This window comes from Crocodylus siamensis, chromosome 10, assembly GCF_052110815.1.
Source record: "Crocodylus siamensis isolate JL-2025a chromosome 10, ASM5211081v1, whole genome shotgun sequence".
Lineage (NCBI taxonomy): Eukaryota > Metazoa > Chordata > Crocodylia > Crocodylidae > Crocodylus > Crocodylus siamensis.
Genome location: NC_143404.1, coordinates 56374802 through 56513011, shown reverse-complemented (window position 1 = coordinate 56513011; position 138210 = coordinate 56374802). Strand labels below are relative to the sequence as shown.

Below are 138210 nucleotides of genomic sequence, written 5' to 3'. Positions count from 1 at the left end.
AGCCTCCGGGAGTGGGATGGGCAGCATAGGCTTGGAGTCAGGGTGGTGACAGCGCAGGGCTAGGGCCGGAAGCGGAGCTGTGATCTGCTCCCAGCACACCCCCGCCTGCAGAACCAGTGCCCATCACAGGGATGTGTAGGGAGTAGATTGCAGCTCTGCCCTGGGCCATGGCCCCATGCTATCAACACCCCATGATCCCAGCCCTGCCTGCCTGCCAGTCCTGCTCCCCACCTGCTCATGGGCCCACCCCAGTCTCCATGGCAGCAGGCCCCAGCCCCAGGCTGTCAAATACCCCCTCATCAAACCTCCCAGCTCTGTCCGACCCTTAAACAGCAAGAAGCAGAGGGTCCCAGTGGGGGCCTTGTTGCAACACTGGGAGCAGTCTTGTCCCCCGCATGTGGCACCCACAAGAGGGAGCTGTGAGCATCACCCCCACACGGTGTCCCCACACCAGGCAGGTCTTAGTCTCCCTACACCCCCAAAGCAAACATCCATTTGGGCCAAGCATGCCACATAGTGGCCCCTCGTGTCAGCTGTGGCATTGGGCTCTGCCCCATCAGTGCCAAGCCTGGGTCCTGCTGGAGAATAACTGGTTTAGGGGATGGGAAGGAGGCCACTGGAGGCAGCAAGGGGCCACAATGCCAAAATGAGGCTATGCAAACATCTCTGCGGCCACCATCCCTTTCTGAGAACAACCAAAATTCAATAGTAAAGCAAAGGCCCAGTGATAAAACTTGCTGAGCCAGTCCCTGAGCTGGCAGCAGAGGCCATCACCCAGGTACTAGTGATTTCATAGGGGGCTGAAGCCTTTGGCAACTCTCATGGGAGCAGGGCGTAAGGGAGGGCTGGATCCAACTAGAGCAGGGGGTTGTGAATGCTTTGGCCCACACAACCTAGATGCATACAAGGGCCTGATTCTGCCACGAGACAAGGAGCATTTCAAAGGTCAAAGAGACACAGCACTATCCCAGAAACCCTCACTCACCTAATGACAATCTCACAAATAAGCAGGGACAAGCCCTGGGGTTGTGCCTTATCCCTCGTCCCCCACAAAGGGAAACACCAGTTCCCTTCCTCACCCCACACATACCTGCATCGCCTGCTCCCACTCCACCAGATAGGCCCATGGCCCCCAGTTGCAACCTGGTAAGAATTGAGAAACATTGGTATAAGGAGGCCTCATACCCCAGTCCATTCATCTGCCTACTCAGCCACCTCTTGCCCACAGTCTGTCCATATGTCCCTCCATTCACCCTGACTGCGCCCCCCACCCCAATCACCCAGCCCAGCCCCTTTTGTGGCTCTGTCCTGGTGTGTGCGCTACAGTCTGCCCCTTGGCTTGGGGTGGTCTCTTGGCACCTATAACAAAAGGGGGGGAGCAGGCAGGGACACACCCCATAATCCCTGTCCACAGTCTCATCCTCCTCTGTAGCCACAGTCCAGTCCTTTAGTTCACTGACGGGCTGCTGGGGGGGCAAGTGCCTCAGGAAGCACCAGTCACCCATGGTCTAGAAGGTGGTGCAATCACCTACCCTGGAAATCTTCAAGAGGAGACTAGACAGTCACCTTGCTGAAGTCAAACCCCACTCGTCTTTCCTGCCTAGGGGCCTGGACCCAATGATCTTCCAAGGTCCCTTCCAGCCCCTTACACTACATGAACAGGCCACTGGAACCTTCCCATCCCCTTCTCTTTGTGCCAGCGCAGCACGGAGGGCCATGCTGGAGGCATCAGTCTGCACCACAAAGTGCCATGAGTGTTAGAGTAACCCCCGCACCCAACCCAACAGACATTTACCTGTTGGGGATGGGGTAGGAAACGAGCTCCACTTTGGAGCCCATCCAGCAGAGAAGCCAGCCTGCAGCCTCCCTCTCCTAGACCCGTCCCCACCACCAGCTCCCATGCTGTCTGCAGAAAGGGAGGAAGGGGCTGGAGCTGGGGTTTGCTCAGTCTGCAGGGGAGATCCAATCCATGCTCCCCCACCCCCTCCTTCCACTTTCCAGTTTAGGCTGGGCAAACCCTATCTTACAGCTCCTTCCACCTCCCTCCCTAAGGACAGCAGGGAAGTGGGGGAAAGAGAAGCTGGGTTGGGCTGTATCAGGTCAGTCCCCCTGTGAAGTAGTTCCCTACCTTCATCTGATCCCTCTTTGGATGAGGGGCAATTTGTTGCACAATCAGCCAGTTTTAAAGTACTCTGCAGCTGTACACTTCTGTCACATCATAGCTGCAGCGTGCTTTTAGGGGACCAATCACAGGACACGTCACTTCTGTCCATGCCCAAGAGTAAATAAGATCATAGTTTAATTCTTTCTTAGGAGTTACCTTGAACAAAGAGGGAAGAGTCCTGACTGGCAGAAAATAGCTCTTATGAGCAAACTGTCTGCTCCCACAGACATTCCAACTTTAAAGTCCTTTAAACTGACAGGGTTCTCAGATTTTATCAAGGGATATGCAAAAGAAACCTGCCCCATTATAAAAATGAAGCCCTAAGCAGGCAGTGGCAGCAACAGGCTCCTACATTAGCAGAACTTAAAGAAAAAAAATATCTGGCACTGTTAAATGAAAGCATGCAGGTAATGATTTGTAATGTATTCTTTCCAGCTCTGTGTGGTAGCCTTCTTACTGAAGGGGAAATATATGAATGTCTCCAATTGAGAGAAGTAAACCATGGAAAAAGTGGTTTTAAAGGAGAGGAACTGTTTGGAAAAGTAAAAAAGAAACCTGGATAAGTGTGATGATTTGTTGACTCAGCTTGATTAAAAAAAAAAGGTGGGGTGGGAGATTGCCAGGTATTTGGGAGTAAGCAGCACCTGCACATTGCAGGGCATCCCCAGAACTCAGGGCAAGTGAATAAAACAACCCACATTTTAAAAACAGCTTTAAGAAAAATAGTGAGCCATCAAAGAAAAAGACTGGGATTTAAAATAGTCTTTAATCCTCATGGCTCTGTTTCTGCCCAGCATGGCCACTGCTGAGCTTGGACGGGTGAGTCTGGAGCAGGCGTGGGGCGCGCTGGGTCAGGGCTGTGTGCACAAGTCCCCACCAGTACCACCGGGCTGGGGCCAGCAGTGGCAGCAGCCAGAAAGAACCACCACTGCCCGGGCTGCCTAGAAAGGCAGTCCAGCCATGGAACCACCCCAGATAGGACCAAGGGACCGACCATAGGCTGGACAAAGCCCCTCTGCGGGCCGGATCTGGCCTGCGGGCCGTGTTTTTCCCATCCCTGATCTGGAGCCATAAGAAAACTGGGATCTTGCAGAGACATTTGAAATCCAAGCTGTTTAGATCTCTTAGAAATACCTTGTTGATCATCCTCTTCAGTAAATCCAGTCCACTTGTAAGGTTTTTTTCACCCCCCTTTCCTGCATCAGTATCTTTTCTGCCAATTTTGCCATTTTCCCAGTCTATATGCTGGTGGGAGTCTGGAGAAGCAGAGTGATTAGTCAAGGGAGGAAGAACTTATAGCTTGAGCAGGTTCTTTGGTGCTTGACATCCAGTTTGGACATTCCCTGTATTTCCCAGGTTTATTGGCATTGCAGTGTTATTTACTGGCCTTGTAATAGGAGATGGAGGAAGTAAAATTACAGTGGACAGTGAAGAGTGGGGCAAAGTGGTTCACCATCCTTCTTTTTCTGGAGCAGTTTGATCTTCCAAGTCCCATCTTACTTCCTCTGTCCAATGTGATGGACCAGCGTGATCAATTCTAAATGGTGGCAAATCTACACACTGCTCTCTCACCTTGGTGTCAAATGGTATCAAAACAGAAACATATAAAACACATTGTTAAGATGCAGGAACGAAGCCCCAAAATACTGCCTCTGTCTGCTTAGACAGCTTGGCTCCCAAATCACATGCTGTCCAAGCTCATCGGGGCCAGCAAGATCCCAGAGCGTTTATTGTGACATGGCAGTGCAACACGTCTGTTCTGCGAACGCCAGCCAGTGGGCGGCACACTTCCACACTGTGGTCATCTCCTGCTGCTGCTGGCCGTTGCCTGTGGGGGCCTCAAGGTATCCATCTCCAGCAGGTGGCCCCACTGCCCACAACATTGTCATTAATTTTATTCCAAATTAAAAAGGAGGAACCATTGCTCAGGAGCCCACATTGGCATCTGTCTGGCTTCCACTCCACTCTCTCCTCAGAGAGAATGTTTTAAGTGGACCTGAAATGCTTTTTGAGTCTGTTCCCATTTCCAATTTGAGATTTTTATTCTGTAAAGATCAATTTCTGCTTCAGAAGAACTTCTTTTCATGACTTTTAAATAAACAGTGGTTGACAGCCTTCTACTCCCAACAGATTCAACTTCTCCTCCTTGCTGACATTAGTGCTATTTTCCTATGATGCATGTCTGCCTCTACTCAAAACTCATTCACTTACAGTTGAGTTGCTATGCTGTTTTGTTAAAGAGATGATATTATGTCTGTCAAGCAGTAATGTTGCATACAGCTAGTGGTTAACATGTACAGTCTGTTGTTGTGTTTTCATAGAAAAAATTGTTATATGAATTTCTAAGCGCAAGGGTTAGTATCTTACACAGCTGGTAAAATCACCTGCAGGAAGGAACTGATGTAATCACAGTGCTGGTTCCACTGATAGAATTCCCTGTGTTACACACACTTCATATGGACTGAGAGCTTTTTAGATTTAGAATATGCATTTTACAAACTGGATTAGCTGAACTGAAATGACTACTCTCATTCTTGATTGTGAGGACCCATAGTATATTCATAATTCTATAGTTCTGCCTGCAAATATCCCCCACCTCCTGTGCTTTTTTTCCCATCCAAAAAAGGTTACCTCAAGTATGCCAATTAGCCAAGATGCCTGCATGCCACAATTTTCCTGCAATAGCACTTCCCAAGACTTGAAATCTAATAAGCAAACAAAAATATGTGCAAAATATTTTTCATTGTTTTTGTAGCCACTTTCTTGGTTTTGGTTAGAAGGCAGAGACCTTCACCTATCGTGAAGTTGCAGCTTTTAAAACAGGGGCTGGACGTTAATAGTGTATGACATGAGAGGCAGGTAATGATGGCAGCCACAGCAACAGCAGCTGGAGTTAAGAGAAAGAACTTGCAAGACATGCAACTGGCAAGGAACAGAAAGAGAATAAAAAGGGATTCTATAAGTATGTTGGAAGTAGGAGGAAGATCAAAGAAAGCATAGGACCTTTATAGAATGCAGAAGGCAATCTAGTTACCAAGGATGGAAAAGTCCAAAGTACTTAATAGCTTTTATACTTTAATGCTTACAAATCATGTCAGTCACCAGATGACAGGTGCAGTTGGCAAAAAAAATAACGAAGGAGGCAAACAGCCTGGAGTAGTGTAAGAATGAACATGGGATTCTTTAGAAAAGCTAGATGCTTTCAAGTAGGCAGGGCTGGACAGGAAACACCCTGGAGCTGGGGTTTGGAAGCATTTTACTGGTGCATGCCAGAGTTTATGACCCAACTGTTTCTGCAAGCTAGAAATCTCTGTCCCCCACCCCAAACAGGTGGCTACCGGATTCCCAGCCCCTCTGCAACAGGGGCCAACTCAGACACTGAAGAGCAGCAGGCTCTGCAGCAACGAGGTGCCTAATGGCAGTGCAGCACAGCTCTGTGAGACAAATTCCCAGTGATGAACTGGACCTCTTGGCAGGCTGTTTCTCACCCATGAACTATATAGGTTGCTGACCCTTGCCTTAGATTACTGAAGGAATTGGCTGAGGGAATTTGAGCCACTGGTCATCATCGTTGAGAACCTGTGCCACCTGAGGCCTCAAGTGACAAAAAAGGGCAAATATAGTCCCCATCTTTAAAAAGAAAAGAGAAGAACTTGGGAAGGACAGACCCACCAGCCTGACTTCAGTCATCAACGAATCTAGCTCAAGGCAGCTGGAGAACAGGGTGATCAGGAACAGCCAGTATGGATTCAAGAGCAAACTGTGCCTGACCAATTTGATTGTCAATGATTATAAGGGAACAGGCTCTGTGGATGTGGGGAGGGCCAGGAACGTGACACAGGCAACCCCTGCTTAGCGCTCTTAATTAGTTCCTGAAAAACCAAGCATTAAGCAGAATAGTGTTAAGCAAAAAAAATTTTCCTCCCTGCTGTATGATAACCATGAGCATTATAATGAAACTTGCTGAGCGCTAAGTGAAATCAGGCATCAAAATAAAATGTTATAGTAAAATAGCACTAAGCAAAACAGTGATAAGCAGGGGTTGCCTATATATATCTCAGCAAACTTTTGATACCATTTCCCTCCCAATGGTCTCATTAATAAGCTACAGAAATACAGATTAGATGGACGTTCTGAAAGGTGGATACATAACTAGTTGGATCATCTTGGTCAACAAGCAGTCCACAATGGCTCAAGGTCTCCTTGGGAGGAGGTATCATGGGGTTCCCCAGGAGTCTCTGTTGAGTCCAGTATTGTTTAACATCTTCAATAATGATTTGGAGAACAGAACTAAGTGCATGCTTAGCAAATTTATCAATGACACTGAGTTGGGAGGAGTGGCAGACAGTCAGAGGGTACAACTAAGATCCAAAATGAACTGGCTAAACTAGAAAAATGGTTCATAATTAATAAGATTAAATTTAAGTGCAAAGCCCTGCCCCTTGGGATGGAATAATTGCATGTACAAATACAGACTGAGGAATGACTGGCTAGGCTGCAGGACCTGTGGGTTACAGTGGACCAAGAGTGTGTACTTAATGCAACCTAGGGAGGCTACCTAGAGTGGTTGTGGAATGCACATTTTCAGGAGCATTTTCAGACACTTGCCTAGAGCAGTTTATTAAGGGATGACCCTGCCTTGAGCAGGCAGCTGGACTACATGACCCCATGAGGTCCCTTCTACTTCTAATTTCCTAAGATTCTAAAGAAAAAGCTTTTCTCGCTCTGCAGATGGAGAAGAATGGCAGCATGGCTGACCAAGTTCCCCAATTACTTGGTAGCCAGTTTGCCCTGCAAAAAGGACATCTGAGCTCCTCCCCTCCTACAATGCATGTGAGGTAGGGGGACAATCCAGGGAGAGTGGCAGCAACAAAAAAAATGAGCAGGTACTTGTTCCATTGGTTTAGGTCACTGATAAACCAGAACTAGAAGTAAACTTGGGGAAAGTCACTACTCCAGAAAGCCTAGGAATGATGTTGGAACCTGTAATGTCCGGTACAACATGCAGACAAACTCATTTCTTCAGCCCCTTAAGTTTTATATAGGAGGTGATAGCAGGGTGTCAGCAACAGGCCGAGGACCAGCTATGAAGTAGATGGGGGGAGATAGATGGAAGTCCTCCACCAGATGGAAATAATTAAGGAAAGGATCATGAAGTGTACTGCATACATTGTTACTGGATAGTTCCCAGGCGAGTTGGGTTAATAAAGCTGTAATCTAATTTCTGTCAATGACTGTCAACCAAGGTGCTGTGGCACCCTTTGGGTGCAATACTATTGAGAGGTGCCACAGGAGGTGGTAAGAAGCAAGCAGATGAATGCAGGCTCATGCTCTCCCTGCCTCACCACTCCCCTAACCCCACCACCTAAGCCCTCTGCAAAGAGAAAAGGACCAATACATGCATTAATTTTTGGAATGGGGTGCTACTTCGATCTCAAAAATTATGGAGGTTCCTTGAGTCTACAAAAGTTGGGAACCACTGGTCTAGGGTATCAGCTTCTACCATCCTACCTACAACAGAGGCATCATGACATGGTTGTGAAACAAAAACAGCATAGACATAATAGTACTGGCAAAAACTGTACTTTTCCCAGTGTAACTAGTTTCACTTTTTGCATGTGCTTTACTATATTAGTGTACCACTAGTTATGTTTTGTCATTAAAATGTACTAATACAGGCTGAGCTTCTCAAACAACGTGGGGGAGATGTTTGCAATACATGTACACAGCCTTTTTTGGGATCAGATACAGAAGAGCAGATCACTCGCTGCTTAAGGTGCTTGTAAGATAGCCCTGAACTCTGCATGGTGCCAAGAATAAAGAGAACTAAGAAAAATACTAAGTGGAAAAATGAAGTGGTTAAAAACCCCAAGGTTGAAGCTTTCCAGAAATGGAGAGAACTGGAAAAAGGTTTAAGCAGGGTTTCTCACACTATCACCAACCAGTTACGGCGAGCAAAAAAAGCAACCAGTCAGAAGACATCTTTATTTCTGAAGCAGTTGGCATAGATGGTAAGAAATACATTTGAAAAAGATACCATTTATAATAGTACCAGGAGAAGAAAGCACCAATGACTGGATTAAAGACAGTCAGGTTCTTGGTCACATCAAAAGTATGCCCTTACTGGAAGGCCAGAAGACCAAAGAACCAAGACAACTGAGAAAACTTAAGAGGCAACTCTAAGAGACATCCTCTGCCTGACACGTCACTGCCACCAGGCCAGAATAACCCAACCACAACTGCAGAAGTCAGAGACTATATAAAAATACCTGAAATGGAGACTAGCAGTCAATAATCCAGCAGTCAGTAGTTTGTCATTTATAACCAAAATCTTTTAAATGTATTTCTCTATTAGGAGTCTTACCTCTACTAGATGTCTAAAGTATCATAAAAGATTCAATCATGCATCCAACTCTCACAGTTTTCTTAAAGACGTTCATCTCTGCCCTTTGAAATTGCTTATACTGGTGCTAAAGTTGACTATATTTTAGCTGAGAGCTCACAGGGAGACGGACAACAGGTATCTGCAGTGCTTGAACACCAAGAGAGGGGAAGCGAAGAGAAGACATTTCTGGGCGAGAGCCCTGAGATTTCTAAAGCCGCTGGCACGTCTGCGGCCACCTCTGAAGATCAGCAGGATCCCTGTCGTTTCCCTCGCTTTGTGCTGTGCACGTTCCTGGAAAACGGCGCGCAACTCGAATTCACATAAATGGAACCCACTTTACAAGGTAACAAATAGGGATGTGTTTTGAGACCCTGACTGTACTGACCCCCAGACTCATTTCTACCACTTGTACGAGCCAATCTCGGTACTCCCCAACAGCGCACACAAGCGCAGGGCACTATCGTAATGGGGACGGCAACTACAGAAACACGTGTCGCAGGCAGCAAGCGAGGAGCACAGACCCGCACAGGAGGCTGTACTTAGCTGCACTGCACTGCACAGAGCAGCTGACTGCGGGCTTCCACCTCGCTGATTGCATAAGAGCAAATTTACCTTCCATGTAACGACCTTTTGGTATAAAAAGGGTCATCGCATAAGAGCGAATTCGCATGAAGCGAGGGAAACCTGGACGTGGCCTCTACCCGACTACAATTCATCCTGGAAGCAGCAGCCCGTCTCTTCCCTTGTTCCTCAAGCCGTCCGTTAAGCTCCTCGAGCGGCGGCACTCAACCTTGCGGCCCTGCGCGCGCACCAGGCGCACAGGCCCCGCGTTCGGGCCAGGTCAGACCCCGCGGCTCGTTAGCTCCCTTCAGCTCCGGGTTGAGGCCCCCGGGCTGCCCGCCGCACTGCCTGCGCCGAGCGCCGAGCGCCGCCGGGCCCCGCGTGGGTCGAGGGGGCGGGGAGACGGCGGCGGCCGAGCGGCGGGAGGGGGGGCGCTGGGCGGGGCGGGCGGTGCCGGCGCGAGGGGCAGCCCGGCGGGGTCCTGCGGGCGCAGCGGCGGGGAGCGGAGCGGAGCTGAGGTCGCGCCATGGCGCGGAGCGCAGGTAATGGGTGCGCCCCAGCCACGCGGGAGGGCCCCGGAGCTGGGGGATCGCCCTGGGGTGCTGGCGGCTTTGCACGTGCGGCCGCCCCGCCTCTACTGCGGGGCAATGTCACGTGTGGCCGGGCCGCGGGGGAACTGTGGGGCAGGGGGCGCGGTGCTGCGACGGGGGTACGGCGAGGGGCCCCCGGCCAGCTCCTCCTCGCCTCACCCGAAGGAGCGCTTCTTTGTTCACCTTACTGCTCGGGAAAAGGAGCCATTTGAGACAGGCCGGTGCCGCCGTACTTGCCAGGCAGGATCAGCCTGCTCCTCCTCTGCCCTGCTCCACTGCTTCTCCCAGCAGTGACACAAACTCACTTCACGGCTGGGCCCTCTTCAAGGAAGGCAGGGACTCGCCTTGACCCAGCTTTGTTTGCATAGTGCAGAAGTGCGGGGTGGGGGGGCTGCAGGAAGGACCCTGTCTCGTAGGCCTGACTGGAGCAGGAGTCTCCCTGAGGCTTTGCCCGAACGAATCCGTGGACGATCGGGTCCAGAGCGGTGGCTCCCAACCTTTCTGACCCAAGGCAGCCCTTGGAAACTGTCAGCTCTTAGCTTTCATCTTTTTTTTTCGCCTACAGAAAAATAATAAAGCGTTTTTTCTGTTGCAAAGAACAAAGACGCCAACTCTGGATTTCTGTCTGAAATCTCTTCGCTTATCTTGTGAATCATGTTTCTAAACAGTGCTAATGTTATACAGCACCCTGCAGCAATTCTTGAATGGTTGACAAGGCACCCCAGGGTGCCCTGGCATGCGATTGCAAAATGGTGGTCTAGCATTTCAGAGCCCTGGAAGGTGATCATAGTTTTAGATGGCTGCTAAGAATCTGACTGTAGTTAGATTGGCTGGACATATCTGAAGGAAGAAGGAGGAAAGGGAGGGGTAGAGCGGAGTAGGATGGCACATCTCTATCCCTAGTGTTTCACAAGCAGGTTTGGTAGTATTACAGCTTTACTGGATGTACACAGAGGTGTGTGATCCATAGTATCGATGGCTACCAACTACTGGCTTTTCAGAGCGCTGGACTAGTACCTAAGAATTGGTGAATCTACTTCTTGCCTAAGAGAAGTGAAAATCACTAAGTAAAGTAACAGCAAAAGTAATGAAGAGTATTCAGTGATTAAACTTGATTTATAGCCATTCCTAAGAGGCCGGGGGAGGGGTATTATTGATGAACCAGAAGGACCTCTTAGCATAGTTGATGTCCCAGTGGCACTACCCTTGCAGCAGCTAGGCTTTGGAAGCAAACTGTGCCATTTCTCTGGAGTATGGGTTAGAAGTTGCAGGACACGGGTTTCTCAAAGAACACAAGGACAATCGTTGCCTGAAAGGTGAATACTTAATTTTTTTCCAGCTGTCATTGGGGAGCTGGATGAACTCCATTGGGGGCATGGGGATATTGACAGGGATAGCAAAAGAACAGATGCCCCTAAAAATCACGTGTACATTTAAGAAGGCTGAAGAATCGGAAACTGAGCGCCTTTGGGGAATTCTGGATATGCCAGTTTGCCCCTGATTGGGCTGGAGCTGAACCTGTCCCCCTGAGTGCCCACTTCCTTACCGTGGGCTGGGCATCAGAACCTGTGTTTCTAGCAGCTGCAGGCCTGTTGTTTCATTCGGAGACCAGGTTGAGCTGTTCCTCATCACATTCTGACTGAGCCCTGTAGCCTGAGACAAAACCCTCTTTTAAAACCATGTCAGACAACTACGTTGTCCCAAAAGAGCTTTGGCTTCAGCCAACCTGTTCAAAGGGCACTGGGGGTGGGGGAGGCAACTAACAATGGTGCATTATAGGTGAGTTGTATAGGAAAGAAACTTAACCTGAGCTCTTGAGGTGATCTGATACAGAAGCAGCAAGGACTGATGTAATAGCGCAGGGCTGGGAGATTGTTCATGCAGCCTTAGGCTGCTTACCTTAGTCTTTTAGTCTTATTCTGTAAAACGGGGTAGCTTCCACGCTTCTCAGGACAGTACGTATGGATAGATGTTCATAAGAAACAGATAAATGTGTATTTAAGTGCTGAACTATTAGACAGTCCTGGTAAGGGGTGGGGGGTGTGCTTACACACATTGTGTACATCTTCACACACATAAAATGCATCTTATCATTGTTAACTTGGGAGTTCTCTGGTTCCTTTAAATTCCAGGGAGAGGCTCAGGTTTCTGAAAAGCTGATTAGTTGACTGACTCTACTGGTGCATTATTGATCTTTTTTTTTTGTAAAGCCTTGGAAAAGCCGGACTGAGAATAGCTTCACTATATGCTGGGAAGAAGGGTTCTTAAATCCACTAGGCTTTTGCATTCTTTCTGGAGCAGCACCTGTTTAATTTTACTCAGTAGGATAGATGTTACCTCTAAGCATTTCCTTGGATGCTTAGTGAAAACCCACCCTGACTATCCCCAGTTGTCAGGGGTAAATGGAGCCTCAGGGTAGCCTTTTTTTCTAAAACAGGAGTATAGAATTGAGTACAGCAGGCTCAAGTGTCCATAAGCTATAGCATTATAAATATCTTGCAACTAACACTATGGTAAGAAGCCTTTTCTGCAGCTCACAAACTTCTCAGTGAATTTATTCTGCTGTCTTTGTTTTTTGAATATTTCTTTGCAAAAAAAGGCAAACTGGGTAGCTGTGACTGGACAGACAAGTCATAAGGGTTTGTTTCTGTTCAGTGACTGGAGAAATGTGGCAGTACATTGGCATGTAGATTTTAATAATGTCCCTGTGAAAATGTGCAGCAAACAAGGGACATGACCACATCTGAAAGATTCGTTAATGAGCGGGCAGAAAACTATTTGTATTTGTCCAGCTCTAATGAGGTGTGTCGCTGGGACCTATAAACTTGCAGGGACAGAGGGTAGGAAGCTCAAGTATATAGCTTAGAGAGACTAGAAAGGAAAGTGAATTGGAGAATGTGGGGAGCTTTTTATGTTCTCAGTGACTAAGCAGGCTGCAACATAGTAGTGCTTCGAAGGAGTCAAAGTAGTCAGTACTCTGGAAATGAGTAAGAAGGGTTGGGTAAACCAGTGTGGTTGACAAGTCAGCTGATTGGGCATGAGGCCTGGAGTACTTCCTGAAGAAGGCACTTGCACCATACTAGCCAAGAAGTCTGAGAGCTGAATCAGAGGACAGAGGAGAACCACAGCAAGAGGTTTGGAAGAAGCAGGATCCAGTTGTGAGACAAAAAGTTTATTCAGTGAGATGCTGCTGAATTCTAGGTAAGAACTTGCTGTCCATGTGTGGCAATCTACTAGAGGTGCACCAATATATTGGTCCATATCATATCAGCACTAGGGGTGAACCGATAGAGATTTTGGGGGCTGATACCGATAACCAATTTAAGGAGGCACATCAGCCAATACTGATCCGATTTCCAATACAGCTGTGTGCAGCTGGTAAGTTCATTGTGGTAGAAGGGGAGGGGGGGTTGTGGGGGGTGAAGATCTATGCCCCCCACAGTAAGGGAGGGGGCAGGCACTGCCTAGCCTGGGTGGGGCATGGTGCGGGACAGAGTTGTGGGGGAGGCTCCCACCGCTGCTTGCACCCCAGGAGGGAATGGGTGGAGTGTGTGCTCCTAGATCTGCGCGGATCAGAGCAGGCAGGCTGTATCAGGGGATGTGCCAGGCTCTTAGCGGGGGCTGAGTGCGGGGCAGGGGCTATGGAGGGGGCTGCAGCCACCCCAGATTTTGTCATAGCCCCACTCCCAGCACCAACACCCATCTGGCGCAGCCCTGGCTCAACACCCCACCTCCACCCCTGTGCTGGGAAGAGCCGGTGCTGTGCCGGGCAGGTGTCAGCACTGAGAGTGGGACTATGGTGAAATTTGGTGTGGCTGCAGCCCCCACCGTAGCCTCTGTCTTAAGCTTGGCACAGCCCTGGCTGCAGCCCGCCCACCCTGCCCCACGCAGATCTGGGGGTACATGCCCCCACCTCCTGTGCCTTCCCAGGGTGCATGCAGCAGTGGGAGCTGGCCCCCACACAAGCCATGGGTCTGTCCTGTGCCCACCCCTTGCCCCAGCTGGACAGTGTCTGCCCCCTCCCTCCCCCCTCCTCTTCCACCACAAGGATTTAGCAGCTGCACACAGCTCTCCACACTACTGGGCTGTGTTCCTTGCTGACTAAATACTGTGCTAAGGCTGCGCACACGCATAAACATTTATCAACCAGATTATCAGCTGCATTGGGCCAATTTCTGATACAGCCAATTTTCTTTATATTGGTACCGATCTGATACCAGGCTGATGTGTCAGTGCACCTCTAAATCGGCACCAATAAAAGGAAAATTGACATTATCGGCAATTGGCTTTTTGTGGCCAATGTGGCCAATAATGTTACCGTAAATGCTGCACGCAAGTGTGCAGCTACAGCATGCAGGCAACTGGGAACTCAGCCCAGCAGCTTGGATAGCAGTGTCCAGCTGGTAAGTCTGTGGGGGTGGAAGAGTCATGAGGGGGCAGATTAAGGCCTGCATGGTGAGGTGGGACAAAACTAAGGAGGGCTTGTCCAGTTTGGGGGGGAGGGCTCCCACCACTGTGCACACCCCTGGGGGAGGCATGGGGGGCATGTTTCCCCTGGATCTGTGTGCAGCGTGAGGGCTGTGCTTGCCTCTTCCCGGGTGGAGGCTGGGCCAGGGTAGCAACAGCAGTGCTGGGGGGGAGGGGCCTACGGCAAACTTTGGGATGGCTGTAGCCCATCCTGTAGCACCCCCCAGCACCTCCACCTGCCCCGAGTGCAGCCCCAGCCTAGCCCCTGCTAGGAAGGCACAGCCCCCACCCCCAGTAGGCAGCCCGCCCTCACCCTGTGCACAAATCTGCTTGGGGGTGGGAGACAGGTGGTGGGGACCCCCCTCCCTGCAGTCCCTGGACAAGCCACCTGTGGCTCCATCCTGCACCCTGCTCTGCCCTGACTGGGCAGTGCCTGCCCCAGCCCTAGTCCTACTCCCTCCCTCACCATAGGGGCCTCAATCTGTGCCCCCGTGCCTCTTCCCTTCTCCACCCCAAACTTACAGGCCTGACGCTGCTCTTCAGGGTGCCAGATCACATGTTGGCTATTGGATTGGTGTTGGCCGATATGACTGGCTAATAATCGGCCATCAGTATTAGCCAAAAAAATCTTTATTAGTGCACACCTACAGTCTACCCTTACTGGATCAAAAGCAGGAAACTGGTTTCCTGGTGGTGAAAGGAAAGAGAAAATCAAGTGGGAATTCAATGCATTTGCTGCCTCAGACTACTGTAGGGCAGTCTAGATAGACTATTTTGGGTATGTCCAAGTCTAATTTAGATAAAGCAATTAGTGATCAGAGACTGGAAAATGAAGAGGGACTTTTTACCTCTGAGGAAATAAGGTAATAAGGGTAAGAGGGCCAGTGTCCCAAGCGCCTTAAGGATGATAGAGCAGAACAGAATAAATCTCTTTTTTTTTCCAAAAATACAATGGAAAGTAGATAGCCAAGGCCTGCCATACCTGGCTTGCTTTACATTTTCCTTCCCAACCCCCAAGAGAGACATCACTCATGTTAAAGATGGCTGACCATACTTCCCTATCCTCCTGGTTCTTCAGAACTGGAAGTATTCTCACTCTTTAAAAAAAAATCTCAAATAAGTAATACTGGATTATGAAAAACAGATTATAGGCCTGTCTGTCAGTCTCACACTGAAAGCTTCCAGCACTGATATTTACCATCAGCCCTTGTTCTAGTTTTTTCTTTCACCTTGTACTCCACATTTGGGTTCATGAATCTGAGAAATCTAATTGTTGGGGCAGTAGTTAAGAGTTGTAGGAAGAAAAATGATACCTGCTACTCAGCACTTTTGGCTGTTTTCAGCTGGAATAATTGGTGTAAATCTGAACACTCATGGCCAAGAGCAAAATTTTTGAGTCAAAGCAATCTCTGTTGAAAATGCTGCTGGTTGATTTTGCAGCTGGGTATCGTGAATGCTGCCTCAAACTACAGACTCTGCTAAAAAGCGTTGTTACAAAAATAATAGTGTGTTGTGAGGCCATTGCAGCTCTGAAACTAAGTTAGGTCAACATTTGGGTAAGACATGTAAGGAACATCCAGCACTGGAGGAAGTGGTATCAGCATTGCAGTTTGTAGACCTTACGTCTGTTGTTTTGCCTTAACTAGGATTTAAAGGCATAAGGAAGATTATATTAGTTACCTCCATTTAACGTCACAGTTGTCTTAAATTCTAGTTCTGCATCCAGAATCTGGAATCTGTGGAGACCTGGTGTCCCATCCTGATACTGGTTCTGACTTCTGGAGGAAACCCAAAATAAAATTCCTGAAGCCTTGTGATTTAGAAAAGTCCTGTGATATTGCTAAGGGCAGGTCTTTTAACTTTCCCCACACTTCACTTTTAGCTTAAAACACCCTACATAACATCTACATCCCTGGTGCAGTTCCAGTTCACTCCCTGTCCCAAGTTGTTGAGCTGTGCTTAGTGCTTTTGGTTGCTGCATTTCAGTCTGAGGGTGGCTGCGTGCAAGTTGGTAGACTAATCCACCAGGTGGAGGAGGAGAAACCATGCTTCAGTCAGATGCACAGACCAAGTTCATGAGGTCAGGGCTGTCTTTTAAATCTTGGTTTCTTTGTTAAAGCACCTCAAGAGTTTCACTGCATTGCTTGTCTTAGCTCTTCTTCATGGCTTTGCTGCTTTAGCCCGTGGAGGTTTCTCATCAGTTTGTGCCCACTCCTGTTAGTTTCATAGTTTCTAGGGTCAGAAGGGACCTGAGTAGATCATCTAGTCCGACCCCTCCTGCCATGGCAGGAAATAGTAATTAGATGTCTCCTTAGCTGCCAGATGAAAAGTCCTTTCCTCAACTGCTACTTTGTGTAAAAGGCAACAAAGCCATATGTGATCTCCTGCAGGTAGGTACAGTCTTGAAAGGGCAGGAGCTGAAGCTCTAGTGTCCTGATCCACTGCATTTCCATGGTGGACATAGTGATCCTTGCCCATAATTTCTGTAGTGATTTTTTTTTTTTAAGTTTGCAGAGCATTTGAATGAAAGTTTCTATACAACAACAAGATCTGTCTTGTGCATTTGAGAACTATTGTGTAGCGGGATTAAAGGGGGGGCTGCAGAGCACTGACTCGCTACAATTGTGTTGCTGTCTGCTCTCATGCTGCATCTTTGACTAGACAGGAAGGAAAATAAAGGGGTCTCTGTGTGTGTTCATGCATGGGGTGGGAGGTGGGGATTTAGCTGCCTCCCTCTCCTGAGACCTATCAGGCCAAGTTGTTCCTCTGAAAACTTACCCCTGGCAGGAATTAAGGAGCACTTGCATTCTGCAGTGCCTTTCATCTGAGGATCTTAAAGGTTAATAGACCTCACTCCTGCAAAATAAGCAAGGTTTAGCCTGTGTCGCCGACAGGGAAACTGGCACAGGTCAAGACTTGCCCAGAGAGACGAGTGAGTCATTGAAGCTGGAATAAAAACCTGGGGTTCCAGTTCTTTCTTCTTGGCTCGCCCTGCTGGACTATTGCAGTTTAAAACAAATGTCTCAGTAAATTACCAAGCCAGAAAACAAGCTCATTAACTTTCCTGACAAAACAAACTCCAGTTCCCCACTCTGTCTGCTGAAGGATTCTCACTTTCCTCTCCCTGCTGCAGCAAGACAAACACAACGTACCTTGTATTTCAGCACACTGATCTGCTGTCTAATCACAGATGGGGGACACACTTTCACTGCTAGTAAGGTAGATCCTCTCATGGATAGCACAGGAGAAGTAATGCATGAGGCAGGAATGTGCTTCCAGCTTTCATCAGTGTACCAGGTACTTAAATAAGACTTGCAGCATCACAGTCTCTATTATGACTTCACTGCTCATGGCAGGAAGCAGTTTGTGATTTTCTTTGGACTCTGCCATGCAATCTGTTATTTCTTGACTACCTTCCCAAAGTCAGGAAACCTCATCCAGCTTCACCCAAGGAATGTTTGTTGGTCTGTCTTCTCAGTTCTTTGTCCCACCAGTCTCCTGGCACCCAACAGATCTAATCCAGACACACTTAGCTTGGTCCTTCATCCTTCTGACAGAACACCATGCAGTTCAGCCTATGAAAGGAGGAGGATCTTTAGCCATCACAACCAGAGGGGCTGTTTGTTCAGTGGTGATACCAGAACCTGTGGCATCTTCCCACAGATAACAGGTTTGGCCCAATTTCAAACATTTCCCCTGTCCCTTTGTTGGCTGCCACTATCCTTGGCAGTGCTGTATGTACATAATAATAGTTACTTGTGGAATGAAAAGAACCGTCTAAATCTAAGCTCTTATGGACTGCTTCTCAGAGTCTCATTTTCCTTCTTTTTACCATCTCTGGTGTCACTTTAACAGCCCTATACATCATCTCAATGTGATACTAGGTTGAGTATCCAGGTTGGGGTGCCCTGATTGCGGCTCTGAGACCTTGGGTAAATCTCATCAACTGCTCAGAGAGATGCTGGGGCCAGCAGATAGCTTTAGAGCTTGTCTCACCTGCGTATCATTGGCATGTAGTTCCGTCTTGCAACTCTTCTCCGTTTCCTCGTATGTAAAATGAAGATAAATGCTTTGGAATGTACTTGAAGGTCCTCAGATGGAACAGGTCATGCAGGGCTAAGTACTTTAGCTTCAGCTACTTAGATCACTTGCTGTAGCTGCTGCCAGTCTGCTAAGGGGAGAAGTGTAATTTCTGGTCTGCCAGTCAGCCACCCCACATTGGCTCTCTTGTCAAAACATGCTGCTTCAATACATCTTATAAGGGCAGGCCACACAAGGCTATCCCGTGCTTAAATGCTGCCATTTTGAGACTGCCCTGGATCTGATCTGATCCGATCTGATCTGACACTCTTGTTAGGCTGGGATTGTAAATCCTTCAGGCTTTGTAGCATGCACACTGTCAGCATTCAAGAGTAGCTTTCAATGATTTTAATTTATTGTTGGTTTCCCGTGCTCTCTGCTCACAGAATGGTATAGGGTGGGTGTGTACTCCATTTTCAGTTGGGTGTTGTTTTAATGGGTCTGTGTGTGGGGGAGAGAGTGGGACACAGCTCAACACCCCAGTGTTTCAACAATGAGTAAAAGCACTGAAGAGGCATCTGCCTTCTCTGATTCTCCTGCTTTTGGCCTTTTCATTCAATAGTACAAGAAACCATTGTGGGTAATTAATTGATTGGGCTTCACTCCTATCTTGTGTTCCTTGCTCCTCTTTTTTTTTTGCAGCCCCAGGACCTGAAATTGGCTTTTGGTTTGCTTCTCCTGGGAAAAAGAAAAAGTAGTGCTACTAAGGTAAACCTTGTAGAATCCTGTCATTGCAGGGCCAAGCAGGAAATCAAGTGGTAAAAAGTGAGATTTGCCCCTCATCCCACACTTGTCAATCTTTCTACTACTTGTCACATGCCATCAACCATATGCCGAGCTGCTTTTCCAGCTGGGCCTGTTTGACAGAAGTGATTTCCCCTTTGGGAGCAAAATTAGGTTCCATCAACCATTCTTTGCCGTCCGTTGCTTTCCATGCAGCAGCTGCAAGATCACCTCTGCACACTGCACTTGCTTACATGCCTTCCTAATCTCTGGACATTTTCAGTTGAGCGTGCACATCGGGAGGAAAACAAGCTGCTGCATCTTCACTGTGTAACAAGCTTTCCCTTCAGCTTTCCATACTGCACTAAGGGAGAGGGGCTGTTTGCTGCTGTTCTGGAAGTCGGGGGGCAGTGTCTTTGTGGTCTGCACTTCTTCCCAGAAATTGGAGACTTCATCCACCTCCATTATGACAGGGATGCAACCTTGCCCTACCTCTTGTCCTGCATACTAGATAATGATGTTTTTGCCATTTCTCTGGGAAGCCTCACATCCTAACATTGAAACCTGCAGCCAGGCCCTATTCCCCCGTTTGGTATCTGAAAACTCAGAGTGCAATCTTATTCCTGTTCCAGTCCCCAAGAAAGCATCAATGCATCTACTTCTGTGAATGCTTTCACTTCAGCCTTAAGACTGAATCATAAAAGATGGCAACAAGGAGGAAGAGGAGAATCCACCTATCTTTCGTCAGGGACTCCAGCAGGGTAGATAGAGTAGGATTGGTTGTAGATACCCAACAGATGGAACAGCATCAGGTGCTTCATGCTGAAATGGACAAAGTACAGAATTTGGGGAGCGAAGTGACTGTATGAAAAGACTGTTTGACTTGTTTGGCATATACCCACAACCCGAGTGTGACTGTTCCCCTTCTCTCTTTCTCTCTCAGCTTTATCTTCATGTTACAGAACAGCCTTGTGGATCCTGCCTGCCTGAAGATTTGGTGGACCACTCTCCAGAAACATTTCTGATTGCTTCTGTCCTTGGGTCCTGGACTGCCAGACACTATGTACTGCCTTCAGTGGTTACTGCCTGTCCTTCTCATCCCCAAGCCCCTCAATCCTGCATTGTGGTTCAGTCACTCGATGTTCATGGGCTTCTACCTGCTGAGTTTCCTCCTGGAGCGGAAGCCATGCACAATTTGTGCCTTGGTCTTCCTGGCAGCCTTGTTCCTCATCTGCTATAGCTGCTGGGGGAACTGCTTCCTGTACCACTGCACTGGCTCCCAACTGCCTGAATCAGCTCATGATCCCAGCATAGTTGGTACTTAAACCAGTCTCTCAGCCTGCCGACGACTCCAGTTTTGCTTTTAAAGAGGGGGGTTGGGGGCAGGAGGGATTGTGAGGCATGCGGCTGGAGTACAAGCAGCCTGTGTTCTGTAATGTATGCGTGGACTAGAGCGGTAAATTCCTGACCAGCCCTCCCATTTTGCCTGTGGCTTGTTTACTGTGTGAACTCTGGCATCACCACCTGCTTTTAGAAGCAGAACAGCCCTATCTTTTTCTTCCTGTGTTGTTGGAAATAGACACCAGCCCTTCCAGCTGAGGTGTGGGGGGGAAGAAGGAGCTGTCACCCTGTCTTGTTCTTGCATGGTGGTGGAGTTCTGCTGTGTCTCTTGCTTATCCTTGTATGGCCATGGCGGTCTGTCCTAGGGCTTTGAGCTCACCAGATCTGTCGAAGCAGCCACAGGAGTCTCTCCATCTCGCTCTCTGCAGGGCATCAGGCTTTCTCGCCCTGCTGATCAAGGGAACTCAGCAGCTAACAGACGGATGCAGCCAAAAGTTGTGGAGCCAGAGGCCATTGAGTCATCTCCTGCTCAGCATGCCAAATCTAAGCATCTGCACTGCCCAAGTGCTTTCTGAACTACTTACATGCTCCTCAGTCACAGCTTAAAAACCCTCAGTTGTCATGATGCTTTTACAGCACTTCTCACAGGGGTCAAGCTCCCTTCCTTGCTGTGGCTTTGATTGCTGGGATCTGAACGCATGCTCTGCTATGGTGTTTGGGGTTGTGTAAAGTTGGCACTCCCAGCCTGACAGGCTAGGAGACCATTGTGGGGGGGGGAGGTAGGGATGATGCTGTGAAGTGCTGCAGTTCAAAACAGCAAATGGTTACAGTTATTTAAATGACAGTGTTTTCAGGCCAGGGATGACTGTGCATTTTCTATTATTAAAAGCAAGCCAGCTGCCAGATTCCCTGCCTGGGGAGAGGGAGGAACAGATGGCTAGTGGGAAGTGCCTGGGTCAGCCTCTTCCCTTGGCAGGAGGTTTTGATGTGCCCTGAGTGGCACTTGCTGCACAGCTTTCTTTCCCACCCCCACCATTCCTGGAGCTGCCAGGGGAACAGTCCTCCTTGCAGAACAAGGCAATCACTTGTGAGAAATTTAACCAGTTCTCAAAAAAAAAAAAAACAAAAAAAAAAAACAAAAAAGAACACACTGGCTCCAAAGCATCCAGGTGACTGTTCTGTTTGCCATCCATTTGTCTCCACACATGCTTCTTCTCATGAAGAGGGGCAGGAATAGCTGCTGCTGTTTCCCTAAGAAGTAGAAAATCAAATTGTACAACTTCCAGAGCATTTGGTTTGTTCATTGCACAGCTGTTCAAGATGTTTAATAAAGCTTTATAAACTTTGGTCTATGGACTTGTGCCAGTTTGATGCATCCACTGCCCCTGGACTAAGGCATCTGGCCCAGTAACTTTCTGTTCCTCCACATCCTTTTCTGAGGACAAGCCAAAGCAGGCCTACAAAAATACTGGAGTCTGCACCAATGCCACGTTTGCTTACATTGTTTGCTTGGTCTGGAACACAGAGTGCCTGACACTCGCCCTTCTTCCCATTCAGTTAAGAGGGATTTGGACACAGATTTTAAAAATCAGAAGTAGGTTTTACATGTGGCCCTGAGGCCTGGTTCAAGTGGCAAGACCAAACTCACAGACTTCCAGCTGCAAGGGTAGGTGGCTAAGTCTAAAACTAAGGACTCCAGTACACTGGCAGAAATGAGACCTGTTTCAGTAGCACCAGTGGAAGAAGCTGTAGCATCTCCAGCAGTTGCATATGTTTTCACATAGGGCTCACTGAGGAGGTGGCAACGCCTGAATCCATCCCCCCTGCTTTGCTGTGCAGCTGTCATTTGACAGAAGTGAGACGGAGTTCATCCCTGGATGCAGCTTAATACAGACATGCCATCAGAGTTGTTTGAGAAAAAGTGTATGAGGTTTGTCTCAGCACTCTTGTTCCAGGTGAGCTCTTCGAGGATGCAGCCTTGGACTCTGAAGTAGAAGGCTAGGATAGTGCTTTCATTGTACCAAGTACAACATATTCTGCCTCTTGCATTTTGAAATTGTTTGGTAAAACAGCCAGACCCCTCTGCCCCCTTTTTTGTTAAGCAGTTAATGTGCATCAGAATATTTGCCCAATGATTTGCAATCCGTAAGAGCAAGAGAGAGACCTTACATAGCTAAGGAAAGTTGCTTATAATGCAGCTCGTCTCTGGTTTGTAGCAGTGGCAGACAAGGGAGCAGCTCATAGTTAAATACACAGCAAAGTGATAAAGAGGAGATGGGAACTAGAAGTTCAGGGATTACATAGAGGCTGGTTCAGAGCCACAGCCTCATTACTTAGTGACCTGTGTGAAATGAGTCTGGAGAGCCTCCCGTGTTCTTCACTAACTTGTCTTCATTTGAAACGCTTGACAGCCTCTACCAGTAAGGCAGGGGCTAGTACCTTTGTCCTCACCCAGAGGATGGCCCCTCACAGTCAAAGCATATTGGCAGGGTAGCATAGAGAAGTTTGCTAAACCTTTGTCCTGTGAGCAGAGGGCACCAGCACTCTGGCACCTGATCCTAGCACCACATTCTCAGGCTGCAGCATAATTGCAGCATCCAAATTTCAAAGCATCTGTTGCTTGCCTTACCTGCCTCACCACAATTCCAGAAATCACTTACTCAGAGGTAAGGAACACTGCCACCCTCACCTGGGCTGCATGCAAATACTCTGTCCTCATTGCCAGGCTCTGCTAGGATGATATTCTATATGGGGTTCCTTTGCTAGCTGGTGTCTAGCTGGTCAAGAGGTCACTGCTTCCACCACAGTTGTGATCCGCTGAAACTGAATCCAGTTTTCTTTGTTGCCTCAACTCGCACAAGTCCAACTTGGCAAGAAGTGGCAGCGCACCAGCTTTATAAAGTGTAAGAAACAGCTTTGCATGGTCCTGAACAGATGTCAAAAAGCAGCTTTCACCTGTCTGGTTTGGGTATTTGTCTCATCATTTGTGCAGAGCCTCAGGACTAGGAGACAGCTACACTGAAGTCAATGTAGGCTTAACTGAAGTCAGCGTAGGCTTAACTGCTCAACGTGCTCACTGCTCAGCAGCTACAGGAACAGCCTGTACTAAGATACTATACTTGCACTCCATTAAGGCTGCTTGCCTCCTTTCTCAGGATGCATTACACATCTAAATGTCAGCCATGATATAGATAAGACGTAGTCTAGGTCTGCTTTAAAATCAGAATTGGATGGGACCTCAAGGGGCCTCCGGTCAAGTCCCCTGCACAAATACAAGAATACAGTTCAAATCCATCCCCATCAAATGCTTATCCAGTCTCCCCTTGAAAACTTCCAGTGACAGAGTCTACAGCTCCCCTGGGTGGTCTAGTCCACTGCCTCGCTGTTCCAAGAGCATTTTCCCTGGGTGCATCAACATGAGAAACAATGCCCATTGGACTAATTCTACTGCGTGTTAGGGCATCACGCAAAGTGTGCTAATGCACAGTAGATTAGTCCAGCATGCACAAAAAACATTTATATGCGCTAATGTGCAGTAACACCAATTACAGCACATTAAGTTAGTAACTTATTACTGGTACTAAATAAATGTGCCATAATTACGATGCATTAACAAACATGTAGATGTGCCCCCTGAGATCTAGTCTAGAGCAGCTTTGGTGCAATTTAAAACCACTGCTTTGTGTTCTGCCCTGTGTGGCAAGGGCAAACAGTTCTCCCTCTTTTTTGTGGCAGCCTGTCACATTTTTAAACTGTTAAGAAGACCGCCCCTCCCCCCCCCGCCATTTAGAGCCCTTGCAATAGACTAGCATTTTGCAAATTCCCAGCCCAAAGCACACTTACATTAATACAGTTTTTCCGTGGCACACCAGTTAAGGCATTCCCCAGCCTCATCCCTATTGTAGCTCATTGCCAGGGCAAAATTCCATGGCGCACCTGTTCATTTCTGATAGCACACTTCTGTGCTGTGGCACACTGGTTGGGAAACACTGCTCCCAGTCAGTTTCCTGTCACACAGCTGAAGGCAGTACAAGTCCATTAGGAAGCAGACAGTACAAAAATGTGTACACTTAAGTGGTTTATGCACTTAACTGATATGCAGAAAACATGCCATTTATAATCTGATCAGCAGGCAGCAATTTGAGATTAAACTCCTTTTGCACAGTTAAACAGATTATGCACTTATTCAACCCGCATGCAAGTAAACAATGGCGTAGTAATGGTATGAGAAACCCTAAGGAAAACTGGCAGATCAGTACTAGTTAAATGCTCTAACTAGGTAGCAAGGATTTCTTGGGGTATCTTTTATTGGACTAGCTATGGACTTGAAATGGAGTTAGACAAGCTTTCAAATGCAGGACATTCTTCATCAGGTGGTTTAGGTGCAAAGAAGTGAGGGCAAATGCCTCTTCTAGTTATGATTCAGAGTACATTGGCTTAAATAGCTCCATTTTAAAAATAAGTACCCAAAGCTTTTTGCTAACTGGGCTAAATTTCACCTTATAGCCATTTAACTGAGCCCAGGCCATTAGGTACCCATTAGACTGGAAAGTCTGAGATCTTTAGGAGACAGAAAACTGGAAATGTATTTTGTGACCCAGCTCTGCAATGAAGTAAGGCAACACTTCCCATTCGTTCTTTATTCCATTTCCTTTCAGTAAGACATCTACAAACCTGCTTCCTTTTAAGATTAGATCCAACCTGGAGAAAACATTTAAAAGTAAGGACCTGCCACCACAGCATGCGTAAAGAACTTGGAAACTTTGGGTGGGGAGGAGTCCAAGCAATAAGCTTTTACATAAACTTTCACGCTAAAGCTGTTTATAGTCCTTCTGTACCTCCTAGTACCACGGTGTTTAAGTACTTTGCAGTGTTCAGCATATGCATCCTCAGAAGCCCCCTGTGAGGATACAGAGAAGCACATACCAATTTTTAGGTAGGGAACCATAGTAACTTGGAGTCAGTGTCACACAGGAAGCCTACAGTAGAGCAGGGAATCCAACCCAAGTCTTTCTAGTCCCGTGTTGGTGCCTTCATCACAAGGTCATCTTTACAGCCCATGGAAAGCCAGCTCACAACATTGCACGCCATGAAGGCAGATCCCAGGTCAATCCCATAACGCGTATGGAAAGACGTACAGGGTCTTTACCATCGATGCCCACAAACTACCTCTGGCTCCTCTGAACAAATAACTCATCTCCAACCTAAGTATTTATGCTGCCTGTATGCAAGTCCTTATTCAAGTGGATGAGCTATTTTTTCCACCTCCTGTCAAACAGCGTTTACCTGACAGAGGGAAACACCATGTTCCAGGAGGAGCTGAAGTGGCACTTAAACCCCTTGAAGGAGAAGTGATTAGTGTAAGCACATGCTTTATGTACACCCGCACAATGGGCTAGGTCTGGAGGGGCTCGCTGCAAGCTTGCTAGTCCTGTTCTAACCTGGTTGTGGTGGCACCCAGGGGTTTTTAAACTACTGAATGTGGAAGGTTGCTGGGACAAGAGAGATGTAGGGGGAAGACAAAGGCTTCTGGGAGGGAAAATACTTTTGTGGTCAAGTCCTTGTGAAAGAATTTGGCCAGGCCCCCATTCCAGCTCCAGTACCCATCTGCAGCACAACATTCAGCAAGTATTTCCTGGCTGGGAGCCTTGTCAAGCTTAACTCATGGCTAGGAAATTGCTTGGGGACAGTGGTAGTGTAGAATTGCAACCCACGGCCCTGCCTCCCAACATGGAGCCCTGCTGGCCTGTACTCCTGTTGTCTGCTAAAACCTCTGGCAAGCAGCTTAACTAGGGTTGGATACCTGGGGTACCAGCCCTGGGAACACAGTTGGAGGAGGCACAAAACAGAGCCACTGCATCTGTTGACCAAGACACAGACCCTGGTATGCTTCTGCTCATGGTGACCAGGAGGGTTAAACCATAAGATTATCCCTTTCCCTCCCCTTAGCTTTACACTTAAAATCATGCAACACTAGTCAACAGACCCCAACTTAACCCCAGGGACAGAGCACCTTACCTCAGCCAGGCATTGGGCCTCCCACTCCAGGACTGACCCGCTGTCTCCAGCACCCTCAGCCTCTCTACTCTGGGGCAGGAAGCCTTTCCATCCTTGCCCAAGCAAATGCTAACATGCTTCAACTCACTCTAGCTCCATCTTGCTTAGATTAGAATTTGCACTTAATCATTTCCACTCTCCCTCACTCATCTTGGATAGCAACAAGAAACCGATTTCATGCTGAGTCAGGCCACTGGGACTCGGATACAAGTGGGTATGTCCATCCAAACCCAACCTGGCCTGTGGCAGAAAGGCAAAATTACTGGAATCACAGCCCTCAATTAATCCTCTGAACTCTTTCCCTACATCCCTTTAGCCCAGTGCCACACTAAGTACTTGCTTGGGAGACCTATCCAGCTTTACCAAACTTGCCAGAGCCCCCTCCCCCCCCTTGTTACCAGCAAGGGAAAAGAATAAGGACATTGAACAACTTTTTGTTGCTTACAGTTAGTTCTCTTTGCTGTCTCAGCCATCCTAGTGTTTTTTCCACATAATTTAAACCAGGTATACGGAAGTACTTACACAGGGAGAGAACACAAATCTCGTAGAAAAAGGCACAACAGGAACCAAAGCAGTAAGTAAAAGCTAAAGTCAAAACGATTCAAGTTAGAAATGAGGTTTTTACATTTGTTTGTTTGCTTGTTTTCTTAATAAGCCATTAGAACAAACTACCAAGTGATTCCGTCTCCTGTAGCTTCAAGGCCATGCCAAGATGCCTTTCTGGAGGGTCTGCTTTAGCTGAAATACTGGGCTGAGTACAGGGGGAACCAGGTGAAGTTCCAGGATTTGTGCTTTATTGCAGGTTAGACTTGAGTGCCTCCTACCTTGAGATGCACTGTCCTGCTTGTGGCTTCAAGAAATCCAGCTTTAAAAAGAAGCTTGTAGCTAAGATTCTCAAACAAATTGGCAGCACCCAGTTAGTGGGGAGATATTTAGTTTTTTTCAACAGGTTTATTTAAATCCTGGGAAAGAGGAAAACACCATTCTATAGCATTAAATCAGGTTTTTTCCCCTCCAAAGCACTGTGACTATCTTATAATAGCATCATCTGACTCCAGATAACCTTGCCCACTAACCCTGCAGCTCTAGCTGAATGGGAGGTCAGGCTTTTAAAGAAGGCACCGATTTCTTGGAAAAGGCTGGCACACCCTTATCCAAGTGATCGGCTAGATAAACCAAAAACCTCAGTCCCTGGTTCTGCAAAGACCTCTTTATCATCACAGGGCTGTTGTAAACTTGAGACTGTTGCCCTCCTACACTCTGGTTCATGTGTCATTTCAGTTTGATTGGGGGCAAAGGGAACTCAAGTGTGTGGTGAATATTATTGACCACATTGCTCTGATCCACAATTAAACTGATCACCTGATTTGCCCTTGGCCTCTGCCTGCAGCTGAGATGTCATGGGGAGGGGTATTAGTGAATGGCAAGCAGCCACCTGGACAAACAGCCAGGCAGTGCCACAGCACTTGATCATCAGGGAGAAGAAACTCAAACCTGGGCAGGGGAATTCAAAAGCTTTCCTAATCTCTTTTTGCTTCCACTTTTCATCTTCCATGCACTCCTCCACTGCACACAGCCAGGTTTTAATGCTTACTACCTGTCTACTTGGCCTTTCCCTGTGCCAAGGGCCTGGTGAGCTGGGGGGAGGGGGGTGCAATTCCAATCTGCAATTGCTTTGCTTTCATAATTGCATCACTGCTTGCTGATTACTTTGCTTCTTGGGGACATTGTATCTTGCCTGGCTAAGCACTTGGCAATGTAGCAAGGCTGATGTGTTTGGTTGCTTTATTAATGTCTGCAGTGTAAAGAGAAGGGCAGGTCCTGATCAGGAATTACTCCACCCAGAAGCAAATCCATGCTCACACCTCCAGCCAACCTGGAAAGTGGAACAAAAACAGTTCAACCTCGCAGGGACTCTAAGGGGGTGAATAGCAGCTGTACTGAGTGGCAGACTGGACAATGACACTCGGGGAATAGTAGTGAAAGCTGTGGGGGTTGTGACTTCAGCTTTGATTGTACAACATGTCTTTTTTCACTGGTGTCAGTCCAGTGGTCTCTACTACAGTCAGTGGAAATAGATGTACAGCGAGGTCAAATTTAGGCCACAGATTCTATCCAGCCCCTGCCCACTCCCTTAGTCATTCCCCTTGGCCCTAGCTCCTGCCCTGCACCACCTCTGAGGCTTCTGCTACAACCAGGAGCTCTTCTATCGGCGGTCTCCCAAACTGCCACCAGGATCTCCTCAGGACCTGGTGGCTGGGTTTCCAGATCTGCAGATAGTAATGCAGGGTGCAGACCTCCCTGCCCAGCCCCTGCTGAAACCCACCCCTCTTCCCCCTTTTGAGCCATCACAAACCTGCCCACAGACCTGGGGGTGGGGAACACAATACCAGTCAGAGAAAAGCTGGGTGGCTCAGAGCTGAGGATCAAGTTGGGGCTGCTTGCTGCTGACATGCAGGGCACCTGCCTGGCTTGGTATTGCAGCCTCCAGCTCCTTCACACCTTAGCATGAAGTTCACTGATGAGTTTTATAGGAAGAAGTGATTAATTCTCTCTTGGATCTGATCTTCACCTTTCATGCACAAGGGTCACAGAGCCCCACCTCCTGTGGCAGCTAAGAGCATTATCATGTTCAGCTCCTGCGTGAGAGCCACTCAACCCCGCAGCCTCTTTTCTGAAGTTGATCAGACTGGAAATCTCAGCAGGCCTCTTCCAACCAGTAGGGGGTGGGGGAAAACAGTAGTGAGAGCCAGGTTTGGGCTTAAAAGGCTAAGAATAAAACCACTGGTGCTCAAGCCCCAGGGAATAAATCTAGAGGCAGCAGCAGTGTTGGGAGGCCTCTTTTCCAGGCTGCTTTGGGCATGGCCATTGCTATCTCTATCACAAGGGTTAGTATTTTCTAGCAAGCCAGACAGCAGAGTGACTTCACCTTCAAGTTCTCCGAGTGGCAAGTGTCACTGTGCAAGGCAAAACCTGCAGCCTTCCACATATCTACTGCTGACACAGCTACAGTGGTGGCCAGACATGTTCAGGTAGGTTTGTAAACTGACACATGAAACTAAGCTTACCATAAAATGTGGGCCCTGCATTTCTGCTAGCTGAACTCCAGCCTGCCATGAGCTGGCTGTTTGAACTGGCATTTTTTCCTCCAGCTTCAAAAATCTCACAAACTCTAGCTCACAGTCAATCCCCCAGAAGGCAGAAAATTTCATCTCAGAATTGTCAGTGCAGGCAGGAGGGGCTGGAGATGTGTTGCTGGGGTACTATCACCGAGACTCTCTCTTGAGGAGATGGGAATCGCATGGGTAGGTACATGCTTGCCCTGAGGGATAATGGATCCTTTCAAGGCAGAAACCTAGGTGCACATCCGGCAACCGCGGGCATCACTGCAAACCCATTTCACTCTGCAAGACACCCAAGTCTCTTCAATTTCCCCAGAGCTTTGGGAAAGCTGACCTGGGGAATTAGAAACGTTCTTTAATAAAGCAGGTTAAGAAGAACAAGACACCCTGGCTGATCTTTTGAGCTCTGACATGCCTAATACCCTCCTGGCAATAGCCAAGCAACGCTTTGCAGTAGATTGTAAAGGGAGATCTCAAAGTGGCCTAGCACCTTATGGCTACTTGGCTGGTTCACAGCTGCCTGCACCAACCACTACAAATGGGCACCTGGCTGTGCTGCCAATGCTGCGCTCTCACATCTCTCTGTGCTGCTCTCTCTCCAGTCCTGTCTCAGGAGCCTGGAGACAAGTGGCTTGACTTGCCTCCGCCCTCCTCCTCCCCATATTTGTGGAACAGCCAAATCGTGTCCCTTGATAATAGGGCACAAAACAAACAGGCAGATTAAGTCCTTTAGGAGCCAAGCTGTATAATCCCAGGCGCATCTGCCAGTCCTGAGGGGCTTAGGCAAAGGTCAGCTCAGCTGCTGGTGGGGGGCAGGGGTTCCTGCTGCTTCCTCATGCCAAATGAAGGTGAAGATATGGACAGGACTGCATGACTAACAGCTATTCACCATCATGGGCCCAGGGACATGCTACCTAAACTGACAGCCCTCAGAGACATCCCACACCAGCTGACAGCCCATGTAGGCACTCTGCTCCACCTGCTAGAACAGCCAGCCACACATGTCCACATCCCAGGGGCCTAACAGCAGCTCCTGCACCTGCCAAGCGTTCCTGCCTGCGCCGATTCTCCCGCAGCTGTGTTTGGAGGCAGTAGCAATAGGCAAGTCTGGCAGCTCTCACCGCATGAAAATGGGCTTCGTAGGTGCCAGGTGAAATGGTGACTTGGAACGGCTCCACCTTGGTTTTATCTACCCTGTGCGGGGGTGGGAGCACCCATCCTGTACCTGGGATGGTGGAGCAGGAGTCCTGGCTTTCTACCAACAGACACTTCTCATGTTGGCCTCAATTGCTGCGACTAGGCCTGCCCACCCTGCTCAAGCCCCACAGTGCCTGGGGAATTGAGACAAGTATGGTCTGTGTTACACCCCACACCCAGCCAACTCACCGTACTTCAGGGACAGAGTATACTAGTTTCCAACTGCCCCTTCCAACCTCTTGGGTCTGGGTCCTCGGGGCAAGCAGCTTAGAAGGGGAAAGGCATGAAATGCATAATCTTTGAAAGAAGAAATGAGGGTCTTCCATAGTAGCCCTAGCAACTGGATCCACCACCAGGTGCTTGGAGGAGACTACCAACTCCCCAGCATGTGGGCTTCAGCTTGAGCAGCCACTCCGGTAAACGCATTCATCCCAGAGAAAAGTTCACTATGGGAAAACTGTTCAGGCTGGCATCACCCTTGCCTGTCCCTGTGCTGATAGGAGCTTGGTGCTTTTGGGCCAAGCACTGACATGACCCCAGAAATTCAGGGAGAGCAATGGGAAGAGGGCGTCGCATCTAAATTCCTTTGCTTCAGCACCGCGAGTCAAAGACCCTACTTCCTTCCCCGCACAGCCACCACCTGACCGGCCACTTAATCAGCTGGAACAGGGGTGGAGAGGACTGGGGACCACATGTTGGTTCTTCTCCTGCTTGCCCACAATGCTTGTGCTTTTCAGGACCTGCCTCCAGCGAGGTGGAGGCTATAGGACAGAAAGGTTGAATTTTCCTACTGCAGTGGGGTCAAGGGGGGCAGAAGGGGAACAGGACAGGCCTGCTGTCAAAGGCCCTTTCTGGGGCAAGGATGCAGCATGGCCCTGGGATGCCTCCATCAGCAGGAAAAGGCAGGAGATGGCTAAGGGAAAACCAGACTCCTTAGGGCAGATTCCTGTTCTCCCAGGCTCTAGTGCAGCTGCCATGCCCCCAAGTGTCTGGAAAGCACAAGACACACGCAGAGGTAACAGCAGGCCAGCAGTACCGCACTTAGCACGTGATCCACTGTCTGGGACACACACATCCAGCTGGAGAGCACCTGGCCTGATCTGGCAGAGACATGGAAGCAGAGGAGAGACTCTCCTCCACCCTGCACCCTGGCTTTCTTCCAAACCCAGCCCCAGCCTTGTTGCACTAGATGCACATTTTAAAAAAATCAGCATTTACTCCTGCTATGGCTCCACGACAGCCCTTTTCCCAGGTCACCTGATCAGCACTCTCACGCACCAAGGGGGACAGTGGCAGGCGTGGCTGTGGCAGAGCCATCCTACATCTGGCTGGAGTCGCTCGCTTTTAGCGGTAAGCAGAGGGCAGGACCCTGGGCAAGGTCCTCCGTGGAAGAGCCTGCCCAGCCCTGGGTTTTCTACATGCAGACAATGGAGGAGGGTCTCTTCTCCCCCCTCCCCTGCCCGCCAGCACAATGGAGGCATCCTCCCCTGCCCCTCCCCCATCCCAGGAGGAAGGGATGGGAAGGCAGTGGCAAGGCAGAGATCTGCTGTTCCCCACCTCCCCTCACTGCTGTGACTGAGGACAGCCCAAACAGCTTCAACACACCAAGGTCTGGCTCACCCAGGAGCTGCACACAGTGAAGGGGTGCCCTGGGTGCCACGCTGGGCTGTGCTAGAAGTGCCTGGTCCTCACGGGCTGGGCGTTGGCCCTTCCTTTCCCCCAGTCGTGCTGCCCCTGAAGAAAAAGGCGGTCCAGAGCAGCTCTTGCCAGCTTGCCGCAGCAGGAACAAATGTGCCAATTAAGCCATCAGCCCAGGGAGCAGAGACTTGCAGTGCTGCTGCCAGGAGACACTCTTGTCCTTTTAATGAATTGCTGGGGCCTAATGTAAAAGCACCAACTGTGGAGGGCCACCAGGCTGACTCACCCCGCAGTCTCCAGAGATCAGCAGCAGGAGCCAGGAGCCAGGTTTGGATGCATTGCTGCTGTGGGTTTCCTAGTCTCTGAAGTACTGGGTCTTTGTGGCTTCGTGGGAGCAGCAGGCCTGCCCTCCCGCAAACTTTTCCCAGAGAGGCCTGCCGACTTTCAGTGGCCCTATCACTGCCTCCAGGCTTCCAAACAATTCCCTGGCAATTTTCCTAATTAAACAATCCTGCACTTAATTGGGCTGCTAATCAAGTGGCTTCTGCCCTACAAGTGATCACACTTCGTCCCTCTTCCCTCACTCCCGCATCCGGCAGCCAGCCAGGTTCTGTTTGGGACCTGCAAGAAGAGGGTGTTTTGCCAACTTGGGCTTCTCACTGTTCTCCCCGCCACAAAAAGGGGCATCTGTGCTGTTCAGTTCACTGCCACTAGGTGCCAGCAAGGTAACAGGGAGCACTGCAGGGAAGGTTACAGGAGCCTGGATGGAGCCTTGTCCCCCCTAGGCAGTTCTCACAGCAAAACAGAGGACAGGAGGTGCCGGCTACAGTGGTCCCCATGCCTCCCTACACAGCCAGCTGCTGCCCATCACGGAGAAGGTGTCTAGAAGTTTAAAGCATCATGAAGGCCTGTCCAGCCCCCCCAACCCACTTGAACACCAGGCAATCTGCAGCCCTGCAGAGGAAGCAGTCATCTATGGATTCCCAGGCGAGGTTAGCACTTTACAGCAAAAAGGGAGCATCCCTTTGTCTACAGAGCTCCCCTGTGAGGACTGTCTAGAGCTGCTATGATCTGCCAGCCCAGATGTGCTGCAGCAGGGCTGTATGTCCACAAAGCTTGGGAAGTGCCAGCAAGCCAGACCCCAAGCTGCACAGAGATGAACAGTGCAGCTGACAGGTCAGCCTAGCCCATCCATATGCTGTTATGGGCTGCAAGAGCTCAGCAGGAATGAGTTTAAGCAGCCCCAACAGATGCATCAGGTATAAACATAATAGCTGGAGAAGCCCCCAGAAAACCTTGCATTTCCTTAAGAGATGTCTCTTAATTACTTGCCTTTATCCAGAAGCCTCCTTGAAGGTTCCCAGAAGCCCAGCAGCTGCAGGGTCCCAGCCAGCCAGCTCATCCCCCTCCACAGCATTGCCAGCACATGGCCAGCAGCACTGTCTGTGCACCACTCCCACTGCAGAACAAGAAGATGCAGCCAAGTCTTGGTTAAGACAAGGGCTTCTCACCTACAGTGGGGCCTTCTGTTTCTTGGGAAGGAAACAGCCCCATGCATGCGTCAGTCTGTATAGAGAAGATTTCCCCCATGCCTCCACCCTCTTTGCCACACGGGAAGACTAGTCAGCAAGAGATGCCTTCCTTGCAGGCTGTACCTGACTAGTGAAGCAGCTCTGGAGCAGGAAGAGCCAGTGCCAATCTGGACCCCACTTTAATGACAACATGTTACCATGCCATAGAAGCAGCAGCACTCAGGTCATTTTCTACAGGTCAGGAACAAGAACCAGTCTTCCCTGTAAGACCACTGCAGTAGTAGACCAAGGAACTAAACATTTGCCACTTCAGTTCATACGCAAAGGCCAAACCCTGCTGCAGGCAGTAGAGCTGAGCCTGCTTATAGAAGGCAAGGATCTGGCCGGTTATAAATCTTGCTACATAGGAGTTCTCTTACCTTCTAGAAGCCTACTCCCAGCAGGGCTGAAGTCATCACCCATTGCCAACTGGCAAGGATTGCATCAGAAGTGCCAGTCTCAGGAGTCAGCGGTGAATTGGACATGTTTGGGAAGCTATTAAGTGAAGAGACACACTTACTTGAGAACACTGCTAGCCAATAACCAAGTGAGCTGCCTTGGCACAAGGCCACCTGGCACGAATATTGTCGTTATAGCCCTGAGCATCTATTTTCTGCCCAGGATAGCCAGGGCTGCCTGCACTAGTAGCACTAACCATGGGCAAAGATGCTCAGCTGGTGTAGAACAGCATCCCTCCAGAGTCAAGGCTGTGCCATGCGAAGAGCTGGCATGTGAGCTGCCGCAGATTCTACTGAGAAGCAGCCTGAGTGGTCAGTGAATGATCAATTCCTGCCATGCAACTAGCAGGCACAGCTGTTCAGAAACCAGGTACGAAGGGCTGTTCAGTGAGGTGCTTGTGTTTAATTCACTGGCAAAAGTATTTACACCAAAGAATCTCTACCACTGCCCACATATCCAGGGAGTTCTGATTTCTCCAAAGTTTTATTATTTCCAAAATAATAATAATAATAACGATAATAACAACAACAACAATAATAATAAAGGAGCAAAATATTTACTTAGACACTCAGGAAAGAGCAGGAGAGGAAGAGGGGCAGGGAAAGAGATACAGATCAACATGTTCTCTGCATAGTTGTCTGGAGATTTTACAAAACACCGTTTAAAAAAATTACAATAGCATAAGATTTTGTACAGCATCATTTTTTTTTTTTTTTCACTGAATCAGTGCCAAAGAGCATTGGCTCATTAATTTGGGAAGGGGATTCAATTATTTAATTTGCTGGCTTAAGGAATAAATTGGCAAGAGAAAAAACACAAAAAAAAAACCAAGCCAAAAAACAACCCAATAGTGTCTCTTAATCCATGCTCCTTCCAGTCTATGTCCCTTGCAATGATCAGTATCCAAGCCAAAGACACACACACACACACACACACACACACACACACACACACACACTTCCTTTATCTAAAGAGCTGCAGCCTATTCTCTCTCCAACCTTCCCCAACACAGAGGGAACTAAGAACACTGGATGCTCACTTAAATTATTATTACACAGTTGTTATTGCTGTGCCACCTAGAATAAAAACAATAAAAACCCCACAGGCAGAGCTGGAAACTTAGAATTTAAATTAGTCATTCTAGACCACCCATCTTTTCTTCAAAAGAATATGTATGGGGGGTGGGGGGAGGGGGCAAAAAGAGAAGAGGGGAAAGAAAGAGACAGACAGACAGACCGACCTTTATACAGCAACATGCACATCTGCTCCCAACCCCCATTCCCAGATCAAAGCTCTTTTCAGTCTGGCATTCTTTAGCATCTTCTGATTTTTCTTTTTAAGGAAAAAGCTCTCTCCCTGGTGGCTGGCATTGTATAAATTAGACAAGAGTTACTGTCAGATGACATTTCATGGCACTTGGGGTTGGGGGTGGGGATCTACTCTTAGCAAGCTTTAAAAATTAAAAAAAGCCTCTGATCTCTAATGATTCTGATTTCTTGGCAAACATTCAACATAAGCAGGGAGACACAGAACATGAAAACAGTACCAAGTCCCTGCTCGTGAGTGCAGAAGTCTCATCATGGCAACTTCTGTGCTGCACAGAAAAAAAAAAAAAAGTGGCTCCAAGTCCCAAATCCATTTAAGAGTAGATTAAAAAAAAAATTAACAAATTTCCAAACAAAGAATGGCAGAATCTCTCCTTAATCAGCATGCCTTGAGCAAGTGCTTGGCCAAGAGGATTTGTTAAACAGGAGATCTTGCTTTAAGAAACAAGGAGATACAGGGCTGGGTTTGCATTTTCATCCCTCCTATTTTCCCTGAGCTGTTGGAAAGAAGGGGAAAACTGACTAGAAGGAAGATAATCATTTAGGTGCCAGTATCCTTCCCACTCTGGGGGAAAGAGCACAATGGGAGGGTTCGCTCATTGTCTCAGAAGAAAATTGCAATAAAGCTGGATTCCTAGCAACATTTGATGGGCAGGCACAATTAGCTTCTCCCTGGCAGCTGGTTTGCTTCCATGCTGGGAGGAGCGTGTCTTATTCTGAGAGCTTGAGCTGATCTGACTGAGGTTATGCATGTATTTCTGAGGGGGCCAAGCTTAGGACATGCCAATAAACCCAGCACTACATCTCAGGTCGGTGTCTCCTGACTATGGGGACTTCTAATCAAAAAGCAGATGAAGGCAAACAAGATATGCTGGGCAATACAGCAGGTCTATAAAAGGAGAGCACCTCTCCAAGTGCCTGCACCTTAGCACAAATGGGCAGGGGTCAGGGAAACTGGTCTGGATTGTGCTCCTAATAAAGCCCATGGGAGTTCTACTACAGGTGTCAATGGAAAAAAATTGACCCATATACCAGGACTTGCCCAAGGCATATCCCTGGATGCTTTCCTCACCCCACCCCCTCTTCCAGCTGTGGGACCTGCTGCCAGATTTTAACAGCTGTCGAGACATATCACTAACTTGGTCATTGAGATGCATGCATCTTGTGCCAAGTCAGCATGGAGGTTTGGACTGACAGCCCAAAAGAAAATGAAGAAAAATTCTTGTGACATACAGGGTGGAAAACACTGAATCAGAAAGGAATCATGGAAGAAAACATGGGGGCAGAGGAGGATTAGCCCTACGCTCGAGCAGAGTGGGTCCTTCCAAACAGCAGTGGCAGGCCATTGCGATATTGATGGAAAGACACAAGAGCCACCTACTATCCCATACACATCCCCTAAACCAAAGCCCTGAGGACTAATGCCATCTGAAAGGGGCTAGGTCACCACTTGCTTAGAATTACTGAGCTCTCTGAAAGATGCATGGACTGAGAGACAAGCTAGCTTTGGAAGATAGCCCCTCAGTTGCTGTCAGGGGGTCTGCCCTGGGTAATTTTGGCACAATGGAGCAAATTCAGACAAAAGACAAATGACTATGTGATGGCATGATTCAAAGCCTTGCAAGCAAAATGGCAAAGAAGTTCAGTGAAAATACAATTGCAGACACATTAACATTACCTTAGAAAAAAAGAGAAAAGACACATGCAACTAAATTAGCGTCTGGTCTCCAAAGGGAGCTCAGTTGACTTACGGGCTATGTACAAAACCAGGCTATTTTACAGCTCTTCAGTACTTCTCCCCATTAACAAAACCATTAGTCCACAGAAAGGTCTGCTCTACTGCTCCAGCCCAAACTTATCAGAAAGGAAGGTCTCTGCAAAACTATGGCTTCCAGTGGGGCTTGGGTTTTCTGCTTAAAGTAGACAGGGGAGGGAACGACCACTGACAACTCAAAAAGCACCTACACCCCCTTCCTATTTGATCCTCAAAAGGAGCATTTCCACAGCCCTTGCCTTCCCATTCCAGCAACAGCCTAAAGTGGAAACCTCCCCTCCTAAGCTTTGAAGTGTTAAATCATGATCATGCCAGTAATGGGCTGAGACCAAACAACTGGGCTTCGTGATTAGGGTTTGCTGAAAATGAAAAGATGGAGGTGTGCACACATGGGACCTTGACTGGGGCATTTGGGTTGCAAATGAACCAGCTGTCCCTGCACATGATGGGGTCAGCTCTTCTGCTCCTTGTCTTGGGCTCAGACCCAGCCCAATAAGAATAGCACTTGGTTGAGCACAGGAATGCCATTGCATCATGGCACCATGGTGACAGACTATTCATGAGTTAAAAGGGAGAAGGTTCATCAGTGAGGAGGAGCAGAACCAGCTAAGAGCACACCCCTTGCTTAGTGTTTTCAATGAGACATGCAGTTGTTCTTCTGTTAACACTCCTGTCATGGGTATGAGCACAGCATCCCCCTCTTCCACAACCACTCTCCTTACCCCTGGGAGGCCATCAGCTAGGCCACAGGCTGATCTTTGATGCGGCTGTCCTAAACTCCAACTTACAACATCAAATCGGAGCAGAGATGCCGGGTTGTGGTCTGCATTATCTCAGCTCTTAGTACCCTGCTTGTGATCCATCCACTTGCCTGCCTTCCCTCAGGTGAAAAAGCAGCAGAGACATCTCTTGGCCCACAATGTAAATCTCTCAGCTAAGCCATGTCTGACTTGCCTGTAGATGCCTATTATCTTCTCCGTCTAGGTGAGGGCCACCAGAGCACCAAGCCCAGGAGCAGCTTAGGCTACAACAGGTATCCAAAACTTCCTTTCCACTACATTTCTCATTCTTCCTGAGAAAATGCTGCAGGACATGAGAGCAAGCAGGGAGGGAAGGAGGCACCAACATAACTCCAGGCACATAGGGCAAAGCTTGCAAACTGAAATATGCTGTTTATTCACAAGCCCAATAAATATTACAGCCAGCCCCTTGTGTGTCAACTGCTCTCCAAGCAGCTTTTACCACTTAACTTCCTTCCTTGTATCTCTGATGCCATCTGGGCACCAGTAAATGGGAGCAATGAGCTGTCTGCTTAAGGAGACACCCAGGCTACAGCCCTACAGGCTGTTAAAATGACCTTAGTGGGAAGCAAAGGTGCTTAGCAACCCATCAATTTGGGCCCTCCTGCAGTGCTCTGGGCAGCTGGGTTTGAAGACAGTTCTGCAAGACTTCCGCATCTAGGTTGCCCAAGGCAAGTTTGGACAAGGTCAGCAACCTGGCCAGGTGCCACCACAGCAGACAAAACAAGGAGGCTGCTTCCTTATGGGATCACATAATGGGTCAAGCTGGTACCAGGATCATGCAGGGATCCCATGGGATTTCTGCTTCACAGGCTGGAACATGTAGGAGGCATCTGAGCAAGCCCTGACCCTGATGATCTTTTCCACCAGGGGACCTTTCTTCTGACCTTATCTGCACCCAGAGAAAAGACCATGGAACCTTGACCAAAACCAAGGAAAGAATTTGGACTTTTACAAACAAGGCAGGATTACAGGTCTCATGCTCAGATGATGTCCCCTGTTACTGCAATGCCAGGCTCTGCCCGTTAGTCATCATGAGACCAAGCCCCCAGGGAGATGATCCCAAACAGCCTGCTGAGGACAAGACAGGTCTACTTTAACTAGTTCCACACCAGGCCTCAGTTCAGACAGACACACAGATCCACTTGCTGGACAGAGGGCTTCTCAACTGGGGAAAAGCTGGAGGGACACTGGTGTCCAATGCAAGCAACTCCCCCAGGCTTCTCTAGCACTGAATAACCTTTGGGTAACATAAAATGCATCCAAATTAACAGGTGAGACACGGAAGTGGCTTGGTTGTGCATTGGTAAGATTCATGTCTTGAGATGCTGGCTGGAAGACCAGGAGTATTTCATGGAAGAATTCCCATCAAAAGCATTAGGAGGAACAGCAAATGTTGGGAAAAGGGTATCATGCCTCAGTTGGCATTTCCCTTACCGTGGCTCTGTGAAGTCGTCATCACAAATTAGAAGGTTCTCTTTGCTGCATGGGAGACAAGACTGGAAGACTGAAACCTGAACCCCCAACCTGACGCAGTTCCAAAACATGTCTAAAAGTCACTGGAGCCACAAGCAGTAACACAAAAGGCGAACCCAAGTGCCAGTGCACTTCAGCTACAAAGTCTTTCTAGCCCTCCAGAAGTACCACACATGGGGAGGAGCATCAGTGAACCTAGTATCCTCCAGGTCTATATGGCATGGGTAGCATCTCTAATCCAACCTCATATGTACTTATGACCTGCAGCAAGGTGGTAGGTGGGGAAGAGGGGTGTGGAGAGGGATGGGAGGGGCATTGACATTGCTATGCCACAACCCTGTACACCAGAAGGGGTGATGGGGACAGTCACATGTATATCAGATGCATGTCTGTCTTCTCCAGGGAAGAGAGTCTTAGTCTGGAACAGCAACACTTGCACTTTTTTCTGTGGCAAAGTGCGGTCAGTTCTGGTTAGAGAACAGGCGGGGGGGGGGGGCAGAAATCTGTGCTGACTTAGAAGAAAAGAAAAAAAAAAAAGGAGAAAAAATGAGAGACTGACAGAGAGACACAGAGACAGAGAGGCCCCAACTGGAAGGTGTCATTCTGTAGCACTAATGCCCAGTCCCTGAAGAGCCACCTGCTCCAGGATGCAGTGTACAGGGAGTCCAGGTCACTGCTCCTTGGGTCCACTTCATCTCCTCAGCTGCAATCCAGAGTCACTTGGAGGAAGACTCTTGAAGGCCAAGTACCTCAAAAGGGAGGCTGATCCTGCATCTTCACTCACCCTCCATGCTTGTCTCAAGCATAGTGTCTTTCTTCAGGAAGGGTTCCTTCCCCTCTCCTAACCTCTAGGCATCTCCCTTTAGACTCCTCTCAAGGTCAAATGGCAACACCTCGTTAAACAAAAGACCAGAAGTCATTAATTAGCAAACAGGGAAACCCAGCACCCACAGCCACTCCAATAGGCTGCAGGAAGGCCCCATCCCACCACTTCTGAAGAAGGGCGACTCCCAGAACTGCAGACTCTGTGAGGAGTTCTTGAGATCCTGCGCGTCTTGTGACACACGCACTCACAGACATGTGGAGGAGTGGACAGTCTTTGGCACCAGAAGCCATCCCCACATCTATAGGTTCTCGCCTGGCTGATACTGGGGCTCTGTTGATGTGAAGTAGTCCTCCAAGAAGGCCTGCAGGTACTCGAAGGTGGGCCTTTCCTCAGGATCCTTCCTCCAGCACTGGCACATCAGATCATGCAGGGATTCGGGGCACTCGGGAGGGCACGGCATTCGGTAGCCACGTTCCACCTGGTCCAGTACTTCCCTGTTAACCATCCCTGCGAGCCAAAAGAGAGAGAGACAAAAGGACTGAGACAGAACAATTCTCAGTGCCTGGCTGGGAACCACAGGCATGTGCTTACTGCCCTGCAGACAAGGGGGCAGGAGGGCATCTAGGACCCTCATCACTATCCACTATCTCTTCTCATCCCCTGCAGCCTCCTCTGAATCCCCAGTTGGTCACATCCCACTGACAAAGGCAGAATCCCAGTAGGCCACAGGTTCTACTTGGATAACTGCTTTTGCATTTCCCTAGCACCCTCCATCCCATGGTCTCTCTGGTAAAAACCTTGGGGTATGGCGAGACATGAGTATTATTGCTCCCAAATTTACACGTGGGGAAACAGAAGGTTGGATAACCTGGCCAAGACCTCTCACAGCAAGCCCCTGGCAGAGAGAGGATCACAGATCTGAGAACCCTGTTCCAACCATCAGCCACTCTAAGGTTCTTCTCAACAAACACAGCTGCAAGAAGGATTTCATCCCAGGCAACAGCTCTGGCCATTTATTCACAAGCCCCAAATGACGACCATTTTCCAAGCTCCAGACACCCCTAGAATGTGCCCTTCAGTGTCAAAGCCTCCTTATCTGTCCCTGCCTAGAGAGAAGGGAAAAACAATGCACCACATCTTTCCTTTGACAAGACCAGGAGACACCAGGGGACAAACATTACTCCAAAAATCAACTGGGATGCACCACAGGATCAGAGCAGGGCTGTGGCCAGTGATAGCTCCAGCTCTTACCTGGGTATGGCACTCTGCCCTTGGTGGTCAGCTCAGTCAGTAGTATTCCAAAGGACCAGACATCTGACTTAATGGTAAACCTGCCATACAAAGCAGCTTCTGGGGCTGTCCACTTAATGGGGAACTTGGCACCTGAGTAAAAGGAGACAAAAATAGGGCATGGAGACACCACACAGAATATCAACCAGGGGAGCCCAGACAGGCCACAGTCCACTACTGTGATGGCTGAGGGATACTCTAAAGCCTGGTGAAGGCATCTGTGTAGGACCAAATGCGGAGGACCGAGCTAAGAAATTCCAATGAATGAGTGCCCTGTGCGAGTGCGGACTGCGCTGTCTGCATCCTCACTCCTTCCAGTTTCAAAGTACAGAAAGCACCGAGTCATCTGGGTTAGCTGTAGCAGGCCTAAGTCTGGGAATCACAAGATCTCGTTCCAAGTCCCAGCACTTTCAATATGAGTCTCAGCCCATGCCAGGGATTTGCTTGCAGCATCCAACTGCAGAAAGGCAATGTCGTCCCACCATGAAAAGCAAAAGTGAAGCACTCTTTCAGAAGGAGCTACAAGATCTGTGGCAGCAGGATCATGACATATAAAGCAAGCACTTGAATGTGAATCTGAATGAACTCAAAAGTACCAAGCCAGCATCTTTACAGGGATGAGTCCTACAATGTGTACAGCATGGACTGTGACAGGACAAGCTCCCTGTCTCACTGGCCTCAGGGACACAGGAGAACTTGGCTTCTTTGTAGTGCCAGAGATGGGGTCAGTCCATATTGCGTGGGCCCAGGTACACAGGGAACTGGACAGACTTCCTACCATTTCATATTTGCCACCTAGATGGGATGTCAGCAAGTGCCCTAGAAGCAACAGGCTGTGCATATCATTCCCAAGCCATCCAGCTCTCTCAGCCTTAGTCCTTTTGGAAGCACCATGTAATTCTGTGGCTGGCTTGTTTTTTTCCCCCCCCCTCTCTGGTCCCAGCATGCCGATGCCTTCATGAGCAGCTCCACTCTTACATACCTTGCCTGGCAGTGTATTCATTGTCTTCGATCAGCCGCGCCAGGCCAAAGTCAGCTACCTTGCACACCAAGTTCTCCCCTACAAGGATGTTGGCAGCTCGGAGATCCCGGTGGACGTAGTTCATCCTCTCCACATAGGCCATTCCAGATGCGATCTGTAGCCAGCACATGGGACAACATGCAGAGAACATGAGATGCTATAACCAGGACACAGGGAACCCCAAGTCCTTCTAGGCATGCTCATTTTAAAACAGCCATTGTAGACCCCATGAGGCCCTGACCATGCAGCCCAGTTAGTCCAGCAACTAAAAACACATGGAGTTGACGAGACTTAAGAGGGGCCTGGCTTTATTTAAAAGGCCTATCACCTGACTAGTATTCTGTGTGGTCACAGAAAGAAGCCAGGTGGCAGCCTGATGGCAATGTGCCATTTCACTCTGCAGACTACATAAAATACCATAGGTCTCAGACTGGTGACTTATACAGCAGCCAGCTTGAGGAATGAGTTGGATGAGATGCTTGCAGTGGCAGGAGATGCCCCAGAATCTGTGCTTGCCCAGTCAGCCATAGAACAAGGGGTGGAGGTCTACTACGAAAGCCCTTCTCAGAGCATGTTTCCAGGTTGGTGACTCCAGCGCACCCCCTAGGTTAGGCTACTATTGGCTTTGGACTGGAGGAGATTGCCACAATAGCTATAGCTGCTGGTAAATCAGCCCAGGGGTAGGCGATACAAAATCTAAAACATCATGGCTTTGGCCAGTCACATGTCTCTGTTTAACATATCAACTGAACAGAGAAAAGCAGGAGAAAGGCTAGAAGGCAAGGGCAGGCTGGATAAAGGCCATCCCATTCTGGACAGATTTTTCTGCCTTCCCCTCATTGTTTTGGCATAGGCTACCCCTAAATTCAGAGCAGCTGTGGGACACTTCATCCCAAGCCACTAGGGCCCCTTCATCTTTTGATTATGTTAATGATTGCTAGCAAGATACATGGACATGCAAGACAGATGGTCTTTCCAGCTAGACCCCTCCCCCTGAATGGTAGGCAGCAGAAGACCTATATTTTAAAGGCTAAAGCAGAACACTAAAAAGGCAAGAGAAGTTTCACCCATAACTCATCACTCAGCCAAACCCACCTGAGCCGCCATGTCCACCAGCTGGGGCAACCGCAGATACTTGCCCATCTCTCCCTTCAGGAAATCCAGGAGACTCCCTAGTGTGGAAAGGCATAAGAGAGTCAGCCAGAAACAACCATCACTCTGATGGTCCTATTTCCCATCCACCTCAACTTCTAATATAACATTTACATTTTGGCTCATGTGGAAGACTCCTCTAGAAACTGGAAGTTGTTGCTCACTTGGAGCCGTCTCAGCTCCCTGCCCTGTTGTCCACACCTCCATCCCTTTCCCCTTGCTGTCCCTCTCCTGCACTCATTCTGTCCCCTCCCCCCCCCCCCCCCCCCCCCCCCCACACACACACACCTTTGCTCATGTATTCGGTTACTATGTAAATGGGCTCCTCTGAAACCACAGCATACAGCTGGACCAGTTTCTCATGACGTAGTTTCTTCATGACCTGGGCCTCCTGCAGAAATGCCTCTGGAGACATGGTCCCGGGTTTCAGAGTCTTTATAGCCACTCTGGTGGTGCCGTTCCAAGTCCCTGCAACAAAAATCCAAGGCCGTTCAGGACAGCCTGTCTTGACCATCATTCCCTGCCCCATCAGCTCACTGCAGTAGGATTATGTTGTGACAGGATCTGCAGGATCCTGGTGGAACATCCTGGGAGGGATGATGTTCTACCAGGCCAAATCAGGACAAGCCACCAGAGTTTAGGGCAAGTGGAAACCCTACAGAAGCACTCTGCTGAGTAAGCACAGGGAGCACTGCAGCTCCCTAGGACCCATGCCATTCCTGACACATCACCTTGTCTTTGCCAGCAGTCATGGGATTAAACCAAATGTGTGGCTCACTGCTGGAACAGGAAGGAGCAACTCCTAGTGACATTTGTATAGCCGGGGTGATGGGCCAAGATTCTCACACTGAGTGCTGGGGAAGTCTCACATTGCCTATAAGCAGCAACTCCAGGAGACCAACCAATAAGGAGAGACAATTTACATTTCTTGGAAGGAACAGAAATTCAATCATTTTGTTCATCCCCCATCTATGACTCCCTTCCCCCCTCCCCCAAACAAAAAACCAGGAGTCCCTCTGGCTAGTCAAGACAAGCCAATGTTCCATAGCCCAGGGGCCTCCTGTTGTTTTCCAGATACTTCTTTGGGGGAAATCCTTACCCATCCACACTTCTCCAAAGCATCCTTGCCCCAACTTCACCTCTAGTCGCAGGGATTCCCGGGGAATTTCCCAAGCATCTTTAGCCAGTCCTTGTGTCTGGGGCTTGGCAGTTGGGCAAACATTGGTGAGACGGTGACACAGGCCATCAGCATGTTCTGGGAAGGGGAAAGAACACAGGCAGCATGCTGACTTAGAGAGCCCTGGCATGGGTTTCCTTCAGCCCTTGCCTCCCTTCAACTCCCCCCAGCTCTCAACCCTTGGAACTTACTGCTCCCTAAGCCTGCTGCATCTAAATCCCCAAGCACTTGCTCTCTTCCCCTTCTCCAAGCCCATCTCTTCAGGAAACACACTCTCTCCCCCTTCATTATTCAAGGCGAACAAGTCCCTGGTTTTCGTGCACTGCTGCTGTGCGTCTTGCTTTGCTTTATTTGGACCATAAAAAAATTAGGATCAGGGAACAGACAGGCCCTCCAGCTCAGGACACCTACTGGAATAATAGGTCACCAACTGCTGCAGGCTGTTGAACTGCGTGCGGGAAGTGATATAGAAGCCGCCACTGTCCAGCTTGCGGATCTTGTAGTGCTTCACATTGAGCCCCTTGGCATTGTCAAAGTCCGAGACCGAGAGGCAATAGGCACCTGCAGGAAGAGCAGGAACATTTCAATCATCCCACCTCAGAGACATGCTGGGACTGCTACTCAGAACGTGGGGAAGGGAGAAGAGGGAGGAGACAGGTGAGAAGGGCCGTGTGCATGTGGAAGCAAATCTAGGGACACATGTATTGGGGGGGATAGAGAAATGTAAACCAAGTGAAGAGGGTGACCTTTATCCTAGAGTAAGGGGAGGGGAGACCAACAGCAATGGAGGCTGGCATCCACATCCTGCTTCTCCCTGTATGGTGCTGGACAAAAAGAGCACTGGTAGACATGAACCTCTCCTCATACCACCCTCCTGCATCCAGAGCAGGGCCCAGGACATGTCACCTGGTAGTGCCCATGCACATGCATGCACACTGAATGAAGCCACAGGCAAAGCCCTGCCTCCCTAATCAGGTCCTCCAACTGCTTCAGCTTGTGCCAGGCAGGCCAGCATACATACAGGAGGCTTCCCTGAACACCTAGATGCTGGAGGAAGAGAAGCTGGGGCTTCCATGCTCAGTCCGTACCAAGTGTGAGCCCAGTTGGCTGCAAAGAGTTTTGTAGGACCTGCTGTTGGTGCCATCTTTTGACTACACAAAACTAGGGGCCATGTGTGCATAGAAGGTCCCTTGGCAGTTAGACAGCTGGGGTCTTGAGCACTCAGGGTCCTGGCTGAGGGTCAACAAGACAAGTGTTTTACATGCCATTGCCCAAAAATCCCCAGCAGAGACTCTACTAGATTGCATTCCTTCACCTCCTGTTTCATGCTGCTGCATGGCATCACAGTCTGCACATCCTGCTCAACAAAAAGCTGAAGATCACATTGAACCTGGATGCAGACCTGCTTGTGACTCTGCCCTAGGCAGCACATAAAGCTTTGCTCCTCTGCACATATTGCCAGGCAGCTCTGAAAACATCAACACAAGAGGGAAAAAGAAGGAACCTTAACTGAGAAGACTTGTGCTGACAAGCACACCAATAGGAGAGGCAGAAAAAATAAAACAGCCGTTTCCCTTCAGTTACAGGCTTCACTGGACTGTTCCAGAAAATGCACAACATTGTGGTGAGGTTTCCAAAAATCAGCTGAACCCAGGGTGGATAAAAATTAAAACCAGATTTTTAAATCAATGTAAATTGAATTTTTTTTTAAATGCACTTGTATGTAAATGTTTTTTTGTTAAGATGCTTTTTAAAAAAAAAACCATATACAGAGAGTTTTCAATTAAATATATATGTTAAAGCTTGAACATATCACAGAACAGGGATTATAACTTCTAATTATATACTATTTGAGATAATATATTCATGAACTTTTTAGAAGTTTTATACATAGATCACAACAGGCCCTGGACTATATTAGAGGCCCAATCTTATGGGGTTCCCAGAGGCTCCTCGAAAGATTAGAGAAGGTTAAAGAAAAGCACTCTACCCAATGGGACTCAGTGCTCAGTCAAATGTGAACAGTGGTTCTCAACCTTTTTCCTACAGGGATCCATTTGCAAAGGTTCATGGTCTGTCCTGACCCACACCCCCTTGCCCTGATGGTGCCCAACTCAGTCCTTGCCCCCCCCCCCAACCCATGCTGGTGCCCCTCACTCCTGACCCCCCCAACCCATGCTGGTGCCCCTCACTCCTGACCCACAGCCCCTGCCTCCCCCCACCATGCCCCTTACTCAAGAGCCACAGCCCCTGCCCTGCCCAGCCTTGGCATTGCCCCTTACTCCTAACCCACAGCCCCCATGCCCCAGCACTGCTAGAGGGGCCCTCAGCTGCCCCCATCCTGTTCAGGCAGTGTCTATGGTGGCTCCGGATCACGCAGGCAGCAGTGGTACGAGTCCAGCCTAAAGCTAGAGGGAGGAGGGGAGGCCTGTGGCAGCCCCCACCCTGGGCTGGGTCTGCTGCACCACACCAGGCAACCTGGTTAAGGCCCCCTCCACACCTCCTGGCCCTGCCCCGACCCCTGCAAGCGCCTGGCCCCTGCCTCCCCTCTACCACTCTGCCCTGCTGCAGTCTCGCCACTTTCCCAGCATCAGTGTCTCAATCTGTGATTTGTGACCCTCCAAAATCTTGTGACCCACAGATTGAGAAATGCTAGTCTAGAAAATCCCATTAAAGCATCTGTGATGCTTTGTTTCAGTTCTCAAACTGTGGATTTGTCTCTCCAGACTCTCTCTAAAAGTGCCGGTTTCAAGAAGCTAACAAATAAAAGAATATCAAGCAAGAAGAATGCACTTTTTGTAGAAAACAGTGATTAAATTGAGGCTTCCTGACCAGTGATTTAAATTGTGCTTTAAAACAGGATTTAAAGCCATTTGATTTAAATCAAATCCACCCTGGCTGACCATGCTCTGGGTCAAGATGCCTCTTTACATGATTCCCAAGCAAGGTAAAGAGTAATAGTCCCCTGCTGGGTTACAGGAGCGGAGCTGCAAGGTGGAAAAACTGACAACTGAACCATGACCTCAGCCACCCTTGCTGATGCTGGTCCGGCTGGCAAGGGGGCAAACAGTCATGTGATAAGAGCAAAGATGAACACATCACTGGGAAAGGTTCTAGACCAGGGGTGCCAAAGTTTTTATGCCGTGGCCTGGTAAACCGCAGCCCTGAAGTGGCCATGGCCCAGCAGTCAGCCACCCATGGCTGGAATTTCTGGCTGGCAGACGGGTAAGGATACTCCCACTCCCCAGGCAGGGGAGTGGGCCAAACCCTGTGCAGCTGCGGGCCTGTGAAAGAAACCGCAGCCTCTCTGCCCAGCTCTGAGGGACCGCAGTTTGCTGGTCTGCAGCCACTTCTGGTTCAGCAGCCCACCGTGTTGCAGACAGGCAGCTGACGTGTCACGGCCTAGCACCAGGCCATGGCTTGGGGATTGAGATCTCCTGCTCTAGACAGCAACAAAGTAGAAGTCTGCCTAAGCAGGAAAGAATCACATCCAGATCACCAAGGAGAGGGATAGCTGGTAGACAGAGAACTGGATAGCTCCTAGCATTCCCTCTCTGAATGGGAAGCAATAGCAGGTTGCCTTGTCAGAGCAATTCAGACAGGATGCTGCTAGGTATGAGGGGGATGGGGCTCATGGGCTGTGTTTAAAGAAGTGATGGATCCAAAATAAAAAAACCTTCCAGCTCTGGAGAAGGTTGGTTCTGAAGGCCAGTCTGGACCCTATCTCTGCTCCTCATGCAATAGCAATAAGTTTGAATGGGGGATGCAAAATCTCCAGGGTAAGGTCTGTGCCATGTTTAAGAGTTTCCTGTGAAACATGTTAAAGCCAAACCCAAGACAAACATCCTCATTAAAAAACTAGACAACTGTGGCATTGATGCCTACACAGTCAGATGGATTGCAGACTGGCTGAATGGTTGCACTCAGAGGGTGGTGGTGGACGGGTCATATTAGACCTGGGGGGAAGTGGGCAGTGGAGTCTCCCAGGGCTCGGTCCTTGGGCCCGCACTGTTCAGTTTCTTTAAATCAGAGATTTGGACCATGGGGTTAAAAGCAACTTGTTTAAATTTGCTGATGATACCAAAATTTGGGGTGAGGTGAGCACACTACTAGGGAGGGAAAGACTGCAGCAAGACCTGGATAGGTTACAGGGCTGGGCTAAGAAAAACAGGATGCATTTCAATATTGACAAGTGCAGGGTGCCGCACTTGGGCAGTAGTAACCAGCAGCACACTTATAAGACAGGAAACGCCCTTCTTGAGAGCACGGAGGTAGAAAGGGATCTTGGAGTCATTACTGACTCCAAAATGAACACGGGCCAACAATGCGAGGTCACAGTTGGTAGGGCTAACCAGACCTTGTCGTGCATCCACAGGTGCATCTCAAGCAGGGCCAAGGAGGCAATCCTCCCCCTTTACACAATGCTGGTCAGGCCACAGCTGGAGTACAGTGTCCAGTTCTGGGTGCCGCACTTCAGGAGGGATGTGGACAACATGGAGAAGGTCCAGAGGAGGGCCATCTGCATGATCCAGGGACAGCAGGGCAGACCCTGCAATGAGAGACTGTGGGACCTGAACCTGTTCAGCCTCCACAAGAGAAGGCTGAGGGGGGACCTGGTGACCATCTATAAACTCACTAGGGGGGACCAGAAGGGTTTGGGAGAGACCTTGTTTCCCCTAGCGCACCCTGGCATAACAAGGAATAACAGCCACAAGTTGAAGAGGAGGTTTAGATTAGACATCCATAAGAACTACTTCACATTCAGGGCGGCTAGGATCTGGAACCAACTTCCAAGGGAAGTGGTGCTGGCTCCTACCTGGGGGTCTTTAAGAGGAGGCTTGATGCCTACCTGGCTGGAGTCATTTGAGCCCAGTTTTTTCTCCCGCCCAGGCGGGGGGGTCGGACTTGAAGATCTACAAGGTCCCTCCCGACCCGACTTCTATGATTCTATGAACAGAAAAGCGTTCTGGAGCTTCCCTAAAGTCCATTCTAAACCAATTTTGACCACTGTCTACTTAAATCAAATAGTGTCACCAACCCTTAGTGTTCAAGGACCAGGAGACAAACTCTGCCCCCAGAAGTCACAACGTTGGTATCAGACCCACAGCACTTGACAACAAGCCACCATTTGCGTTTTGGCTCTGGAGCTGTCGGAGTCATATTTTCAAATTCCTCTGGACATCCGTGAAAACTGAAATTTTTACTTTAAAAAAAGTAAGTGTGGGAGTTCACTTAAATCACATGACTCCAGGAGCTAGGACTTTGCGATAGCAAAATGAAATAAAAAGGCCACTGAGAGATTCACTAACAAGTCACAAGAGGTAGCAACACCAAATTAAGCCCAGGGGTTTGTTCACACATGAAGCTACTAAAAAAAACAGCTGTTTCTGAGAAACTCTTAAGTATGGACCAGCTACTTATGGCATGTGTAAGTGGGACAGCTTCTACACAGATGGAGAAGTGAGCAGGCAGAAAGTTACGGCCATTTGATCACAGTTGCACCATTTGTCAGTGGCAAAACCACTGGAAGCAAAATCATGAGTCCTGGATCCCAGTTTCAAACACTGGGCCCTTGATCCCTCCAAGATGGTCTTTGCTAAACATTTGGCACTTCCAATTCCATAAGTGTTGATGTTCCTTCATCAGATATTAGCAATAGTAGAGCAAACTGAAGCATCCTACAGGGGCCTCCGAAAACTGACCATTAGTGTTTCTTCCCATCCACTCCTACCTGCAGCCCGTTAGCTGATGTAGCCATTACTCCTACAGCCTGGGAAGGGGAGAATGATTACTAATTTTAAGTACTTCAGGGGCACCTCAGATGCTTTCACGATGGGAGCTGTACTTTTGCAGAATAGAATATTAGGACAAACCAAGTTAGCTCAGAGACGGGCAGCGTGTTTAAACAGAGGGAGGGAGCAGCTCAGACAAGATATGGGGAAAAAACCTCATCCTCCACAAATAATATTAGCAATTTCTCTGGCATAATTAGCTCTATGGATCCTGCCAAGAGGACTTTGGCTACTGAATGGAGTAGACAGCACCTACCTCAGAGGCACAAATGCAAGCCAAGGAGACAAAAGATAAAGGAAAATCTCCAGAGAGGGACAGATTCTGGGCTTCCCCTTTAAAAGGCCTTTTCAGTAGCAAAAATGGGACAGACAGCCGCATAGTGGAAACAAATCTGTGGTCCAGGCCAATGCCTCTCTTGAATAGCCGCTCTCTCCATGTAAAGTCCACATGGTCTCTGAAGGGGAGGGGTTAGCCTGAACTTCCCCTCCAAAGGCATCCCAAGCTTGGGGGTATGGCCTAGGACTCAGGAGATTGGAGTTGTTTCCTTGCTGGGCCACAGACTTCTTGTTGTGATGCTAGGACAAGTTGTCTCTCCCTCTCTAAAGTGGGGACAGTCTTTTTGTTCCCCCATCTGCCACACTGTTTGTGCGCTCCAATCTATTAAAATGTTTGTAAGTGAGGACTGTTCCTATGCATTTCTATGGCACCCAGCAAACTGAACCCCAAAAATCAAGTAGGGTCTAGGCACAACAGCAGCAACTGCAGAGCATTGCCAGAGCCACTGTCCACCCCACAGGGAAGTGCAGGATAGAGATGAACAAGTGATGCTGGTTCACTTAAGAGGCTCCCTGGGATCCATCCAGATGGAAGGTACTGCACACACGTGGGTACATATTCTGTATCGATCTTGAATGTCACCATCCAACCATCAGCTTCAGAGCATCTTATGGCAGTACAAAGAGAAATGCTTGGGGCACTATACTGGGAACAGCTTTGAAGACTATAAAAAACATCTCCAACTCAATGGGGACCACATAATAAAGTGCCAGAGAGAGCATTCAGCCTCCCTACTGCACAGATTCATCAGATATGCCCCATGACACGTTAAAGCCACACCCAACACTGTAGGCTCATTAAGGAGATGAAGTCTCTCTGTGTGCACCCAGGTCAGCTGAAGCTGGCAAAAATCTTACTAAATACAAACACAAAGGGCCAATACAAACACACATCCTTTGCTGATGTGGCTTCAGAAACAAGCTCCCTCCCATTTCTACAGCCAGGTCCTGCACACGTGCACATGCGTGCACACACGCATGCTTGCAGAGCCTCCATGAAGCAGCTCACAAACACAACAGCCCCTGGCTCTCCTTCCTGTAGAGTTCCCTGTTGCTATGGGTTACCCAGCTATTCCCAGCCGGTGACCCAGTTTCTGCACTGTTCTCTTACAAAAAACAAAAAAACAAAAAAACAAAAACAAACAGAGGGGGCATGCACAAGACTGAAGACTGTTTATATCAGACACCTAACTCCCACCCAGCTCTCAGCCAGTCAGTGCAGGGAGTGGAGGAACTGCCCCTTGAAGCAGGCTGCGGCTGGGAGGGGACAGACTATACCACAAGGGTTAAAATACCTTAGGGATGTCACCCACCAAGAAAAAGCATTGCCTCTTGGGATAGGTCATGGTGTCTGGAGGTACTGCAGACTGCTCTAATAGGACCCCCTCCTTTCTGCCTACAGAGGCCGGGCATGGCTGGAGCTGCCCCATCCCAGAGGTAAAACAAGGATGAGAAGATCTTTGCAGGAGAAAGTACAGAACTACTGGAGATCTCTGGCCCCACCAGACTCCTCACCTCACATCCTGCCAAAACAACTAAGTAGGGCTGGTCTTTCCAAGACTTATCCTGGTCCCCATCATAGGAGCCCAGAACCCTGTAGGGATCCATTACCTTTGGTGGTTTCACTCTCCCTGACCAGGAAGGTTCCTCGGGGATTGTCAGGATTGAGGAGGAGCCGTTCGGACTCCCGGCGAGTGATCTTGCCGAAATACCACCTGAAAAGGCAAACCACAGGTCAGCACAGGGAAATCATTGCCCTGCTCCGAGTCTACAGCACTCCTAGAGAGGCCCCCAAACAGCTCCTCTACCACCCAGCACCAATTCCTAGAACCATGGGCTGCATTAGCATTCTTAAGAGATCTTGCATCCCACTGGCAGTGGAGTCTCTCAGCATCTGGTCAGGTTTGGCTGGGTACCAAGGACCTCAGGCCAGTAAGCTACTCTGGGTCATAAGCAGAGGCTTTAAAAATGCTTTTATGTCCCCCACACCAGCATGAACCCCACAAATCCAAGCCTGGTATTCCTAGAGAAGGTCTTCTTCCAGCAGATGCAGAACAATTACAATTGCAATCAAGCCTTCAGGCATGGTGTGTACAACCTTTAAGAACAGGTATACACATAAGTACATTGCTACAGCCAATGCCACATGCCTGATCTACATATCACTGCCGCAATTGCACGTGCAGATAAAGCAGTTGCAGATGCAAAACGATAGTACAAGCCCCTTAATTCACACATGCAAATCATCTTGCATATGTAATTAAAAAAATCCTTATTTGGTTACAAGGATAAGATTCTTCAACACCACTTCTGAAAACCAAACAGTGGAGCTCCCTAGAGTAAATGCTCCAGAAATACTTCAAGTTCATTTTACCAGGACACATCTAGCCTTCCCATCTGGCTTTCAAGAGAGGCAACAAAGTTGCAGGACAGCAAGATCAAAAACAAGATGTCTACAAGTGCCTTTAGGGGAACTATAAAATATCTGGGAAAAGTCTCTGCTTGGCAATGTCCTCGCATGGGTCTTTAAAACTGTCTAAGAGATTTCAATTACTCTTCAGCCTGGATGGAGTCTGAGGGAGCAACATAGTTGCTGGGGATGTAGCCGGTCTGTCCTGTTGTAAGAGAATGAGCCAGCCACCAGTCTCCTTCCCTGCCAAAGAAACAAGAACAAGTGCACATGTAAAGATACAAACATCACAGCACTGGAGCCTCCCACTCCTCCCCAGCCCAAGTCCTAAGCATCTGGCAAGCCCAAGGTCACAATACTGAGGGCTAGAGGTTACCTTCAAGGAAGTCGCTGGCACCAGCATTTCCTTCTAAGCTAGTTTTCGCCCCTGAAGTTACTTTGCTCGAGCGCCAATAGCTTTACTGCCCTGGGAAATGAAGGGCGTAAAGCTTGAAATCAAGCTAGAAGTCAGATCCAGAGTTCACAGGGCAAGGAGCTATTAAGCTTGGAATTCATTCAGGTGAGTGGATGTTACAATCGAAGGGCCCAGACATGTCCTTAGCAGGCATTACCCAACCAAGCAGCAGAGTTCACTACACCATGGAAACCACTGTCCTTTGCCCAGTACCGCTCTTAACATCACCAGCCACAACTGTTCCCCCCTAGAGTACTGGGAACTGCCATCTGCAATGACACTCTGGGACCCTGACGCTGGGGTGTATAGAGGACAGGAACCAGCTGAGAAGGGAAATGAGTTATGGTGCTTTCCTCAGAGGGCCATCTCCAGAGGGGTGGAGCACCTGCCTGTCCTGCACACTGCTTTCAGAAATTGTATACAGGTATCCACTGATCCCTCAAGACATGTAGTGCCATGGGAACTCATTTCCCACACACACACACTCCTTTTAAATACGGAAACGCCTTACTTAAAAGGGTACATCAAATTTCTATCTACAATACCTTTGGAGCCATCTGAATTTGAACCAGGTCTGGCTGGAATGTGAAGTACTGGAAATCCAAGAAAGCAGATAAACGGGAAAGCAGAGAAGAAACAAAAACGCAACCAAAAAAACAGCAGAACAGTGGTGGGGATGATTAAGAAGCGTCAGGAAAAAGTAAGTATGAGACAGCTCAAAAAGCAAAACTTGTTAAACACAGTGGCATAGGAGGAACGAACAAGAAGAGAGAGAGGCAGGATAGAGACTAGAAAAAGAAGCAAGGGGCAAACATCACTTAACAGGCCCCAGTGTTTGTGCTGCAAAGTCAAAGTCAGTTTTGTTCGTCATTTAATTCCTCCTCATCCACAATCCACTCTTCTAGGTTTGGAAGCCCCTCAGACCATACAAAGCACCCCCAGCAGGAGCTGAACCAGGCCTCAGTTCCCTGTGAAGCCCAGTACCAAGTGCTATTTCTGAGAAAGGGCATCTGCCTGCCTTAACATCTGTCTGTCTGACTGTTACACCAGTCCCTGAAGAACATTAGTGGCACAGGAGCCTGCAGCCCTGAGAGGAAAAGGGAGTGACAGCTTGTGACAAAGCAGCCAAAAACAAGGGGACAGTGGGTACCACGCAGTGCCACCGCTGCATTTACATGTTCTGCTCTCACTGCCTTGTGGGAATAAACCCCACAGGGCCCCGAGAAGGCCAGGGAGGTAGAACGTCTCTGCTGTGTAGAATTTCATGAGGCACACGGCTGGCGGTAGTGGCCACGAGTGAAACAAACCCTCCTCGTGCATTCAAGAGCACACATCCCCAGAACAGAGTCAATGTCCCAGACTCCATGGAGTTGTGCTGTGGGCTGTGAAGAGGAATAGATAGGGGTCTCTACAGATGGTGCATTAAAATGTGGACACTCCTGGCTATTTCAGTCGCAGCAGCTTTAGAAAAATGGGAATGGTAGTTTACCACACCAGGTGTGAAAGCTCCCATTTTAACAACTGCTGGAGTAAAAACTGCAATCAGCATCATAACAAGCACAAAATTGCATACAGCCATCTACTCATGCCATTATGGCTACTGTTCATGCTACCAAGACTGGAAAGATTGGACTTGCCCACCAGGAAAATCCCACTGTAGAATCCGTGAAGTCATTCGTCTCAAATCCAAGTCTACGCTTGGAGATAAGCCATCTCTCTAGGTTCTTTCAGTACCTCATTATAAATACCCAAGATCCTCCAAACACACACACACACACACAGGTGATATAAGACTGCAATAACACGGTGCCTCACTCACCTATCCTGACGCAGTGAAATAGGACTGTCATTGCCCTCACAGTAATGTGGGGCGAATCAGAGAGGTGAAGCAAAAAGCTTGTGGCCACAGATTTTAATCACACTGGTTCTCAAATTTTCTGTGTCTCATTTTGGGAAATGGGGAGAGGAGCAGAGAAATTCTTGCAAGTGGGTCAGAAGCCAGGAGAGATTTTTGAGAACAGTGGGGAAGTTATCCCCTTATGGGAGACAGCAGGAGGGTACCTCACATGCTATGCATGATCTGTTCCATCACAGCAAGATTTTGATTTTTTTTCTGTGCACATTTAATTTATGACTGCAGGGGAAACAGGTCTGCAGAAAAAAAAAAAACTGCAGGTTCCTGATAAGAGTCTCACGAGGATAGGCCAGATGATTACACTTTTCAGAACAGCCTTTCACAGGAATGGCTGATGAAACAGCCCTCACATAGCAAAAAAGAAAATTAACACCTCCCCTTTCCCAGCACACACAAATGCAAGATCCCTCCGCAGACCCTAGGGAAAGTCCCTTCCTGTATAAGCAGGCCCAAAATCATGGTCCAAACATGTCAGACCCTGAGCTGCTGATGGGAGTGTCCCTCTCCGTTACTTATGCTGTACGTGGTCTGCTCTTCACCAGACAGAATGAGGAAACACCTTGCCCCTGCGTTATGAGTATTAGCCCACTGGCAGGCAGCTCTGCCTACAATGATGTCTGTGTAGCCAGCCGATGATGCAGACCCTGTTAAAAAGAGAGACGCTGCAACTGGAGTGCTGGCAAGTGGAAACATCACATGTTTATGTCTGCATCTACTATGTTGCAAGGTTGTCGGCTGTAGCAGTGTTGGTCTAAGGACACAGGCAGGCAAGGCTCTTTGGGTAGATGAGATATCTTTTAGCACATCTGCCCAAATAACCTTCTCTGCATCTATGGTGCCTGATGAACAGGGATCTGGGTTTTCTGTTTGCTGTGGAAAAATGCAGATTTTGTCATTTGAAGATGGCAGACACAGATTTTCTCCTTTAAAAAAAAAAAAAGGAGCAAACTGCCGGTTATCTCCTTCCCGGCAGGCATCTTTCAGGCCTACAAGGAGCTGCTTGGGGTTGGGAGGTGGGGAAAACAGAGGAAGGGCAATTGGAGACAGGGAGTGCCACATGTGTGCGCACATATACACAGTGGCACTTCAAAGCGCAAAAAATGTGGATTTGGGGTTTTTTGTTTTTTTGGTTGGTTTTTTTTTTTTTTTTTTTTTTTTTAAAGTTGGAGAATTTGGGATTTTTAAACACATAGAAAACAAGGATCCCTGCTAATGAAATAAGCCAGCCCCACTCCCCAGCCTCTTTGTGAATCAGACCCGCATGGAAAGAAATAGACGTAAGTAGAGTAATGGCATATCCCCTACCTCTCAATGTTCTTGTGGGGATAACTACACTAATGACCCTGAGGTTCAGACAAGAGACGATGTAAGAATCTAAAAGACAGTAACAGTGTATTCTGGGAAACTTAACAGACTGGGAGCTCTGGCCAAAGAAAGCTGGAAGAACTGGCTAAATTGTTCACACAGGTATGGTTAGTGGTTTCCCCATCTAGTAATCTTACAAAAACAGGAGGCAAACTTCCTCGAGATCAAGCTCTTCTCTATACTGGTAGGTACGGTGCCAATATGCTAATACAAGCATAGGCCCAACACTTCCACCTGAGAAGTTATGCACCGAGTCCCCACAAAGAGCATAGGGAGCTAGGGGATCCTTTCTGCACTTACTTTTGGGAGAAAACTATCACATGGCATGACAGAAGGGAGAATGACAGCTGCCTGAAGGACATTTTCATTTCATGGGGAATGCCATGATTTCAAGATTTGCTTCTGCCTTAAATTGGGCCTATTAAGGCATCATCTGGCATTTTGAAAAAGACTCAATGATTTCAGCATCAGTTCATTAATTACAAGTCATAATGTAGTGTTTCAGTCACTTCCAATTGCAATACAAGCAACAAATTCCTGGAAAAAAAAATCAGTTTCCTTGGATCATCATTTCTGACAGACGCTCATCCATCAGCAATAATGAATGACCAGGGGGAACCCCCATTCTTTCCAGCCAGGCCAATGTAACGGGAAAGTCCAGCTTTGCTGAGCCTACTGCGGGAAAGCCCATCTCAGAACAGATGGGGAGGAGGGCAGTCAGACATGGAAACAATAGTTTGATGTTATTTCAGTGATAAGAGGACTGCCTGCACCACTGTCCCATGTTAAGGCAGCATGCCCCAAAGATAAGATTCTGCAACGTGACTCGTTTCCCAGGTATTAAGCACCTCCCATCATGACAATTCAGGCAGGGCAAAGCTCCCACCACCACCTGTAAACCCATCCTCAGTCTTCATCCAGAAATGGAGGCAACCAATAACATTACTAATTTTTTACTAAAATTAAAGCCAGATGCTTTAAGCTGCCTTGCAACAGGGCTGGGCAAGGATGCTGCAAGCTACAGCTGAGGTAGAGAACAGGGACAGCATCAGAGTCTAGCTGCTTGAAACCTTATTTTCTTGTACCTTGAGATGCCCATGAACCTACCTGGATTTTCATTCAACTCCTTATAACCTTGAGCCTCCTGAAATTTTAAATTTAGATGCAGATTTTCAACCCCGCCCACATCTGGAAGAATGAATTATTTCAGGTAGGCAAATGGGAAGGAAAGATGCCTTGTTTGGGGCCCACTTCTACATTACAGTGGAACCAGTGTAAATTATTTCAATCAGCTTCCAACTTTGACCTCTCCCTAATGATGAAAATGGGTTGTGGCTCCCTTCTCAAGCTCCTCAGTGACTTGTATTTGGTCTCACACACACACACACTAAAGAATCGTAGCTTGGAAAGAGGATGCACCTTTACTTTCCACCACTGAACCCTACCAATCATTTCCTAACTCCAAAAGAGGGATGGGGACATCGTCTAGAGAGAGTAGAGACTTGCTTATTCCACTGAACAGAGACTATACCCTCTTCCCTTTCTTCAGTCCCTGCAGATCCTTCTCCTTAAGCTCCACATCAAGTTGGAACCAGCCCAGCAGCTCAATAAAAAGGCTGAAGCCACTAGGCTCCAAATAATTTCAAAGCAAAACCCAGAAACCACCCCAGATGCATTTGAAACCAGGTGTGGGAACAAGAAAGCATGCATAAGCATCTGCAGCACATACTGCTAGGCAAGGTTCATGAAAGTATTATATTACTAGTTCCAGCAGCAAAGGACTGGGATGCATCATGAGGCAGGATTTTTCCATCTGCCACATTTTTCTAATGATACTTTTCAGAAGGAAAACAAAATGACTAGGTTTTAAGCTCAGTGCATTCAGCACATGTGGCTAGAGAACGAGTTAGCTATACGACTAGGTCAGCAAGAATCCTGGACAAGGTGGGTGGTTATCCCAGGAATGTCTGTACATCTCAGCATGCTCTCGGGCAGAAGATTGAGCGTCTTCAGCCACACAGCAAATATAGGTTATTCGCTCCCTCAACAACGCTGCACAAAGCAGTTTTCTAAAGGGGCCTCCTCCTCTCCCCTGTCCCTGAAAGAGGGGGAAGGTCCCAACAGCAGTTACACTGTGTATGGTGGGCATTTAGCTTTGAAACCATACCTTGGATTTCTAGTAACTACCTGCAGACAAAGCCATTCTGTTCTCACAGCTGATGCAGCATGTACAAAGGACACAGTCATGCGTGCAGACATGAACACAGTGCTCCCTTATGGAGACTTTGAAGAAACAGAAAGATGAACAAAATGTCATCTAAAAAGAAATACAGCTGAAAAACCCATGGTTTCTTTTTCTGCAATGGGTGGAGGAATACAGGCAGAAGAAACACCCCCTGATCCAAAATCCTCAGCTGACAGATCTCTCCTTCTATGAACAAACTAGAACAAAAAGCCAGGGTCAGCACATTATGGAGGCGGTGAAATGCAAGGATTGGAAAGCTCCTGAAGTTAGGCTTCTCTTGCAATACTCAACTCAACCCCTTGACACAATGTCACTTTTATTGTTTGAATTAATAAGAACAGCTGCATGGGAGCTGGCATTTAGCAAGGGAAGTGGGATTTGAAAAAGATGCATGTAAACACTCCCCAAATATGGCAGGAAATCCACTTTACCTTTGGGGAATTTTCTAAATCTTCCAGTGCTTGATTTTGTGATTTTTTTTGGGTAGAGGATACCCATCCCCCCAAAATTTTAAAGGAAGAAAAGGGCAGGAGAAAAGAAACAGGTGAAGATCTACAGATATTCCCCCCTCACAGCACATGTTTTGTCACTGAAGTTTGAAAGATCCTTAAAGCCCAGCTTTCTGACTCATACACTGTACCTATCTACAGGGCTGTTTGTGCATGTGCATTTAATAAACAGCACAGGCTTTCAAACCAGAACAAAAAAAAGTGAAGCTCTCTGCTACTGCAGCCCCTTTACAGCACCCCACTGCCAGCTGCATGAAACGTGCTCCATGTAGCATAGACGGATTTCAAGAACACCACTGGGTCATCTGAAGGGAGCAAAACAGCAAGGGGTGCAATGCTGGGAACATCAAAGTAGGAAGGACAATTCACCATCTGCAATGTCTGGGTCCCCTGTGGCCAGTCAAAAAGGCATGTGCATTTATGGCTTGGATGAACAAAGGGGGGTGGGGGAAGGAGAGAAAACAGACAAGCAGGAAGTGCTTAGTTAATTGAACTAAAAGCAGAAGTAAGGGAAAAAGTTACCAGACCTAGACAAGGAGACTGGAGTGAGTTTATACACCTTTAATGTGGACTGGGCTATTTCTGAGTAAGGAAGTGAATTCAGGCTCCATCTTTGTTACTCTTAAAAAAAACAAAAAACAAAAAACCCCCAAGCACAATGGCCACTACAGATTGTAACCAAAAAACCCCACACCCCTCCCATAATACCCTTCAGCCCATGTCCCCCAACCCAGGAAGACAGTTGTTTAAAAACAGATTTCAAAGGGCCCATGATACACACCTGACATCCACTTTTCTCCTAAAGGAAAGCATGTTGCACAGGAGAGAAAAAGAGAGTTAAGAGACAGGGCCAAGACTAGCACTGCTGCACAGGCTCAGCTGCTATAAGAAAAAGAAAAGGAAAGGGAGGGAGATATCATTTGACAATCAAAAGAGACTGGAGGTCCAGCAGCATGAGTGACAATAGCAGTGACAGAGGTGAGGAGAGGGACTTGGCAGCTAGAAGACCTCAGGCGCCAGGGCAAGACTTCCTACAAGGGTGGAGGAAAGCCCAGTCCTGGCTCTGTGTGCCCATCAGCAAAAGGCCCACATTCAACAGTGGAATCAGTTGGAGTTTGCCCCAAAAGATTAATGTTTCAGTAAAAACCACTAGATCCTGCTCACCTCGGAAAGTACCTACTTTTTTACTCTACTACAGACAACCCTCTGAGTGCTTGCAGCATGCAACAGTAATCAGCCACCTCTCTCCAGCACTAGGAGCAGAGAGCAGCTTCCTGGCTTCTGAACGGACTTGGTTAAGGTATCCAAGCACAAAGCTAGGAGCCAGACCTCTCAGGTCCAAAATGTCTGCGGCCTGGAACAAGTCATGGACTTCTCTTTCTGCCTCAGTTCAAGAGAAGCATGACTGTGTCAGTGACGACTATCCTCATGGGAGACATCTTTTGTGTTCCAGCAGGAGGTCCTTGGCATGCATGCCCCATCCCACACTGTCCTGCACACCATCTCTTTGCTATTTTACTCCAGGACCCTCCCAGCACACAAAATGTCACAAAATTTGGAACAGACCCTTTTTTAAAAGCAGATCATTAACCATATTAGCAGCAGTGAAGGCAGATGGACAGATTAAGGACCCAAGTTCTAGGGAATAGATTAACCCAACAGCCCAGAAGGATTTCTTAAGTGCTGCCTTGCACTCTAGATACTGGAAATGCTTGAAGGTAGGTGGGCATAAGTGACATATCCAAGCAGTGCAGTATCTTTACCCAGAGCTGCACATAAGAAATAAAAGGAGCTGCCCTTGGAGCCAAGGTCGGCAGGAGAGTCTCCACTGTTTTATGGTGCAATAATCACTTGGCAACAGCTTCTCATTTTACAGTTTCCTGGTCCCCAGTAGAGATGCTCTTGTTCAGCATAACCATTCCCTGCTGGCCACATGTACCCAAGGTCACAGAAGATTCAGACCCGAGGTATCCAGATTTGGCAAGATAGCATGTGCTCCTGGAGATCCCTAGAGCTCCCATTCCTTCCTGCTTTCCTTCTGCTGTTACAACCCAGGCCAGCCCTGGGGGACCCAAGGCAGGTCCCTTGGGACCCAAGCTCCCATGCTGCCAGGTACTACATCAAAACACAAAGGGCCACAATCTTTCCCAAGGGAATGTCTAGCAGGAACTTGCAGATGTGCATTACTGAAGCTGGCCAGGAATTTTCCTTGAAACAAAATTTCAGTGGAACTGAAACTGGGTCAGAGCCAGACACACCCTCCAGGACTATCCCATGGTTAAAGCTCCCACCCAGGGCATGACAGACCCAGGTAGGAGCTGAAGGTCTTACTCTGACGAGAGTCAGGACGTGGATCCTGATTTTGTGCTTCATGGGAAGTGCTCCAACCATGGGGCCGGTTCCTGTTCAGGGAAGAGGGCGTGCCTCTGGTGTTTCCACAAAGTAGCTCATCCCAGCCAGTGACACTACCCCTAAATATGCCTACTCTGAGGGGATTGGGGGGGGGGGGGGGGAGAAGGCAGCAAGTTAGGTTAAATAGGGTGAGAAGGACTAAAAAAAAGCTCAGGGTGCCATGATTTCATGAAGCAAAAAAGAAAAACAGCATTTGGCAGGCACATAACCCAAATCACACAACTGCTCTCTCAGGTGGATCAACTTCCCTTCGCTAAACACCATCGCCTCTGAAAGTCCTGACGGGAGAGTTTCTTCAGCAAAACAACCACAGGCCAGAGCTCTGGCCAACCCTGTAGGACTCTTGGAAGGCTGGGATTACCTAATGGCTTGTGGGTGGGACAGAGAGATAAAAGCGAAGGATGCTACAAACAGAGCAAGTAGTGGGTTGCCAAAGAGCATCCACTACCACCTCATGGCCATGCAGACCTTTTCACATCCAAGCTCCCAGGATGACAAGAGCCCCAGAGGCAGAGAACAAGGGGGGAAAGTTTGTGGAGCTCTTGATAAATCCCCTCCACCTGATGTGGAAAGTTCTCTATGGGCTGTGAGAATGCACAATACCCAGCCCTCCCCAGAGGGACACCACCACAGCAGTAAGATGCAGGGTCTCAGAGGAGCCAGTTCAAAACACCCTACAGAAATATTCAGCACTCTGAGGACAAGGCAAGGCAGGAGATGGCCAAGACAAAAGAGCAACTTTGATAGAGGAATATACAACAGTATGACTCCCCGAGATTAGCCAGTGTCTGAAGCACCCCGATGGGCAGAGGCAGCAAGAATTCAGCCAAGCCAATACATCCCCGATGCAAATGTAGGAGGCAGAAACTTACGTATTATTGACAATTTGGAGGCGTTCCCCTTTTTTGAAGGACAGGTCCGTTTCCGTCCGCGACTCATAGTCGTAGAGGGCTACAAAGGTGGTGACTCCACCTGCAACAAACACCCACACTGAATGAGAGACCCAGCAATATGAGCACACCCCACTCCAAGAAACATTTGCCCCAAAAAGGAGTTAGCTAGAGCTGTGCTACCAGACCAGGGGCTGGGACTAATGGCAGCACTGGTTCAATCAGATTCTCCACTGCAGTCCTCTTTACCCCTAGCAAAAAAGATGCAGAGCCAGCATTTTGTAAAAGGCCCCTCTAGGGTAAAATTAAGGGTCTAGGACCCTTCTATAAAAGAGGACAAAGCCATGCAATAGCAGAGAGAGGACACACAAAAAGCCCAGAAATGTCTACTCGCCACCTAACAGTCTCAGACATGATACAATTAAAGCATCTTACTGACCCGCTAAAGCCCCTGAGCGTTGGGGGGATGTGACTGTATCAGATGTATTGAAGCCTCCAAAGAGCTTGGATTCAGCAGCCATGCTGCCAAAGGAGCGGTTGGGGGTGCGGTGGGGATCAGGAACAGTGGTCTTGCTGGGTGTCTGCGAGGAAGAGTAACCTCCATGGTGGGTATTTTCTGCAGATTCCAGGCTGCGTCTCCTCTGGCTGGGGTCCTTAGGTTTGCTCTTGCTGCTCCCCATGGTCCAAAGCCTAGAGAGAAAAAAGACACAGAGGGTTAAAGCAGCTCCCTACAGTTTGTGCAACATAGATGCCAGCCTGCTAGGAACTGAAGCAAAACCGGTACACTTTTCAGACTGGCCAGCCAGCAGCTGACTGACAGCCCAGACATCCCGTCATCACTGCCCTGGAACAGCAATTGAAGCAACTCCAGTTCATTAAATTCAAGCAACCTCCTGCTTTGCTGTCTTAGCTAGTGAAACACTTGCCAAGAGGGGGACTGACACACTGCACTTAGCGAGTGATAATTCAGCTACCAGAAGGAAGCGTACTTAACAGCATTATAATAGAATGACTAATGCCAAGCCCATGCCTTTCACAAGCATCAAACTATACAGGGAGAATAGTGGAAACTGTTCTAGCCATGGAGTTCATATTCAGAGTTCAGGAGTGTTCAGATCTACTTGGGCTGGCAGAACATAGCTAGCAGAGTTTTGGTGTGGCTAGGAAGATGACAACCAATCATCCCAAGTTTTCCTATGAAATATCACGGATCTTTATGATTCACAAGCAGTCAGGACCTCAGACGATCTTCCTCAACTTAGCTAGCAGAAAAGAGAAATCTATATCCCAATACTGGACAGAGATCCAGCCTTTTCCTTAGCAGATGCACGGGGTGTGTGATAGATGGCTGACACGCATCCTTCAGAAGAGTAGCAGCCCAGATCCTAGGGGAAGGCTCAGGAATACATATCTGAGGTGCTCCACCAACACCATCTTCCCAAAAGATGGCCCTTCTCCATGTTCCTCCCACCTCACCCCAAGTCTTTTTCGGTGCTATAAGAAGTCTGGCCTGTCCCAATTTCAAAAGAGACAGATCAGCATTGCAAAACCGGAGGTCACAAGAGCACTGAGGGGGTCCTTGTCACTAGTCCTCACATTCTGATCCCATAATGTTGCATTCCTCCTAGGATGTCTGATGGGACACCAGCAGGCATTAAACACTTCAACTTTGCATAGACAGGTTTTGTTATTCACAAGGGCTCCATTCAGTGCTATAGTGAATGAATAGGAGCCCAGATCAGGATTCACAAATTTTAATGAGAGAGAGAGACTCAACAGCTGGATCATCCTCTTCTTCTACAGGCAGGGTTTCTAAAAGCTCAGGAGATTAGCAGATACTCCAACTGCCAGGGAGTGCAGGAAGTGTAGTACACTAAACCCCTCCAGAAGTTCAGTGCATTTAAAAAGACTTCGAAGCATTTTAGGCAGTTAGCAGCTGAACTCTAAAGACCAAGGGATCTATGCTTTATATACAGTCATTTCTTTTTTTTCCTTCCACTTGAGATGCTCTATAAATACCTTGAAGGTAATGATATAAATGAAGGAAGGGAATTAGTCATGGTCTCCAAAGATGATACGATGCACAGCAGTGTTCTGAAGCTATGGAAGGAAATATTTAGGTTAGATCACTGATGGGGAGTGAAGTGTTCTTAATAAGCAAAAGCAATTGGACACAGCAAGAGGAACTGGCAGAGATGCCTGCAGTGCAGAGATGTGAGGGCAGGTTAATTGAAAGGGTATGTACAAGGAGAGCGCTAGAGGCCAGAAAGAACAGGTAGAATGCTTTTCTGACCCCACTTCTCCAAACCTCAATGTTAAGTTCCAAACCCAAAAAGTTTGTGTTCAGCATTATTTCTACTTATGCTTTCTACAAAGATGAATTAGTTCAGCTGATGGCTCTCGCAAGCGACAGCCAGTACTGCCTACAGGTTAGCAGACATGTTGCCGTGCTAACGGAATAAGTTTGAGCTCTGCATGACAGCATTTTTTCTTACTAAGAGGTCTTTGTACAAAGGCCCAAGCTTTGGTTCTGGAAAAAGCTGATGACATCTGCCTCCTTTCAATTGCCAAACCACTGAGGAGACATCGTCACTCAGACACCCTCCTCCACAAAAACTTATGGCAGCAAAATCAAGCATAGGTGTGAGACACCCCACTGAAGTCAAGCACATGTGCTGGAAGGAGCCATCTCCCTCTGTATGTAGAGGGCTGGGAACCAGACCAAAATTCTCTGCCACCATTAGACCACTTCCCCTCCAAGATGCAATTCCATCCCCACCCGTGAAGTGGAGAATATAGTCCTCTCTCCCTCGTGTGGCACTGAGGAATGGAGTGAATCTGGGTCATGCTTAGAGAGCCTCAGGTTGAAGGCCTTTCCAGATTATAAATTGTGAGCCTTAGGCACTGAAAGCTAACTCCCACAACAATGGCCTCTCACAGGGAATGTAGGGCTGAAGGTGATCTCCTCCTGCTCCCCATTCAGGGGAATGGGGTCCTTCTTCAATGCACATATTAGTGGAAGAGCAAAACATAAGAGGCTGTAATGAAACTTCAGGGAAAGCAGATACTCCAAAAACAAGAAAACCCCCAAAAATAACAACAACAACAAAAATGAAGAAGTTCAAGTTCTGCTCACACCCAAATTCAGCCTCTCTTCCCTGCCTACCTCAGGTCACCAGTCTCCCACTACTGGATTCTCCCCAGCTAAATCCATCTATATGCAGAAGGAGGAAGAGGAACTCACCATACCCTGGAAAGGATAGGGCTGAACTACGCTGCTTGTGACTGCTCACGCAGCACTGGAAAACAGGGACCAGATCCGACTTAAAATTTCCCCTAGAAACTACACTTCCCCAAATGGAAAAAAGACCAAGCCTTGTTACATAGCACGCATCTGCTTTTGGGTGTGCATGAACATAACAGAGCAGGGGGTTTCCCAATTGTTCCAAGTCACTTATTTTGGCCCAGTTAAAGAGATATTGTGACCAATGATAGGGGTCACAGCCCAAAGTGAACCCTACTGTAACTAATTCCATCTTACCAGCAACCTCGGTCCTTGCCCCTTTACATAGATCCTGAGAAGACAACTCCCAAAGTATTTCACTGGGACTGTGTAGGGCATGGGCGGGCAATTATTTCAGGCAGAGGGCTACTTACTGAGTTTTTGGCAAGCCATTGAGGGCCACATGACAGGCAGCCAGGGACAGATAAATATTAATTTTCTAAAATTATTGGGGGTCCCCGTGGGCTGGATACAATGGCCTGGCAGGCCGCATCCAGCTCGCATTTTGCCCACCCTTGGTCTAGGATCACCATGTGGGGATGAAACAATGGGCCAAATTCTTTCATAGTTTAACTTTCAAAATAAGTGGCCATTACACCAGCAGCAAATTCAAGTTAGATAACTCGCACAACAATGCCCTCTCACAGGGAATGTAGTGTTGAAGGTGATCTCCTCCTGCTCCCCACTCAGGGGAACGGGGTCCCTCTTTGGTGCGCATATTAGTGACTGAATCGCCGCTAGCAAAATAGACTGACTGTTCCATTCTCACTGAAGTTAGAAGGGCACACTGGAGTTATGCCTTGCTTGAAAGTACACACCCAGAGTCAGATGTGGCTACAAGCACCAGCCTCTTTGAGGTGAATTACACTTCTGGAGATACCCATTATTCAAACAGCCCACTTGTATGTTTCCCTCTGCTCCAAGTTACAGTTGTCCCGTCTCCCCCCAAACAAAACACAACAAAAAGCCTTACCCAGCTCAAAATGTACATCCTTATCTCAAGTCCCAGAAGGCACAGTTAGTTCTGATGCCCTTGGCTCAGTCTCCTGGGGGACACTGCATGCAGTGATGAGGGCCGTAGCCCAGTCTACTGTGTCTGCATAGGTACTTGGAGATGGGGTGCTCCTTGCCATCCAGAATGGCGCTAACCAGTTCAGCTTATTTTTACCACCACTGACAGATTTTCTTCACACAATAGGACCAGTCCTATAAGTGTGAGAAGCTCCATGCAGCTGAAGATGCTGCGGGTCACGAGACAAGTCTCAGCCAGCCTTCCACTGACAGGCCGAACCAAGGGAAAGGGGATTGTGGTTGCCGTGGCAATCTTGATGGTCATTTATTTCACTTAAGGTCTTTTGGTCCCATCTGTCCTGGCAGGGTCTCTCACAGAAGACTCCTTGTCCAGCAAAGGCCCTAACTGGCAGACAGAAGTCCTTGATTTTCTCCTCCCCCATCTGCTTCAAGCCACTGTTCCATGGCATCAGTCCAGGTTGCAGGCCTCAGCTGAGCAAAAGCCAATATTCAGGTCTGGCTCTACCATGCAGTGCACCATGAAGTTCCTTAAGGGAGCACAAAGAAGGTTGCAGCACAACATACATCATGGAGGTACACGAACTCCAAGCCAGGGTCGGTACAGGCCAAGAGCCTATATGGCACAAGTAGTCACTAGAGGGAGGGCTCCATACTTGGCACAGGCAAAGATCCCCATTTGTGCTGTGGTGACCTGTGGCAACCCCTGTCCTTCCCTGGGTTTACCACTTTAAGAAGGATCCATTAGCTTTGTGCTGAATCACAGAGAGTACACTGCTCTGACAAGGCCCAATTTGGCATCTCCCTTACGCAGACTTCTAGGGCTTTGGCTGCAAAAACTGAACACAAAAACCTAGGAAGTGCTGCAGGGTACTGGCTTGCACTGTACTGTTTTGCTGGGACAAGAGAGAGTGCAGAGGCAGAAAGGGATACTGGGCCATTGAGCACGATGCATGGAGGCAAAAATAAAAAAAGAGTCAGGATGGAGGATATGAGTGAGGAAAGTCTCAGAAGGTATGGAGCTCGTGGAGGGAACAGACATGTACCTCAGTCCTCTAAGGGAGTCACCCTTCCTTTGCTCAACATAGACTTGACACTTTCCAAGCTCTGTGCCGTCTCTGGTTACAGGTCAGCCCCTCTCTGTGCTGCCTCAACACAGCCCACCCCTGCCAATACAAACCCATTACCTACCACAGGGAGCCTGAACTACAAGTAGGGCTGAACAACAGGTTCACACATCATTAAATCTAAAATCCCTTTGTCAGGGTCACAGAAATTTGGGGAAGGAGGGAAAAGGCCTCTGGAAAAGAGACTCCTTCCCTCACACAAGTGAATGCCTCGGGTCCAAGCAATGCACCAGCGGGAGCCCCACTGAGCGCCTCAGACATCTGTTGTCTATACAGCAGATGAAGGTACAACTACAGTACAGATATGCCAGCCCACAACGCCTTTATATTGCTAGTTCAAGTAACAGTGAAGATATATAGTAACTTCAGCATGAGCTGGAAGATCAAGTACATGCTCAACGGCCCCATCAGGCCTGTGTTGCCCCTTCGTCACTGCCATCATTACCCACAGGAGCCAGATCTATGCTAGCCTGCCTTTCTCCTCTCAGCAATGCTGCTGGCTTGTAACTCTATCCCTCCCCACCCAACTCCTTATTCAAAGGGTGAGTCACTTCAGGTCACAGAGCAGGCAGCTTTCTCTAATACAGTAGCTCTTAACCACCAGGACCTGTTTGTAAACATCAAATGGCCAGTCCAGATCCAGTGCCCCACACTCAACAACCTGCTGTCCCTGACCCCCAGCCCCCCAAGCATGTAGGGTATGCCTCCCACAAAAAACCCCCCAACCCCTTGAAGGCTGAAACTCCACCAGCCTGCAAAGGGAAAGCCACAAATTTCCCCTTTTTTCCTTCTTTAAAGGAGAATCCATTTTTAAAGTTTGTTTGTGACCTCTTCAAATATTATTGTGAACCCACTTTTGGATCATGACCCACAGATTGATAAACGCTGCTCCAGCAGATCTTTAAGGACTAAGGGACTGGTTATAGGTGGTTCAAAGGAGAGCTGATCCTGGCCAGGAAATCACCACATTCTTGGCAGTCATCACAGCAGGTAGGCAGCTGCACTGATGATGAAAAGGTTAAATGTGATAAACAACTTAAATTCCAAAATCTACCTGCACAGACTGCAGCAGTATTGTGAAAGCAGCCCTAGAAGAAGCTTGTGATAAAAGCCTGAAAGGGTCAACGCCTATTCTGTAGTCCCAGGAAGGAATGTGCCAAGGTCTCTGAAAGAGAGATCAGTGGCTCTGCCAGGAGGAGGGAGAAAGAATGAGCCACAGAAGAAAAACAGAGGGAGGGGAAAACACGGCAGGTAAATCCAGCGCCCATTAGATAGCAGCTAGGCCAACTCCCTCCTACCCACTCTAGCACCATCTCTTTCAGCCCTGTTAAAACAAGCTTCTGGGAAGTTACCAGCTGAAAGCAGACAATGCTAGCACCAGCAGAACATAGCCTCCCTGGAGAGAGGCTAGCCCTCCCCCCCCCCCCAAGTCACAGCAGAGCCAGGCAAAACCCTTTGGTGCAGGTACTGCCACTACTGCAGGAAGGAGCCAGCACTGCCAGGGCTCCTGGCCCAGCTTTCCAGACCCTGGTTGCAACACACATGCAGGAAAAACCCAATTTGGTAACTGACAAAGTATACCAAGATCCTGGGTGCAAAAGATAGATGCTTCAAAACCAGACTCCTTCTCAGCCCGACAGTCATTACTGTGCATTTGTGTTGGTAATGCTGAGTTCAGTCATGGACCAGGGCCCCAGGGGCACAAACCACTAGCTCCAGCCCCAAGGAGCTTACAGGCTAAGCTCAGGTTCCAAACTCTACACAAACTATAAGACTATCACCCATGGGCACATCTCCACTGAAAAAAATGCACTGCAGGGTACAGTAGGCTGGGTAATTAGTATGTAGGCAGGGTTATTGGCTACACAGTAGTGCTATTCCAGTGAAGCACTGCCACTTCCAGAAGCAGTGCGCCTGGAACAGAGCAATGCACTCGAGCCTGCCCCCACCTGGAATGGTAAATTTGTCAAGAAGAGCAAGACAGCCAAGCTGGGGCAGGGAGAAGAGTGAGATTACTCTGTGACCAGAAGCCGCTTATGAGAACATTTTCTATGCCCTCTCCAATCTCTCTCTCATAATCAAACCACCCCTGCTCCCTGAAAGTTTGAAGCATGCAGCATTAGAGGGTGCATTTGATTATGGGGGGGAGAGGGAGGGATTTGTCATCCCTGTTGACACCTGGTTTATCGGAGATTAGGATTGCAAGGAATGTTCACCACAATAGGGCTTCCTCCATCCCCCCCCCACCCAAGGTGAAGTGTAGTGTGATGGAAAGTGGCCAGCATTCCAAAACACTCATTTCTGACTGATTAGACATGGCATAATAAGGCAGGCTTTTCTGCAGCTGGATTAGTACACAAGGCACGTTCAGGCCTGCAGGAGCTCTTACTGTTTCATCTGAAGGGAATAATCATAAGCGACAGGTTGGAGGATATGAGTGTACTGAGCCGTTAGGCCTCAACTCTGTCCCCTACGCCCCAGACAGAACAAGAAGAAATCACAAACAGTTTAAAAACACAGCTGGTGGTGTCTGCTGTGGAGATGCTGACAAAGATGACAAAAGAGACTTCCACCCACAGCAAAGTGTGTTGCTCCATCAATAGCTTCAGGTCCACACACTCCCTGGTATCTGGGCTGAGACTTTGGATCCCAACACCTTTAAGTGGAGGGGTTAGCCTTGGCCTTGTTACAGCTGGTTATATATTAAATGGTTGAAGTTTAATGCTCCTTTCACCTCTGCCCAACTAAGTAGAAGCATCATACCCACCTCTGTCCAGCTACAGCTTTTGAGGGGTGGGGCAGCAGCAGGTGAATTCAGCTCAGGTCCTCAGGATCCTGAAAGATACAGAGTGTGAAAGGTTAGTACAGGGTCCTCAACACACTGCTCTCTGCTTGCTGCAGATAGGCCCACTGGCTCTCCCTCCCAGCTAAGCTCACAGTTCCCTGCACTCCAGATGGAGATCAGGCTGGTGCCTTTTTTCCCCCCTAGTCTTGCCCTCAGCCACCCTGAGGGAAAGACTGCCTTCATCTAATCTAAAGTCCCAAGCCTCTCTTTTTACTCCCACCTTCTGCAGGCTTGTTACCTTGGCGGCTCCTTGAAGTAGAGGGCAGCCAGCTAACAACCGCCTCCTGATCCCTCATGTGTGAGGAGCGGGATGATTCTCTGCTGCACGTCATTGAATCAAGAAGGAAAAGCAGGGGAGGCTGGTTGGTGGCAGCCCAGAGCTATTGATTGAGCTTGTGTCTGAAAGTCTCTCCGCTTCTGACAGAATACAGTTACTACAAAGCATGAGGAACTATGCCCCGAGAGAACCAAGCTGGCCTCCCTAGTACCCAGAACTGCCGGTTCCCTTTAGGAAGCAGAGAAGTTCCAGCTCAGTGGGTTCACACACAAGCTCCATATTGTACTAACTGAGCAGGGATGTCATGACCAGGGATCTGGGTTTTCTGTTTCCCACGGGAAAAAACAGAAAGCCACGTATTTCCTTCTTTACCAGAGGAAAAGATGGATTTCTAATTTTACTAAAGAAACCAGTGGATTTTGCAGTTTTGCAAAGAGCTCTCTGCAGGCTGGCATTGTTACAGCCTGTAAGAGGGCTAGGAGGGGGTACCATGTACATGCATGGAGAGCAGCTCCCACAGGTAAGTGTGAAGGGAGGGGACTGAGGCCCCCATAGGGAGGGAGGGAGTTGGGCAGGGGTTGGGCTGGGGCTGCTGCCCAGCCAGGCAGTGCATGGGGCTTGGAGCCTGAAGATGCAATACATAGCTGCAGGGCCCTGGCAGGGAGCAAGATGGGGCTGTGGGCAGCTCGTACGAGGCAGAGGGGGACGGTTCCCCCCACTGCATGCACTCCGGGGGGCCAAACGGACTGGATCTGTTTACAGGGCAGGAGTGGGGGCAGGCTGCCCACTGCAGGCTCAGGCTCCTGCCCTCCCTCGGGGCCTCCAGAGCCCAACCAGTGAGACCCAGTACTGCAGGGCAGAGTGGGGCCACGCAAGAAAGCTGCTTACCGCTGCGAGCTCTGTGCTGCCCTGGTGCATGCTCCCTGCACATGTGGCAGAAGCAGGGGTGGTAGAGCAGGGTTGTGCCCCTCACTGTTGCTGCGCATACAGGGGACTCGTTGCCAGGACAGCATGGAGCTTGCAGCAGAGATCCCTCTGCAGCCTCACTGTCCTGCAGTGCTGGGGTGCACCCACTGGGCTCCAGAGCCCTGAGGGCAGGCAGCAGGGCACCCCACCTCCACCAGGGACCTGGGTCCCCAGCCCTGTAGCCCTGGCAGCTGGGTCCCCTCTCCCCGCTGACAGGGGAGGAAAGCTTAGGGATAGCATGGCTGAGAGCAAAGTACACAGCCCAGCACAGAATTTGAGTGGTTTGGCTGGTGTATTTGGACTCACTAAATTGGACTTGCACCACCTGGATCCCATTGATTGAGCATACTCAGATACTGCCACCACCTGGGAGCAACCTACCCCTGTTTTCCTTCCAGAAGCAAATTTATCGTTAGCCTCCTCAGAAGTATCCTCACACAACATGCACCCAGGCACGTCTCTCCATTTCCCCATGTGTCATGCCTCCAAGTAACTGTCCATGCTGAAATTCTGCCTTCACCCCTGTCGGGGATACCAGGAGGAATGGAGGAGCACTAAAAATTGCTACATAAAAAACCCAGCAGACACTTTACATTTGCAATAGCATCTTTGAGGGGAACACAAAGCACTTTATGAATCCCCATACTGACCACTCCCAGACCTGCTAAGCCTCAACTGACCTCTAGAACTGGATAAAAAGATTACTGGTGGGGAAAAAAAAAAAAGTGTCTGTTGTAGGGAGATGAGGAGGAAGCCATTTCAGAGAAACGTACTGGTCCAAAACTAACCAGGAAGAGTACAGGTATAGGACATGCAGCTGGGAGGCAAGAGACCTCGATTCAGGTTTCTTGCTCTTCATGTTTCAGAGCAGGCACTTCAACATAGGTCTCCCAGTCTAGCTGAAATCCCCTAGACTCACTTATCTTTTCCCCTACCTCCATCTGCCCCAGCTCCTGCAGCTAACAGTGGTAAAAACACTGGTCTGGGCTAGTCACTAGCATTTATAACCATGCTCTGACTAGGGTTAGAAAAGGGTACGGTCTGGAAGACAGAGACAAAAGATGCTAGTGACTGTCTGTTCCCTTTGAGCTATATAGCTCCTGCCAGCAAATGGAAGACTGTATAAATAGCCAGTGTAGAAAGCCACTATACCTTCTTTCATTGGGTCCTTGAGTATCTAGGACCAAATAAAGCATTTGTAGCTTTCTGCCTGAGACTTGACCCAGCCTGACCTGCTTGGCTTGGGAGTGAACAAGATCAATACAAGAGGGTATATGGCAGAGACTAGAAGTGGTGTTGTGTTATACGATTTAGCGCAGCAGAGGATGGACATCCCAGTGCATCTTTTAACATGCAGCCAATGTATTCCACTGCAGTTTTATTCAGATATCCCTCCCTTCCCCCTGCTAATAAGTTTTGTCACTATTTTTAGTGCATTTGATTAGGATAATAACCAGTTGTTGATTGACAGCTTTTTAAGACTGAACGGTTTGTAATTTGTACTTGACTAATATTCACTAGAAATAATTGCACAGCATGATGCAAGGTATTTCAAGTTACAGTCTCAACTCAAGACGGCAGTACATACAAATAAGGTTCCCCCCTCCCACACACACTACTGCATTTCACAGGTCTACACAGGTTGTCTCTCTTTGCTCCCCAGCATAATTCAGTATAACAGAGCTGCAAAGTTCTAGAAAGGGAATCTTCCTAGAGCCACCTTTTCAGCAGTTGTCTCCATCTTTGGTTAAAATAAAATGTTTAGAGTCTCACCATTTAGTAAAATAGCCAACTGGTTTGTACTGCACTAAGAGTCACAGGTTGGGCTGGATACTCATGTCCAACAAGGTGACATCAGTAAATTATGATGGGTTTTCTAGTGATACTGAAGAGTAAAATACAGAACAAAGGGTTCAGAGAGAGGAAGAAACTGGATTAGATGCCAACTGGACATAAAGAGTTTGAAGACAGGCCCTTAACAAGGGCCTTAGAGACCTGGGGTAAAGAATCATGGCCCCCATGAAGACAATGGGGCCAGGCCTTCAGTCCTAGGTTCTACTTCCAGCTCTGCCACTGACCTGCTGCGTCAAGTTCCTCCCAACCTCTTACCCTGTTTTCCAGTCTATAGTGTCCACTGTCTGGGAAAGACAACTGCTATTCTCGTGGTAGTTTCTAGTACAACAGGGCCCTAATCTTGGGTGCTACCTTAAATGTGGAAGTTACTAGAAGTGGAAGGAAGGCAAGGAGATGTGGGAAATAACTACTACTCCTTGAAAACTTTAGGTAAGCTGTATAACACCTGCTGCCCTCCTGTCCCACCACGCTGCTGAAACCACTGTACGAGCTCATAGCCTTGTCTACCCTTGTTATCTCCTGTACTTGTCTGGCTGGGTGTCAGCCATAGCGAGACAGGCCAGAAGTTTGCCTAGAGTAGCCAAGGCTAACAATTTTCTGGAGCCAAGAGAAGTGAAAGTCAAGCAAACACCCCAGGCATTTCCAAACATGGACTGGCTGGCTCCCCTGGCGCACATGTCTCATTCTCCAGCTTTCACTTTTATTAACATTGTAAAGAGTGGTGACTACCAGTCAGATTGTGCAGATCCCCCACACCACCCTGGTTGGGACATTTAGAGAAGTTGCGGCCTCCTTGCTAGACTAACAGGAAAATGAGTGAAGAAGTCCAGGAGGCTGTCGACATAGTAGCAATGCAGACATGACAACAATTAGGAGCTTGAAGCACGCACTGCATGGAGACAGACAAATGTACATACCTACATATTATACTTTGGTTGAGAGAGATGAGTTAAGTAACTCCCAGGAAGGGACACCATGTCCTGTTCTGTAAATTTTCTCATCCCCCCCAGTCCCAAATAGCCACATTTTTGTGCAGCCACCTACTCGGGACACCGAAAAAGTAACCATGCTGTTGCCATACAGAAGGAAAAGGGAGACACAGAGGTTAAGGAGTTAATAATCAACAAGACCTCTCCTTTGCTCACAGCCTAGGGGGAGGGGAGGCTGCTTCCCAGCAACCAAAGGGAACATTTCCTCATCTCCATTCCCCCCCCCTCCCAAGCTGTGACAGTGATTAAGAGCAATGCACAGGGGGGAGGGAGCTGAAGGGGGAAGCTATGGATAAGCTGAAGCATGCAGTTCCTGCCCTCAAGAGACAGAACAGGGAAGGCCTCAGCAAGTGCCCCCTCCCAAAAAGCAATTAAAACAAGGCGCACACAGCTGGGAAATTCAGCTTGGACCAGACCATGGCGCCGCCTCGCTCCCCCTCCCTGGCTCCACTCCTGACCAGGATGAAAAACTGTTAATTCAAAAGGAGGCATGGGGTGCAAAAAAAAGTAGATTCTCCAATGCTCATTGGGCCCTGACAGACATAAGACCTCCCCAGTGCTCCTGTTCCTTGGAATCAGCACCCCCCTTTCAGCTCATGCTCCTCTGGGACCCTGTCGCTGCGCTAATACTAGACAGACTCTGTACGCAGTATATCAGGCTGTTCACAGAGCAGCCAGGCTCCCTGGTGTCAAGGGTGGGAGAGGGCTAGAGAGAGATGAGACAACAGCTATCCCAGGAAGGGAAAGTTGTTGCAGGATAATGAATGCATCTCTCATTGGTGAAGGAGCACAACTGTTGGTTGGAGGTCAGGGATGAGGGGCTTAAAAATTAAGCCCCAGCTATGAGTTATTTGTACTGCAGTAGCTCTCCAGCGCTCCAGTCAAGAACCACTGGGGAGGTAGAAGTATACATGCAAAGATGATCTCTGCCCCGAAGAGCCCACAATGGGGTGTGACAGACAGGCTGACACTAGACTTCAGCCTGCTACACACCCAGTGGGTGGGATAGGAGTCAGACATGTTATAAAAAGTCTGACAGAGGGGGAAATTCTCCTTTAGCTAGGAACAGAATAGCAACCCCAGCACAACAGTGGGCTTTAATCTGTAGTCATGTAAAAGATAGCTCAATATAATATATAAATCAGCATGGCATGAAGAGCTGCCTTGGCGTATTGTTCAGCCACTCCCTGCCAAGTGGATCCATAAGGATAAATTCCACATCACAAGATAAGACCCACCTTACAGCAACAAAACTAATGATCTCCTGCCCAGAGTTTCCACAGGACAAACAAACCCAGGTGTTAAGGAGGATCAGCCTGGTACTTGCATCTTTCTTGGCACAGAGCAATGGCTGAAGGAATCCAGCTGCCTTCAAAGTACCCTGACTCTGTCAAGTAAGAGACAGACTGGCCCATTGCTCCCAAACATTTCAAGGATAGAATGAAGAGTTGTGAAACCACAGTGATAGGAAACTCTGGGCATGGCGAGGGAGCAGAAGTTATCTGCTTTTGAAAGACCTAGCATGAAACAGTGATTGTAGCCAGACTGAAAACACAGAGATACCACATTCCAGTTTCTGTAACAAGAAGGAAGGGACCTTTGAAATACTGCTCTCTGCAAAAAGAGATGCCTCAGTACTGTGCGGTCTGGCTCCCACCCTGCCCAGACACCCCCCCGGCATTGCAGACATTGCAACAGACAGGACTGCAGAGTCTGTCTAGAGCCGTCTACAAGGCCAGAAGTGCCACTACTGACACTGGCATGTAGATCCTATGCGAGGCAAAAAAAGGTCAGTGCCCTTATTACCAGAAAATAGGGAAGGTCCCTGTAGCCTCTGTGGTATTTAAGGCATTTGCTAAACAAAAAACTCCTGTTTTACATGAGCAGCAGTGGTCAAGTGGTTGGGAAGTGCTGCTTCTCCCTTTCCAGCAGTCAGAAACCAGGTGGCAAGGAAGAGAGCTTTGTAGGGCTTTTTTTTAAAATAGGGGTGGGAAACAAGGGCTTCTCCATCTGCTTCTATATAACAGAATCCACCCTTCATCACCCTGTTCAACTTGTGTTCTGGTAGATGTTGAAACCTTGTTGTATGGTATTGAAATGCTGCAATACAAAAGAGAAGATACCAGAACGCACCACGTCACCACTCATCCCATCCCTGGGGTGGGGGAAAAGAACAGTATCAAGCTGCTACCAGAAATAGGCTTGAATAAAGCCTTGAAGGCACATGCAATGAAATGAAGCCTCATCTGCTTCGCTGGTTTGCAAGACCACAGAGATTAACACACCTGTCTAAATGTCAAACTCTAGACAGGACAGAGGAGACTACACACAAGAGCAAGAGAAAGCAGCAAGTCTCACACAGCAGACAGTGACAACAGAAACTAGGATCCGCCACACTAGGTTTTAAAGCGTGGAACAGACCAGAGACCCAGACTTTGCACAGCACATCCTGTCCACTGCATCTGTGATTCCAGGATGTTTCCGTCAGGTGTGGCCAAAACAGGTGAGAATTGACAGGATAGATCTGCTCAGGGATAAAGCAGAAATGCACAGTGGGCCATGTGAGATAATAGGGCAGTATTCGAGCAAGGGACGGCAGATCCAGCATGCACTTTACCATCCCGTTTCTCCACTGCCAACAGAAAAAAACACAAAAGAAAGCATGGCTGCCACTTACTGTCTATGGCTGCACAGACATGAGGGTCAACAGCAGCAGTCTCTATGCTGCACATGGAGCAGCACATTAAGGCAGACATGCTGCTGGAGATTAATTCCACTTGATCTACACTGTAGTAGTCTGGATCTAGGGAACACTAGGAGGATGTTATCTGCATGCGGTCACTAGCCCTTTTCTCAATGACTGTGCTCTTGTTCCAAAACATCCCCCCACTGTCACTCGCCCGCCACCCCTTCCCAGGATGCCTCAGCTGTCATTTTTGTTCTCAATACAATCCTGCCCTCCATTCACTTCAAACTATGGTGACAAACACATCCCTCTCACTGTTTTTCTCACACAGACTCAGCACAAGCCACAGGCGATGTTACCATGGGTTTGAAACTTCCTCACGCCCAGACACAGACCCAGGGCCGAAAATATTTTTTAATTTAACTTTTGTGACAGTCAGCATGGAGATAGGGATCCCAAAGCTTTAATGTTTCTGATCTTCACGAAGATGAGTTGGGGAGTAGTACTGCGACGGGAAACTCACCTCAACTGCAACCTGAACAAGGATCATATCATCTCACAAGAACACACATGCACACCCCGCCCCACCCCTGCATGCTTAATAGTCCTGCAAGAGGTTAGAGAAGTCTCAGCCAAGTGCTTGGATCCAAGCCATGTAAGAAGTTTGGGCAACTCAAGATCCAACTCTTTGTGGTCCACAGCTAAGGCAAAGGACCACACCAACCTCATCACAGGGAAGTGGCAAAACTCAAGCACCGTGAGGTTAGGTCAAAGGGCACTTACGCCAGAAACCCCTATAGAAGAAATTGTTCCCAACCCTTTACCCATCACCACCATGGTTAGCTCAACTCCAAATCACTTTGCCCAGGGCTGGAGAGCTAGGGCACCTATGTACCAGACATCTGCTCTGACATGTCCTAAATTAGCAGATTTGTTTCACTGGACACAAACTGGCAAGCTCCAGCAGCCTCTGTGTCAGATCTATTCAGCTTTAACTAAAGCTCGTCAAATTAACTTTAGTTAAAAGCACCCCCGTCACCATTCTGAAGCATGGGATGCTGAATAGATGCAACATTGCAGGTGTTTTCATTAGAGTGGCTCCAAGAGCTGCTCTAATTAGAAGTGCCCCTTCCAACCTGGAGCACGTGTACAGACACCCAGATTCCATTCCAACACTTGTTGGCTGGGTTGCAGGGCTTCCAAATAGAGTAGTGATGTAAAAGACTGTACCATGACATTTTAAGAACCAGGCTGTAGCCGATTATAGCATGACCAGTCCCAGGCATTCAAAAGTACTCTGTCAAGCCTTCTAAAAAACATGATTTGAGGACAAGAAACAGAAGGTTGCTTTTTTCCACCCCCCTTTACCTCCTGGTGTGAGCCTGGCAGACATCCTAGGGGACACAGATTCAAGCCTTTTCTGCCAACAATATGGGCTAAAAACTACATTTTTAAAAAAGAAAGCAGAGATTTTCCCCCCGGAACCACCTGACTCCACGAGCTGGAGATTTAAGACTCTTGTCAACATGGTAAGAGTTGACACTACTGGGCTTTAGCAGCACCAGTAGGAAAGCCTTTCCTTTCAGTTCTGTCCAGCAATTATATTTCAAGAAGACACATGAGTAAAGGCATTGCCATTAGTTATTTTCATCCATAGCAACATAGCTTTCCTCCTCCATCCAGCCTAATCTAACTAAAATGTCTCCAAGATAAAAAAAACAAATAGAGGGGGCTGTGTGTGGGGGGGAGGAAACCGTTTATGCACACAGCAATGCCTCTCCTTCCCACAGGACCAGAGCCAAATAACCCAAGGTATTAAAAAGTCTAGCCCCACCCACCCAATCCTGTCAGCTCAAGTTAAAATTTTAAGCCATCTTAATTAAGGCTACAGAACCAACTAGAGCAGGGGCCAATGGGTCAGAAAAAGGGAAAAAAAGATAATTAAATTAACAAGTGAAAATTCACTCCATCCTCTTCCCCCACACACAGAGCAGGGAGGCATTTAAAATGAGGTATGAATTAAATGCCTTTGCAGAGAGACTGAAATTGAATCAAGAGTTTTGGATGTTTATCTGACCAAGAAAAATAGCGAGCACAAACACACGCACACAAATCTGCATAATCTCATGCTTTATTGGGGCTGGGCTCATAACTGATTGCTTAGTGTCAGTAGTACTGCATGCAACAATGAGTCTTGTTTGTAGCAGATACTGTTTCCCTGTCCCCCCCACCCCCTTTTTTTTTTTTTAAAAAAAAAAAACATATCTGGCTCATGCTTTGGAAGCCTCATTCCAAAAATTCCTGCCAAAAAAGGAACCCTACCTAACTGTGGCCTGGATGACTATTGTGCCATGTGTAGACATTGGCAGTTCAGGGCCAACCCCAGCAGTCATAGTTTGGCTTGCGGAGAAGCTTTGGAACTACCTGGAGGCAGGCACAGCTCCATGCAACACATCCGTAAGCATCCAACAAGAACTGCTGCTGTCAGAGGCTTCCATCCAACCACAAGACAGGAAAACCTGCATAATAGTCATCCAGGCCACAGTTAGGTAGGGTTCCTTTTTTGGCAGGAATTTTTGGAATGAGGCTTCCAAAGCATGAGCCAGGTATGTAAAAGAAAAGGGGGGGAGGGAAGAAAAGGAAAGAGGGAAACAGTATGTGTTCCAAACAAGACTCACTGTTGAATGCAGTACTGCCAACACTGAGCAATCAGTTTTGAGCCCAGCCCCAAAGAAGCACGAGAGACATTTTAAAAAGAAGCAAGCTAGACTTGTGGTGTTTTTTGGCTCTCTAGCTTTGAACCTTCAGTCCCATTTTTTTTTAACTTCTCCCTTTAGCTGCAAAAGCAAGAAACACAGCTTTTACTGAAAAAGAGAGAATAGTGTGTACAAACCCTAAGACTCCAGGAGCTGGAAGAAGGTTTTGAAAGCAATACTTTGTATTGGGGCATCAGTGATAAGAGTCCTCAGGGTCAGCCATGCTGGATACCATCAAGACTCCAGCTCAGAACAAAGCACCCCTCAAAATGGCCCTGAGATTCAGTCATAGACAAGTAGAGCTGGAAGGGATCTCAAAGTCATCTAGCCCTTGCTCAACCCATGACATGCTCAGGGCAGCAGCCATCTCCTTGAGTCCCATGTAGTTTTGAAGCGAAGTGTTTGGAGACCCCCACACTTTTAAACCACTTCAAAGAAAGTTTCCAAAAGAGTCAAGAACTTGTCTTTTGGAAGCCAGGGACTCAAGTTAAGTACCCAAAGCCTCACCTCGACATTTGGACCAGTGCATTATATTGACATGTACCAATGATGAGCTGCTAAGTTTTGCACAGGTCTTCGGAGAGACACTGTGGAACAGGTCACAACAGTTACGGTCCGGCTTGTCCCCACTGGGAACGCCATGCAGCAGGACGCGTCAGGCTCAAGTGGCCACACCGGATGGGAATTCTGGCACTGGGCCTGCTGATCCCCTACATCAAGCACTGTTCTGTTGCATGACAATCTTGAGGGAAAATAAGCCAAGCTCCTCTCTCAGACAAATGAGTCACTAGCATCCTAACCAGACTTTGCCACACTTGCTGATCACAGCGTGAAGCATGAGGAGGAAGCAGCAAGAGGAAAAAAAATAGTGGTTGTTTCTTACGGGTAGTAACGCAGACTCAAAAGACTGAGAAAACAAAAGATTACTGCTAGAGCTGGATAAAGCCAACTTGACACTGGCGCTTCCTCCAGCCCGTTCAACATACCTGAAACAGCCAAATGTCCCCGTTATTCTAGTCCCAGATGTCTGGGCAAAGGTAGCCAGTCCTGGTCCACTAGACTATTACCTAGTGCTGGCAATATTCAGTCACACAGACAGACACGCTCTTCTTAGGTGGGTGTTGGTAACAGCCTCCAAGCTTCGTTACTCTTGGGTGGAACCAGTCCATTCTCAGGTCTGTTACAGAGACCACTGCTCACCCTGGTCCATCAAGTATTGCACGCAATCACACCATCCCTGATCCATGCCATCTCCAGCATCAGCTGAAGGGCAGCTGTGAGGAGACCCACTGTCGACAAAGAGTCAGCACCAGGTCTGTTTTACTGGAGCAGACAGGGAAACAAAGCCTCACGGGGGCTCACTCAGTCTAGGGGCAGAGCAAATTAATCCATTTCACTTCAGTCTTAACCTTGGGACTTGACCCTAGCTCTCAGGAAGGAAGAGGCTGGTCTATTAGTCTCATCTATACCAACCCCACCAGCTATGAGACTCCGATTCCTTTGCTGTACTATCTGTTCCCCACAGTAACTGCTCTCCCTCACCAGAGGTTTGCTCCATCCTTGGGCCAAGGGACCCCTGCCCACATGTCTTTCACCTGCAGGAATTCTCCATGAACATGGACAGGAGGTTCCACCATGAACACTCAGAAAACAAGACTTCCTATAACAGTTGCCAGTGCACTGGAGCACTTCAACCCTCCCCAAGCATCAGCCAGCGCACCCTGCCTTCCCGTCTTTTTTCAGACTAGCCAAGCAATGAAACAGTGACAAGTCAGCCCCTTGTGCTGTTCAATGGCCCTTTGTGCGCAATGCCTGCCTGGGTGTGAAAGGGGGCTTCAAGATGGATGCTTTAATGCGACGGCTTTTGAAAGCAGGGGTGGAAAGCAAAACCCAGGCGCTGGTACTCCAGAGGTCCGGCCAGTGAGCACTACAGCGATTCCAGGGAGCTGATAGCAGCACAGGCAGTGTTCACTGGAACCAAGGGAAAAACAGGCTCTGAACTCTGCCCAGTTTCAGCTCAGATCTGATCAGGCAGCACTAATGCCTTGTCACAGTGAACAGCCAGCTCCCAAGGAACCTCCACCGGGGCCAGAGTGAAGGAAGACAGTGCTCCCCTCCTGGTAGCTGTGCCCAGGCAGAGCCCATCTACCCAGGCCTGAAGGGGTGTGTGTGAGGCAGGGAAAGTAGAGCTGGCAGCATGGCAAATATCCTGAGCTTGTTTTGCAGGGCTTAGGAGAACTGCCATGCAAGGAGCTGTGGGCCAAGGCAGGGAGGGGGAATGGAGCTTAATCTTTGAGCCAATCTCATCTTAGAGCTGGAACCAGGAAGGCTGCCCTGTCACAAGCTTTGCTCCAAGTTTTAGGTTTGAAGACAAGATTTGGTGAAGTGGCAGGATTTACACCTGTTTTGGTGCTCACAGGATACACCAGATGTGTCATGCAGATGAAGCCAAATCTGCCACCCAGCCCTCCATTCACTCAAAGGATTGGGGGGGGGGGCAGGGGACTCAGGGTCCCCCTCCCAACCAAGCCAAACCTGGACAGAATTTTTCTTGAGACAAGGTTTTCAGGTTGTCCTGGCTCCTCTGTAAAACCCTGACAGTTCATATGGCTCTGTACAAAGCCCAGCTGCCTGGCAACAGTGAACCTCCACAGTGAAGTGCTCTCTAAACAGCATCATCTTGGGAGGCAGGTTTAGCAGCCAAGAGAGGAGAGCAATAAACCCATCTAAGGGCAGCTCTGGAAGCCATGAACAGAGCTCATCCGGAGACCAGTAGCATAGACACCACACACAAACGAATGCTGCAGGATCTCTGCCGACATCCTCCAGGACAGAGTTACATTTAGGAAGAAAATAAGAGAGCCTCCAGTTTGCTCTTATTTCTCTTTTAGACCTTTCCTCCCCCACCCCACCTTTTGCTTTCACAATAGACAAGTTTCCAAGTCCTCTGGTCTTTGCACCTTCAAATCCCACTGGGTTCCTCACTCAGCATAAGATGGGAATGAATGACCCATGGATACCACTTTCTAGGAAGAGGGAAGGGCTGCCTAGCAGAAGAAAAACCCAGAAGTTGGAAGAAACATGACCTGGGACTATTCACAACACTGACATGTCAGCTACCTTAGTGACCAGCACTCCAATGTTAGAGGACAACTTAGTTTAGAGCAGAGGAGGGCAAAATACGGCCCACAGGCTGGAGCCAGCCCGCTAAGCACTTTCATCCTGCCCGTGGGACCCACTAACAAATTGTGCCCCACCCAGTCCTTCTGCCCAAAAAAGGGTGGGAGCAAGTTGCCCACATGTACACCCTCCTCCCCAAGCATACCCTATTGAGCTTCACTCCCACTCTTGTGAGCAGAAGGGCCCTGCCCGGACAGCAGCAGCTTCCAGGAGGGGCTGCCGCTGCTGCAGCCCACCCCCAGGACCGGCTTGGCTTCCCCAGTCTCCTTCTGGCTCTGGCCAGGAGGTAGAAAAGCAGCGGGGGGAGGGCTGCAGCATACAGCCTGGCTGGGCAGGGTACAGGAGTGAAGGAAGGTGCGGGGTGTAAGGACCCCCCTCCCCACACTACCCCCACCTGATACACAGCCCTGGCAAACTGTGGCAGCAGCAACAGTAGTAGGTGGGGGCGCTCAGGGCACTCATGCCTGGCACAGGCTCCCAGCAGGGCACGGCTCCAGCCAGCACTGCACACCACAGTGAGGAGTTCAGTGTCTGCCAGGCAGTCTGCATCAGCAGCGCTCCCCACACTTGCTGGGCATGGGAGGGAAGCCCCAGGCACACTGGAGCCGGCTGCCTTCCCATCAGGGCTATGGGGTACAAGAGGGAAACCCCAGGCACACTCCGTTGTGGGGCAGGGGAGGCAGGCGGCTCCAGCTCCTGGGGCTTCCCTCCCGTGCCTGGCAAGGGCAGGCAGCATCAGCAATACAGATTGCCCGGCAGAGGTTGCACCCCTCGCCATGATGCAGAGTGCCCCCACAACATGGGGGGGGGAAGGAGTGTGAGGTCCCCACACCCCTGCACCCTCCTTCACACCCCACAAACCCACACATATATACAACCCCCAACATACCCTATGCTGTCCCACACACAACCACACCCCCTCACAACCCCCCATCCACATGCCACTGCACATATGCGTGCGCACACCCCCACACAATATATAAGACTAAGAATTTATTTTTGAGTTATTACACAATCACCTCTATATACAGTAGGCAAACAAGTCATGACAAAAATTTTTTGTAAAATTAAAATATAAAGTTATAGTAGGGGTTTGGCTTTGTGTATAATTTGGGGTTTTTTCTGGTTGTAAGATAGCAACCCTGTTCCCAAAAGGAGTATTTCCAGAAGCAAGGGGAGGGACTTCTGGTAAAAAAGGTCAGGGGTAGGACTTCTGTCCCAAGATGGCAGCCCTCGACAGTTTGCCAAAACTCATTAAGCAGCCCTCCACCCAAAATAAGTGCCTGCCCCTGCTTTAGAGCCTCTAAGGAGTCTTCTACCTCCACCCCCAGGTCCCTCCTTTGTACTCTCTTTTACAATGCCCCAAGTCAAATGAAGTCTTACTGGAACTAGAGGCTCCATCTGAGCCTTTTTGCAGTTTTCCCCTGTGCCAAGAGTACTGTGCCACCTGGACATGCAAGCCCAGCAGCTGGATGTGGAAAACAGATGTGCTCACATGGGGAAGCGGGGAGCAAAGCAAGTGCAGGGTCAGTGCTATCAGCCCCTGGGAACCAGGGACATGCACTTGGCTATTTAGAGTCATATCCCCCCTAGCTGCTTCCCTAGACCTTGGGTCAGCATTTGAGGGGAAGCAGCACAGGGAAGCTGGCCTCAGCCACACCACCCTGCCTACAGGTTTAAAAACAAGCAAGGAGCAAAATTTCAAGTTCCTGGCCCCAAAAGCCCCTTTCCTGCTGTGCTCTTTAGACAACAGCAAGAACCCTCATGGCATCCCCCTGCCAGCACATTTGGTCAGTGGCAGAGACCTCCTCTGCCCCCTCACTGCAAGGAGCCCACAGTGCATGCAGCAAGCCTCCCACCAAAAATCAACCTGAATCACCTTGAGTAGATGCACGAGTCTGACTCTTCCAGGCTGGTACAAAGCCCCCTTCCTTTACCGTGTGCAGACATGCTAGCAGCTAATTCACCGCTTCAAGCTTTTTCATCCCTCCCTGGCTTGCCTTTACATTTTCAGGAGGTTTTTGTGGAGTGGAAGGCCTTCCGAGGGCAGGAAAGAGCTCCTTGAAAGCTGTGTTGAGGCACTCAAAAGAAGAGCTCTGTGGAGAGATCCTGCTGTGAGCGATCTGGAGCATCTCCTCTGGCTGGAGGGCTGAACAATACTGCTTTCTTTCCCCTTGTTTACTATGGAAGATTAAAAGAAAGCCAAAAAAAGCACTCCATCCTTCCCCTCCTCCCCACACGGGGGCTTTGATCTTCCAGCTGCAATATGGACGTGAAAGCCAGGCCATCCACCTCACTAATATGCCCAGATCAGTAAACAACCATCTCACTCCTGCCACCTTCAGAGAGGCTTCCCCCACCCCCAAAAATCAATAATGCTCACTGTTGCTGCATTCTCAGCAGGTGTCTTAAGATCCCTCCCACCCCCTTCTTCAAAAGGGATCCCCTCCCCTCTCTGAGAGCACAGCCTCCTCTATGCTGGTGTTCAGGGAAGAACATGAGGAGTGGGAACCCATGCTGCCAGCATAGCTAGTTAATCCAAAAATTACACTTTCCTTGCAAACAAAAATTGGCTGCAGGAAGGGCAAGTTTTATTGTCCCACTGGTTTGTCCCAGGGAACAGCTAGAATACAGATACTGTATCCAGTGAAAGCGAGGTTCATTGAGTAGATGCATCTATCTTTTATTAGACCAAACGGTTTATTATTATTAGTTGGTCTAATAAGAGATAATTGCATCTACTCAAAGAACCTTGTCTTCTTATGTCCTTAGACCAAAAATAACTACAACCAAAAACCCAGCTATCCAGTGAAGGCTCTGGACATCTCACCTTCTAGTTAGGAAGAGACTGGAACAAATCCATCCCCCTGCTAGGTGAGGGCACAACTCCCTCAATGTAGGCACCCAAGAGTAAGCTCAAGATAAATATGAACTTGACCTGATTTAGTGACTTCTGGCCAACAGAACTAGCGTCACAGATCCCAGAACCTGGCATCTTCAGATACCCTTGCCCAGGGTTGTCTTTGCCATGCTCCATCCAGGCAGAGGCTGGGCATTTTACAGAGAAGAAAAAGGCCAGGAAGAAGCCAATGGCCTGTCAGGGATGCAGAGAAACCTCAGAAACTTACTCATGGACACTCAAACCCAGACCTCCCCCATCCTACCACTGACCCAAGTACAGAACTACGCCACCTCAGATAAAACCCAATTCAAGTCTTCACCCATCCCTGGGTCTGTCCTGGCCAGGGGCTTAGGATCTCACTTCTAACTAGGTTTTTATGCTGCAGCCAGCACTGCCATCCACTTCTCTGTGAGAACTTGTCTCCATGGGTGCTTTCTATGCTCTTGTCACATTAATAGTCCCATCCCCTTCAACCAAAAGCCTGTGGAAATAATAAAAACAAGGAAAAGGCCTCATTTGGCTGTGAAAGCAGTTCAACAACTCACTGCCCCAGGCATTTCTGTAATTTCATAGTGCCAAACTGTGCCCACAACAAGGACTGTATTGGCAGCTAGCCACGTCCCAGAGTCAATGGCAGCCTTTGCAGTCCTCCAGGTGATGACAGAGCCCATGAAAATGCAAGGTTTAACCTTGTCCCAGGCAACGCAGCAACCAATTTCTCCATCCTAGAGTGAAGCGTGTGGATTTCTGTTCCTGTCTATGGAACAAATCTCCTACTCACCGTCATCTTCTGCAGTAGCAGAGAAGCAGATTCAATTTTCTGTGCTGTTTCCACAGAGCTGAGATCTCCATGTGGTTCAAATATAGTTTTCCCAGAACCACTGGCAGGGCACAATGGGCAGAGACCACAACTGAAGAACAGTTTTCAGCCTGTCATGCCTCCCTATGCCAGAGACAGCAGGCAGTGAAAAGAGCACACTGGGAATGCATAGAGGAAGTGACTCAGCCCCAGTGTTACGCAAAGCCAAACTGGTGCTCTCTACCTGCTTGAGCCATGATGAGGAGTCCAGAGGGATGACGCATCCAGCCATCTCATACCCCTTATAGCCACAGGCTAAGCCAGGCATGAAATGTTTCCTGGGCGAGGAAGGAGAGGGCCACAGAGAAGAAACAGGAGTTCTAGGTCTGAGCAAGTTAGAACCATCCTGGTCAGACTGGAGTTGCTGCCTAGGCATTTCCATACTGAAAAGGGACCAGCCAACCCAGCTCAACAAGGGGAGGAATTTCTTCAGGCTTCAACATCCCTGGTGAAACTCCAAACCCAAGAGGCAAAAATCCAGACAAGCTCCCCTGGGGGAAGGGCCTACCAAGGACTGAACCACCTAGTAGTGGCCACTAAGAATTGCTCTCAGAAACATATAGCACTTGGAGAGAAAAGTGGCACCAAAAGTCATACAGAAATGTTATTACCTGCCCCAGCAAATGGGCTAGAGATTCTCAGTGCACAGCACCCTCCACATTTCAGGCAAAGGGATTTAATTCCATGTTCTCTATTTGCTTCTTTGCTATGCAGACTAGAGCAGAGGTTTTCAGCCTTTTTGGGATCAGTGTACCCCCAGCAGCCAATGTGGAGCAGTGGGAGGCGGCAGAGGGGGGCACACAGCTGAATACAGGAGCAGCAGCAACCATCAAGTATAGGCACCCCCACTGCCTGTGCCTTCAGATCATGCATGGCAGCACTCCATCCCTACCTGCATACCCCCAGTTGACAACCCCTGGCCTAGAGGAAAGGCAGTGGCTTTGCTGCCTCATTTTCCCTCCCATCTGAACAAAGGATTCTACCATCACCTAACTGGCATAAAGCCCAAGGAAAGCTGTGGCTCCAAAGCTCCAGACCACTCCAAACAGGGCACTCCAGGTTTGCTACATCTATATGTGATGGATCTAAAATGAGGTCAGGGCAGAGCCGCCCCACCCCCCCGCAAGAAGGAAGATGCTTTCTGTAAGCCTGAGGCCAAGACCTTGCACGGCAGGGGCCAGCTCTCAGAAATAAGCAGCACGTCTGGAGCAGGTTTCAGAATAGACACAGCACAGTGCAGCTTCCAAGAAGTGCCCTTGTAACTAGGCTGCTGTCAGGAGGCAGCAGGGTAAGGAAGGAGGAAAACAACCAGCAGAAAGACCCCCCCCCCCCGGTGCCAAAAGTCATACAGAAATGTTATTACCTGCCCCAGAGAATGGGCTAGAGATTCTCAGTGCACAGCACCCTCCGCATTTCAGGCAAAGGGATTTAGGCGAGCATGCAAGGGCAGGCGAGCATGCTCCTAGAAAGACCAGCCACAGAGGAGCAAGAGTGGGCCCAACAGGCACCACAGGGACCCTAGGGCCTCCTTTGCCCCAGTAAAGCACAGAGAAACAGAAAGTACAGGCAGCCAAGCGGAGCTAGTTATTAAAGCTTCTGTGTCGAAAGCTTTATTTACCACAGGCAATTGACTTCCTTCTACCTACACAAACTCCAGGGTGGGGTGGACAGACAGAGTGGCAGCAAGACAGTAGCTGAGCACGCCAAGGTGAGCCATGACACACACTCTGATCCAGAACCCACTTGCTACTGATGATGAGGTACCTTTCTGCCAGCCTGGCAATACCCAGTGGAAAGCATAGTGAGGAGAGAACTGAGAACAGGCACGTGCCACTAGCCACAAACACAGCATCTACAACAGAGCCCACCACATCCAATTGAGCCAAGTAATACAGTGGTTTAAAAAACAAACAAACAAAATTTAGGGGCCCAAACATTTTCCTCCCCCACTTGTTTTTCAGAGGCAAACACACAGTGCAAATTACTGCTGTGCAGGGGGAGCTTGCTGAGAAACACTGAAGGAACAGCACAAACCAGTGGTGAGGACTGGCCTGGACCTCAGACAACCCAGATTCTACTGCTGCTCTCGTGCCAGCCTGCCATACCCCTGCTGCCTGTGCCTCTGCTTCCCCTCCCTCCCTTAGCCCATGTGCAATATGCAGACCGCAAGCTCTGTGGGACTGTGAACATCTCTTACATGCGTCTGCTTCACGCTCATCACAAGAGGGTCCGATATCAATGACTGCCTCTGGGTGCTACCATAGCCCCATACTAGGCTCTGGTTTGCATCTTCCACGTGTGCATTGTATTTGCTCACTCACACCCCCTATTGTGGAAGGATTTTTAGGGGCATTTCAACATTAGCCCAATTGGACCTATCCAAGCTGGCTTTCCCATCTTGAAAATAAGGGGTCAGTTACACAAGCTCCAGCAGGCTCCACCCACGTAGGAGGCTCAGCGTAAGCACCCAGGAGCACATGAATGGGCATGGCAGGAAGCCATCCCAGTCCAGGGCAGATCCAACAGAGCTACTGCACCAACTCACAAGAGTGACTTCATCCATTCCTGGGTTAATCCAGATTCCTCAGGGCAGCTCTGGCTTACAGACTCAGGAGCGAAAGCAGCTGTGAGCACAGCACTGGAGTGTGGTCAGGCCAGCACTAGAGCAGCAGATGGAAAAGGCAGAGCATTCATTTCTTTCCCTTCCCACCCTTCCACCAAGGGAAAAAAAAAAAAATCAGCCCCATGCATGTCTCAAATGCAGTTGCTCCATGCAACTAAGCCAGAGCAGGCTGGCCAGCTCAGCCACATGAGGACCCCAAGTTTCCAGCTGTGCAAAGCAGTCAAGAATGGAAAACAAGGGGTGGTTTTGCTAGATGAAATGTACAGGCCTTTAACAGCAGCTGCTTGCTACTGAGACTGCCTGAGCTTTAGATCCGTGGGGAAGAGGCAAGCAGTATACACAGAAATGGTCCCTCACACAGACAGCTCCTGTGTTATGGAAGGCTTTCAGTACTAATTGCAACTGGCTGCAGAGCATTGACTAGTAAAATGGAGCTGAGCCTAGCGACAAGGTTCAGTTAAACCCAGCCAGCACCACTTCTGATAGCACAGAGTTCATTCTTGTGGCCCTTTGTCCCTGGAATAACTACAACATCCCCTATCGAGTTTGCATTGCCCTTCCTCAGAACTCAAAGCTGTACAGGGAAGGGTTACAGTCCATCTTGTTTGCAATGGCAGAGCAGACACTGAAGGGCAGGTATGAGGCCCCTAGTCTCTGTGCAGTACCCCACACACACACAACACTGTGCTGTGATGCCTAAGTGTTAATAACAGCCATAATGAGACAGCTGCTCTCCTCTTACATTACAAGATCCCCAGGAGAAGGAGCTGTGCTTTCTGCATAGTCAATTAACCCATCCTTACTGGAAGATACCAGTTATGTTGCCAGCACTGGAAGGGTTAATCCTGTTGCCTCAGTTCAACCCCACCAGGCTACAGAAGCAGGAGAGGAGTTGGAGCCTGGAGCTCACTGAAGGCTGTAAGCATATTAGAGTTTCCAGGGCTCCTTGTTTGTGCACTGGTACTGCTGATGAGCTCTAATGAGAGCACTTTACTGTGCCTGCAGCTACAGAAGGTGAGGGAGGGCATCCAGCACTGGTTGTGCAGGTAGAAAGCATCATTCAGGGCTGTTTCTCTCCAGATGCACTCAAGGGGCCTTTCCCACCAGAACCCCTACATCTGGTTAAAACAAACCCTTCCGGGAGACTCCTGCAGAGCACAATAGAGAGAACTCCCCCATCAATAGGATTTAAACCAGCCCAGGGAATCCACAGCAGAAATCCCTGTTCAGCTAATTCCTCAGGATGCTTTAGGCTTCCTCCTGCTGAGTGCTACTGGCTTAATGCTCAGCGCATTCAAGGATTTCCCCTTTGGGGAAGAGTCTAGCCTAATTTCAGAGACCCCTCTGCCCAGTCTCCAGGATGGGCTGAGGAGGGGGAAGGGCATTGGTACAAAGGGCTGATGGGCAAAATGCAGAGGGATCTGCTTAGGCCCTGCAGATAGCGTCAGACCTGCCCTCCTTGCTCAGACTGTGGAGGCCCCAACCCCACAAAGCAGCACCAGCACGAGAATCTTCTGACAAAGAAACAGCCAAGCATCATGGAGGCCAGTCAGATGCACTGCCTGCGCCTTGCCTCGGGAGGCTGCCCAGGAGCCGACAGCTGTCTCCCTTCCCCCACACCGAATCCAATGCCATGTGAAGCTGCCCTTCATTTCTTCCCATGAACAGCAGATTCACCCACTTGTGTCCCCTCTAGTCTTCCAACCAACCTCCCACAGTGGGGAGCTGAGCTGAGCTGTCATGCACTGCCCTTAGCTCTGCATTCTCAGGTCAGCCCTTAACATGGTATTTGCTCCCCGCAGGTCACTGCAGCCTCACACTGGCAAGTGAAAACTGGGACAACTGGGGCAGAGGCCGAGAAAGCAGCAGCCTGAGGGGGCCAGCTCAATTCCCTCCTTGGCCAGCACAGCCTACCTACTGCGCAGCCAAACAGCTGCCACGTGCACATGCAACCAGACAGACCTACAGCCCTCAGCAGCTGCAGCCCATGTACTTTCCTCTCTCAAAGCACAGCAGCAGCAGCAGCAGCAGCAGCAGCAGCAGCAGCAGCAGCAGCAAGAGTGCCCCGTCTTTTGACTCCTGTGCGCTTTAAAACTAAATGATTTCAAAGCATGAAAGGCATGATTTCAAAGCAGTGAAAGTTGAGTGACTTGGCTAAAGTCACAGCCAAGACACAGCCAGGAGATGGGCCCAAGTAATTGCTTACCCCTGCCCTAAGAGCCACATAGGGAGTTTTGACCAGCTGTTGAGCTGGGTCAGCACCCACCCTAACACCACACCAAAACGCCCTAGGGGGCTTTGGGAGTGGGACAGGTATGATCCACTACCTGCACACCCTGCCCTGTGGGGGGACGGAGTGGGGAAGTGGAGGGTATGGAAAACGTGTGCAATTGTGGAAGGGGGGGAGGGGGCACATGCAGCAGAGCTCACCTAGTCAGTAACTGCCCCTGCAGTGCTCCCATATGGGGCATCCCATGTCATGTTCCTGCCCACACCTGCCAGCCCCAGCCAGCACGGAGCTTTTGGCAGGACTGTTCCCAGTGTGACTGCAGCCAGCCAGGTTCACATTGTCACCAGAGGTGAGGCAAGCATAGCAGCACTGGGATAGCTGCAGTGGCACCAGGAATAGCACGCAGCTTCTGGTGAGGCTGACCAGGGCCCGGGGGAGGGGGTGGGGGGCTGCTCCCCTTGCACCCAGCTGCAACTGCTGCTCCTGTCGCACTGCTCCTGGTGGGTGGAAAAGCTTCAGCTGGGCAACTCCTGCCCAAATGCAAAAAAGCTCTGACTCGAGCTCCCAGCTGCCTTCTACCAGCTCTACCCACCCACAGGTGGCTGCTCATCCTGCTGGGCAGGTGGAGTGGAAGGCAGCTGGGAGGAGCAGGAGAAGCAGCTGCAGCTAGAGTCAGAGCTTTTTTGCAGAACAGCCCCACTGGATCCGGGCCCCAGCCAGCACACAGCTTCCAATGGGGCTGCAGCAGACTGGCTACTGCTGTGCTGCCCTCACCTCCAGCAATGGCTCCTCCTCTGCCCCTACTCCATCCCTCTGGGCAGGTCGGTGGTGGAAAGCTTCAGCCGGGTAGCCCCTACTGCAGGAGAGGGGAGCAGGGGAGCTTCTGGCCAGCTGCAGCCACACTGGGAACAGCCCCACTGGGAGCATGGCACAGGCTACCCCATCAGAAGTGAGTGGGGCTTAGGCACAGGTGGAGCACTGCAGGGTCAGCTGCAGGCCAGATGCAGTCAGTTGGCAGGCCAAATCTGGCCTGCAGGCCATACTTTGCCCACCCCAGCATTAGGGCCTGTGTCTTCCCATCCAAGGTCTAGGGCTCAGACGAGGACAAATACTGCCGTTCTTATAAAGAAGTAGTCAAGTCTACCATGGAATTCTACAGCAGGTGTATGCTTCAGCCAAAAAACTGGCAGCTATTTCCATAAAGGCAACTGGTTTCCCCATCTATGAAATCCAACATTTTACCAACTGCTGCACAGCCAGCCTAACAGGGCCCAGTCACCCAACAATGAAATGAGACAACAGGAACAGGCAGGTTTCATTTCTTATTTCCCACCAGGTCACACAAGGAAAAGGCACAGCAATGCAGAACAGAACCAAGATTGATTATACAGGCCCCATTTGCAGAAGTTTGCAAAAATCATGTTTGCACCCCAGGGTTTTGATTTGTGAGCTGTTCAATGCACTCCCTATTTATTTGGCTCCATGCACGCATACTGAACTGCAGTCACCATATGACAATGAGAAACCACAAATCAGCCCCAGAGGAGGATTGCTTATGGACAGGATTCAGAAGAGCTGGTTTAGACTAGACTATGACAGATGGAAATCTTTCTGTAGGACCCTGGTCATAGGATCACAGGAAAGTAGGGCTGGAAGGGACCTCAGGGGATCATCTAGTCCAGCCTCCTGCTCAAGATAGGATCATCCCAGTTTTACACACACAATAATTATGGGGAACCCACCAGGCTGGAGCAGATAGTTTCATAGTTGGTAGGGTCGGAAGGGACCTGAGCAGATCATCAAGTCTGACTCCCTGCCTTGGCAGGAAAAAGTACTGGGGTCAAATGACCCCAGCAAGGTGTTTAAGACAAGGCTAGACAAAGACCCCCAGGGTAGGAGGCAGCACCGCTTTGCTTAGAAGTTGGTTCCAGATCCTAGCCATCCTGACAGCGAAGTAGCACCTCCTGATGTCTATGGTTGGCCTTCCTGACTGCATCCCCACACTGCCAGGCCATTGTCCTCTTGGCATCAATGACGACTCCAAGATCCTTTTTTGCCTCTGCACTGATAAGAAGGGAGTTCCCCAACCTGTATGTATGCTGCCGGTTCTTCCTCCCCAGGTGCAATACCTTGCACTTGTCAGTGCTGATGATCAGAACAAACCCATGTGATTTGTTTGCATGCGGACTCTGTTGTGGAAGTAATGGTAAACGAAAAACTGGAACTTGACTTCAGTTTTCTCCATCTTTACAAAGGGAAGAGATGCTTGCTTGGCTCAAGGCAGTGTTAGTGTTCAGGGCCCTCAAATCCCTTTACAGGCATGAGACACCACAGAAAGGCAAGGTGCCATTCACCCTTACGTAGCAGAGACCGAGGAAGAGGTTGTAATAGAGTCGGTCCTCCACTCCCCTCCTTAATACCTAATTAGAGGTTTGGAAGCACAGTCTGTCAGACACCGTCACCCCCTTCACAGGCTGTCATGATCCACACCCAGCAGGCAACATGCTCCTTTGCCTTTCTGAGAAGGGGTCCTAATCAGCCATGCTCCCCCAGAGACAGGCAGCTCCTAGGAGCCAAGCTGAAGGGAGGCTTTTATCTCCTTTGGAGCTTCCTAAGCACAGCAGGATGCGAGAAGCTGCCTGTCAAGGAATCCTGGAGGCCTGATCTGATAACATCAGTGATACATTGCACAGGCTGGGAGTCAAAGACACTGTGGCTGAGCTGTCAGCTCCAAGGGGGGTGGGGAAGGGGGAGAGACCTAGGAGGAAAATGAACCTCCCTTCCTCCACTCCCTCACCACATATACAGGTCAGTAGCACCCTGCTGACCCTGTATTTTGACTCCTTTTCATCCAACATAAGCAGAAAAAAACAAAAACAAAAAAAACCCTGCACAGCTCCCCACAGTGACTTCCCAAGGGAGATCAGCAGCCGATCACCCCTAAACAGAGGCTTAATTTGCTGTACCCTCTCTCTCTCTCTCCACCAGCCAAAGCAAAACCCTGTTAGGGCTAGACAGTGCAGAGCTGAAGCTGTTCTACGTTTGTTGTCCCTGCAAAACAGCTCCTCGAGAAAGACCTTGGCTTAGCACCCAACAGGCTTGGTCCTCTAATGGGAACTCCCTGCTTAATATGCCTCAGTGTTTAATCTAAAGGAACTTTGGGTCCCCCCACTTAGACAGTTCTCCTACAGACTAGAGCTCTCCCCACCCCCCCACCCCCAATTTATCCACAGGAAACCAGACAACTTGCCTTTGAGCACATCTGCAATTGCAATACTTGCTCATGATGGGCTTGGCCACTTGGATCAGGACAGATGCAACTCACTGCTGTTTCTCCTATTTAAATCCAGGTCCCTGGTATAATCTATTAGTCTCTGGATTTTGGCTGCATCGGTGTGCATTTGGTATCCAGAGCTGTCCAGCCTCAACAATAAATAGATACTGGCCCTTTAAAAATGCACAATACATAAGCCAAGTGAGGAACCCTCAGCAAGACTGGAAACAGCCACGCAGCATGGAAGCTATTTCTGCAGCATGCAGTCAGGTTTTCCTCCTCCCTTTGCAGGGAGCACAGCAGGCCTTGTGTCAGCCAAATTTACAGTCACAAAAGTGAGGCCATAACACGTCAAGTATGAGACAGGGCCAGGAAGTTTAGAGCTGGTCTCGGAGACTTCCGTCCAGTCTCATGTGCAGAGAGCAGAGAAGAAAATACTGCCCATCAGAAGTCACAAGGTTCCTGACTCATAGGCAACAAGTGACCAGCAAAGCAGGGAGACAGACTGACACCTCATTGCACCTCCTTCCCCAACAATCTCGAACCATCATCCTATGGGTCAAAACCCAAACCAGGCCAATGTAACCAGCTACTGAGTAAAGACAGGGTATTGGAGCACCAGTATACCCCTGTGAGAGGTAAGAAGTGACAGTCCACAGTGAACTGCATGCACCTTTACAGCTCCCTCTACCAGAAACGAGTTACAAACCTGGGTTTCAGTGACCGCTTCACTACAGTACTTGGAATCTACAAGGCTATGTATGGCACAGGAGTAAATTGGGGTTCCTCCCATCTCCAATCTGGCTTCCACTTCATTTAACTCAGTTGCTCTACAGCAGGGGTGGGCAATTATTTCAGGCAGAGGGCTGCTTAATGAGTTTTGGCAAGGCATCAAGGGCCTCATGACAGGCAGCCAGAGGCAGATATTAGTTTTCTAAATTTTTTTAGGGGCCCCACGGGCTAGATAGAATGGCCTGGCCCAGAGGGCCACATCCAGCCCGTGGGCCACATTTTGCCCACCCCTGCTCTACAGCATTCTTTTTGCCTCTTACGACTGGTTACAGTGGAGTGAAAATGATTGTACCTCCATTGGTACATCTCATTGTGAAATTAAGACTGCCCAGAGCTGAGAAAGTCAGATCCACAACTAAGCTTGCTTAAGGTCTGAAGGAATCCAAGCTGGAGCCCCATGTCCCAGACTTTCTGCCAAAGGACATAGACCAAGGGTCCTTGCTTCCTGTCTACATCTTGTCACCCAGAAGCAGCCCTAGCCCCAGCCCCAGCCCTAGCCCTCAACCCAGCAGCAGACTGCACTCGCAGCTTCCCCCCTTTCAGGGCACTCACTAGGGGTGGAGCAAAAGAGGGAGTCTTTCATGCCAGTGACAAGGAAGGGAGAGTGCTCAAGAATAAGAAAATTTAGCCAGAATCCCAGCTGGGGCAGGAGACACTTAGGGAACAAAATTTAGTTCTCACAGCTGTTAGCTTGTCATCCATGTACCGATCTTGTGAGGTACTCAGGCTCTCCCAAGAGGTGTTCCCATCCCACAGAGCTCAGTAGAAGCTGAAGGGGCCAAGCACTAAGAATGCTTTGTCCAGATGCTCAGATAAGAACTGATCCCAGCAGTACACTTCCCCAAATCACTGTCAACTCCACTGACACAAGGGCCAAGCTAGTAACTGAAGTTATTTATTTGCAGGCCCCATCTCCAGCATTTCTGGTTGGTTACTTCTGATCAAGCTGAAGTGAAATCTTTTATTCTATTTCAACAATTTTTTTTGTCTTCTTCTTTCAGTGAAGTCAGTTTCAAAACCAACCATTTCATTTCAACATTTCATCTCCCTCCCCACTCCCCCCCCAAATTTGACACAAACCCACAAGTGTTTTGGATGAGTCATATTGACAGGTTTTCTGGCTGAAGTGTTACCCTGCTGTAACCACCACCACAACCTGGAGTGGCCACAGCACTGACTGGATTAGTGACACGTGTCCCTGGCATGAGGAATCTGCCTTTCGTTGACTCCTCAGACCGGATATCGAATGTTGTGGATTCAAAAGCTTGTCTAACTCTATCCCGACTATACAGCTGGTCCACTAAGAGATCCTGGTCACCCTAAGAAATACTTGCCTTTTTCATTGAAGACATCTGGCAAATGACACATACCAAGAGCCAACAGGAAGCCAGCATGGGGCTTCAAGAGGGTCAAACACTGATGAGTTAAGCCTCACCTTACTCTTATGCCATCCCTATGTTTCCAATGAGGATGCAGAGGGCAGAGAAGTTATAAAAGGTCTCAGAGCAAGTTGAGGTCTGAAACAAATTTAAAGCACAGCACACATTCCTGGTTTCAAGTGCTGTGCTTGGACCAGGCTCTTCCTTAAAATGCAGTTCAAAGCCTGCCTTCAAGTCACAATTAGAACAAAAGAATTTAAAGGCTGGTTATAATTTGCTGAGGAAAACAAGGCCCTGATCCTGAGGCAAGATCTTCCCAAGCTGCCATCTGTGTCCATAGAGATGCAATTGAAGGATTAGGGCCTAGAGGTGTTCATACACCTAGCTAAACCCCCAGAAAAAGGCTGCTGATAGAGCAGCTAAGTCACAGGCAGCTGTAGTTCAGAAGCATCTCAACGTATTTCTCCCTCTCCAAAGAGACATGTCTTTTGTTCCACTCTGCCAACTGCTGTTTTCTTCTGAGCAACACTCAGATTTCTAGCCACCCTGTGGTCTTTGCACCATTTAAAATATTAAAAACCCAAGCTCACTCTTTTTGTTAAGTTACACACTTAACATTTTTATTCCCAAGTGGAGATTTTAAAATCAGGCACATTTCAGCCTGTAGGGTGTTTTTTTTAAAGTGACCCAAGGTAATAAGTCTCAGAACACAGGGCTCTACTAGAATGGAAACATTGACAATTTGAACTAGGGCTGCATGAATGGCATTAACAAAGAGAGTTATTTCCATGCCGAGTGATTTAGACTCCTTTTACAAGCAGCAGACTAAAGGAATCCGTCTCTTGTCTGTAAAGACCAACAAAACAAGTGGTGCAGAGATGCTGCACATTGGGTTTGGCTTGGCAAAGAAAGCCCAAGGGAGAGAACTTGTTTGACATTTCACATCAGCTTAAGTGTCTGGGAAGAATTTCTGACCAGGCTCTATGAAATAAGTGCTGTGGAAGCAAAGTCATATGGGAAATTGTTCTGAGAGATAAAGAAACAAGTTAGAAACCAAGCTAGAAAATAGACAGTACAGGAAACAATAGAGCTTTAGATAGTCTTTCAAATTTCCCCTGGCGATGCCAAAAGAACACAGCACTTTATAGAAGTGGTGCTTTGCCCTCCACCCCCAAGTGCTCTGAGAAAACAGACTAAGGAATTGTAGTCATTCACTTCAGTCTACGGGCTGCTCCCACCTCTTTTCTGAAGACATTTATGTGCATTTGTTGCTCATTAAAAGTGAGAGATCATAGGCCAACTCTTTCTATTCATGTTGGGTAGAGTTTCACCAAAGACTTCAAAGTCCAGGCTTAATCCCATTATTAACACTTGCCCCAACCCAGAAGAGTCCTACAAGGGACTACACAGCTGCACCACATTTCCATGCTCCCATCCCCCCAGTACAAGTAGCCAGCACCAGCTACATCCCATTCTAGATGCCACACAGCAACGTCTGCTATGTGGAGACAGCATGCACGTGCTTGACTGGGTCCCAACTGTGTTATGTGGACACAGACCCACTGGGGCACCTGGATGATCCAACTATGAACACTGTCTAGGGGTTCCAGCATAAAATGTTCTTTTGGCAGCTGACTGAACCCAGTGACAAGATCATCATTTTGACAGGCCGGCACATCGTGCATCAGCATCAACAGTCTCTCCTCATTCTTTCTTAATGCATGGGCACATATAACGATTAGACATAGGCATGTGAAACTACCCTATGTGTCTTTACACTCCACTATGCGGCGAGGCCAGGAGTTACTAAAGCAATTCTTCTGGCTTCTCACCCACACAACCTCCCATGTACTTTGCTCATTGCCAACTGCAGCTCCCTGCTCCTTCCCTACTTCAAAAGAGAGGGACACTATCTTCCAGATATGTACCTAGTCACTGGTGGCATTGGAGGAAGGGCCCCTGCTATCCTAGATAATTCAAGGTCTAACTACCATCACGTCTAGGCAGACCATCCAACTACAGAAACATTCTGGAGGCCACTGTCTTGATTATGTGCAAGCCCATTGCGACTCGCTTGGTAGTTCCAGATCAATAGTTGTCCTCTACATCTACCTTCCTTAATACTAGTACATGCCTACATATAAGCCAGCCTCTAAAGAGGTCTGGTAGATGGCTCTCTATTTTCCAGGGACCACCTAACTGAAAGTAAACTCAAAGGGAATATTCCCTCCCTTGTCTCCTGCCTCAAAACATGGAACGAAGTTCCACCTCCAACCCGACACAGCTCAAGGCTATGCAGTTCAAGCCATCTCCATTGATCTCTCTTTTATATTAATTACATTCCCAATAGTCATTTGGAGCCTGATCTCAAGAAGTACTGAATAGACAAAACTCCCATGGCCAGATCATGAGCTCATGCAAAGCAGTATGGAACCATTTCAAAGGAGTTTATAGCACAGTAGACTAGCAAAGGATCTGGCCTACTGACCAACAGAAATTATAGATGCTACATGACTTGGGAACAGCTCCCACAACTGAAACGTTACCAATCTTTACATTTTTAAGCATAAGTTAGTTATCAATTCCTCCTCCACCTGAAGATGCCCAAGGCATTAAAACTACAGCAAGGGAAATTTAGGCTGGATATTACAAAGACCTCTCTCACTCCCAGGGTGGTCAAACATTGGAGCAGGCTACCCAGAGCAACTGGAATCTCCATTCTTGGATGTTTCTAAGAACAGGTAGACAGACTTGGCTGAGATGATTTAATAAGGATGATCCTGCCTTGAGTGGGGGCTTGCTGACTTGCATGAAGCACCTGGCAGACCGGTGGAAGTAGGGAGCTCAGAGATCAAAGTTCTGGGGAACATACTTAAATGCTTGGCTGAATGAGGGTTTTAGACAGTTGTAGTGTCATTGCTGGCTGGAGGGGAATACCAGGCTTGGCAGACAGGCTCATAGGAAAGTAGGTCTGGAAAGAATCACAAGGTCATTCAGTCCAGCTCCTTGCTCAAAGCAGCACCACCCCTGACTAAACCATCCCACCCGTCTGTCTGTCCAACCTGCTTTTGAAAGTTTCCAAGCATGAAGACTCCACAATTTCTCTACATAGCCTGTTCCAATGCCTGACCACCCTCATAGGAAGTTCCTCCTAATATTCATCCTAAAAATTTCCTCTGCTGCAGCTTGAGGCTGTTGCTCCTAGTCCTCTCTCCTACAGCCACAGAGAAAAGCCAACTCCATCTGCTCTATAGTCATCCTTCAGGTATTTGAAGGGTGTACTGGAAAGCTAGTCCACTCCTAATTTGTACTTCAGCCATTTCAACATCAGTGAAATTTGGACGCAAGTGTTTTTCTGCCCGGATACTGACCCACCCCCCCCAAAAAAAACAAAACACACACAACAAAAAACAAAACAAAACAAACCCGGTAGCTGTAGAGGCAAGAGATACAAACAAATTTTGCTTTCCAGTCACCTAACCTGGCTCATCTTCCTGGGAGACATGTCTGCAAGGAGGACTACAGCTTTCAGTTCCCAGAGCACCAAGAGATAAGCAAAAGCACCGCTCGCTTCCCTAGGGCAGCTAAGGTCCTACATGGTACTTTTTATTAAGTGGTTATTGTTTTCCCCTCCCTTGCCCTTCAACACCTTGCAGGCAGCATTGAAGAGCATCGTACCCAAAGAGCCCATAGCAGACAGGACTGGGACCCTGGAACCCTCAGCAGGCTGCAGTGCTTGCAACTCCTGGCCCTGCTGCTCCCCCACCCTGGCCTGGCACGCAGGGCACAGTTCAGGAAGGAAGCACTCATTGCTTGGCAGCAGACAGACTTGCGGGGGGAGAGGGGGGGCCCAACAGGCACCTTCCAAGTAAGTGCTTCGCCATCTGAGCCAAGAGCAGCTCTACTGCTTGGCACCAGCGGAGATGGACCTCACCATCGGTTCCATTTAGAGCTGACCTGCCTGTCAGCTGGCCCGGGGGCCCAATAAGATAACTAATTAGTGATGCCTTTTCTGGGAGAGGAAAGCGCTCTCACACGGAGTAATGCCGGAGCAGCTCACTGGTAGGGGGAATGACCACCTCATGACTTTACCAATGAGAAACTAGAGAGGTAATTCCCAAGCTGCACTACAAGGGTTGCTCGTGAAAGGTTTGGATACCTCCCTCAAGAAGGCTGGGAACCTGCTGTACTGGTCACAGCATCAGACCCCACCAGAAATAGCTTCTAAGCCTCAGGTCTTACAACAATGGAAACAGCTTGGGAGCAGCAGAGGTCTTAACACATGGGATCAGGGCAGTTAACATGCCTGCTCCTGGCTCCCACACACACGAAGCCCGACCTTCAGAGCACCTAATGCACTAGAAGGTCGAGGGCAAGTTAAGAAAAAGCAGAAAGGAAGTCAACAGAGTGGATCCATGGGCTAACAAAACACAGGGGAACAAACAGCATGAAGTCTCCATTCATTGCAGAGTTCACCAACAGACACTTCATGGTCCCTGGCACATCTAGTCAAAGAGGCAGCTCAGATTGCTGCCATGCCAAAAATATATGAAGCACAGCATGACACTCCCCCGACTGAACACATGCTCAGCTCCAGCAGGTACAAACAAGCAAGCCAGGCTTGCAGTGGAGACCTCTCTGGGTTTCCCAGAACGGCACATCCGAGCACAGGGGTTGGCGCTCCGGCCTCCGGGACCAGTGGGGTAGCCAGAGCCAAAAGGCCCCTCCGACCCCAAGGTCTTAGCCTCAGAACAATTACCTCAGACTCCAGTATTCAGCCGATCACTTGGGACCAGATTGCTGGTGGCGTGGATGAGAAAAATGGAAGCCGACACAACCGGCACTGACTTGAAGAAGCAGAAGTTATGGTACTTATAAACCAGTTAACTAAGCAAGAAACGGCCTTCCGATTTTCTGCCTGACGAATCCCACGGCACAACACCAACAGACAGGCCGGGTTCAGTGGTGGAGGAGGGCGAGGACTGAAGACAGGCGTCTGCTCCCTGCGTGATGTCAACAAACCGACTCCCCCAAGACCCGCTGCGTAGTTTAAATTGGACAACAACAATCTCAGCGCCACAAAGACCTAACCCGGAGTCAAAGGAAAGAAAAAGGGGCCGTGGCTCAGAAGGCTTCAAAGCCGGGGAGTTATTAATATTTCATGTTTTGGCCTACATACAGCTACTCCCGCCCACCCCCCGCTCTTCCCACGGGGCTCGATGAAATGAACTGTGCAAAGTCTCCCCTCCCACAGGAGCCCCGGCCCCGCCGCCACCGCAACAAAAGAGCGCGAGGGAAGGCGGCGGAGAAGCCGCACGCCGGGGCTTCCCCTCCCCGCGCATCCTCCGCTGCCACCCGGCAGCTCCCGGCGCTGCCCGCGCCCGGGTCCCCCGCATCGCGCGGCGCTTACCTCAGGGGCCGCCTCACCGAGCCCGGCGGCGGGGCGGGAGCCCGCGGGGCTGGGGGCGGCGGCGCTGCCCAGGCTTTGTCTCGGGCTCGGCTGCCGCGCTGCCTCCCGGGCTGGGGGACCGCGCGAGGCAATGGCTGCAGCTCGGGGCGCCCGGAGAGGGGAGCTCAGCGGCGCCCGCACCGCGGCCGGGCAGGGCTCGGCTCGCCGCCCCTGCGGGCTGGGACCAGGCGCTGCCCCGAGCCCGGCCGGCCCGGCGAGCAGGGCGGCGCTTCCCGCCCCACAGGAATATGGCAGCAGACCGGAAGCGGGGGCGGCGCGGGGCCGCCCCTCGGCTGCGGGCGAGCCCGGGCTGCGCCGTTCCGGAGCGGGGAGCGGGCACAGCACGGGGGGCGCGCCGGGCGCGCTCGGGGATCCGGCTCTCCCGCGAACAGCTGGAGGACGGGGATACGGTCACACCTTGACCCCCACGTCCCTCCGATCCTGGTTTTGCGTTTGCTGGCCCAAGAAAGGAGTCTCTTCACCCTTTGGCCGCATAGGGGGGCTGGGAGTTAGCTGGTCTCGTTAATAGGGAAGATCCGGTAAGGCAGGTAGGCCGGGTCTGATCTGATGGCCCCGGGAAGTGAAACGTGCCTTTTCCATTCAGACCAGTTGGAAGGACCAGGGTCGGGTACGTGAATGACTCTGCCGCCTAATAACCGTGGTGATGAAAGACAAAATGCTCTGTTAGGGATTGAGCACCTTGGCCGGTTTTGGCAGGAACCCTTAAGAATTCACCTGGAAGAGGGATCACAAGACAGGGAAGATAAGACTCATCGGTCCTGATGTTTCAGTGTAAAAGCCAAGCCACACCAAACTAAACCCCTCCCAATCCAGAAAGCCAGTAGGCAGAGATACTGGCACTGGTATAGGTCTTTTCAGGAAGCAAGAACCACTGCATTTGTTGCATCAGTATTGGTACCTATCTTAGTGGCCTGGGAATGTCGTCCTTTCTCAGTCTCTACTATAGTCTCTTTCCCCGCTCCCGGGCCAGTGCCCTCACCTGCCCCCCCACCCATCACCTAAGCGGGGAACACTGGCTGTCACAGGGTGCACCAGTGCTCTTGGGGGGTGCACATATACCCCTATGCATCGCTGTTGGCTGTGATTTAAAGAAACTGGAAACCTCATCTCAGGAGACTGCAGTCCATATCTTCTCTCAAAACCATATGACTTTATTTGGGGAAGTCCCGAGTAGTTTCATAGCCCAAGTTCCTGGGATGTAGTAATCACAGAGCCTGCATTCCCTTCCCAGCTCAGGTGGTCCTTCACAGGCAAAGTTCAGAGCACTGGTTAACTGCAGCTGGGAAAGGCCCCAGCATTCAGCCAGCCCAACTTCCTCTTGGTGCTGGAGAAATGTTCTCTATACAGCTGGTCTGAAGTACACGAATCAGTATGAGGAAGCCTCCGGCTGAAAATGGAAATGAAAGAGTGCTCCTCCTACACAGCACACAGCTTCCCACTTGGCAACATATTATTCAATAGCTTTCCTCTTTTTAATGTCTGGGGGATCTCACCAAAGATGGAAACTCTCCAGCATTCAGCCCTGACCACAGCGTAACACTGATTTACTAATAGGCAGCTGAGGGGACTGGCAGTCAGGAGCTCTCCCACACAAGCCAAGACATGGGCATGGCAAATGACTGTTTGTGTGTGTTTGGAGAAAGATGCTTGCCTTGGCAGAGCAGTTGCCCAAATGCCTCTAGCTCTGTATAAAGCTGGCATAGCTCAGGAGCATGAGCCCCCCAATAGGTCCTTTTTGTATTTAGCTGGTGAGCTGGACATGACAGTGTCACTGAGGTCACTGTCACATCTTTGATTTCTATCATGGAGGTCATGATCACTGTATACAGTTACTTAACTGAACATCTCTATCCTGCATGAGTAGCTAGATCAGCGATTCTCAATCAGGGTGCAGTGGCACAGTGGGATGCTTTGAGATCCACACAATATAAGCACTGTTAGGCATGCAAACACCTACAGAGAGATTTAAAATAGGAATCCATAGTGTCAAAGCATTCTGACCTGCTGTGGTCTTGCTCAGTTCTTTGCAACACATGAATTGCCATATTATTTTTCTGTAATCAAAAAATGAGAGAAAGTGAAGAACTGGCATTTTCCAAGGGGTGCCTTGAGTCAAAAAGGTTCAGAACCACTGAGCTAAAAGTGATGACTAAACCCTCCTTCACTGGTCCTATTAACAATACCCTAAAAATCTCTCCCTGTTATATTACATTCAAGGAAGAAATTGGACAAACAGACCTGTTACTTAAAGTCCAAATACCCATTAGCTCTTCTATGGGCAGTTCACTCACTGTCAGACTCAACTAATTTATTGTTTGCATCACCACAACAAACAGCTCCGCCTGTCGCCTTAGCACACTTAAGAATGTAGATTCTTAAAAACTCCCTGACTTCAGGCAATATCTGAGACTTAGGAGGAAACAAATGGGGAGAATGAACAAGTTTCAGAGAAGGATGTGGCTGGGGTTTTTCTTTTTATTTATTGAAAAAACATTTTCCATGACACTGCCAAGAGTCAACAAAGCTGAGCCACAGGGAAAAGGAGTCATACAGAAAGCTAATTCCATTATCTCAATGTCCAGCACATACTCATATGGAGCTATTCCACTGAGTAGCTGTTTATTTGATTAGTCCCTTATCAGTTTACCACTGGAGCAGGCCAGGTCTGCCCAGGATCTCTGTTAACAGTATTTGAGCACAGCTGCAGTGAGGATGGGCCTCTATATGTCCTCCAGAGAAGTCCAGCTCCATTATATCTCCTTTACCTCACGGCTGGCTGCACCTGCCTGTGCATCGAGTTCTACATTTAGATATTTGCCTATATCATAGGGTTGCTGGGCAGATTGGAGCTGCAAAGTATGCCAAACAGGAGAATCACTGTATGTGCACGCTAAGGATTATTGCTGGATAGCAACTGCTGTCGAGCTCCTGCATGTTTGTTGCCAGAAAAATCAAACTGTAACCAGATTTTGGAGGAGTTGCTTGCTTCCTTTGGCTAAGACCACAGATGTTGTGTTTAATGCTAACCACCACCTCCCACATTTCACTGATGCAGGAGTTTGCAGCCAGGGATTCCTTCATCTTCCACTGACAGACTGTTAAGCATCTGGATGCTGTTATAAAGTATGAAATTAAGGTACTGTGAGATCTGAGCACTGAACTTTCTGCTGGAGCCAGGGGATCAATAGTGAAGAATATCTCATTAGCTCATATCCCATGATAAACACTTAGCTTCTATAGTGATGAAGGCCACATAAGTACCAGCCTCCGAAGACAGTTTTATCTATATTTCAGCTTCTAAACATCTGGAGTGCAGGGGCAGTTATTGCAAGTAGGCTCTCCATTCTCCACATGCCCTTCAGTACAAGCCAGGACTCCGATTCCTTTCTACCCACAAATCTCTCTCAGTTTTTGATAATAAAAGGCTCAAGGTTAAGTCTGGATCATGTTTAAGGGCCAACACATGGATCTCTTTCCTCTCGTTCCTGGAGGTCTGATGCTCACAGACAGCTCCAGTGAAGTCACTGAGAATAGCCCACAAGCAAGAACAGGGGATTCCTATCACCCCTGCCATGGGTTGGACTCTACAGAACTGGATTCCAGCTTGAGATTAACCCTGTTGCATGTATTTGGTTTCTATTTTCTCTAGCTCCCAGATCTTCTACAGGGTGCAATGTTTTCACACAGTAATTCTCCACCTTTGGCAGCTCTGATCTATAGCTCAAAGGAAAAGAGTAAAAGTTTGGTCCTTTTTCATGTGCTGTATCAAATTAATCACACAGGCTGCATTTGCATGAGGATGATGAGGCAGACACTTAAAAATGACAGATAAGGGCATTAAAAAAAAAAAATCAATCTGGCCTGTCTACTCTTATTTACTGAGACTCTGCTTCGAGAATGCATAGATAGGACAGCGGGTGAACATAAAGCATAGACATTCTTGGAACTGAAGCAGGGCTTCAAAGTTAAGCCATGTCCTGAAAGTCTAAGTCTGGAAAGTAGGAGACAGTCACCTGCAGCTATCAGTGACCCTGCTGGCACCTTCACTTCCTACCTTGCTCAAAATATTTCTCTTGGCTATTTAAAAATCAAACTGCAGACTCTGGTTCTAACTGGGGGCCCTGAGCTCTGATTTTATTGTTTTTTTATGTTCACTTCAAATGACTCCCAATAACATTTACACTTGCAAAGGCAGAGCAGAGGAAGAGGATTGCAGACAAAGCTTGAAACTAATACAGAAAAGAAACCCTGCCAATTTTTAAACTGTCTAATTGAAAACAATTCCCACTTCTGATAGGTCCCACTTTGAAAAGCATGTCATGATTTTCTGTTAAAATTCCTTTTAAAATGTGCTGCATAAGTGTTTACCTACTCCCTTAGTGATCTTTACAAGAACCTCTCCAGCAGAAAGAAATGATGAAGGGTGAAACCAACTATACATCAAGGGCCGTCAACTGCAGAAAGTAAATGAGCAGAGATTATAGAAAGTTATATTTTTTTCTAATTTCTGCAAAATCAGTCACTTTTCCAGTGTTACTGATCACAAGCCCTTCTAGAGATGTCTTTTTTTAAGACAGAAATGTGATTTTTCAAGTTAATCCTACCATCTCTTTAAACAGTTTTCCACTCAAACCTTTTTAAGGTTTCTGTTTCATGTGAAGCACTTCTCTTATCTGCACTGCACCCAGGAACCGGACAGTTTTGATACGGGGTAGAGTGAGTGATCCAGGTTTTGATGCAAGCTGAAGGGCATTCTGCTCTGAGATTTCAAATCACCTTATATGGTAAATAAAAGGAAACCTGCCAAATACAATGGCTGATCTCAGTCTACGGCTGTAGATTTACAGAAACACAGCATCTATTTTACCCAAACTAGGTTCATTTTTAAGTAGATCTCAAAGATTTTCTCTTATGGATTCAGTTAATCAGTGCTGGTTAAGTCACACTCATTCCAAAGTCCAGATCTTTTTGCCCAAATCATGATTATTACCTATAGCTGTGGTAGTACCTAACATGCTGGACTGATGTGGAAATAGGCAGAGTGTTTGCCCCAAAGAGCTTACAACGTCAAAACCTGAGCCTGCAACAATTTACTTTTGTCAGCATACACATGCACAGCCTCACTGAACCCAAGCTGAGGATGTGAGTCTGTGGGCTGAGTTCCTTGGGGATGTTGACCAGAATAGCTATTGCTGAATAAGCTATTTGGTAATATATCAGAGTATGGCAACTGTTAATTTAGTTTGGTTCACCTGTACAAAAATGCCAGGTTGGTAACATCAAGACCTAAATCAGCAAACAAAGGAAAAAGAATGAGGTTAAGTGATGTGACACAGAAACACTGTCTAGGAAGTGCTGCAATAGAAATGGGCCATTAGGAGGGAAGGGAGGTAGCAAGTTGTGGAACTGCTGAGGAAGGGAGAGTGTGTATAGAAGAACAGAGACTGCTGTGACTTAATGGATCTGCAGTCAGGCCAGCTGTCATTAGCGTGACTTGCAAGTGGTAAAAAAGCAGGGGCCACACCCCTCACGTAGGGCTGGTGAAGAGTTTCTGATGGGACATAATGTCTGAAAATGCCAATTCAGAGAAGCTGAAATATGTTGAGGAAAACAGGGTGATACAATCAACTTTTTTACGTGAAATGATTTAAACAAGTTAAAACATGTCAGTCACACTTTACAGTTTCTAATACATAAGATATGTTTGAAGTCAAAACGAGTTATTTCAACAGGGTCCAAATGAAATTTTTTGCAATCTTTTAGCAACAAGCCTGAGATTTTGGTTTGTTTGTCCCAGTTGAAGACAAAAGTCAAAACTCAGTCTCTTGACATTGCCCTCAGATGAATCTAATTGTGCTTTTTGACCAGCCCTGTTATCAATACAGAAGAGCAGGACAGAGCCCTGGGATGACTGGAGAGGCCAAACCTGCAGCCCCTTTTCTGGTTGCTTTGCTAACAGGACAGCTGCAATTCCTCCAGGATGGGAGAGTCACTGATCTGATCAAAGCTCTGTTATGTGCTTCTCTAGCCTAGGGAACGTGCAGAGTGCACCGTCCTCCACAGAGTAGTCCCCAGCCCGCTTCTCCTCCCAGCACGGAGCTACTCTGTTAGTGACTGTAATGGAAAAGGGGAGCCCTCCAGATAATAAAGCTAAAAGCATGTACAGCCCATCAGGCTAGCCTAGTTAAAGCATGCCAGTTTCTGTAGCTAATGGTACACAAGGGAAGGATATGGCTAGCATCACATCTAGCTTTGATCCAGCCCCAGTGTCCTGATGTCCATATACATCTGGCTCAGCCTTCAGCACAAGTCTGGAGTGAAGTCGCACACTCACATGTCTGAAGCTGCAGCAGGACACCTTGGTGGCTCTACAAAGCTAGGATAAAATCCAAACCCTTTTCCCCTCTACCCACCGTGGATTCTGAGCCAAATGCAACTTTGGCAGATGCAAGGGTGCCACCCCTTCAGGATTGTAGCAGGTTCTTTGCACTGGGGAAGGGCTGCGGAGCTTAGATTTTGGTCCTGTAAAACTGAAACCAGGTTTGGTTTTGATCCATCTTCAATTGAATCCAAATGGGATGTACAAACCCTCCCAGCTTTGCCTCATTGCCCCTTTGAACCTAACACAAATATCTGCCATAAATTCCAGGTGTCTAACAGCCCTGTTCTCCAGCTACTCAAAACAGTCTACTGTAAAGGATCAGAAGTGACGGCTGGAAAACTGGCAGCCCAGACCCCAATCAGCATGAGGCATCCTTTCTGTTACAACCTGAATCAACACGTAGGTGGGTGAATAAACAGAGTGAATTGAATAAACAGTTGCCCTCTGACAGTGAGAGAAACACGTTTCAGCAGGCCCTGGACAGACGTGTGACAGCTGACTGACTGTACCAACAGAGCAAATGCAGAGATATCAGCAGGAACTCAGGAGTCAGGACCTGAGTCACTGTTAGTTGGCTTGCTAAGTAAAGGGAGCGGCCGTGTGCTGTAGCTACTTACTGCTCTTACTTCATTCTTTGCACTTAGGTGCATGTTGTAAGATAGGTGTTTAGAATGGACTTCCCCAAAGCCAAATCAGAGGTTAACAGCACTCCAATACTGGAGAGGGTCATGGTTTAGAAATAGGACCAGGAACCAGGACTCTTGGGTTCTGACCCCAGTATGGACAATGGCTTTGGGAATCTAGCACAGGTCATATAGCTCGCACGGTGGGGGCATGAGCTTTAACAAGATATGGAAACAGCACTGTGTTTGTGGAAGGTGCGAGGGGCCCAAGGGGAGTTTGATAATGAAGAAATGCTACAGCTCATATGCAAATAGGACTCCTAGTGTATTTCAGCCTGGGGCATGAAACAACCAAGGTAAGGACTTGCTCAGAGCTCACATATAATTTGCATTGAAGATACAACCCCTTCCCACCCTTGGGAACTCCACATGGTGGGGGACACAGCACTGAGTCCAAAACTGTTTCTAATGGGGAGAAACATAGCTGCCTTGAAGACAGAGCTGTTCTGGATTAGATGGAGGGTATCAGGACAGAGTGCATGCTGCAAGCAACAGGTTGTAGAGCAGAGAAGAAACCAAGTTACATGCTAGGATTCTCCACCCAGGGCATTAGTGTGAGATGAGAAGGGCTGGACTGCACTTAGCTCAGCCACCCCTTTGCTATTGGTACTTACTGAGGCTTTGCCGCCTGATTGTCAGAGGTGCTGAGAATCCACATGATCTGTGGGTGTTCCAGCCACTGGGACTGGGTTGCATAAAGCTTCCGTGCCTGTGGGAGTAAATGAGGTCAGAAAGGCTCAGAGGTGGCAAATGAATGGGGCTGTGCGCCTGGGCTGGAGGTCGTAATTCAGGAACTGGACTAGAATAGAGGGTGTCAAATGTGGTCACTGTGGCATTCTGCCAAGACCAGCCATTTTTTACTACCCTGTTATTTTAACCCTTTGTGACTTGGGTTCCCAAGGCAGGGAGTGCTTGTTCTCCAGCAGTTCATCCATACGGCTAATGGAGATTGTCCAGAGGCTGATTTACAAGACGGATGAAAGGTCTGAATAGCACTGCTCTTACATTTCCTGGGCAATACCTTACTGCAGTGGACACCTCCTTTAAACCAATGGGACTGTTTGCAAAGTTGGGTGCTACTCAAGGTAAGGGAGGGAGGCGAGGTTTGAACCTCTGAGTAAAGTCTGGGCTAAGTGATAACAATGAGCTGGCAGGTCAGGGGCGTTGTAGTAGGTTGCATACATCTGAAGGGTGGCTTGAGTTCATTAAGGTTGTGCCCAGAGTTAAACAGGAAGAAAGAAACCAAGGGAAACTTAGCCGATGGTTATCAGGGGAATCTTTGAACAGTTTGGACCCTCCTCACACAGGACATTTCCACCTAGACTGGTGGGTAACTCATTAGTGAATAGACATGAAGGAACAATTCAGGAGCATGAGAAACAAGAACACCAAACAGGTCTCTTCCCTGCCCAATTTCCAAGGTGCCCTTGCTTTCTCATGCACAGCACCCCCAGTCTGGAGTCTCCCAGTAATACAGGCACCTTTACACTCCTAGAGGCGGAAGAGCAGGCTGGAAAATAATCCAAAACTATGCGCTCGGGTGGGGGAAGGAGCCAGGCAGACATTACCTCTCAAAGATGGCCTGAGGCACTCTTTTCTAGCAGGGAGGAACCTCGCCTGGATGTCTCTGAAGCAGACAGAAGTGTGTGCATCAGAATGAAAGTAAATGAGATCTGAATGAGATTAATACGGATCTAATTGGACTGTAGGAACTGGGACTTTGGTCACGAGCTACTTAAGAGCTGCCTCAAGGGATTGTGCTCCTTGTTCTGGAGGAGCAGCACAAGGATGCATTGTTAGTGTAAATGCCACTCAGGGCAGCAATCACTGGTGCTCTGAGAGGACTGGAGCAGGAGAGGTGGGATTTACCCAAATACAATAGAGGGGCTCCTTAAACCCTCCTAATGAATGCAGATGTGTTTCTTCAAACCACCCAACTGGCCTCTGGAGCAACAGGAAGTCGGGGGCAGTAATTTAGCAGAAGGAAGCCTTAGCTCTAGGCTGATTGGCCATTCTCATACTCACTAGGGCTCTCTCCAGAGGCAGAGAGCAGGAGTCAAACTTCTGGATTAATGCCCGTGTCTGAGGGCAGGTAGGAAAATTTCCCTTAAATAAAAGTGACTTGTTCCGACCCTCAGGTCTGTTGGGACATTAATGACAAAAGTAGCTCAAGAGATGAGCCTGGGGCTTGAATGAGTTACCACAGATGCAGGATTCCTACTATCCTCTCTTTTCTGGGCTTTTCTACTGAGGTACCAAGTGAGATGGGCACAAGAACCTTGGATACACCACTTATTTTCCTCCAGACCAAAGAGCAGAGACCAAACAGTCCTATACTTGAGCCACTATTAACCTGGGAGAGATTCAAACTGAGCAGCTCTGGGCAAAAATCCCCATTATCAATCTATTGAGCCATCCAATCCCCTATGAGTGTCATTAGCAAGTAGTGTTTTCATTATTGCTACCTTCCCTAGAGCTCTCAGCAAAAGCATCCCAGAAGAAGCAAATTAATTTAGTCACGGCATCATTTCCCTCCTTGGGGGAGGGTGAAGGCTTATTATGGGATAGCTTCTTCCTACTTTTCAAAAGGAGTCAAATGCAAACCTACCTAGTGTTTGATTGTATCAATTCAGGAAGCCTTCTTCTCAAATCAGATCATTTTTTATGGCCAGCATTATTTATGTCTTTTCTCACTTCCCCAAAGCTAAGGGTTGTTTCCACACAAAGCTCAAGGGGAGGCAGCGGAATTTAAAAACAGACTGTCATTACAGTTTACTAGTTGTCTGATTATATTTGTATTTCAAGGGAAGGTAAAATACATTTGGTACAGCTGATCTCTACACAAAGGTTGGGAAAGGTGACTTGTTACACTAAGGAACTTATTGGAAACTTACCCATTTAAAAACAAATTAAATATCCAGGATTCCTGATTACAATAATTAACACCTGTGGATGCCAGTAAAATAAGGGATGGAGGTAGAAGCCTGGAGTTACCATGCCTCCCCTCACCTCACCCCCTTACCACTATACTGTTTAGCCTCTGCTTTTCTGTTAATTTGCATTATGCTTTTCTGTTAATTTACATGTTGCAATACTTCACAATTCTCTTATAACAAGGTAACAGCCCAGCTCAAGTCCTGTGGAAAAGTCATGCTTTACTGAGACAGGACCATAAGTGATTGATTGTCCTTATTTAACAGTGAATGGCACAACCTGTCCATAACATGTCTGCTAGGACAGCAACAATTATTTTAATTGCCCTCCAGTCTCTGGACAGGAATACAGAACAGACTTTCCCAGCGTATCAAACATCATTCTCATTTGTCAGGGGAAAGTTTCATAATCATTTTTTCATGGGAGGAGATCAAACTAGGTATGGAATTGTCCTGCGGGGCTGCTGGGAGCTTCAGTGTGTCATTCTCTACTCTACGAAGAATTGGTTTTAAAGGGGTCTCCAACCTAGGTTTCAACCAGAGCTCAGTGTGTTCCCAGCAATTGCAGACACCAGAATTCCGGGCAAGCAGAAAAAGTCTGGGGCATTACCTACAGCAGAGCTGGGCAGTGGTCAGAAGTTCAAACCAAATTGGTACTGGGCCCCTCCCACCCATCAAACCGGAAGAGGAACAAGAGGTCCAGCCTGATTCCTCATCACTGGAGTTACAGAGTGAAAATGTGGTGTTTTGCTGATGCTTTGCTGCATTTGTTTTTCAGTATCTGCTACCGATTCCCAGGTACTGACTCTGTCAAGTCAGCGAAAGCAGGGGTCTGCCCCACAGCAGAGGTGCTGCCTGGTAGCAGGGCTCTGACTCTGATTGCAGGACTGGAGCCTTCAGTGACAAAATGCAGCATACTTTGCTCTGGCTGCATTTAAACAGCAGGCTCCCCTTCCACTGACTCACTAGAAATTGAGCATGCAGGGATGGGAGGGGAGCTGGCATCAGGAGTCTAGTGCTACCCTACAGACTCTGCCACCACATCTCAACCTATCTGTCCCAATCCTGTAAAGTAACCTGTCTAGCCACATATAAATTTAATGTTAAGTGCTTGGCTTCATACTAACACTGGAGAGCAGGAGACTGAAGGAGTGGGACTATACAGCCACAGACATCTCCACTGTGCTATGCAGTGATCTTATTGTGCTCTGGATTTTAAAATGCCTCCTCTCCTCAGGGCGAGATGATTGTCAACTTCAGCCCAGATTCACAGAAAGGAGACATGAGATGGTGCCAGGTAAAGCTGGGAGGCAGCTATAAACTCAGCATACCAAAAGCATGCCAACGCTGGGCTTTAGAAGGCTAAGGCAGTACTCATCATGCTTTGCTGGCAGAATTTAATGGCATGGTATGGAGAATTCAGGAATGCAGTGGCAATACTCTGAAACTGACATCCCAGGATGGGCATTCCCCAACATGCAGTGTTGTCTCTGTCTCCCAAGATTGCTCCTCTAGTACAGCCCATCACCCCTGCATCTCCCAGAGTTCAGCAGCCACCAAGTGCCTGCATTCATACCACAAACTCCTCTTGTACTTGGTCTCCTCCTCTCATCTGTCTTCATATTTCTTCCAGACTCGGGAACAGCATGGGGAGGCGACTGGATTAGCACGGGATTAGGTGTAATACGGCAGAATGATCAGAGGGGCCATGATGGTGGGGAAGATAAGACTTCCATCCAGAGGGAGCCTGGCCTCAGAGCAGTGTTTAAACAAAGACAACTATTTTTTAAAAGGACATGACAAGCCCATTATTATTAAGCCATAAAACAAACTGGTATATTTGAAATGAGACAACAATACAGGAGGTTACAGAGTTGAGAAGTGGGACATCCCAGAGCCAGTTGATCCCTCAGTCTTTAAAAATATGACCTAGAAAAAAGGTATCTTTGATAGCCAAACACATGCTCCCCTTCCATGGGCCTTCTTCACCTCACATCCCTGCCAGCATGGGGGAGGTGCAAGTGTAAGCTTTCCTTACCCATCACAAGTGAGCTGATCACAGGGCTTATGACAGAGTAACTAGCTGGATGTGTACAGTCCATTTTGCCTGCAAGGAATCAAGCAAAAGAAACCCAACCCTCCCACAACTTGTCAGTTCCCCCTACCCCTGGAAGACATAACACGGCAGGACCAGACACCCATTTAATTGGTTGACCCATGATGTCATCTTCAAGGAAACTTGATTACAGCCAAAACGTTGCCATTAGGCTCCATTCTGAGGCCTTTTATCGCTTTTTCTTAGTTTCCTTCTTGGGTTTCTTGCTCATCTGCTGAGCAGCCACCTTTGGCTTCTTCACCACCTCAGAGCTTTTAGGCTCAAAACCGTCAGAGTCCTACAACAATCAATGAAGAAAGAAGCAGTCAGCACTGTTCTACCCATTTGCTTCACATTTCACATCTCAGACAACTCTGGGATCAGGGTGGCTGAGTCACGAGGAACCAACAATTAGCCTAAGGCCTTGCCTACATGCAAGTCTATACCCACTTCATTCAAATCAGTTGAAAATTCAGTTTAGGGAAATTGGTAAAACCTCTGCGTTAATGTACTTATGTTGGCTGGAAACAGTTTCTCTGGGTTTATGCTTGGGCCTGTCCATTTCCTGATGCAAACTGAACTGAAGCGAGTCAGGTTTCATTTGATTTTAGAAACATCATATTTAGTTAAACTGCAGAAATTCTGTGTGTAGACATGTTTTGTTATCTCTTAACTCACTCTAACTCAGCAATTCTCAGTCAGGATGATACAGCAGCCTGGGGTGTCTTGAGATCCTTTCAAGAGTGCTGTGGGGTACCACACAATGTTGGCACTGTTCAGTATGCCAATATGATTCACAAGATAAACCCAGAGATTTCAAATAGGAATTCATACTGTTAAAAAGAGAAGAATTGCTCTATTATTCCACTGTAGTAAAAAACCCCCAAAAACAAAAAACCCACACAAATGAAAACAAAGAGCTGGTATTTTTCTGAGGGATGCCTTGAGTCTGCAAGGTTGAGAACCACTGTTCTAACCTGGAGGACTTTAGAGAGGACTCCAAATTGGAAAAATAAAAAAATCAATGTAAAGGAGAGAAGGAAAAAGAGCAGGGCAAATAAGAAAATTTCAAGTGGGAAGAACAAAATCAGAACTGGCTAATCAGCTGCTTGCAGAAGAGAGGTTTTGCAATATGAACAGTGGCATTATACATAAGACAACAAGTGTTCCCCAAATACAGCAGCAGGAATGTAAAGTTCAGAAGTTCTAATGAAACCACTGATTTAGGAGAAGAGCAAAGCTCTCTGTACCTAGACCAAGAAGGACAACTTACATATCCCAGTGTTTCTCTGCAGGGCAGATGACAGAGATCATTTCTGCCATGGGAAATAAACTCTAGCCATCCTGTCAAAACACAAGGGAGCAGAGCCAGTCTCATCTGAGAAAGAAGACATGCAGATTGTCTCATTTGTTTAAATGAGGCAGGAAGTAAGTATTCCTAAGCACGGAGGTTTCTATAAATCACCATGTGCCAACTGCGAAAGGACGCAAAAAAAATGGCAGAGAAAGAGGTGATAGCATCGAGCTTTCCAGGAAATGTAGCAGATAATGCAAGGGGAGGGGAGTGAATGACAGCATCCCCTTAATCAATGAGCTCAGTTCAAATGTGTAAGTTCCTGGGCTACTACAATTCACATCTGTGTGGCTTTCCAAGGAAGGCAACTTGGCTGGCTTCCCAAATGATGGAATCTGTGTCTGGGGAACTGGCAGACAGTGCCGCAATTCTCTGAAGAAATGCAGCAATATGCCATTATTAACGCAGGGACACAGAGCTTGTTGCTGCCATAAGATGATCGCTGCTGCCTTCTAATGTTCAAACCAAGGTAGTCTTCTAGACTTGAAACCTCTGTAAATCAGAGAGGCTGTTCTAAATTCTACAGACTTGGGAAGGGAGTGTTGCTCCCATGTCTAAGAGCATCCACTCTTGTTTATTATCTTGTAATGTAACCATGTGGGATTTGTCTGCAGCTTCTATGAAAGGGCTGAGGATGTGTGTGGAAAACATCAACCAAGCACAGGCACACCAAGAAAAGGCCTCAACTATCAATGCTTCTTTGAGCCCTACAGCTCAAGTACAGTTTCTGGCTTTCAGCTTCCTGCTCTAAGGCTAACCCACCATCACTATAGCTAGTTTCTAAGGATTCAGCTATTAAACTCCTCCCTGCCCCAGTATAACAATGTTGAGACACTCAGATTTCTCATGCTACACCTCCTATACGACCACACACTTTCCCACATTACAGGCATCTTCTTTTCTATGTACAAGCTAGATGATTATATTGAATGCCTTACTGAAATTTTCCAGGTTTCACACATGCTAGGTCCATTTAACACTGCTACAGAACCCCCTAATGCTTTCAAAACAAGATCCAAAACACATTTTTGGATCTCATCTGTTGCCAGCAGTAAAGATGATCAAACTTTCCATGGAAAGTTGTTACTAGAAATCCCAGCCAAAACCCTACACATCAAAGACAAAGGAATATGAAAAAAACCACCCTACTCTGAAAAGAAGCAGGCCTATTAATACTGGCATTACCAAATCCAGTGAGTTCTGTTCACTAAAACAGCCGAGTGGACTTTGATCATAACACTTCAACGCCGTCTCACACTTGCTGTGTCCTAGCTTCTAGTTTACATTATAATCCCCTCTCCTACTGACTGAAGTCAAGCGTCCTACATGTCTACAGGGACAGGACTGAAAGCTACATCTCTGCCAGCAAACACTAGGAAATGCAATGAAAGCTTATAAACAAGCTACAGTGGTTCCTGGTTGCAGAGGCAGAATTTGCAAAGGTTCTCTCCTCACGGGCTTCTTGACCAAGGAATAACAGATCAGGCCAACAGCAATGTGGCAAGGCAAATTTGGGACTGATGCCAGCCCTTTGCTCTGTGTGCTGAGCCTGAGTGGAAAGCCATGTAGACAAAAGCATTTAGTTTCTTTTCTCACAAGCAACTCTTCAGCCCTGGGAAGTTCAGGGGCTGCTCCCAACATGTCCCAGTTCCCAGTGATGTAAGGCTGATAGAAGAAAAGGAGGGAAAAAGAAAGGAATCTTTGCAAGAAAGAGAGGAAAAGTAATGAATGACAGCAATAGTGATTGATACAAGATTCAGACCCTCCCCCCACATCCCCATTAGCAATCAAGGGAGCTACTTACTGTTTTATGAGACTTTGAGACTGGGAGGATTATGGCTAATACACAGATAAGCTGGAAAATGGCTCCAAAAAAGAGTCCATAGCGCAACACATTCTCCATGAAGGTGGGCTCAGGGATCTCAGGGGGGGAAAAGTCCAGCTCGGCAGCCATGACAGAAGCGTCTTCCTTCTCCTCTCACACACTTAAAAAGTCTGCTGTCCACACTGAAACAAAGAGGGGGTGATTTATTCAAAGCCAGACCCTCAAGCACATAATAAGCTTTACTGTGCAACATGAAAATACTAACAAATGACTTATGTTGGGGCTTCTAAGGTGCCTTTGACCTGCAGAGACAAGAATGAGAGCACTGGAACTCATATACTGGGTCCCATCAACTTTTGTGACTTATATTCTGGAATAGCCTTCAACAGACCAGCAGAGATCCGGGTTTCCCATTTCCCACAGAAAAAAAGAGAATAGCATGGATTTCACCCTTCACTGGAGGAAAACGTGGAGTTCTCATTTTACCAGAGAAACCCACGGATTTTTCAGTTTTGCAAAGTGCTCTCTGTAGACAGGCAGAGTTCCATGCTGCAAGGGGCTGGGAGGGAGTAGAAGGAGGGCGGTTAGGCAGGGGGTGCCATGTGCCCCAGGCAGCCTGGCGAGCAGTTTCTCCAGGTACGCTGACAGGGGAGGGGGAGGAGACTGAGGCCCCATACAGAGGGAGGGAGTTGGGCAGGGCTGGGGCTGCTGTCCAGCTAGGCAGTGCGTGGGGCTTAGGGTTGCAAAGCATAGCTGCAGGCGAGGACTGTGGGTGGTTCATCTGGGGGGTGGGGCCAGCTCCCTGCTGCTGCATGCACTCCCCAGGAGGCAGGGAGGACTTGTGCCCCCAGATCTGTGCACAGGGTAGGAGTGGGGGCAGGCTGCCCACTGAAGCCTCAGGCTCCTGCCTTGCTGCCCTCCCCTGGGGCCTCTGCAGCCTGGTTGGTGCAACCTAGTACTGCAGGGCACAATGGGGCTGTGCAGGAAAGCTGCTTGCTCCTGCAAGCTCTGCAGTGCCCTGCAGATGAATCCCCTGCTTGTGCAGCAGCAGCGGTGGTGTGGGGTTGTGCCCCTCACAGCTGCTACGCATGCAGGAGACAGGTTGCTCCTGCCCCCGGGAGTATGTGCAGCAGCAGATAGCACCCCCACCCACCTGAACCTACAGCAGGCAGACAGACTGGGCAGAGGGAAGCCAGGCTCTGGGCTGCTGCAGCAGCCACCACCTCTGCCAGGGGCTGTGGACCCAGGTCCCTGGCCCCATAGACCTGGCAGCTGGGGTCCCCTCCAGCAGAGCTGGGGGTGGGGCTGGGGGTGAGGGGCACCAGCAGGGCCGGGGAAGGCTGTGGGGGGAGTGAGGGGCCTTTCATTTTAATCACAAACTTTCAGGTTTTTATCAGAGAATTTGCAATTTAATCACGGAAAACCAGGATTCCTGATCACCAGCCTGCTTAGAATAGTGGTTCTCAACCTTTGTAGGCACAGGGCACCCTTCAGAAAATGCCAGCTCTTCTTTTTCTGTAGTTAAAAAGAGAGTGAAAAGTAACAGAACAATTCTTCAGAGCACTTCGACAGATAAGGCCTGATTCACCACAGTACTTAACATGAAAACATATATACTGGAGTCAGGGACCATTTGCTTGCTTAAAGTTGAACCTGGCTAAAGCAGGACCTTAGTGACTTCTCCTGAATCAAGCAGGAAATCTGCAGCAGAATCATCTCCTGCGTTCCCAAGCCCTCAAGATGATCCTCCCTTTCCTCCTTATTCCAAAGCCTTAATGGAGCAGCCTATTCATTTTGTGAATTACTCTAATCCACTTATATAATAATGGATAAGTCTCTTGCCAGAACTGCTGGAGAGCTCGAGAAGCTGTGCCAACCACAGCAGTCACAGGAGTGAAGCTTACATGGTCTGAGATACTATCAGTGCTTTGAGATGCACGTATTGCTTTACTCCCACTTTCCCTCACATGCATTTGATAGTTGATTTTTAACAACGAAAACATCCCAGTACATTTACATACAACATTAAAAGGACAAGGTCAACTTAAAGGTTAGATAGGCCCAGTACTAGATGTTCTTATTATTGCATGTTTTTTTTCCTCTTCCCCATGTCATTGCAATTTGTTTGCAAGGATTTTGCTGTGCGTATATTTTAATTAGGCAGTTATAATCTGGCACTCAGAAATTATCCCCAAAGCAATCACTGCATCTGTCAGACGGGGAGTGACAAAGATATGCTTATAAAATCTGCCAATGGTATCAAGATGTAGAGGCTGGGGATTAGGATCAGAATTTAAAATGTACAGAAAAATGAAGAAATGATCTAGAAATTCACTAAAGATATGGGCAAAGTGCTATATTAAAGAAGGAAAAATCAAACGCACTAATATTAAACAGGGAAAAACTAGGTAGGCAACTGTATGGCAGAAGAGGACTCAAGAATTACAGCAGTTGCCAACTCAATGTGAATCAGCAATGTGATGCTGCTGCATGAAAGGCAAATGTCACTCGGGGATTTATTAACAGGAGTGTCATGTGCCAAACAAGGGAAGTAATTATTCCACTGCGTTCAGTATGGTAGATGCCTCAGTTAGAATCCTATGTCCCGTTTTAGGCTCTTAAGGAAAGCAGTAGACAGACAAATTGGAGAGTTCAGAGGAAAGCAATAAACATGACAACAGGTCAAGAATGCTATGCCTATGAGAAAGGGCTGAAAGAAGTGGGTTTGTTTAGCTTAGAGAAAAGAGTGATAACTGGTAAGGCCATAACAACACTCACGAATACCTGGAGCTTTAATAAAAAAAAGGGTAGCAATCAATCGTTCTCTATGTGCAGCCAAATTAGGACAAGAACTATTCAGCAACCAAAGGACTGAGATTAGACAGTGGGAAAAGCCTCCAAACCTTTAGCAGAGTTATGCACTTGAAGGGGTTACCCAGTGGAAACCCTACTACAGGTGGTTTTTAAGAACAGCCACACCAGAATAAGCACAGATAACCATACGTTGAAACTGATCTAGATATCTGACTGCCGTGGAGCAAGAAGAACTGATCTAGATATCTGACTGCCGTGGAGCAAGAAGACTAACTAACTAGCTTACCTCTTGAGGTCCTGTGCAGCCATACTTTTCTCTCAAAGAAGGAAATGGTTTTCCCAACTTCTACTTAAAATTCAAGGGGCTAATCATGTAACTGGATCTGTCCACACTGCAAGAGTCAGTGGAGCTCTACACAGGCCTGAGTGTCCACACAAGGGTCCCTGCATATCCAAATGCAGGGCTGGGCCCCAGGTGATGTCAAAGTAACATTTTCCCTAACTGAAGCTCCAGGAAGTTCAAGCTTCAGTGACTTATCTGATGTTGTAAAAAAAATAAATAAATCTCCATTTGGATTTTTGTAAGGCTCCCTGCTGCCCCCTGACCCACAAACCAAACAATGGAAAGGAGTTTGCTCACTTTTTCTTTTCACATGCTTCTGCTGACTCCCTGCTTGCATGCCAGCCTACCAAGAATAAATGGACAAAAATAAACCAAAAAGGGAACTGATACATACACTAAGAATAAACAGCCCCTGACCTTCTCACATGGAGATCTCCCATCCTTCCCCTCTTGCCTAATTCATCTTAGAGGAATTTTCTAAAAGTTTCCCACCAGCACAAGCAATGTCAAGTGCCCTAGAGCAGGCAACACACCACTTGTCACCACCACTTTAAACACTGTGCCAGGAGACCCTAAACCACCAACAGGAGCCAGCAAGCAGTCTGGAGCATGGACCGATGAATTCTACCTTAATACAGTTTGCATCAGTTTTGCATGCTACTGTCAATTACACAGGCATGACACCTACTTGGTTGTGCCAAGGTATGGGGAGTCTAGGCCCACCAGGAAAACTTTAAGGCCCCTCAGCTAAGGAGGCCACTTGGAAGCAGAACTACTTGTTCTAGGGGACAAAGGTGAAAACAGAGAGAGGAGCGCAGGGGTCAGATTTTAATAATGAGTGGTCCAAAGGGGGCAGAAACTGAACAGAGCACACCAGCCAACACCCACAGGCCTCCAAGCAAGTTCATGGTACCAGGTGACACCACCCAGTGCCTAGAGATGCGAGTGGACTAGAAGACATTGCCCTACAGTCACCAAGGGTGCCCCCAGCCAAAGCCTCTTTCCTGGTCAGGCAGAGGGGCAGCTTGGCTAGAGCCAGAAGTGAGGTCCTGGGACTTGGTGGGACCACGTAAGGGAGGTAAGGAGGAGCAACACAGCCAGAGCCCCAGCAGGTGGTTCCTGAGGAGGCAAGGAAGGGGCTCCAGCCCAGTGCATTGGAGGGATGCATATGCCAGGGTCTCCTTCTGCTGGTGCCAGGAGTGTCAGTGAAGCAAGCACCAGATCACACAGGACAGTCATTAAAATAAACCCACATAGTTATATGAACTTTTGCAACTTCTCAAGTTTAGATCAAAATTAGGAGAAACACGGACATACCTGAATACTAAGCTACAGCTTTACATGCGAGTCATTTGTATAATACAACTGAGTATTCCCCAGAATGCTAGAACAGCCACCGTGGTCAAAAGCTTCGGCGAGGTATACCATTTACAGTAATGTGGAGGTTCAATATCATCACCCCACCAGGGCTACTCAACCCTGTCAAACAGCATGTAAAGTTACAAGGCAGAGTCCCAGTGCGTCTCCCAAACGTCCTTCATTTTACCGAATTAGCTACTGCAAGGTGCACCAGACCAGCAGACACAAGCCAGTGGTTTTTCACAGCCTGGGTGACAAACCCCAGGAGGGAGCAGGATCACAAGCAGGTGGCATAAAGGGCTGGGGCCACACAAGCACGTGTGTGGCTCCCATTTCCACAGCTCTGCTGTGGGTTTCCCGAGAGCAGCGGCTCCTCGGGTGGTAGCGGCACCAGGCAGGTCACAGGGAGTCCAGACTGGAGCTGGAAGAAGCCTGAGGAGAGCAGCTGGGAAAGCCACAGGGGCTCAAGCCCTGACAATGGGGACGGCCCCAAATCCAGCTCGGGGCCGGGTAACAAGGGGATACAGAACTGGCGGGATTGTCTTGAGGGCAGACGCATCCCGGCAGAAGTGTGTGCTGGCTCAGCCCCGGGCTCCCGTGGGAGCCACCGAAACAAGCGGGCCCCTCGCGCCTGCACCGTCCCGCACCGCCGCGCGCCAGGGCCAGCTCCCGGACGCAGCGGAGTCCCCCGGGAACGAGGGCCGGTCTCCAGCACCCGCACGGCCGGGCCCCCCGTGGTCAGGGCCAGGGGCCCCCCCGGAGAAACCCGCCCTGGCTTCGGCCGTTGCAACCCGCGCCTCACCTATGCACTCCGCCAGGCCCCAGCGCCCCCGGAAGTGATTCCCAGCCGTAGGAAACGCTTCCGCCTCTGCTGCCGCTTCCCCAAGCAACCAGCACCGCCCCCGTTGCTAGGAGCCGGCCCCACCCCCGTGTCTATAAGTGTAGAGAGGCCACGTGCGGCTGGGCTAGCCCTTGAGCAGAGCCAGGGCGTGGGCGTGAGGCATCGTCACCGGTGATACCAGGTCAATGCATGGAGTGGATGGAGAATCTGGGTTTTCCATTCGTCACGGAAAAACATACATTTTCTTCTTTTTTAAGTAGGAAAATGTAGATTTTTTCTCTTTTAAAGGAGAAGAATACAAATCTTTCTCCTCTAGAGGAGAAAAACCATGGGGCACGGCAGGTTTGGCCCTGCGGGCTGGCGGAGTGCGGGGGCGGTCAGCCAGGGGATGCCCCGTGCGTGGTTGTGTGCACCCATCACATGGCCGCCAGGCAGCCTGGAGAGCAGCTCGTGCAGCTCTCTCCGGGTAAGTCTGGGGCATGGGGGAGATGGAGGCCCCCATCGAGAGGCAGTTGGGCAGGGCAAGGGCTGGGAGCGCTGCCCAGCCGGGGCGGTGTGTGGGGCCAGGGCGGGGACAAGTCGCAGGTGGCTTGTCTGGGGGTGGTGGGTGGGAGAGAGCCGGCTTCCCGCCACTGTGTGCACTCCTGGGGGGGCAGCATGGGGGTGCGTGCCCCCCAGATCTGTGTGGTGGTGGGGGTGGATGTGGGCTGGTGGCTGCAGGCTCAGGACTTCCCAGCCTGTGGCAGCGCACAGTTGTGCCCACTGCTGTGGCCGTGTGGGCAAGGGCACCTCGCCATGGTGGCTGCACCGAGCCTCCCCACCCTGCTCTGCCCTGCCAGGCCAGGTCCCACCTGCTGGGCTGCAGAGGGACGGCAGCAGTGCCAGCCCACATCTGCCCTCCCCCGCACAGGCTCCCCTCTGGCCGTGCCCCCATGGGGGAGGGGGAGGGGAAGCTGGGCTTCGTGCTCTGCTCTGGCTGCAGCAGCTGCTGCCTCCCGTGGGTGGTTGCTGGGGCTCAGGTGCTGTTGGGAGGGGAAGGGGCTGTAGACCCAGGTCCCTGGCCTTATAGCCCTGGCAGCTGGGGGGTCCCCTCTGGAGGAGGTAGTGGGGGCTGTGGGTGGGGAGTGAGAGGCAATGGCAGGGCTGGGGGACCATGTGTCAGGAGTGAGGGGCATCCCTGCTGTCATTCTCCCCCCACCCCCACTCCACATTGGCCCTGTGCCACCTGCCTCCACCCCTTCTCCGCCTTCCCTGTCCCCACTGTTGTGGTGGTGCTCCATCCCTGCCATCATTTTTGACCGGCAATTTGCCCTGCGCGCAGCACTGGCTGGACCCATGGGCTGCTGGAAGCCATCCCCCCCAAAGGTGTTATGGATGGACAGACAGACAGACAAAGTCCTTTGTATATACAGACAGAGATTGGGGCACTGGTAGGCTTTCAGATTGCTTTAAAATTGTAAATATATCAATAAAACATTATGCTCAACACACACACACACACACACACACGGTCTTCATAAAGTCCTTGTGTACTTTTAAACTTTAATAACTTAGTTGTAAGTATGATAGAAACAATCTCCAAACGACATTTAAAAGCATATTTAGTAAAGTTTTTGGACAACTAGAGTACACATTGCTAGACTTCAACATAACCACCATTCATCATGATAATGTGTTTAATCTGATCTTCCAACTCCATGAAAACATTTCCCAGTTGCTCTTGAGTTACTGCACTAATTGCATTGATGATCCTAGCCTTAAGTTCCAGCAAAGAGCATGGTTTTTGACAAGTAAACTACACTTTTAACATGTCCCCATAAAAAGAAGACCAATGGCGACGGGTCAGGTGAACGAGGCGGCCAAGCCATTGGTTCACTTCTGCCTTTCCACTTCTCTGGGAAAATCTCATTTAGGAACTGTCATACATTCAGAGGGTAGTGGCACGGAGCTCCATCTTATTTAAGAATAAATTTGTTATTACTTATGAAGTCTAGCATTGTGTACTCTAGTTATCTTAAAACTTTAATAAATTTGCTTTTAAATGCCATTTACAGATTATTTCTATCATATCTACAACCTAAGTTATTAAAGTTTAAAAGTGGACAAGGACTTTATGAAGACGGGTGTGTGTGTGTGTGTGTGTGTGTGTGTGTTTATTTTAGTGGCATTTCATTTAAACTGTGGAAAAACACGGACTTTGGTTTTAAATCAGAGAATATGTGGGTTTTAATGAGAGAATGTTTGTTTTTTAAACAGAGAAAACCAGGATCCCTGCATATAACACCACACATTTTTCTCCAGTTAAACTTCCTAATATCCAAGGGGCCAGCAAGATACTATTCAGTTCAAGAACAAAGCAAAAACAGATATAACTATTGGAATGTGCACTAATTTGCTAGATTATCTGTAACATTAAAAAAAAACACCACAACAAATGAGGCAAAAAATAGTCAAAATATTGTGTCATTACTCCCGCAGTCATTATAGTTAAATGTATGTCTCTTATTCAGATTCATAAAACAAAATCTAGCCTTTTTGAGTGTCTTGACAGTACTTCTAATGATTCATTGCCAGTCATTTCTGCACCTGAGTTAATATTACCACACCTGTGTAACAGTTTTTAGCTAGAGTTAAAAGCAGCCTGCAGGGTTGTGAAAAAGAAGAGAGGCATTCAATGAGTCATTAATTTTTTTAGCTTATGTGGTCGCCAGTGTGAAGAACTTGAAGGCCACCAGATAGAATTGTAAAGGGACACAAGTCATCAGTGTGTGATATGGTTTGAACTTGTCCACAAGGGCATTTGTTGTCATTGCGAAGGCCCCATTGGTATAGATTTGAGGCACAGTGACCCTGTACAGTTTGAAAATGGTTGAGAAGTGCCAAATAATGGCGTGGCCAGTTAAATCCTGGTTGATTGACTGGAGGGTCAGAGATGATGCAGTGATTGATTGGTGTTTGTGCTGGCCATTCTTCATGCCATTGAATAAAGTAAAGAAAAGTCAAAGGGTTTTGAAAGGGTGGAACATATTGTGAATCTTGAGAGGAACCAAAATATGGTGGGTGGAATATGTCCCAGTGCATTGACAGTGAAGGATTCTCCTGGAGTCTGGCTAGTAAATTTACTTCAGTATTTGTGAAGCAGAGATGAGGAGGAACAATGTTACTGAGTACTGGTAACAATGGGAGCGGAGTGGGGGCTGCAACATGCCTGACATAGGGGCATTGTAGCATGCAATTGGGTGTCCACTAGCTGTGCAACGAGCGAGGAAACAATCAGGGTCCTCACTGTACCTCCTGCCAATAGTTGAACCACTGAAAAAACTAATGATGCTACCAACATACTGAATCAGACAAATTGCCAGATCCCCGTCAAATGTCAGTAATGAATCAACTGACTCTCTCAGCACTGCCTGAATAGAAATTTGACGTCCCTCTCAGGCGCTTGGTTTTAAAGTGTGTGTGTGTGAAGCAGGAATCAGATAGTGTCCTTGGTGGATCCAACCACAGGGCTTGTACTTTCTGGGCATCCAGAGCAATAAAAGTTATTAAAGTTGAAAGGTTTTGTGTAAAAGCAGGACCTGAAATCTATGCTGTGAAGGTGACGGGACCAGGATTCCAACTTCAAATTTATTTCTATGCACAAAGAGGCTCATCTTGAAATGTTACCATTCACCTTGTAATGGATGTTGCAGGAATGCCAGGATCTGTTCCCTGGGAACCCACAGATGGACTGGGGCCTGGCAGGCTAGTCCATATTATTTTTTAAAGGATGTTGGAGCCTGTTTTTTTCTCCGCCATTTTCCTGACTGTATGTCTGTAGCTGAAAGCAAAATAACCTAAATAAAGTAGAGGGTTCAAATCTCCCCACCGGAGACAGATTTTGCTGAATCTAAGTGGGGTTCAGCATACACCATGCCGCCTCTACCACTTCTGGGTTTCTTTCTTCCTAACTTCTGAGTTTTTTCCTCTCTTCCTCTTCTCACAGCTATGCACACACTGCCCTGAGGATGGTGAGATGGGAAGCGATTGCTGCAGTTGGTGACCACTTGACTGGATAAACCTGTCCTCTTTTAAGTTCATTATCTCAGCCCTGCTGTTCTGCTCTCTCAAGCTCTTATCTCACCAACAGGATATTCAGTTGTCATCTAAACTTATTTCTACTCCTTGCATCAGGGGCCTTAGGCAATTTGTGCCATATGTGCCCTGCTTTGCATAGAAGCAACAACCTGTCTCTTTGTTGAATATTATTTTCCTTATTTTTAGAATGCAGGTGGTTATGGAAAACCCTTCTATTCCAGTTCTGCCTTATGTAAACCTATTTGTAATGCCAAAGACACAGGGGAGGTCACCTTGAATTTGCTCTGCTTCCTCGCATTTAAAAAAAGAGCAGAAGCACAATAGTTTTTTTTATATAGTGCAGTTGGCATGAATGCTCCCATTAAGGTCAGCTGTGGAGTACTAACATCCGTGTGTTTCCAAATATCAGGTCCAGAATTGCTTGTGATACTATTGTCTAGTCCAGTGGTCCATCCATTGGGGTACAGGAAGAAAATATTAGAACCTCTATTTAGATGTATATTTATATAAATATACATATATTGGGGGTGCATGCTCAAAAATTTTTTACTGGTAGGGGTGCGTGATCAAAAAAGTTTGGAGACCACTGGTCTAGTCCACAAACTGCCTAAGGAAATGGTGTTGCACAGTAAACATTCTCTGTCAGTTTGATGCAGTTGTTATCTAAATCATTAGCGCTAATTTAAATCCCTTATGATCAGTAGCCAGGCCTTTTATTTTCACAGGCTTCCTTACCAGTGTGTTTTTTTGATCTGTCTCCTTGAAGTACTTTGGCAGCAACAGTTATCAATTGCACTTCTGTCTCTGAAGACATTTCCTATAATTCCTTGTCCAGGTTCAGGGCCCAGCTGCTAAATATAGGTAAGTGCCTTGGTACAGGTGATCTGCAAAGGTAACATTGTTTAGTGCTCTGTTTTGCTTCTGGGGGATGTTATAAAGCAGGCATATCCAACTGGCAGTCCATGAGGAGTTAGTCTGTGGTCCCTAGACTGCCACTCAGCCCCTGCACTCCTTATCATTGGCAGCAGTGCCCAGGGTATCTGGGCATTCCCTTTGGCTTCCGCTTCCTTTGCCTGCCCCAGTGACTGTAGGGGTTGGGTGGAGGGAGGGCACTTGTTTGCTGGTGCACATGGTATACCAGTGAGGAAGGAGCCTGCACACATGTATAGTGTAGCAGGGAAGAGGGCTGCCCATGTGTGCAGTGCAGTGAGGGATGGAAGTGTAGTGCACAAACAGCAGCTGCAGCCCAGGGGGCCTATGACTTACATTATTGTGTCCTGCTTGGGTGTGAGGCCCCTGCCTGTGCTGCCTATGTACGGTGTGGCCCCAGGTACTTAGAAGTTACACAGCCCTGCTATAAAAAATGTAAAACCTTTTCTTTTCCTCATTTTTTTTAAACCTTAAAAGTAAAAGTAATGACAACTCCTGATTTGCCTGAAGTTAAATATGGGTGCTAGCAAAAGTGACACAAAAGAGGTTTTAGACAGCTGGAATAAAAATCACCCTCCCTCTCATTTAACAAACACTCATTTTCTTTGGGTCACACAGGACCATATAGTAGGACCCGACACCATAGGTTCTGATTCCAAGAGTCAAATTTCCCCAAAATGCCTAGGAAACTTTCTCTGATTTCTTTTTTTCAAAACATTAGGTACTTAGGAGCCTAAAGTCAGTCAGGTCCTCTGTCACAAGACAAGTAACCAGACACATGACATGGGTTCTTAAAGTTACTTCAGTACTTTTGAAAAGCTTCCATCTTTTTAAAAAATTAATCTTTCTAAATTGAAATGAGAACAGCGTCAAAGACAATTCCTTAGTTAGCTGAGAGTCAGCAATCACAACAACTGATACTAAGATGCTCCTAGAGGGACCTTTCTGAGCAGGGAAACTTGCATACTTTACTATACAGTTCTTCCTTCATTCCCATTCAGGCATTTTGTTTCTGCAGAAATATTAAGATAGGAACTGCTGGTTCTCAAAGGGCTCACCTCTTTTCTCCTAAACACAGCCATTGAGTACTTCAGTAATGCCTTCACTTCATAAGAGGATCGATCCCAGGTATCAAATAGAGGGTGCTGTTGTTGGCTAGCAATAGGAGCAATTTGCATGATACTTCTCATCAGTGATCACTACTGGCAACCCAAAGTCTTTGGAGCTTTGAGAGGATTTCATAGTCATCACAGACGCAGCAAATAGAAATGGAAATTCCATTACAAATGACAAGACTCAGACGCTGAGCCTTTCTTTGAGTTCCACTCATCACCCTTTTTTGATCTTTTGAAAGTCTTCCCTTGTAATGGACGCTACCATGTTTTCTCTGCAAAAAATTGCAAGAAGATCAGTTGAATGCCATATTATTTTATACATTTGATCATCACAGGAGTGTTTTGATCCTTTGCCTTCTTGCTGTTTTTGGAGGGTGTGTCTTGATTGCCTAAAAGTAAAAACACATTCATTTTCCAGGCCTTATATGACATTCCTTCCTCCCTGCCCGCAAACTCTCTTTTACTTTTCCTATTTCCACAGTAAATTTCACGTCAATAGTATCTGAAGTTCTCAAAGCATTTTCCAGAGAGGTGCACCTATATATTTTAAGCAGAGGGGCACAAAAGAAGTCTGAACCAACATGTTTAAAGGGGTCCTTTGATTTGGGAAAGGAGGGGGCCTGAGGATTCCCAAGGCATCTGGGATCAGAGCACCCACATACCCCACTGGCTTTCAGTGCAAGTACAAAACCTCTGCAGCATGACACTTAAAATCCAAGCAACACAGACTCAAACACTGGTTTGAGAGTGGGGGCAAGGTCACAGCATGAGTCAGTGGCAGGGTTGGGATAGAATCCAGATCTCCTGGCACAGCCACACAATGTGTCATCTCTTTGGAATATAAGCTTTCAAAACAGCAATGGGAATGAAGAGTTAAGGATGATTCCTTAATCATCTGAGAACCCCTGGTGGGACTTGAGTTCTCTCTTTCCACAGGGAGAGATGAATATATGGTGAATCATTTTGAAAGGCTGATGTGTAGAATGATTTTGTTGCCCTTGAGCCTAAAACTGATTGTAAAGTAGTGACACCTGCTGGCCAGTGCTGTTGGACTTTACCCATGTACAGGTGAACTATTTCTGTGGCTCCATCAGAAAATAAATAGAGCCAGACAGATAAAAATCTATATAAATGGCATCTCACCCACTGTGTCACATCAGGCCTCCTGACACACATGCATAATGGAAGCTGATGTCTTTGGTTCTGTTGTCATCTAAGTGATAGTTTAATGTTTGAAGATTAGGTAGGCTTTTTAAACAGGCTTTTAATGCATCAGATCGTTCTCTCTAATAACACTAGCTTTTATGTTTGCATGCTACAGGTTTATTTAATCTGTTTTTAACTCATTTTATCCATTGTTGGAGAATCATGTTCATACATGCAAACTGTATGGCTAAGAACTGGTTAGCAACCGTAAGAACCCTTTGCAAAAGAGATTGTTCTGTTAAATGTTTGCTGTTAGCTTGCTATCACAACTTGGTTTCCTTGCTTCTCTCTGGGAAGTGTATGAGGATTCAAAGCATCAAGTGTGGAGAAAGCAAAAATTCACATTGTTAAATCTCAGCCCTTTGTACCCCAAGAATAAGAGGTGATGTCCTGGGTCTTTTACAGGAGATAGTTGGAAAACACAACCTCCTCCTTGTCACGCGTGGTGGGTTACCCAGCACCTTTGTATACGTGTTCCTTAATGCCCTGGATGGTTTCTCCCTCATCCTGTTTCTGTTCACTTGCTAACTGCTACCCTCCTCCCCAGAAATGGCTGTATTTTGGCATTGCTCTGTTCAAATGGCTTGGGATAGAAGGTCCTAAATAAATACTAATGAATTAGTGATGGAATTAAATGACTGATCATTAACACTACTTATCATGTACAGTAGCTTTCCTGTAAATACTCACCTATGAGAAAATTATGCTAAAAATACTTCTCCCACACAGCTTAGTCAGTGTTGTTTAGTTTAGCAGGCCATTTGTGATAACATAATTACCGTAGCATTTTCACACCAAGGAAAGGAAAACAGTTCCTGGTTAGGCAAGTCTTCAGGGTAAGCCAGGAAACAGAGAAGCCAGGAGCCAGTAGCCAAGGTTAGAAAAGCTGTGGGAGTCTGGAGAAAGGAGTAGAGCAGCTGGAAGGGGAAGTGAGAACCAGGGAAATGAGTCTGATCATCACCAAGTTAGGGGTTATTTAATATGCAGGTCTGCTTGTTGGAGGATATACCTGGCTATCTGTGGTGTGTGAGGGGAGGCAGCAGCTGGTTTTTAAAATGGTGCATGAGGCTGGGGATGGCAAGGCGAAGAGGCAATCGAGCTGGGGACTTGCAGGAGGGCTCTAGGGCTCTGCCTTTGGTCGGTGAGGGATGAGAAATGGAAGGTGACACCAGCAAGTGCCTGCCTCACACCAAGATCCAGTCAGAGCAGGGCCCAGCAAGGGCAGCTCCACACTTCAGCGGCCCTTCCGCTTCTTCACGGGCTGCGTGGGGCTGAGTGCCACGGACCTGCCCTGACTGACGCTCAGGAGGAGTCTGCAAGGGGCCCGTGAGCTAGCACAGTGGATTTAAACCTTTAGGAACAAGCGTACCCTTCTGTCGCAAAGTTTCAGCTTGTGTACCCTTTATTTTTCCCCCCGTTTTTAAGGGGGGGCAGATTGAAGCCGTCGCGGTGGGGGGGAGTGGGGCTGGTGCAGGATGGAGCCGAGAGCGGCCTGTCCGGGGCGTGGAGAGGGGGGTGCCCTGTTCCCGTAGCCCCCACGGGGAGGGAGGGAGTGGGACTGGGGCGGGTGCTGCGCAGCCGGGGCAGAGCGCGGGAAGGAGCCGCAGCCCGTCGGGGGGGCACGGAGGGCACGTGCCCCCAGATCAGCACAGGGGCAGGCTGGGCTGGGGCTGCACGCGGGAGGGGGCTACAGGGGGGGCTGCAGCGGCTCCTGAACTCACGGTAGCCCCCCAGCACCGCGGCCGGGCCCGACACCCCGCTGGGCATAACCCAGCCGCGGAGCCCGCAGCCTCCCGCCCGGCGCATACAGCCAGGGGCATGTACCCCCCCGGGCCGCGAGCGGCGGTGGGAGGTACCACCCCCCCGCATGAGCTGCTCGCCTCCATCCCATGCGCCACCTCGGCTGGGCAGCACCTGCCCCACTCCCTCCCTCAGCCCGGGGCCCTACGGAAGCGGGGCTGTGGAGGGCTGCAGCCACTCCAGGATTCACCCTACTACACCCGGCCCTCCCAGCCCTGCCACCACCCACCTCAAGTGCAGCCTGGCTCAGCCCCTGGCAGGAAGAGCCCAGGGCTGCCCAGGCCCGTTACCCCCACCAGGAAGAGCCCAACATAGCCTCCAGCCCCACACAGATCCGGAGGCACATGCCCCCCTGGGGTGCACACAGCGGTGGGTGCTGTTTTCTCTCTCTGCCTTGATTTCCTCCCGACGTACTTGCTGGGTGGGGGTGGCAGCAGCGCATGGTAGATCTTGGGTTGCTTTTAAATGCCAAAGGTGATCTCCCACTTAAAGAGGTTGGAGACCACTGCTGTAGGGTTACGTGTACCTCCAGTTGACAACCACTGAGCTAGCATATTACCTACAACATCCATTCGGTGCTAGGCACACAGATATTACCTGATCACACATGGCCCACGTAACTAACTCAGACCACTTTCAGGAAAAAATGTCTCAGTGCATGCTACATGTACATTACAAACGCCCAATTTTGCACCATTTGAAATCAATGGAAAAGCTTCCACTGACTTCATTTGTATTCTAATCCCCTTAAGTAGTGGCTCTCTTCCTCTAAGATGACATCCAGCTGTGGCACTATATTAGCTCAATAGCATTAAAGATGAGAAGGGTGCTGAGGGACAAACACTGCACAAGTTCAGACTCACTGCAGCGGGGCTGAATGCAGCACAGGTACCAAAGCACACTTCACCCTAGTAGGGTCTGGGATGGATTCAGGTTAGTGGCCTTGACCCCCAGGGGTCCCAGTTCAGCAGTGACATCAAAGCAGTTAAGGCGGATCCCAGCTGTGCACGTCGGGGTACCTGCTGGTGTGGAACTGGACGGGCAGCCAAAGGAAAGCTCAGGGTTCAGGAGTAGGAGCTGAGGCGAACTCAGTCCTCAGATCATGGGAGGGTGCTGAGAAAAAGCCAGGACGGGAAGTGCTGGAGACAGAAGCGCTCCTCTGTTTGTACTATTTGATTAAAGACTCCTAAACTGCATGTAGGGAACGAGGCCAGCGACCTGGTGAGTTTGTGCAACTTTGCCTGTCACCTGCAGATCAGTCTGAAACCCTGGGGAGGGTTTGTTGCTTACCTCCCTCTACGCAGAAGAGTTCCCTGGCTAAGGAGGAGCCAGAGTCTGCCTAGAACAGTGGGGGTTTTCCAGCCTGCCTTAGCGAGCAGTTAACTTCGCAATCCCAATGCTCCCAGGCTGAAAGAGTTGGTGGGTCCTAGTGTACTGTCTCTGGGTTCCCAAGGGCCCTACCTGCTCTATTATCTGCAGCCTCTCCCTGGAAGGCAATAGGTTAGACTGATAGGAAACTCCCTCATAAAATAGTAAGGTTGAGAAGCACAATTAAGTGGCATGAAACACTTAATGATATAGCCCTAGAACGATGCAGGGTTTAATGAAACAGCTTGGTTGGTTCATCAGACAGCACAGTATCAACTTGCAGCCAGGGAAAGACAATTCAGGCTGAAAAATTGGTGCAAGCAGCCTCACACACAAAAGAGCAGGAGGGTTTTGTCTCGGAGACACTAGCAATGAATGCTGAACTGAAAGCTCCTGTCCCCATTCCAAAAGATAGCACACAGCTGCGTGCACGAGCGCAGCGATGCTCAAAGCCCTGGTGGGTGATATTCAAAACACTGCCCTTTTTTGGTGTTAAAACAATGGGAATACATATGAAAAAAGGCTGATCTGCACAGCAGGCCCTTTCCTCATGAATAGGCTTGTGTGTGGGCTTCCTTAACTCTGATCTGGAGGGAAGCGAGCGATTCTTCCTGCAGCACTTCACACTGTTGCCATGCTTCTGAATCACATCTTAAAGGCATCTATTTATTTTCTCCTTCTAGGGCCCAATCCAGATCCCATTTAGGTTCCTGGGAGCCTTTCTGTTGTTTTCACTAAGAATTAGTATGGCCTCTTGATGTCAGTCAGGGCAGCATAAATCTTGCATTTGTTGACAACCGGTGACAACCAAAACTACCACAAGTGGCCCTGCCCTCAGCCCTCACATGGAGGCATAGCCTGTAGGGTGACAGAGTTCAACCCCCTTGGCTCATTTAGATGCTGGAAAAGGCTTGGGATTCGCAGCTGCTGTGAGGGATGCTTATTCCTCTGGAACCAGACCAAGATTACTGGCCTCATTTTGTAAGAGCCTTGGGAGGATGCTGTGTGGGATTCTCAATGCTGGTAGCCAGTCTAACCCAGAAATTTGGCTTCCTAGGGGCAGAGCTAGACCAGTCAGCTGCTTTTGAAAATCCCACCCTTCCACAGCAGCTGAGATCGAGGGGCCATCTTGTCCTATTAGGTGCCTTTGACAACAGCCAGAGCCAGCTGCTCCAAGGGGCTTGCCAGAAGCTTTGTAAAAGGCAGGGCGAAGGTAAACTGCCATCAACAAAGTATCCTCCAAACTCCCTATAGTACAAGGCCAACATATGGGTCCAGATCCTTGACCCAATTTTGGCCTCCACACTTTTCCATGTTGGCCTCCTTCTGGCCACATAGCAGCAAAAGCCTCTTTGGCCATCCACAAGCCGTCCAGTCCCCTCAGAATTAAAGCTGTTTTAAACAGGGTCTCCCTAAATCTTCTCGCAGCAGGATTGGACTGCCAGCCACCACAATGGAGGTGTGACCAAGTAAGCTGAGCAGGAATGAGCACATGCCCAGAGCAGAGCTCTCCAGATGTTCCTCTGGCCTTACATGGGGCTGTAATGTTTGCAAGTGACTGAAGCATGAACTGGCCCATTAATACTAGCAGGTGTGAGCAACAAAGGAGGAAGAGGAAAAACCTGATAATCGGGGGTGGGGAAATGGCAGAAAGATAAACCTTCCTACAAAAGCGTTGTGAGACAGTATTAATAGTTAACTTGCCACCTTTGTGGGCTGCCAGGACTAGTGACATGCTAAAGGAGAGATATTTACCTTGCAAAGCAAATTTGTCATTCATTGTGCCCAATTATTATTGTTGTTATTTGCTCTTCGCCTTCTGAAAGATAAAGGGAAAGCATACAAGCCATCCTCAAACTGCAGGCACAGCCTCCCCTATCTCCCTGCCTGCGTCCTCAGAAAAAGAGAGGATGCTAAACACAGCCCTTTGAAATATGGGAGGATAATTGATCCTCTGACGTTGAGAAGCCCACAGAACTCCTAAGGGAGTGCAGGTATAAAAGAGGAGGTGCACCTCCCTTAGTAGCTGGAGAATAGCTGCCGTAGGTGGGGGAGACCTGAAAGAGTTATCTTCAGCACAGTCTCCCTAAGATCCTGTGCAGGTGAAGAACTCAGGAGAAAGAAGCCCACTCTAGTGAGCAGCAAAAGCTGGAGAGAGAGTTGTATTTTTAACAGAAAGAAGAGACCTCCTAAAAAGCAGCAGAGCTGGGAAGATCCTATTTCCCTAGGGAACGGTAAGTTTGATCCTGTGCATGTGGGTTTAACAAGGTACCTGCTATTTGGAAACTGGGAACAATTCAATTCCACTACAGCAAAAGCAGACTTGGTATCAGTGATCAGCTTAATTAGACATAACATCCTCTGTATTGATCAGAAAAGCTTTATGGGCTTAAGTTACCATATGAAATAAGTAATAATTGACTTATATGATACATAGTAAATGTTATAGTTATGATACAATAGTAGAGTAATGTTATAGACCTTGCAAAAACAGAATGGACATTTATTTGACCACATGTAGAACTGACTCCCTCCTGTTACAATACTGATGATGTCCATCACCAAGTAATAATATTTTAATCATTTTATATGAAACATTCATTTGAGCCATTCCAAAAGGGTGAGTTGAAATGTGAAAGACTGTGGCAGGTCATGCAAAGTCAATTGGAGAATAGCAAAGGAAGCAATTTGAAAATGCGTGTCCTTCTCTGATGTGATATTTTACAGTGTAAACATCTGAACTTTACAGGATTGTGGAGTGGTGAAGGCTTCATTGCATTGGTGTAGTGGGATTTTCAGGATTGATTAGACAAGGTCCCAGAAACAGGATACTCTCATCTTTCCAACCGCCTTTTCAAAAATACCATAGCATTAAAACTGTCTTTGGGGTCCCAGGTAGCTGCATTGGCTAATCTTTTGTATTTGCATTAGGAATTTTTCATTTCAAAGTGATTTATTTTATTATTCTTCCCTCCCCTCCCCTCCCCTCATTCGCTGCTAGAACGGAAAGTGGAGAATTGAAATGAAGACCATTAGGACA

At 48.4% G+C, this 138210-nt stretch overlaps 3 protein-coding genes across 8 annotated transcripts; 1 reads left to right on the top strand and 2 right to left on the bottom strand.

Annotated features, from left to right (window-relative positions):
• The first annotated feature begins 9495 nt into the window (after nt 1-9495).
• Nucleotides 9496-21658, top strand: BLCAP (BLCAP apoptosis inducing factor). Of its 2 annotated transcripts, XM_090020937.1 has the most exons (3): nt 9562-9652; nt 18890-18955; nt 19914-21658. In XM_090020937.1, exon 3 carries the CDS (start codon nt 20032-20034, stop codon nt 20293-20295), a length of 264 nt encoding a protein of 87 aa, XP_089877063.1. In that variant the 5' UTR covers nt 9562-9652; nt 18890-18955; nt 19914-20031; the 3' UTR covers nt 20296-21658. The 2 variants fall into 2 exon arrangements, with proteins under 2 accessions (XP_089877062.1, XP_089877063.1); XM_090020936.1 differs by lacking the exon at nt 18890-18955 and having other exon boundaries at nt 9496-9652.
• A 13231-nt stretch (nt 21659-34889) lies between these two features.
• Nucleotides 34890-104290, bottom strand: SRC (SRC proto-oncogene, non-receptor tyrosine kinase). 4 transcript variants are annotated; one of them, XM_090020912.1, is made up of 14 exons: nt 103986-104290; nt 103335-103661; nt 71731-71798; nt 63964-64214; nt 63507-63606; nt 53879-53977; nt 52936-53039; nt 45608-45757; nt 45119-45274; nt 44308-44487; nt 43963-44039; nt 42829-42982; nt 41808-41939; nt 34890-41063 (listed from the first exon to the last, which is right to left on the bottom strand). In XM_090020912.1, exons 4-14 carry the CDS (start codon nt 64202-64204, stop codon nt 40855-40857), a joined length of 1602 nt encoding a protein of 533 aa, XP_089877038.1. In that variant the 5' UTR covers nt 64205-64214; nt 71731-71798; nt 103335-103661; nt 103986-104290; the 3' UTR covers nt 34890-40854. The 4 variants fall into 4 exon arrangements, with proteins under 4 accessions (XP_089877038.1, XP_089877037.1, XP_089877039.1 ...); XM_090020911.1 differs by lacking the exon at nt 103335-103661; XM_090020913.1 differs by lacking the exons at nt 103335-103661; nt 103986-104290 and adding an exon at nt 86396-86417.
• A 9847-nt stretch (nt 104291-114137) lies between these two features.
• Nucleotides 114138-124717, bottom strand: MANBAL (mannosidase beta like). 2 transcript variants are annotated; one of them, XM_090020439.1, is made up of 3 exons: nt 124636-124717; nt 119297-119499; nt 114138-116436 (listed from the first exon to the last, which is right to left on the bottom strand). In XM_090020439.1, exons 2-3 carry the CDS (start codon nt 119444-119446, stop codon nt 116329-116331), a joined length of 258 nt encoding a protein of 85 aa, XP_089876565.1. In that variant the 5' UTR covers nt 119447-119499; nt 124636-124717; the 3' UTR covers nt 114138-116328. The 2 variants fall into 2 exon arrangements, with proteins under 2 accessions (XP_089876565.1, XP_089876566.1); XM_090020440.1 differs by lacking the exon at nt 124636-124717 and adding an exon at nt 123792-124616.
• Nucleotides 124718-138210: the final 13493 nt, after the last annotated feature.

Coding starts and splice junctions, on each gene's coding strand:
- SRC (XM_090020912.1), bottom strand. CDS start 64,204: ATGGGGAGCAGCAAGAGCAAACCTAAGGACCCCAGCCAGAGGAGACGC. Junction 45,275..45,607: donor GTTGGTGACCTATTATTCCA/GTAGGTGTCCTG, acceptor TCCCCTTCCCAG/AACATGCTGATGGCCTGTGT. Junction 44,040..44,307: donor AACCGAATACATGAGCAAAG/GTGTGTGTGTGT, acceptor TTTCCACACTAG/GGAGTCTCCTGGATTTCCTG.
- MANBAL (XM_090020439.1), bottom strand. CDS start 119,446: ATGGCTGCCGAGCTGGACTTTTCCCCCCCTGAGATCCCTGAGCCCACC. Junction 116,437..119,296: donor TCTCAAAGTCTCATAAAACA/GTAAGTAGCTCC, acceptor TGATTGTTGTAG/GACTCTGACGGTTTTGAGCC.
- BLCAP (XM_090020936.1), top strand. CDS start 20,032: ATGTACTGCCTTCAGTGGTTACTGCCTGTCCTTCTCATCCCCAAGCCC.